The following is a 144,179-nucleotide window of genomic DNA, read 5'->3' as shown; positions in this document are numbered from 1 at the left end:
TCAAAAAGACCTAGCAAGATGACAGTGGAAACCAGAAGGAGATGAAAATTGAAACTGCTAAGACAGAAATGATGCAGGAATATTCTGTCTATTCAAGAATACAAAATAGCTGCTTTCAGCCTTTTATTAATTTCCACATGAAGCAACCTTATAGAAGGGTTTACAGTCAGACAATAATTTATTCAGTGAAGACTTACCCACTGTTTCTGACATTCCTGTCACTATATTGTATCAATGTTATTTGAAACAACAACATATTAGTCTTTTCTCCCTACTATTAAAGTACACATCACTTTGAAAGTAAGCAAGAATTTTTATCACTCTTGAGTAGTTCATCATCTGAGTTAAATCAGTCCAGTATATTAGCCAGCTATTTTAAATCACTAACGAATATAATGAAGGTCTTAGAGGAATCTGAGAATGATTGTGACAAAATGGAAGAGTAAAAGCACAAAATTTGAATACCCCAGAAGGAAAAGCATAAGATATAAGTGAAAATAAAGAAATATGTAGTTTAAAGTCCATCAAACAGGTAATACCGTCCCTTTGAACCAGATACTTTGGGAAAAAAAGGCATAAGATGTAGGGTCTTCGGTGAAGAAACAAAACACTAACAAGAGTCTGAAGAAAAAAGTCATAGACTAGGAATTTGCACTTCAATGTTCCTTTTGAATTAGGGATATTTTTTTCTGCATTCCTGAGAGAGAATAATTAAGAGATAAATATAGCTAAAATTTCTAGTCCAAGGCCCTTCCTCCTAAAAAAAGATTATGTACAAAACCACTGAAGAACTTGAATTGACAAACAGGAGACAAGAGGAATGGGAGAAGGAGACTATGAATCCAAAAGGTTGACATTTCAAAAGAAGTCCCTTTGAAATGTGGAACCTTCCTCTCTTTCTTTATTCCCTGACATATATATCTGTGTGTGGGGGTGTGTGTGTGTGCAAGGGAATCGGGGAATGGAGAGAAGAAAGAGGGAGAAGACACAGAAAAGCATCTTATAAATCCTTTAAAGGGATTATGAGGAAGAAAAGGGAGGTAGCCATAATTAGAGGAAAAGAACACACACCTATTTAGTGCTGTCTAAAATACAATCAATAAGCTGCTTCATTGGCTTTCTGAAGTGAAACACTTCCTTTTAAATTTTTATTGAATAAATCCATATACGAATGCTTTCATAAGCCCTTTCTCAGTTAACATATGATGATTTCAAAGTGAAAGTACTGAATGTTTTAACTACTGCATTCCTTATTTTGAGGTCAGATAGTATATGCATCTATTCCTGTGTATTTTATGGAATTCCTTATCTAACATTTCTGTGTCAGTCTTTTCTTCTCTGTGAGGCCTTTTCCTTTCAATTACTTGCATTATGGTCTATTATTCTTTAATGTGAATTCATAATTTACTTTTGTGTTCCTTAAAGATGTTAGGCCAGCTGTCCAGCTGCACCTTTCATCCTCTACTTGACTCCTTTTTTTGCTTGTACAATGGTTACATTAATACAATGTCCCAGGAGAGGGTTCTGAAACTCAAAAACGTGATTGGAAGGACAGCTGAATTCCTCAAAAGAGTACTATAGTTATATATGGTAGTATTTTATTTTGAAGGTCCCAGTCACTTTGAACCAAAATTATTCTTAGCCTTTTGTGCATTTAAAGATTCATTTCCTTTTCTTGCTTTTCTTCTTTATGTCCACTGGGCTGAGTAGAATCAGCTGAGACCACTGAGATCAGCTTTTATAGGGTGATAAAAACAATGCAGGAGTTGGAGCCATTGTTCAAATATCCTCCGACAAACTGTGAGTAAGAACAATTCATCAAATTGTTCTGTTTTAAATCTATCTGCTAAACAAAAAGATGCAGCTTGGAACACCTGTAAAATTAAGAATTGATCTCAAATCAGGATGTGATACTTTGTTTCCTGAAGATACACCATCTCACCCTCCACCCTCACATCCTATGCCTGGGCCCCCAACCTTCAGGCAACAGTTACTTTTCTGTAGACACTGCATAGCTCACGTGAGAGCTTCTGCTTTCTTTTGCTTTCTCACAAAGGTAGTCTTGTTAACACAATAAACATTGTATGTGGTTACGCATTCTCAGGACTATTTTACAGGATGTGTGATGAGTCACTAAGAAAATGGCTGGAAGGTTTTTTTGAATAACCCAGTGAAATTAGTAGGATTTTGTTCAGTTATAGAGCTCTCCATTATGAGATGCTACTACAGAATAAGGATAACACCATACAACACATATAACCCAGCCAGGCTAACTGCTCACTTCATTCTAGCAATTTCTTCAAGTTTTGTGGGGGAGAAAGGAACCATAAAACAGTTTCAGTTTTCATAACAAGGATGCAAGGTACCTAATTGATCTTTGCCTAGAAAGTCTTACAAGCTTAGGGAAATTTAACACACTATTTTATTGATGGCACACCTGTTCATTTTCAAAGTATTCTTTGAATTGCAGCAACATGAACTGCAGTAGCTGACATAATACCATGTTGATCGTTTAATTTTTTGAAGCAACACTGCTCTGGCTAGTTATACGCAATCTGTTCGTTTCACTTTCCTTGTTATACCAGGAGGTAGAAGAGACTTCTGAATGAAGATTTATGTTGCTCTTGCTCCTCATGTATTGTCTCTATCCTTTTCCACACCATCATAAAGTGAGTCAATAGCAGTGACAACACCTTTGAAATTTTACAGCTTGTCAATTTAAAAATGTATGTCAATCATTACTTTTGCATCACACTTATTTTGAAAGCATTTAAATAGTGCTTTTTTTTCTTTCTTTCTTTCCTTTTTTTTTTTTTCTGAACAAGAAGAAATTAATAACAACATAAAGCACTTCTGAAAATACATGAGATATAACCCTCATACTGTGGACCTTTATATCCGCCTCTGTTTCTTACACAGTTTCTGCCTCTGCATTTTTACAAGAGTGGCAAAAAATAAGCCTAGCCAATAAAGATAAAATACTTATGGAAAAAAAAATGCAATTGCTAGCAATGTTTATTTCCAGGTACTGGGGAAATTACATGCTTTTAGTGAGATACTTAAAGTAATGATTGCCCACAGTTAAGAATGTTTTTTACTAAATGAAACATCTACTTCAGCAAACACCAGTTTTACCAGAACAGTTTATAAAAAGATGGATCAAAAGAGCTGTAACTTAGGGTAGGGCTACAGCAGAAGTCCAAGAATGGGTGAAGAGAGCAGCACGTGGGGTGGGTGTCATGGATGTACAGAGACAGTAGCAGAGTCTAGGGCTTGGTGGCAGAAAGGAGTACTCCAGAAAAGATCAACAGGTGTGAAAGGATTATTGCCTCTGTGGATTTTAAGGGGAAAGTATTTTTCTTTGCTAAACTTCTTGCTTTTTGCTTTTCCCTCACATTTTCTTTAGAGGTGTTAAATTAGATATTAAACCTCATCTAGAGTTAAGCTTGACTGTTAAAAAATAACAGATAGGCAAGCCAGGAGTCTGAGGTTGCTTATGAAGTCTAGCCTTCATGAAAGACAGCTGAGTGTGAACACCCAAATCCCAAGAAAGGGCACTGACCTAATAGATCTAAGATTGGATTCAGTACCTAATTTTTTTTTAACAATGTTGTCCTAAAACAAAATTAACAGTAAATTGATGACTAAACAGAAATCTCTAAGTCTCATAAGTCTTAACATTAAAACTAAGAAAATTTGACCTTTTTTTGTTTGTAACAATTTCCTTATATTATGACAAAATATTTCCCTGTGGGTAAAATTTTCCTGGCATCTTTACTTCAAGTTTTGAAGATCTTTTTGGTTGGTTGGTTGTTTTGTCATGTTGTTTGATTTTTTTTTCTGTTGTTTTTAGGTTTGTTTTATCTTATTTCCTGTTTTTTGTTGGTTTGGTTTTTGTGTTTTGTTTTTGTTTGATAAACATAGACAGCTTTCTATTGTACTTGTAGATTTTTATCTATTTGACAGATAAGTCTCACTATATAATTTTGGTAGACCCCAGAAAGCCATTTACAATCATTGTTATGAATTAGCTATGAGAAAATTTTGGTCAACTTGCCCTCTTGATCTCAGAGTTCAAAGTCTCAGTTCCACCTACAACTCAAATTGTTCCACCTACAATTCAAATAAAGTTCTCATTCTGTAGTGCTAGTATTTGCATATTTTTTTCTGCAATATTTCATTTTCTTGACCTCTTAACCTTGTAAAACAAACTCCCAAATCCCTTTTTGTAATGAAAATGAGCAGGCTAGAGTCTTGCTCACATTTATGTCAGTTTCACATCATTTTACAAGACCTGAAGTCTTCACCTGAGGTGAAGAAGAACATCTGATGAGTAAATAGACTTTCTCTGTAATGTAGTGATCTTGATGTCTCTGTAATGCAGTGATCTTGATACTTAGGGAAGGAGGAGGCGAAATCAGACATAAATACATTCTCCAGACATCCCAGCTGAGGGTGGCCTGTCTGCGTTTCCTGAAGGAGTGGAGTTCTTTCCAAGTTGCATGGCCAGTTTTGCCTGAGGTAGAGCAGACTACCTGTGACTCAGCAGGGCAAGTCCCAGGTACTATATGGGAGCACTCATAGCCATTCCACAGCACTTCCTGCAAGTGAAGGTGCCTCCTCTCTAGATTCCAGTGCCATACTCAATAATCTGACTTCAGATCAAAGGATCAACATAGTTTTATTACATAGGACCTGTTACTCTCTCCTCTCAAGGGCAAGATGCTTTGTCTCTCTCATATGAAAGTGGTATGCACTTGTACTAACTCAAAGAAACAACCTGATAATGTGAAAAATCTTAAATGATTTCATCTTGACTATTTTAGATATATACTAAGATACTTTTGTATGTTGTTCCATGTATGTTGTTCCATGTTGCAACAATGATTTCTCCTAGTGCCTAGCTCAGAGCTCATTTTTCCTTCCCTTCCTATCTGAATAAAGTAAAATTAGGTAAACATTTTTTTGATAATTTGAAAAATTGATAAAGTTGATAAAGTTGAAAATTGATAAAAAAATTGATAAAGTTGAACTCTAGACAGACAATTAGTACTTTTGCAATAATACCTCAGTGTTATGTATATCTTCTCCTTGCTACATAGAACATTTCTGAAGTGTGTAGATGCATAAACACAAATATCCTTTTGTCACTGAATGGGCTGCACATGGAGGGAAGGGTTATCCTCTAAACTTTTATATCCTGATAAGAGTCTGGGCCTTACAGTATCAGATAATGCACAAACATATGGTTTGGGATGAATTCCAGGAAAGGAGAAAGGTTATCTTCATGATACTAATCTGTCTGACCATAAGAGGTTACGTGAAGTTGGAATAGAAGAAGGAAAAAGTAACTGAATCGGTAAAGAAGAAATGCTCAAGGGAACAAGGTTAGAGAGAACTGCACGCCTCCCACAAGCCTGGCATGACGTCAAAACCCAAATTTTAAAGATGCTGGAAGAGATCAGACCACCCACAAAGTATCAGTGAAAGCTGTCAAGCACACAGAAAGGCATGGAGAGAAAGAAGGAACATGCTGAGAGCATGCTGAGACAGTCTGTTTCCTTCAGAAGCAATAAGGGAGGAGAAGTAGAGCAGTCAAGGCAAATTCACAAAGCCATACAAAGAAATACTGAAATTTAAGTGTAGATAAGAAGAAGTATACATGCAGGTATTATTGATATTTGTTCCCTCTGCTATTTACCTTGGATGAAACAAAATATATACACTTATTTGTTCTCTAGCTTCTGTTTCTATATCAGTACAAATCTTCACCATAAAAGGTTCCTGCAGAGAAATGGTCACAAATGGTTGATGCAGCATAGCAAGTCACGTTAGGTTTACAGCAAATAGAGATTCAGCCTTGAAGTACCTACCATAAAACTAGATGAATTGCATACTCCCAGTCTGAATTAGATGGGGGAACTCTGGAATTTCAAATATATATATATGTGTGTGTGTGTGTGTGTGTGTATTTGTATATATATGTTATATATATATATATTATAATAATAATGTCCAAACTGAGAGAAATATAAATGGGTGTCAACTAAGTCCTATCAGGTCAGCAGCCATTTCTCATTGACATTTATTTATGGGACAGTATTTAGATGAGTTTTCGATGGGAAATCATAGCTATTACGCCTCGGTGCTCCTCCCAGTCCCAGCAAAAGACCTTATAGTTCTCCATCACTCAGCTTAACCTTTTTTTGTTTGTTTGTTTTTGTTTTAAGCCAAAACTTAGTTTAAAAACTAAGTATTTAAAGGTGTAATGAAGCAGCACTTTAGACATATTTTGGCTGCAATGCATTGAGTGGAAATTTCCTTGGTGTTTATAGGTGTTTTTTTTTTCTAACACCGTGAAACAAATAGGCATTTTGAAAGATTGCACATACCTACCCATATTTTCAGCAATGCTGGGGAGTTTTACATGTGCAGCAATCTGCACAAGTCCAGAACCCCAGAAATGCTCAGGCCAGAAGGACCTTTTCAAGATCTCTAGTCCAACATCCTGCCCAAAGCAGGGAGAGCTCAGGCATCGGACCAGGATGCTCAGGGATTGTAAAGATGGGTTTATACAACCTCTCTGAGCAGCCTGATCAAATGTTTGGCTGTTCTCAGGGTGGAAAATGTTTTCCTTATATATAGTCAGAATGTCCCTTTTTTCAGTTTATGCCCATTAGCTTTTGTCCTTCTACAAAGCATTGCCACACAGAGTATGTCTGGGACTTCTTGGTACCCTCTATGAAGGTACAGGAAGGCAGGCAGCTGTCAGGCTTCCCAACACGAACTCTTCTGCAGGCTTTTCAAGTCCTAGTCCCTCAGTTTCTCCTCACAGGGCAAGTGTTCCAGCCCCAACCATCACGGTGGCCCTCCATTGAACTCATCCCAGTTTATGAACACCTTTCCTATATTGGAGAGCCGAGAAGTGGAGCATGCAGAGTGGTAGTAGATGGTGATAATCCCTTCCCTTGATCTACCAGCAGTTCACACAGCCCAAGATGCTGATGACCATCTTTACTGCCAGAGCAGGCTGCTGACTCATGCTCAACTCGATATTCACTCAGACCCTAGGGCCTGTTCAGCAGAGCTGCTTCCCAACTGGTTAGTCCCCAGCCTGTATTGCTGCTACTACTACTACTACTACTACTACTAATAATAATAATAATAATAATAATAATGTTATTTCTTCCCAGGTAGAGAATTTTTCATTTGCCCTTGTTGAATTTCATGAATTTTGCTCTGCCAAACTTTCTAAGGCCAAGGGATATTGAATTCTGGAAACATTTACCCTTATGAACCACATCTTCATAATGAAACTGCAAAGCATGTTAGAAGTCATTTTGCAAAATTAGTATTGTCAAGCACCTGAAATCTTTTAGAGCTTGTTTCTGTTCCTTGAAATTCAAACTTGAATTGCTTATGAGCCTTATGAACATGCAAAAAACTTCTTTTTATTTCAACCAGTTATAAATCACCCTGTTTCAGATTTAAAAGTATATTTTAGAGACCAAGGAGCCAGAAAACAACTATTTTTCTAAAGTCCTACTGATAGTTTTATTATAATTATTAATCTGGAGAAAAAAAAAGAAAAAAAAATGAGCTGGTCTATGAGATCCAAGTGTTTAAAACTGATAATAATGTAAGCTTTGGTTTAAGCCTTTGGTTAAATTTTGTATGCTGAACAGCACTGAGACCTAAGAGCAATTGCAACTTCAATAGCATTTCTTTTAGACTTTACTAGCAATGTTTTAATATGTTTTAATAGATTTGCTTATGCATTTGCTGTTAAGCACTTTTGCACAGCTGAAGTAAGAACATATGGCCAAGAGAGGTTTACTCAGAAAAGAGAGAACAATGACACTTCGTGCTTTTAGAATTTGATTGAATACTTGTTTTCCAGTTGTTCTGTTTTCACTTTAAAAGGAAAATATCAAAAAAAAAAAAAAAAGGTTAGCTTCCAACTGGATGCAATTACTTTCTTTTCTGTCCATTGTTCAGATTTGATCTCTGAAAAGTGGGAAATTGTGTGATACTTACAGATTGTGTTTGTACCTTCTGTCTCCTAAACTGAACTAAAGTTTGTCTCATTAAGAGATCCAAAACCCTGCAAACACAGAAAACCTTTAAGCTTATATTCCTAGTTACTCTTAAAGTTATATTACATCTGTGAGGGGGGAACATAAAATATGAAGGATCTAAGTTGTTAAATCCAATGCTCTGATGTTGCAAAAAGCATATTTGTTTAACATTTCCAGCACAATCGTCTCCACTGATATTACCAAGAAAACTTATGGCAAAAAAGGTATACGTAGGGATATTTTCAAAACTGTCAATTACTGAAGTGCTGTTGCATTAAAGGGTAAAGAAATTTGGCAGGACCTAAACCCCCTTGCATTCCAGCTTGTCCTCAGATATCAGAGGGGCTGGGAATGGCTGGGCTTAGATTCTGAGTGGTGCCCAATTCAGCACTATAAGTCTGGTCACATTCAATATAGTGAATTACCATGATCACAGATGCACAAGTAGCATGACACACCTTCACTCGAGTAGATTAATGACCGGTGCAGTTTTTTGAAGCAACAGGAGTTCAGGTTCTTTTGGATTACCAGTGAGAACTACACTAACTGTAAAGCACATGCCAATACCAAGAATATGACTAACACAACCAACTATGTATAAGTTAACTTATAAAACAACTCTATAGAGACTGCTAGGTTTCCCAGAGAAGCCCTCAGTATAACCAAAGGTTTGAATCTCACCCAGTAGGTGTCCCTATGTGGATGAAGAGACGTTGGCTGAACCCCTTGACTGATCCCAGAAATCAGCCATGTTCTCCTGACTCGTCTGCCATGGTATCTTCCCTAACATTCTTTCTCTGTTGAGCCATTTTTATACTATTTTCTTACTTTCAGGTGGAGCTTGAGTGACTCTAATCACACATACCTTTGTTATGATTGATATAGAATTTTCTCTCTTTTGCTTTAAATGTATAAGGCCTAGAGAAATTCAGAGTGCTTGCTTCCTGAGGGGCGGTCACACTTTGGAGGTGGGTAGCCTTTGGGATGGAGGTGTGTTTTGACATTATTAAGAAATTATAATGAGCACAGGTCACCGAAAGAATGTGATTTTGCTATGAGTTCAGCTCAGGGCTGGCCATGCAGTCTATCAAATCCGTAGTAGCATCAAGTTCCCCATTCCTGAGATGATACCACAGAGCCTGGCTGTGGGGTGTCCATTACACTCCACCCTCCATGCTGTTTCTCTTACAGTCAGCACACCAACTCCCCTGGTGTTGCCAGTATCTAAGGTTGCAGGTTACATTGCCAAGTGGACTACCATGGAACAGATTCCTTGCATATCTGCCTCATCTCACCCCAGAATTTTCCTCAGCACTGAACCATCTCTTAAGATGTGGACATGCCTTTAGCGTCAATAAGTCACCTCCAGCAATCATTCCACAAGCACTTTGATCCTTCTGCAAAGAAAAGGGAATAGAAGCTGCTGAGAATGTGGTCTGGTGTTATTTACTGCCATTTTGGGGCCTGCCATGTTTACAGTGCTCTTCTTTAAAAAAATAATTTCTAGAGAAATAAGAAGTGTTTGTATGTGTCAGGAGGGAGCAAAGGAAAGTACCTATGACTAGATTATAGGAAAATAGGCCATAAATAAAGTATTGTTCCCATTCATCTGCAATTATTGATCAGTGCTAACTTAATACAATTACTTCCACACTATAGCAATATAAAATAAGACTCAGTTTCAGGTCTCTACTTCTATCTTTGTTGCAATTTAATTGTGCTATACCAGAAACTCCACAGTAGTAAATCACTGTAACTACAGATCTGTCCTGTCTATAACTTAACTAGACCTTGGCAAGTTTTTCTGATGTGAAACTATGTTCATTCACAACCTTTAGAAGAGCAACAGCTTAGATATTGTTAAAGAAATCTATATCCTAACACTTTCCCATTCTTTTGTTTTCAATTGGTTTATCAATGTTAAGGAAAAGTTGGCACTTTGACATGACAATGTTCTTTGCCATTTTCAGTTCTCCTAACATCCAGTTACTGAGTGGACATTTTATGTAGTTCTTTAAATTTACCTGGATAGAATAAGAAGGTAACTCTGAAGAGCTATTTCCCCTATTTAAATGTAATGCTATCTTGAAAACAATTAAATAAAACTACTGGATAACAGTAAAGTGAATATGACTTAAAATAATAAATGAATATACTTTGCTGCTTCTCAGTAATCTCATTTATCTGAAAGTTTTCAATTTTAGTAGGGTAGTGTAAAGCCTACTTATCCATAGCTCCCGAAACAATTTGGCTAGTTGAGATACTAATTTGATAACTTTTTAATTACACTGCAGCAACACATATTCCCCTTGTCTCGTTCCAAATGTTTTTATTTCGAATAAGGAGAAAAGGAAATGCCTGGATAATTTCAAAACAAACCACATTAGGCTCTGGTGGGGTTCTGGTGGGATATCACTATACATAGAGATTTATTACCAGAACTACAGGAAGATTTTTAAAAGCCATGAAAATTCGTCTGGATATGATTTGTTTGCTTATATATTCTTATGTTCACATTTGGCATGTATACTGCACACAAAGTTTTCAGAAAAGAATGTTTATGTTGGAACATACTAAAAATGAATACTACAGAATGTGCATGGGAAGCGAATGTTACATTAATGTAGTATGATTTTATACTGGTGTGGTAGTTTCATACTGACAGCTAGATAAACACCACCACACTGTCCTCTGACTGTCTCTTCCCAAAGGAAAAAGAGGAGGAAGTATGATGGAAAGGACTCAAGGGTTGAGGTAAGGACAAGGAGGCCACTCAACAATTATCATAACAGTCAAAACAGACCCATCATAGGAAGATCAATATAATTTATTGCCTATCACTATTAGACTAGAACAGGGAGAAACTAAAAGCAAACTAAAAACACTTTCGCTCCATCCACCCTCTTCTACCTCCTCCCCAGAAGTGTTGCAGGGGAACGGGGAGTAGGGGCTGCAGTCAGTCCCTAACGCTTCATCTCCACCGCTCCTTCACGGACACTCTCTGCCCCTGCTCCACGTGGGGTCCCTCCCACGGGATGCCATCTTTCCAGAACTGATCCTGTGGAGGCTTCCCACAGTCAGCGGCTCTTCAAGAACTGCTCCCGTATGGATCCATACCACGGGATCCATCCGTCAGGAGGAAACTGCTCCAGCACAGGTTCCCCACGGGTGGCAGCGCCCCCCAAGCCCCCTGCTTCTGCGTGGGCTCCTCTCCACGGGCTGCAGCTCCGGCCCAGGGCCTGCTCCTGCGGGGGCTCTCCATGGGCTGCAGCCTCATCCAGACCACATCCACCTGCTCCACTGGGGGCTCCTCCGTGGGTTGCAGCATGGAGATCTGCTCCATATGGGACCCATGGGCTACAGGGGGACAGCCTGCTCCACCAGGGACCTCTCCACAGGCCGCAGGGGAACTTCTGCTGCATGCCTGGAGCACCTTCTCCCCATCTTTCTGCACTGACCTTGGGGTCTGCAGGGCTAGTTCTCGCTACATTTTCTCGCTCCTCTCTCCCAGCTACTGAATAGCACTTTTTAGTTTCTTAACTATGATCTCAGAGAGGCACAACCAGCATTGTTCTTTGGCAGGGCCAGCATCAGGTCACTTTTGGATCTGGCTGGAACTGGCTCTTACTTAACATAGGTTTCTGGATTCTTCTCACAAAGGCCACCCCTGTAGCCCTTGCAACCAAAACCTTGCCACATAAACTTAATACAGCTGGCCAAATGATTCTTTAAGTCAAATTATTCCAATCCAGGAACTGATTTTTTTTCCCATCAAAAGTAGACAATATACCTTGATTGCCAAAAAGAGGTATCAACCAGAGTGTGAACTACCAAAGGTTTGATAGCTTTCTCTAAATTAGACCAAAAATAATTTAGATCAAAAAATACACTTGATAAGACTAAAATTCTTACAGATGAAGAGAAGTTGGATGTTTTACACACCAGAATACCATGAAATTCTCCATTGCACTAAATCTCCCTGTCGCAACAATCATGAATTTAACTAAACTGTGTTCCGATTTTTTTTTTTCCACTGACTCCTCCCATATATTTTAAACCCACTGGTGTCCTGACTCTGGTCATACATCAGTGTCTTTCCAACTACAGAATGTAACAAGCATCTGACTCAAAAAAAAAAAAAAATCTTCTGTTTTTATTAGAACACTAAGCTGAGGTATCTAGGATAATTAACGTTCTTCAGCAAAGATCTTGGACACCTCCATACTACTCTCATACATATTTGTAGAATGGAAACAACAGAAGCACCTCCCTCCAAGAACCTATCAACCACATTTTATCCTTAATCTCACATGAGGAAAACACTTTGGATTTGAATGTTCTGTTAAAATCACGTTGGATTTGTAAAGATACCACAAGCCCTGCTTCTCTGTATGAATAGGCATCTCTGCACTTCAAAATATATTAAATTAATAGCAGTTATATAGTAATTACTACATTTACTCTAGGCCTACTAGCTTCAGAAACACCTTACTGCTATTATCAATTTTGAAAAGAATGAATTTAGAAGCTGTTATAAAGCTACACTTAGAGTAAGGAACACAAATAATATTTTAAATGCTAATCTTTTCACTATATTTTTTCCCCACAAGAAAACATTTCATATTTCATCATTAAACTGAGTGGGTCAATTTTTGCTGTAAGTATATTGTAAATGTAAAATCAAAATGGTAGCAAATCTGGGTTTTGGCCCAATTGTATTGCAAATAAAAGCGAGATATTAGCTTTTGTTTCTCTCCCTCTCTATATAATGCATATATACGCAAATATATATATAATTTTTTGTATGTGAGAAATACTATACTCCCTCTCCTACTTGGTTTATGATATACAGAAAATTAATAAGCATATGCATGTGTAGAATGTGCTATTATTAAGCTATGCAAATTATAATAGAGATGTTTCTGCTGCATCTGTCACAGCAATTTATAAAATTCTGTGATAGAAAATATCTACACACCATGGGAAAACTTGAGATTCCATTTATCTTATTTTTCTAATTGAAATAGTACCGAAACAATGATTTTCTGTACAGTAGCTGGCAGTTAAGATAGCCTTCTCTCCCAGGAAATAGCAGTACTTCTAATTAACATGTTTTCAAAAAACAGCCTGTTGACAGTGAGCTTCAAGAGCAGAAAAAGGTTGCTAGGTATCTGCACTCATAAGATTTAAATTTCTTATGATTTGTGAGAGAATATATTGCAAAGGTTTCATCACTGGCAACTTACTCTGCTAAGAAATTTATTCTTCAGTGACTGGAAAACATTAATTCAAATTTTTTTAATGAACTAATGGGTCATGTAAAACACCTTATACTTTAGCAAGATCATTTTTAATCAAACATTGTAGGTTTAATGGGATAATATTTGAGCTACAATTCGTGCATGGAAAACTGATCACTATTACTACACAAATGGTAGTAATCCCAGATAAATGAATAGGGTTGAAATGTTACTGTATTCCAGTTTTCTTGTTGTTTTCTCAGTCATGACATCTTCTGCTGACATGCTTCCAACCTACTTTCTGCCAATGATAATGTCCATAGAAGGTTTATACATTTATGTACTACTAGAAATGCTTATTTCCCTATTAGCCCATTTTACTTTTTTATGGACCAAATGGTGGAATTCTTATTACACCTTATCATTAGAGACATCTAAAGAGCATATTGAGCTTGTAAGACAGGCCAAGATATTTTCAAGAATTGAAAAATCACAGGTATAAATATGAATGAGATGTAGGTTCGTTTTCTTTGTTAAAGCTACATCTTGAAATATCAAACTGTTCATGCATACTGTATGCCCTTCATGTATATTCACTTGCTGTCTTCAGGAACCTTCATGTAGGATGATATGCCAGAAATTCCCTCCATTTTCTGAAGGACTCTAGTTCTACAGCATTTATATAGCTGTTACAAAATTATACACTGAGAGAAACAGAATCTACAGAATCTCAAGAGGTGAGACAAAACAGCACTCTGCTGATTAAAAACAAAACAAAACAAAACAAAACAACAACAACAAAACTTATGTCTTGTTTAGCCAGTGAAAATAAGAATGTTTCTCAAAATCTGCCTAACATCAATCCAGTTAAACCAAAAGTGTTTTCTGTGTTGGTGGGAGGTGGGGAAGGGTTGTTGCTTACTTGCTTTGTTGTTGCTGTTGTTTTCTCTTGAAATTAACAATCTGCAAAGATTTAACAGATAATATATGAGAACAGGGTATGATTACATTGATATTCTCCTCCCCCTTTGTGCTCTTTCCAACTCTTGGGTAATCAACTGTAGTTCATCACAGATTATGCTAGTGAATAATCTGCCTGAATTAATAATACCCCCCAAAAAAAACTTTAATTTGTTTATTTTTACTAATCTTGAAACATAATTTAATTGGCCATCGTTGCATGTTTATAGTTTATCACACTGTAGGGTTGAGTAGTCTGAGAACAGAAAGTTTAACTGACATCAAATTTGGACATAGGGAACAGAAGTAAGGTCTCCTGCTAAGCAGGTTTGTCCCCAGAGCAAGGCAATATGTCCCTTGAACAATTCTTCTTATTCCTAAAAGGATATATATATGAAGGAAACTACAAGTCCAAATTTAGCCATTTCTCACATTATGAGAGACATACTACAACATTTATTGAAGTGACAGGGAGTCATTATGTTATGGCAGATGAGACATTGAACCAGGAATCATGTAGACCTGATCCTAATTTCTAAAACACAATAATTATATTTATTTTCTTCATGATGAATATTCTACTCCTTTGAGATACTGAGCACCCTCCATTTCCACTGAAGTAAATAAAATGCAGATGTGGCCCTCAATGTTAATTCAAACCCTTGTGTTTACTGTAGGCAGGATGCCTGGTTTTTTTCATCTCTAACTAGACTAGAATAATAATTATCATCATCCTATTATCTCTGTGCTAAAAATTAAGAAAACCTTGCTTCACAATGAAGAATCTCTGCAGATTTCAGCATATAAAGAGGGAAATGAATGGGAAGAGACCAAAGATGCAGAACTCTTGTCAAATGTGTCTGAACTGATAGAAGTTGTGAACTACAGCTGCTAATCCAATGAACCAGATGGTATCAATTGTCAAACCAGGTGCAGGAAATAGGGTTGTTAGCCCTCCTGCAAATCAATTAGACCAGCATGAAAAATCTGTAAATGAACTTCCCACCAAACAAACAAATTGTACCAAAAACTGTCTCGGGTGCTCAGCTGAGTCATGAATGATCAGTCCTTTTGCAAGTGGCAGCTGCCATTAAATCTCTTTATTTCTTCTATGAATAAACTTAACAAAATTTAATTTTCAAGTGTTAATGTACCATTGGAAACTGCCTAATCCAACAACTTTCTCTTTACCGATCCATGTTAATTGGAAGTGTCAGAAAGTATGAAGTATGTCATTGAGCTAATACCAGTTACTACTGTACATATTTCAGTAGACCTTATTTATTCCAATACCCAAGTAAGTTTTTATTTCACTTAGGAAAAAATTATTCCAAAAAAGGTGTTTCTATAGTGCATACGGTAATATTAGTTAATCAGTTTTTGGTTGATGTTTTGATACTTTCTAATGGAGTCTGATCTGTAGTTTTCCCAAAATGACATACACTACACTGCAGGTTTCTTAAGACATTGTGGAGAGTGGTGGGCTGCTAAAGTATAAGGTTCTTAGATGGAGATTTCTAGGGTGATTCTAAGACTGTAAGAAGAAGGGAACTGATTATTTAAATTAGAGTAATTCACCATATTTTGTTTTATCCTAATTCTGACAGGAGGAAATACAAGACGTTTAAAGGAAATGTCCAAGAATAACTATAAATAGGTTTCTCCTCAAGTTACTGTCTTATTAAATATGCTTTGTAAATGGCTTTCTAGTCAAATGTGGAACAGAAATCTTGAAATATTTCATAAATATATTAGCTATATACACACTTTATACATATGTGTATATACACATGTATTTATATTAACTATATAAAAATGATTTTCACTTACTATTTTTAGCTAATGGGAGATATAGAAACCAAGTCTCTGAAAGTTTCTTGTGGCTTACAAAAAAATAAATGTTACATTTATTTTGTGGATGAGTTATTATTTAAAATATTTATATGTTGGAGGAAATTAAGTAAGAACTATTAACTGAAATGTGTGCAAGAGGGAAGAAAGGTCAACTTTAATATTTTAGTATGATAAACTGTCACCAAATGAATCATTATATTCTTCAGTGTTAAAGGTAGTGTTATTCAAAATATGTATAGGTAAGAGGGTATTTCTTTACTACATTGTTGGCTCAATGCAAAAGTATATGAGCAATAATGAGATCGGGAACTCAGAGCCCATTCCCTCATTATTGATGTTACACAAAAACACTTTTTCTGGCTAAAAGAGAATATACCAGATATATGTGGATTTATCATGAAGTATAAGTAGTGCTTTGCTTGTCCATGTTATAATAGTCCATGTTAACTAATACAGAAAAATCTCACTGATAATATCCTTAAAATTACTGCACAAAGCCTTCCAACTACCTCCTCCTCTCTAGGGTAGTTATGTTGGTTATGCACACCCTGGGTCTTAAGGCCAACAGCATCAGTCTTAAAACTTCTTTCAGAAGACGTAGGATGAGTAGCATTACAGAGAGCCAATGTACTCCATTGGAAGGATGGGGTCACCTCCTCTTCTGACATAGGGTTTGTTTCCCCATCCTGTCCTGCTGCCCTCCCCTTGCTCCCCAGGCAGGCCTGAAAGCTGCCCCACAGCCCCCCTGTACACCCAGTTCTGTGTGCCCTGCAGCGACAGCCTGGGGCTGTCAGCCCCTTGCCCCTGGGCCCTCACAAAGCTGAAGCTCAGCCAGGCCCCGCAATGGGCACTGGGCCACAGGGTGCCAGGGAAACCCAGCTCAGCCCCACACAGGCCCAGGGCAGCCTGGCCACCTCTGGGGCCTGGCACAAACAGATACAGGCTGCCTTCCCTGAGCAATGGCAAAAATGTGTTTACTAGAATACACAGATCAACTGCTTTATGTCTTCTCTTTTTCTTCCAGGAAGTTTTCATTTTCCTTTTTCACAGAATGGTATAGCTTAAACAGGAAGAAAAGGCATCAGCCTTGTTGAGAGCCCGATCCTAAAAGCATTTTCATGGCAGATGCAAGAGGCTCATGTAACCCTTCCACAGCAGTATGAAAGCATAGGCTTTTTAGGATTTTAGTATTTTTAATCCTATTGAATACTTAGTCATGGGAAGAAAGGTCATGTGTTTAGTCTTCTGTGTAAAGCATTCATTCTGTGCATACATCGTAGCAGCTTTCAAGATTTTCAATGTCTACAAGGCTCTCAAAGCAAAAACAGCTACCTACAGACTTTTGGACACCCAGGAGGTAAAAAATTTTTCCATGTTTCCTTTTTTTCCTCCCATGAATGCAAGAAGTTCCTGCAAAGTCCCAATTCAAGGTTGGAAAGATACAATGGATATGCATTGAATTGAGAAAAATTTGGATGGGTTCTAGAACAGAAAGGAAACTATAACCCTCTTAAATTCTCCTAAGACAAAGCAACCACAGAGCAGTTTCTTCACATGTCAAACTCATAACTTGAGCTGATTATTCAATGCAATAACTTAGTGACTGAATAATTGGAACGGACTGATTTATTGATTCAATTTTAAATGTGCCCATTATTTGATCATTGTACTGTTCGTCTTTAATTATCTAATAAAACTGTAGCATATTATCTTAGAAATATGTATCATTAAGTGAATATTTGCTTGCTTATGCTTTTCTAAAATCTATAAATGGATCATAGAACTGATTTATTTTCCTAAGTTAAAAAATGTGGCATGAACTCTCATACCACAAATAACTGTAGATAAGCAGCTTTTGAGCAGTTGGCCCTCCTTCCGTCAAAAGTTAGAGACTGAGATAATTCCCTTTTAGGCATCCTTATCCTAATACTGAATTCAAAGCAGAATTGGACCCTTAGGCCTGATATCTAGGAATAAAATATGAAAAAGGTAAGTTGAAGAAAAAACAAACAAAACAAAACAAACAAACAAACAAAGAGAGAGAGAGAGGAAAGAAAGAAAGAAATGTCTCACATTAGCCACACACTCTTTGGAGTTCAACTTCCAGAGTCAAAACTAGAGATGAAAATGCACGTCCAGGCACTTAAGAATCAGATCTCCATGTAGGATACTGTGGTGCCTAATAATGAATGGAACAGATCTCAACCATTAAAACATGAACCCGAGAGGAAGAGAAAAATGACTTTGAATTGTACATAGTAGCCTGATTGTGCAGAATATGATAAACATGAGAACTTCTTTCTCTTGCTTTTCCTGAAGTAACACCTTATCTTCTTGTACTGGATCTGGCTGGGAATTTTCAGCATAGCAGGCCGTATGGTGCTGTGCTTTGGATTTGTGGCTGCAACAATCTTGATAACACACCAATGTTTAGGCTATTTCTGAACAGTGCTTGCAAAGCATCAAGGCTTTCTCTCTTTCACATTCTGTCCTGCACCTCCCTCCCCTCGAGAATAAGCTGGGAGTGGGCAAGAGAATGTAAGGGGACAGCAGACCTGAATTGACCAAAGGGATATCCTATACCATATGATGTTGTTGTCAGCAATATGAGCAAAGTGAAAGGAGAATGAAGGGTAAACATTTGTGGTTATGGTATTTGTCTTCCCAAGCAACTGATACTCAAGTTGAGGCTCTGCTTTCCAGTAAGTCATTAAACATCTCCCTGCTATGGGAAGTAGTGAACATATTTCTCTTTTTGCTTTGCTTGTGCACACAGCTTTTGTTTTGTCTGTTAAGCTGTCATTATATTGATCCACAAGTCTTCTTGCCTTCCTTCTATTTTCTCCCCATCCCATAGGACAGGGGAGTGAGAAAGCAGCTGAGTGGGCATGTGGCTGTTAGTCAAGGTCAACCCACCACACTCCCATCCACAGATGCCGATCAGTTCTTTCTGTTGAAAAGGTAATCACAGTTTCTGTTCTTTTCTGCTAGCAAGGGACAAAAGATTCAGAAGCCAGAAAGACGTCCAGCAAGAAAGATTATGATGGTGCATAGGAATTGTTTACATATTGCAGAAAGTACTGCTGGCTAAGTGGCTTAACCAGGCTCAAATGAGAGATTGCAACTCTGTGGCCCTCCTCTCCCACTAAGTTCTGTAACCCACTAATTAGGGCAGTTTTGTGGCATGTCTTAGTAAAGGTGGTGGCAGCTTTGGTTCTGCTTCTCTGCATGACTTCACCAACAAAAAAGACAGAGCTTTTACATATGGTTCTCTCTCTTATTTTATATGATTATCTGGAGGTTGGCAGATGTGTTGGATAGGCAAAGAAAAGATGGCACAGGTATTAAGAGGAAGGATGGCCTTCTTGAAGAGAGGCAGAGACCTGAGATGGGACTACAGAATGGAAGATGCAGCTAGACACGGGAAAATGTTGTAAGGAAGTTTTACCAAATGAATCTATGTGTTCCTGTACAACTCACACAATTTGGAAGACTTGGGAAGTATCCTGTATGATTCCTGTCACTGCTTCATGCCAGTCACAGATGTGGAAGAAGGCATGACAACAGGATCTGGGACAGTGTCCATTCCACAGCAACTAATGTTTGGGCTTATATTTTCTTGATTTCCATAACAAGAAATCCTAAAGAAGCCCTAATTAAAAAAAAAAAAAAAAAGCCCTAATTCTAGATAACTGTCTTCATCGCTGTAAAATCTTATTTCAGCCATCTAAATTGAATCTTATATGTTTAAAAGTTCTGCATCTCATTAGCTATTACTATGTGCAAGCATACTCTTCTCCCCTGGAGAAAAAGCAGTGTCTCTCTACCACAACAGCACCACATAAAACTGAGGTAGAATAAAGAAATAGAAACACAGTTAGTTAGATGGGAAAATGCATGCTTTTGTGGACAAGTAACATTTTGGTGAATGTTTTGAATGAATAACGTATCTTGCAGGGAAGAGAGCATGACACCCATTACTAATACCTGTCTGCTTCAGAATGGCAATTTCACTGGCCAAGTCAAGATGATGCCTGCCTTGAGAGTCTTCACTGGACAATTCCATTCAAATATTATTGGGTTTTCCCAATATGTGAAAAATATATGTGAAATGGATGATGCAGTTAGCTTGATTGCTTCTTTGTAGTACTAGAGAAAGGTGGTTTCTGAATGGAACAGTAGAAAAAAACAACAAATGTAGAAACACACAACAGATGGTAACAGTAAATTTTTGAGTCTGTTAGCTTGTGGATAATTATTTCTGTTCTTTGACAGAAAGAAAACAGGCTGCATTTCCTTACCAGCATTTTTTGCTTTCCTACACCCCCCCAGATACAACAAATCTTTAATAGCATAATTTCCCAATAGATGTTTCTCTCAGTTAAAGACAATGTACCTAATCTACCCCCAATCTAAATCATTGCCTCTCTAACCAAGTCAAGAGTTCTACACTGATGCACGTCAGCTGGCATCTCAGCCCAGGAGTCACATATTATTATTATTTTTTTTTTTTTAACTCCTTATCATTTCCGAGAAAACAACAATAGCAACAATATCAGAAATGAAATTACCACTAAATTCTCATCTCATAGCAGAAAAGTACACTTCTATTTTGAGATTATTAATCAGAGATAGAAGACTACATGTACTATAGGAACTCCAGGGAGAGAAAACAAACAAACAGACAAAAAAAAAAGGCTCCATTCATATATCTAATAATTATAGCACATATTAATTATTAATATATAATCTAGAAGTGGGAGTCAAGGTCAGAGATGGGAGTCAAGGTCTGAAATAACTACCTAAAAAAGACATTTGTTAGAAAGACTGTCAACAGGAAAATAACATAAATATATTTAAAAAAAAAAAAAAAAGTGCAGTTCAAGTTCACAGAAATGTTAACAAGATAAAATAGTTATGCATGCAGATAGAGTAAGAAAATTCTTTTGCTGACACATAGTCCCATGAAAGACTTCATTTAATTAAAAAGTAAATAAAGCCTACAAGTTTTGTTTGACTACTAATGAAAACAATTCACTTGTCACTCCTTATGAGTGTACAAATTCTAAAGCCAAACAATGTGTGACAAAAGATAAATATCAAGTGAATGCAACTGAGCAGCAACGTGACTCTCTCTGTAGCTGAAGGAGTGTCACTTTGCTGTTCTACTGCAGTACTGATTTTTAATTTTATAGTATCTTTCTGCTGAATTCTTGTATGAGCTGCTGGAGTATGAATGGAAACAGCACTTCTCCACTGATTCCTGGTGAGTTTACCCTTTATGTACACAAGGGACTCACATTTGATAATAATCACTTTCCTCCTTCAAATTGGTTGAAATCAGTGACCTTGGCAGGGAATGAAAATCACAGTTGGTTGACCTGGTCTTTTCTGCTGTCTGGACACAGGCTGCAGTTTCATATCACAGAATGTTCATCTGTTTGCAATGTTGCAGATTTGCAGAGTAAAACACAGGCTAAAGGAGACGCTAGCAATATGAATGCAGATGTAACAGTTTCAAGTTCCTGTACGAGTCAGTCCCCACCACCACTCAAAAAAAAATAAAACAATAATAATAAAAAAATCCCATAGCACATGCCTTGAGATACTTCTGCCTAAGTGAATACTTAGTTATTGAAACCATCACCATAAATCTTGTACAGATCAGATGAACATCACACACTTCTTTACAGATTCAATATACATTTTAAATTTGAATATATCATTTTTTCTTGTGGGATGACAGTTTATTCATTTGCTAAACAGAGTTTTTTTTAAAGAATAAAAATAAATACAGAAAGGTAAATAAGCAGATTCATTAATTCTACTATTTTTTAAGAGAACAATTCACAATGAATCATGTACTTTTTTCTGACTTTTGGATGGTCTGTACACTGATTTCAAGTTTTCTGAGTAAACTTATCTTCTGGTTTTAATAGAATACGACAGGGGAAACTTTCTTCCTTTTAATCTCTAAACTGATTATGAATAGCTTATTGGCTATGTTCGTGATCTGATATTTAGAATGCACATCTAATTATTGTTAGTCACAGGAGATATTATGACATCAACTCTGATTCATACCTGACAATGGAGAGCAGGGTGGAGAGGATGCTCCTCTCCACATACTGCTTAGAGGTCCTGTGTGTTAGAGAGGGAAGGGAAGAGAGTGTCTTGTGTCAACCTCCTGAATGCCAAAAGAGGATTATATTTCTAGGTACCTAAGTAAAGAGCTGCTGTTTAAGAATCCCAAATCCTTCTGAGTTTCGTGCTCTCAAAAACTAACTCACCTCTGACTGTTGGCCATTAACACATATTTTGAATTTCTTCTACCAAGAACCTCACAATACTTGCTGAACAAAATTCCTAGTCCATGACCACAGTTAATCTCATGGCTACATACTATTTCCAGTCCACTTTTCTCCTCCATATGCCCAATTTTATCTAACTTAAACCTCTTCAGATCTTTCTGAACCCCCTCTGCTGTATCGTCCTCTGTAAGTATCCTATAGGTCATTCTGCTTTTTTGAGACCTTTCCTTGAATCTTTCCGAAGACACATGCTCACACTTTTCTGTTCTAATAAAGTTCAAAAGCCCAAATATAGGTGAAAAACAAACAAACAAAAAAAAATCATACTGAAAACAAACAAAAATGTTCATACTGTTCTTGTGAATATGAATGGACTCAGTAATATCTGTAAACATTGCATCTTCTCTTCCTCCCAACCCTCCTGCCCCAAACAAAAACACTTTTTTTCATTTTTTCTCTATTATTAGACTATCATAAAATTCATTTAGAAGCACAGATTAAAGTTGCAGTCAATTTTTTCATTCATAAAAAGTAATTGCGAATTTCCCATCTGTGGTCATATTTCTGAAATATCAATGAGATCTTTACCACAGTAGTTCCTTACAGTAGAACCTAAGACAGTCAGCTTCATGCACTATGCAGTGTTTGTTCCATGGAAAGTATGTTACAAATGTGGGCAAGTCACTAAGCTGCTGGCTAGGCCCTAGCCGGTGGCTGAGATTATGCTAACAGAATATGACATGGCAGTCTACTGGACAAGACATGAGAAATTGCTGTATATGGTAAATAACAGAGTGAGGAGCTGACAGAAGTGACAGACAGCGCTGAGAAGGATGTCTGGATTTCAGAGGCTACCCAAGGAGTTGTGTACCAGTCTGTGCCAGACTTCACAGACATTTTGAGGGGAATCTTGGGGACATTTAGGTGAATAAAAAGTTTCAAGGCCAACAGTGCCTAAATTAGTATATAATTTATACCACGTAAAGTTGAGATTTGGGTACAGGTACAGTGAAACTATTACCAATGGGGAAAACATAATTAGGACAGGTTGCTTGTATGGGAAGAGACTGGATGGAAGAAGAAAAACTACAAGAGTTGTGAGAGGAAGAGTCAGGAATCAGGAAAATGGATAATAAGTTACCACAGGAAATAAGCAGGGCTGGTTACTGCAGCTGGAATGGGAAAATAAAGAAAACCCATTGTTCTGAACATAACATGAAAAGGCAAACCTGCTTCCACAATCAGGAGGAAGCCAGTAAGGAAGCACCTGGATGGAAATATCAAGCACTCTGGTATCAGCACATCAGCACCTACACACCAATCCACAAGTTGTACTAGGTTTGTTAATCTCACTGGTTGTGGGAAAGGAATTCACAGGGAGCTTTGCACTGTTTCACACATCCCTGAATTAGAGATAATGAGGAAAACAGCGGTAGAACCAAAAACTTGAGCAAGGTCGAGATAAAGTAAATTGGCTACAGTGTTAAAGATGAGTTTTCGGCAGTGGCCAATTGCTGGCTGGCTCGAGGTGCGTGTCTGAGGGTCTCTAACCAATTGTATGACAGATTCGGATGCATGGACAGCGCGTGGGGCTACAGGGAAAGTATATGTAGTAGTGAAAAAGGGAGATAAAGGTCTGTTCAAGAGCCATCAGGAGTCCGTTTCTTGCATCCCTTCAACTGGTCTTGACCATTGCCTCCACTACAGCCACAAAATACAAATATGTATTTGTACAACGGCTTTTCTTTGAAGAGTATACATGATCTTTGTTTATATTTTATATCATTTTGTGGCAAGACTCTAATAGCCAGTTTTTGGTAGCCCACATTCTAACTGCATTCTACATCTCACATGAAATATGGTACTTTGGGTGTGAATAACTTGAGACTGCAGGCATAGCTCCTTTCCATATAAAGATTATGCAGTTTAGAAACCCTTGTTGCCTATGCCTATGTTAATACTAAAAGGGAATAGGGTGGATTCAACATAAATTGAAATTATCATGTATAAGCAAATACTTTAGAAATATGCTGCACCTCTAATGTTTATTAAGAAAGTCAAGAAAGCTTCCTGAGAGTAAGCTTTTAATTCTGGTGTGCTGGCTAAATTTCAGTTCATGTAATTACATGCTGCCTGCTTCATTTTTCCTTGCATTTTTAATTAGATTCAGCATTCTTCTGCTTTTGTCCTTAGCCATTTTACAGTGTGACTGCATTCTATTAGCCACTGCAGCATTCTACAGCACAAATGCACTGCAAAACTGACTAAAGCAATTTCTTTCTATATAACTTGTAATCTAAAACAGTTTTGAGGCATTCCAGGAAGAACAGTCCTCTATAAGCATATGGACACTTAGTATGAAATCAATGTAGCAGGCAAATGTTGGCCAGCCTCTCTGGTCCTCATCCAGCAAAGCATTTCAACACATGAGCTTCTCTTGGCTTCATTTCTTCCATGTGTGTTTTGCTAGATTTGTGTTGAAGAAAAGGTAATTCTGTCTGATCTGCAATTAGAAATGCTGGTGAGGGTTCTGTATTGTCTTTGACCCTAATCCGGACTTGATTTCCACTGTTTCTTCTCTCTCAGTTCAAGCCACAATGTTTAATGCAGCAACCACACAGCTTTCCAGGGAAAGAGTAAGGTAGGCAATAAAGCAGATTACTGTATGTTTTCAAGGGTAAAAGGACATTATTAACCTTCACCTCACAATTGCCTTTAAGACAAAATCAGAATATACCTCATAACTAACACAAAAAATATATCACGGTGATCTTTAGTTGTAGCAAAGTTGCTACATACAACTTGCTACAAAGTTTGCTATACAAAATGCTTAGACAGTACTATAGCTGATATGAGCAGCCTTTTTATTATTATTAAATGAAATGCTCAGACTAATTTCTACATTACTGTTGCATTCCTTCCATAGGCGTCAAGTATGAAAAGTAACATGGATAATGTTAACTTACCGTGAAAATTTGAGCACATATCACTTCTAGTTGAGTGTTTGGACTTCTGCATTGCTTTTGCATTCTATAGATGAGATGAGATTCTATAGATGAGAAACCAGGACTGAAATCCCAATTACAGTTTTTTTGTTTGTTTTCTCTTTGTGACAAAGTTGTTAATAGACAACTTATAAGAACTATGAAAATAATACTATTTAGGGAACTGATTTACCAAAATGGCATACACCCAACAAGAATGCATTCTTAAAGGGCAGAACCTCTCATTTTTAAAAGAATCTGAAGATACTCCATGCTAAACATATTTGAAAAGAAACATACGGACACAAAGGATACAAAATGTAAGTGCTCCTCTGCAAACATATCTTCACATCAGAGAAAAGTACTTCACTTTTAATTCTAGGTAGCCTCTCTGAAATAAATTCATTAATATCAAACTCTATTATCTTAATCAAAAAGAAGGATCTCATTTTGATTACAAGAAATGTAAGGCTAGCTATAGAGAATGGAAATATATAATCATTCTTTAAATACAATACTATATGCTTTCTTTGCATGATGGTGTGGTGGTTTTACTCAGGTGGGCAGCTGAGCTCCACCACAACTGCTTTCTCACTCCCCCTCCTCAAAGCGAAAGGGGGAGAAAATACGATGGAAAGGACTCACAGGTTGAGATAAGGACAGGGAGGTCACTTAACAATTACAGTGACGGGCAAAACAGACTCAGCATAGAGAGATTAGAGAAATGTATTGCCTATTACTAACAAGCTAGAGAAGTGAGAAAGGAAGAAACAAAGTAAGAAACAAAGTAAGGAAACCAAAAAACCCTTCCCATCATCCACCCTCTTCCACCTCCCCCTGAGTGGCACAGGGAGAAGGGAGGATGGGGGCTGCGGTCAGTCCCCAACACTTCGCCTCTGTTGCTCCTTCACAGTCACACTCTTCCCCTGCTCCTCATGGGGTCCCTCCCATGGGACGCAGTCGTTCCTGAACTGATCCTGCAGAGGCTGCCCACAGGCAGCAGCTCTTCAAGAACTGTTCCCACATGACTCCGTACCACGGGGTCTATCTATTGGGAGCAAACTGTTCCAATATGGGTCTTCCATGGGCGGCAGTTCCTGCATGGTTCCCTCTTCAGGGGCTGCAGCTCTGGCCCAGGGCCTGCTCCTGCAGGGGTTCTCCATGGGCCACAGCCTCCTCCAGGCCACATCCACCTGCTCCACTGGGGGCTCCTCCACGGGCTGCAGTGTGGAGATTTGCTCCATGTGGGACCCTTGGGCTGCAGGGGGACAGCCTGCTCCACCAGGGGCTTCTGCACAGGCCGCCGGGGAACTTCTGGTCCATGCCTGGAGCACCTCCTGCCCTCCTGCACTGACCTTGGGGTCTGCAGTGTTGGTTCTCACTCCTCACTCTCCCAGCTGCTGATGGGCAGCAGTTTTTTTTCCTTTCTTAAATCTGCTCTCAGAGAGGCGCAAAAAACATTGTTTATTGGCTTGGCTCTAGGCAGCAGGAGGTCCTTTTGGAGCCAGCTGAAAATGGCCCTTAACTAACATGCGGCAGCTTCTGGATTCTTCTCACAGAGGCCACCCCTGCAGCCCCCTGCTATGAAAACCTTGCCACATGAACCCACTACAGATGGTCATTGTAAGACATTTTGCACCAAAGGCAAGTATCTGATACAAAAACTAGAACTTACTGAAATATTTTTGCACGGGTGCCTTTTCAGAGAAATTCACAGATTTGCTAACATGAAAACACTTGACATGTTTGCATTGATTTTGTTTCATTTTTTGGTAGGCAACTACTATATTTTGTAGCTCTAATATTGGTTGAACAGATTATGGAAAACAAATAATAATCATGCTGTTTCTATATTGATGTGATCACAGAATCACATATAATCACGGAATTTTGGAAAGGGTTGGAAAGGACTTTAAATATCATCTAATTCCAAATTCCCTCCCATGGACAGGGACACCTTCTGCTAGATCTTGTTGCTGAAAATCCCTTCCAACCTGGCCTTGAACACCTCCAGGGATGGGGCATCCACAACTTCTCTAGGCAACTTGTTCCAGTGCCTCACCACCTCCTGAGTAAAGAACTTATTTCTAATGTCTAAACGAAATCTACCCTCTTTTAGTTTTAAATCATTACCCCTAGTCCTATCACTACTCTCTTTGATGAAGAGTCCCTCCCAGCTTTCCTGTAGCCCCCTTTTGGTACTGAAAGCCACTATAAGGTCTTCTTGGAGCTTTCCGTTCTCCAGGCTGAAAAAAACCAACTCCCTCAGCCTGTCTTCATAGGAGAGGTGCTCCAGCCTCTATGATCATGCTTGTGGGATGATCTCCTCAGGACTTGTTCTAATAGGTCCAATGGTTCCACTTCTTCTAATAGGTCCATGTCTTTCTTATACGTGTGGCCCCAGAGCTGAACACAGTGCTCGAAGTGTGGCCTCGCCAGGGCTGAGTATAGAGGGACAATCACTTCCCTAGTCCTGCTGACCGCACTATTCCTGATACAAGCCAGGATGCTGTTGGCCTTCTTGGCCATCTGAACACACTGTTGGCTCATATTCAGCTGCCTATTGACCAATACCCCCAGGTCCCTTTCTGACTGGCAGCCTTCCAGCAACTCTTCCCCTAGCCTGTAGCGTTACATGGGGTTGTTGCATGCCAAGTGCAGGACCCGGCACTTAGCCTTGTTGAACTTCATACATTTGCCCTCAGCCCACTGGTCCAGCCTATCCAGATCCCTCTGCAGAGCCTTCCTACCCTCCCATGATGGTTCACAGAAACCACACAATAGCAGACATGGTGCAAGCAAATGGTTTGATTAATCCCTGAGGCTGAGCCTAGATATAGAGAAACAATTAAAATAGGTGTTATAAAATGCAGTTTCCTGTAAAAGATGCTGGGACTACCCTTGAGAAAAGTATTAGATACCGAGAAAAAGGAGGGTTGGGGATGAGAGAAGGGGGCAGGGGCGGGGGAGTGGGGTGGGTAAGTACCTCTGAATCACTGCTCCATAATAAATATATGGATGCATTAAAAAGAAAATATTTAAATTATTTGGATATTTTGCTTTTTTTTCTTTCTGAAATGCTTCTTGTCTTAAAATTTAAAGGAGAGAAACTAAAAATGAGGGGATCACAACAGTTAAATAGTTAAAAGAGTTAAAAACACAGCAACATACTAGCTTCTAGGAAGAAAATTAACTCTAACCTAGATGAAACCAAGACATAGACGTTAATAGATGGAAGAGACTTCAACAAGGAAAAGATAGGTGTTAGATAAAAACTCCACTGCCAGTGCTGAAAGCACTAACCAGAATGTCTGCTTCTCCCTTTCAGAGTGTCCTGAGTACAGACCTACTGAATTACTAACAGGAGCAGCATAGACAGTGGGACCTCTTCAATACTTTTGGAAAGTGCACTAAACTGTACAGAAATCCCTACTGAGTTTAGAAAACTCTGAGCTGTAAAGCAACCACAGAGCTGCTGGACAGAAGCACCTGGTGGGCAAGATGTAAGCACTTAGTATCTAGTTGGAGGCAGGAATTCACATCTCACGTCTTTGGTAATGGTTATATTCTACCTGCTTCCTGCTTTTTATCCACTCATTTTAGGCCACCTTTTTATGCACCAACTTATTCTTATGTAACACTGAGGTACTGTTATAGTAACACTGAGGTAGCACTACTAAGTTGCTAAACAACTAATTCTGATTTGATTTTCCCTGGAGGAGGCAGTTAAATTTGAGGCACTGCAGAACATGTTTTACAGGTGTCTATAGCATTGGCTTTAGCATTTGGTCTTTGTTTATTCCAAATTCTTTAAAACCAGTCAAAAAAAAAAAAAGCCAAAATACATTAAATAAATAGTAATATGGCAGCAAGAGATAAAAGGATGAAGATTCTTTAAAGCAATATATTTCTTAATCATATTTTATTCCATTTAACCTTCAACAGAATCTGTTCTCTCCTTCACGTAGATTCTTAGTGTCTCTCCACATTAATTGGACCTAAAATTGTACAGCTGTAAAACTTACCCTGTAAAAATATTAGTTAATGCATACAACAGGCATGCAGCAAAAGAACCACCATTTATGAGAGTACATTTCCTAATCACATATTCCATTACAAATTAAATTCTATCTGAGGGAACATGAAATCTAGCACTTTAGTTGGCTAATGGAAAGAGTCCTCTACTTTCTGACACTGTTTGCAACCTAATGTCTCATCTAACAGCTATAGTCCCACAATTACAAATATAGTTTAAGTAGATAATGCACATTAGTTCCCTAGCAAGTGTAATGTAGCATTCAATTTTTCACTCAGTACTGACTCAGACTAGAACTAGAATCCATTCTTCAAACTGACAATGAGTTCTTTAAAACATTCAAACTTTTCCAGCACAAATAAACAGAAGTCTTTTCATAGTGTTTTTACTCTTTTTAAAATTATTTACTTTAAATTATTATTTAAATTATTTACTTTAAATTATCATTAAATTATTTAAATTATTATTATGTTTTTTTATTACTGGAATATTTTATGACCAGCCAGCTACAAATATTCTGATACTTTCCTTTATATCCTCCTTTCCTTCGACTATTTCCTTTAAAAATTAATTAATTAAAATAAAACAATGAAATTGTGTGTTTTGTACATCATTTCACTGTTGAGACTCTACCATGGATTTCCAGTTTATCCTATGAAAGTCAGCAAAAGATAAATGTAAACCCATTCCATTAAAGCAAGCAAAGTAAATATATCAAATTACTCTCATTCTGCTGCTAGCTTCAGTGGGTTTAGGGGGATGAATACCTGCAATTATACAGTTTGTCTTGTCATATAGCACAGGCTAGAAAATATTCATCAAAAATTTCTTATGAAAAGTTAAAGTTTCATAAGAAATCATTAGCACTTTGTTCTGATCAGGTTCTCTTAAAGTATGATGCATGCTTTTTTAAAAGATGGGCTTGCAAAATGATTTAAAGAGAATCTGGAAAGCTTCAAATATATACTATACAAAACAATTAAAATATTTGTTTAGGTTTCTACAAATGAATTAGCTGAATTAAATTTCCAGCAAGTTCAATTTCATTTTAGCACACAGGATTATAGAATGTATTAGGAATGTAAATTTGGTGACAGGGAAAAAAAAATCCAAATTATTTCAGTATTCCTTGACCTTGGAATTCCTAGTCCTGCTGATCAGAAATGTAAGTTAAACTTCATTTTGAAAAAAGACTGATAAATATAACTATACTAAAAACTAATACCTATGATCGATTCCATTGTCACTATAAAACATTGCCAGCCAGACCATTCCTCCAGTGGCATATTTCAAGTGTTTATTTTGCAATAGAAGACACTTTAAAGCACTGCATCAAATATTAGTAATAATGTCACTCTGACTCTACAAAGAAAAGAAGTCCATCCAACGTCTGATTCTAGAAAGTCAGAAAAAATATAGGAATACAGGTTAAATACAGGAATTCATAGGGAATCTTTTACAACACAAACATATTTAGCAAGGTATCTGTGTGCTTGATCACAGATACAGTTGAAATTGTAACACTTTTTCTGTAAAACCTTACATGAAGCTTATTGTAATAATTTGAAAGCTAAAAGCAAACCAAAAAGCCTACATAGTCAATAGAAGAATGCTATTGTCAAGAAAGAGGGGCTGTGAAGTTCTGATACAAATAGGATGAGGAGGAATAGTAGAGTGGAGAAAAAGTCAGAGCCACACCAGATGTTTTTGCAGATGATTTGAGTATTCCTTAGTCTATTCATTGGTAAGAAGTTTAAACACAGAAGTGGGATAGTACAAGGTGAAGATTTTGAACGTAGATCACAGAATTCCCACATAGCCTTTACATTTCCAATTTTTCCTCTATTCATATAAAGGCCCATTTGAAGTGGGGTGGGGTTCTATCTATTCTCAATCATATGAGCACTGCAAAAGTAGAACAACGACTTGCTGTACTGGCCATGATGCAACTGGAATATATCTTAGGTCTCAAAAGGGACAAAAATATTTAATTAATTTAACTAATACTAATTGTATACGACCTGTTAGAGCAATTTTCCCTTAGCTATGCCCATGCAATCCTGCTGTGATTGTGTTTATTGAAGTCAGCAGGGTCACACAAAAACACCCAATGAACAATATCAGACAGAACAAGTTCATAAAAATCATAATCTGTTCACAGTTCATGAACAAAGCGAGATACATTCAGTGAATATAAAAGAAGACTGACATGCATTCAATGAGCCCCTTAGAACATTAATGTCCCCATGACTGTATAGTACAACCTTGAGTGAAGAAAATGTATGCTTTAGTTCTTGGTACTTTAAAAGCTATCACCAGGAACAAGCTGGAAGGCTTTTATAAATCCCTATTTATTCATCGAGAATACACTGTTTGTTATCTTAATGGTATCTATGAAACACTGTGAATCACTATCTATCCCTATTAAATCTACCTTCATATTTCTCTCCTCTCCTGTTCTCTCAACTCCATTTGGAGAAGTTGATGAGGCTGAATGAAGTCTGTAATAATAAGATTTAATGGGTGTAGTATCTGTAGGTAGACAAGGTCATAAATGTTGAGTAAGGAGCAGCAAAGGTAAAAGAAAGGAGTACGGTCTTAAACAAATAAAAACCTTGCAAAAAGCTAGTTAGCTTCTATCCTAAGAAAGTGATTCACTTTTCCTCAGTGAATGAAATTCTTTGCTCATGAGCAAAGATTAGATTTTATTTTTATAACAAGCTTATTTTTATCAGCTTGTTCTTTCCTGTGAATTTTTCATCAAATATCTTGCTTATACAGTTAAATGTTTATAAAGGCACAGATTACCAAAATAATTTGTGCATCCAATTCCCCTTGGTTACAGAAGACTTTATGACCCTGAATTCTTTTGTGAATCTGGGATTTTACAGATATTATGAGTAATCTTTTCTATAATTTTTAATTTGAGTGTTTTGTAATTTTTATTTTTATTTTTTTTTCCTGCTATTGCTCAGCCAAATAGTTTAAACTAGGTCTAATTCAACTTTCCCCAAGAGAATACTGTGCAGTGTCAAAGTTAGCTTTTCACAGATAGTGTGAACTGTAAGCACTATTGTCATCTTGTTATGTGACATTAAGTTCATTTTAATAAATGGATTTGAGTATTTTATGTTTTGAAGGACCGAGTAAATATCATTTTTTTCTGAAAGAGAAATTTCAATAACTGAATGTGCGTACTTTTATTTGTTACCCTGCTGTAGTTGTAATATCAATAGTGCTTTGCTTCCCGTCCAAGAAAGAAGCTTATATATTTTGCCAGGTTATTTTATCAATAGTGTTACTAAAATAATAGTAATAAATTGTACAATTAAAAATATCCCAATTTTCATATATAACCTTTCTTCTTCCCGTGCTCTTCCTGTTCTTCCTGTTCTCATTGAGCTAACAAACTTCTTCCTTCTTTTTTTCTCAAAAACCTTGAACTATTTTTCTTCACGAGCCAGACTGTTTTTCCCCTCCCAGATACAATCATTCCATTCTCTTTTATCTCCCTTGCATCCCTCAGTGATTTTTACTTCCATCTCCTGGCCCTTCCCCACTTCTTCCATCCCCTCATCATTTCTTCTTCTTTCAGCCCAGATTGTTCCTTCCCTAACTTCTGAAACATTCAAGGTATTGTATAACATTTGTTTCCATATATCTCAAAAAAAAAACCAAAAACATATAATGCATACATTTTCTCAATATTCACTTAACTCAAAAGTTTCTACTATGCAGCATTAGCTGTATCAGTAAAATTCACTGAGACACCATCAAATATATTGGACTACAACCTACACCAGTGAAAGGCGAATATGAAGTCACCAACACAAGGACTAAAATGAACCAATATTCATTGGAATATGATCAGAAGCAAGAATTATAACCTAATTATAGGTGGATTTCAGGGAGAAAAGATTAAGTGTAGGAGAAAAAATAATACATATTTATTACAAGCAGCAATAATAAGGGATCAAAATAAACATTTGAATCATAACCTCCTAATAAAACATTCAGTTCATTTTGATTATGTACTTTACAAAAATGCAATATCCTACTTGGCATTGCTTTTGGTCTCCAAGTGTAACTCAGGCACTTCCACTTACACCCTTCAATACACATACTCATCAGTCAAGTCATTACATAGAATCACAGAATTATTTAGGTTGGAAGAGACCTCCAAGATCACCCAGTCCAACCTCTGACCTAACACTAAAAAGTCCTCCATTAAACCGTATCACTAAGCTCTACATCTAAACGTCTTTTAAATACCTCCAGGGATGGTGACTCAACCACATCCCTGGGCAGCCCATTCCAATGCCTAACAACCCTTTCGGTAAAGAAGTTTTTCCTAATATCCAACCTAAATCTCCCCTGGCACAACTTTAGCCCATTCCCCTGTGGTGGTTTTACCATGCTAGGCAGCTGAACACCACAACCGCTCTCTCCCTCCCCCTCCTTAGATGAGGAGGGGAAGAAGTAAAGGAAAGAACAACTCACATGTTGAGATAAGGATGATTTAATTAAAGGAAAAAAAATAATTATTAATTAATAATAATCTTTCCTTAAACAATTTAACTAAACAATTAACAATTTAACTAAAGGGGAAAAAAGGAAAGGGGAAAAGGGAGGGGGAGAGGGAAGACTAAACAAAACAAGTAAAGGCTATGTGGAAGTGCAGAGGAAAGAAATTACTCTCTACTTTCCACAAATGAGCGATGCTTGACCACGTCCTTGAAGCAGGGCCACAACGCACGTAGCCGGTGTTCGGGAGGAGGACAGACATTTTCACAATGAGAGCCCACCCCTCCCTCTTGCTCCTTTTTCCACCTTTTATTGCTGAGTGAGACATCATATGGTATGGAATATCCCTTTAGTTGGTTTAGGTCAGCTGCCCTGGTGATGTTTCTTTTCTCACATCTTTGCCCACCCCTAGGGGAATTAGGGAGAGTCCTAATGCTGTGCCAGCACTACTCAGCAGCAGACACAACACTGGAGTTATACCATTGCTGTTTTAGCTACGAGTGCAGAGCACAGCACTGTATGGGCTGCTGCAGGGAAAGTTAACATCCCAGCCCGACCCAGTACATCCCCCTCATCCAGTCACTGGGCGTGTGGGAGAATAGACCAACCCCCAGCTTGCTACAACCTCCTTTAAGGTACCTGTAGAGAGGGATAAGGTCCTCCTCTTCTCCAGGCTAAACAACCCCAGCTTCCTCAGCCACTCCTCGTAAGACACACTTTTTTTCCCTGATCTTTTCAACTACCACGAGCTGGACTGAATATATGGGTAATACAGCAAAGAGGTACAACATGTGCCCAATCTGTTTATTGCAGTAACTACAGATAATATAGTAGCTGTACATAATAATAATGTACTAGATCCTTCACTGGTTTAGTGATTTCAGTTCAGTTGCTGGCTAATGATCTGGTCTTTTGTTTTTAATTAGTGACTCACTCACCCATAGCAAAGACAGCAACTTGCTATATAAAACAAATGAAAAGAGGAACAGTATTTCCAATGCATTACGGAGCAGGTAAAACTACTACAGATCTTCACCCTTTCCCTGTGTGTTTGAATTCTCTGGCAGGACAGTCAGGCAAAAAATGATGCAACTTCATGACAGCTGGATGAAATCAATAGGAAATTAGTTAATTCCTAATTGATAGGTAAATAGTTGATTAGGAATCAGTTAATGAGAGCTCTTAGTTTTAGTTTTTGTTTGATTTGGGAAATTTTTCACAAGATAATTGATTTTCTTTTCCTTGTCTACCAAGATATTCTACATCCTCAAGATCAATTTAGAACAAAGAAAATATTTCATGGTCTTGCATACACAGTGCAGAAGTGTTTTTTTCCCCGTGTTTTTGTTTCCCAAAGGCTCTGGACACAGCGCTAGAAGTCTGCAAGCCTCCAGGCAACTGCAAGTATTTCGTGTACAGTCTGATAGACTTTGTAGTGTTATAACTAATGTTTCTAGGCTTTCAACCACTATATGCTGAGGTTAAATTAACTCCTGTTTCCAGTATTTATGACAATTTCTTTATAAATGAGAAAACTTCAAACTTCATATTAAGCTTCATCAAGCCACAATGATCCAAATACTTCTGTGGTTTAGACTGAAAAATAATTTTGGCTACACACTTTGCATTGTGATTTCATGTATAATAGTATCTCTAATTTCTACATAGCTGCTCTATACCTTGTCCATGGATCATATAGAGCCAGACAAAGTTCACTAAATCTCACAAGAAAATCAATTAGAAAACGTATTTTTACAAGTACCTATAAATTGTATAGTAGTTAAAGAAATTTTAAGTCAAAAGTATAAGTTCCAAAAGAGTTCAGATGTACCTCAAGACAAGCATTCACTGTGCAGGGAACTTATATTTACATTTTTTTCAATTAAGATACTAGAGATTTGACTACTATCAGCTTTAAGTTCATTAAATTATTTTTTTAGATCAAGTCATAATTTCCCTTGAAATATATTCTCCTTAAAATTTAGGTGCTTAATTCCCTAATGGACATTTGAAAATTACAGCCCAAGTTCTTTATCATCAAAAGATCATTAGTGTATAAGTTTGTACTGCTTACTTGCTCACTTTTTTTCTGATGTTGTTTCACATTCTGCAGAATCATATAAATATAACCACTTAATTAAATCTCTTTCTAAAAGATTGAGCATATTCATTCTAACAAGAATATTTCTGCAACAATAAGTTAGCTGGTTGATTTGAAAAAACTACTGATTTTGCTAATCAGTGTAAGAAAGGTTGCTTGAAAGCAACCAATCTGTGAAATAAGGTAGAGGTTAGATAACTGCCTAAACGTAAATTACCAGGGTAGATAACTTGCACAAATGGTCATATTATTATTATTATTACTGTTATCTCACATATTTTAATTATCTTAAAATATTCCTTGTTGTTTTACTTGTGAAACTAGTTGGATCAGTGCTTGTTTTGATATAATTGAATGATTTCAAATTCTGAAGAGCTGGAAAACTAACAGCAAATGCTTCTATGCTAGATATCCAAGAGCAGGTGAGGATGTAGAGAGACAAACAAGAAAGGCAATACCCTACACTTTATTTTATATAATTAAAGACTTTTGGAGCTTTCCAGATGAGATTTTTCCCCTTCATTCTCCTATGAAATAAATTTAGATATTGGAGAACTCCAGAAACCTATGGTCCTTTCAATACTGCCTGTATCTTCAGCACTCAGGCATCCTAACTCTGTTACAAAACACCTAAAACTGCTGCTTTTGACTGTGGAAGGAATCCACTGAAGAGCATATCTTGATGAGCTCTTCTTCTTTGTAACTAACAAAACAGTGCAAAAATTAAAGCAAACATAAATTTTATGATGAGAGAAAAATCTAAGATGCTCAATTGGCTTAGCTAGTTCCTAAAGTTAAGGAAGCAACTGCTGAAAGGATGGGGAACGCCATGAAAGTGATGTTATTATTTCTGTATATATTCCAAACTGAGTTAGCTAACTGACACCACTCTTATTTCATGGAAACCAAGGAGTATCCTTGATTCAAAACACAGATAGCACAGTTTGATTTGAAAATTTGGCTTCAGATCTAAGAAGCGGTGATACACGTCTGAGTTTAACATAAAGAGTGAAGTTAAGTCTTTCACAATTATAACATCAAAGAGAACTCTATCCACTATATATTTCTCTTTTATATTATTCAAAATAAAATTATAGGATTGCTGGTGGAAAATAAAATTCTCAGGAAAACATTTGTCTTTGTTAAACCTAAGAACACAAACATTGGTTCAGGTTTCTAGGCAAAAACTCTCAGAATTTTTTTTGCATGTTAATCTTTGTCAAAGTATTTCAATATTTTTTTTATTATTTCTGGGATCTAAGCCTGTGCACATTGATAAAGCTAATGAATCTCTAGGTGCTAAAGGTACCAAGCCAACATGTTTGCCTCTAAAAGAAGGCTCCATACTTTAAACCACAGTGCAGTTTTTGTTCTACTCCCCACTCCCCTCCCCCCCCACAAAAAAAAAAAAAAAAAAGAGAGAACTGAAGTGATTCTAGATCAATTTGAGAACACAAAACACCTCTGAAATGTCTGGACCATTTCATAATTAAATTGGTCAGGAAGACTAGAATCAAACAAAAGTAAAATTCTCTTTTCATGTAATCATCATGGCTGTTTCCAGAGGCCAGAGAGCAGCTACAAAGAAAAGGTCACTTTACCTGTGAACGTATTCTTTTTTTTTTTTTTTCAAATAAGTTTTCAGGGAAAGGAGAAAACTAAGATAATATCTGTCCTGTCCCATTTCCTATTTTCTCTGTCTTCCTAGAAGCTCCTGCTGCAAAGACTCAGTAGTCCTTCTTCTATACTAAAAAGTAATATGTAACATAAATCAAATACAGTGAGCCTTCCTGAAAGGGAGAAAAGTTATAGCAATAGCAATTTGCATGTCACGCATTTTTTTTATATTCTATCAAAGGCAGTTAAGAATTTGACACTAGTTGTCTTCAGTTATTTGAGAGATATACCCCCAAGAACAGTAATCTCACAACGTATCCAAAATTGGAATTTATATTCTATAGATGTGAAGGAATATCATCTTTGACTTATTTGTAAGCACTCTGAAACTATAAATAATACAATAGTGTGGAAATCTAATATTTTCCTTTTACTTAGCTAGAGAAGGATACCATTCATGTAAGAACTTCTGCATTGTTTAGCATGTATTATAGTTTCATTAAACTCCAGAGAATCTCTCAGCAGACCAAGCACAAGTGATGACAAAAGATCATCTTGCCATCACTGATCAAGAAAACCTCTCTCGTTAAGATCTATTTAAATTAAGGAATACATACAGAGAATTGCAAAAAAAGTTTGATACGAGTTATACACTGATACTTTGTCAACAGTACAGAAGAGCAGTTCAGTGATTCAGAAGTACTAAGTGAAGGATATTTTTATTAAAAGCATTAAATCAATCATTAGTGAATTAAACTATTAACAACTTTCACTTTCTAAGATGAACAGTCCTCTTCTCAAGAATACTAATGGATTTTCTTATCTCCATACCCTATTAGTGTCAAAATATCTTGCAGTTAATCAGATGAGTTCTTTCAAAAACATGAGTATTTCATTTCCAAATAGGGCAACTTTTCAGTGAAGGAGTGGATTTAAAGTATTTGAGGCAGTGAAAAAACATCTTAAAACTATGAAAGATACACTAAGCTCATTTTACATTATTTTGTATTTGGGTTTCTTTTTTCTTCCCAATTACAAGGTATTCCCCCTAGCCAATCTCCTGAGTAAGATCTCTCTATCTCTTTCTTGTCAGCCTGTAAAATAGATTGCCTGTCTTTAAAGTTATGCAGTCAGAAAATTACAAGTCAGGTTAAAGGATACCATTTATAGCCCTCCTTGACAACTGATGGGCTCTGTCTACATGTAATTTAATCCCTTCTGCCTCTAATATACTAGGTCATGGATCTTAGTAGAATGACAGTTTTTCAAAGCGGAACTCTTCATATCTTCAGGGAACTAGCATAGAATTAGTATCTCTTATTTAAAGCATTTTCAAAACCACATGCCAGTATGTTTTCACTGATTTGGATATTCCTAGTATTTACTCTTTGATACCAACTGACTGTCATCTATCAGTGCTTTCAGGGTACTTATGTAAGGATGAATTTGGATTTTGAAATTGCTATTGAAAATGGACTTGCTGGAGTACAACAGAGCTCTACTTATGCTATTCCTTTTTATTTATTTATTTATTTTCTGCAGAAATAAGAGAGCTGGCAGGAGGTCAAAGTCTGTTTGGATGTCACCAAACTTAGAGACAGGATATTAGCCAAGTTTCTGTTTCTGGACACCCAAAATTAAACAGCATTCCTAGGATCTGTTGTCTAGGTGTGGCCAGTGGAGTTCATGTCAGGAATTTCAAGCAGATGCTAGCTTCATTTGTTATCTTTTACCACAACCATATTTAAGGAGATTAATTTCAAATAATATGTCTACTATTTAACTTCTAAAAGTTAAAAATTCTAACAAGTTTAATAAGGAAGGTCTTCTTAAGTCTTGAAAACCTTATCAACACCCACAACGTTTCCTATTTTTATATATCAGATTTGATAAAGCAATATAAAGTATATATGATACAAAGCACATCTTTTCTTCACACAATACGGCATATCTGTTACCGTATTGTTTCTACACTCTCATCAAGTCACATGTTAATTTTGCCCTTTCAAAATAATAAAATCAATTGAAAGACTAACTGTTAACAAGGACCATTCATTCATTGGTCCTTCACTAGATCTATCTTATTTCCCTCAGTGGTCCAGTTAAGCTTCTTCACTCTATCCCTTGACAAAAGCAAAAGAATAATTTAACTGCTTCCATAATATCTCTATAATAGTTGCTACATTCTTTTGCCTTATACTTTAAACCTCTTTGCCAGAGATTTTTCTCATGGGATCACCTTCCTTTTCTCTGGGACTTACTTGCATGCAGAGATTAAACATAACTCTAAAGATCTAGAAGAGTTATTCCAGCCTCGTGTAGGGTTTAGGTAATGTGTCAGTACATATTATGTAAGTACATGGAATATTCCTTTCAATGAGGGACCATTAAAGTTTGTAGCGAGGACTGCTTCCACATGTGAATTACAAAATCTGTCTTCTGTTAGAAACAAAGATTAGCTCTGCCATATGAAAGCATATAAAATGAAATTATTTAAAGTAACATCACCCATTTACAGACATTACACTAACAAATCATTTGTTAGTGATGATAATAATATGGACAGAGGAGATACGGTAAACCTCATCACTTGAAAATGGTCCCTTACACAGGACTCAACACATAATTACAGTTATGTTTTTTGGACAGAATCTACAGGATTCTGCTACTGCAGAGCTTTATTTTAAATGTGTTTTGAAACTTTTTTTCAACCAATCTTTTTTTCAGCTATTCAAAGTCATACCTAAATTCCAACCAATGAGAAATCCCAGTGAAATTAGGGCCATTCTAAAGATATTTCCAATTAAATACCTGTATAAACATCTCACTCACTTATGGCCCAAGAGCGAAATAAAGAATTACTTCAGAGATTTTCAGATACTTATGTGTGATTCAGAGAAATCATAAAGGTCTGCCAAATTCCTGCATGACCAAGCATCTCCCCTAAACTGTGATATAACTCAGATACAGTGAGTTCCTTTACAATTAAATTTGTTGCACATATGGCCAACAGCATTTATACGGTTCATTTGTAAAAAGTTACTGTTTAGAACAGTGTTAAATGTGAGACGATGACAACACTACTAACAGTAGTATATTTCTGTATTTTTACAGAACTATGGCTGTTATGTCTTCCTGCTACAGCCAGAGCCCGCAGATATTGTTCAGAATTCATTCACACCATCCTATAAGCAATTGCTGTGGAATCAACTGCTCAAAGGACTTGTCTGCCCACAGGTAATGCCAGGCATACCTCTCAAGGGGGAAACTAATGAGAGTGAAAATGAAATAGTCCAGCAATGATACAGAACAGGAAGACAGAGTCAATGGTGAGAATAGAGGCAGGCAGACAGGAGTGCTCATCCTAAATTCAAAATGAAGTCAACCAAATTTTAGTTTTAGTACCGGTAGGATTTTTTAGCATTGTCTTTAACAGATCAAATTTAGGTCTCCATCTTGATTTATATAAATATGGGGTCTGAATTCACACAAAAGTTAGGTATTTGTGATTATTTTATTTTATTTTTTATTCAGGACATTCTAACAGCCCTAACACCTGAGAATGGACACAACAGATCTGTTTTAATTTCAAGTCAAAAAATGTTCAATATCTATTTAGCATGGTACATTTACCCTATATATATATATGCCATATATTTATAATAGTCACATATCTCCAATATCTATTTAGCATGGTGTGTATATCCTATATATTTATGCCCTATATGCCATATGTTTGCTATATATCTACATATAAAGCCTACAGAAACAAAACAGATTATTAATGATTGTACTTTAACTGATTATTTTAGAGTTCTATTATTAGAATGACAAAATAGAAAAATATAAAAGAGTGAAAGAACAGAAAATGACAAGAAATTCCCTTCTTTGGGAAGTCATATTGAACAAACAGATGTATAATTCTTTTTACGACATATTTGGATGAAGTTCAGTACCTTAATGAGAGAGAAAGAGATTACGATAATTCTTCCATTGTCATTGAATTCCTTTTGTTTAAGCTTAGTGCTGCCTTAAAAAAATAAATAAATAAATGGCACAGTATGAAAATCACCATTGTTCCAGAGGGACAGTGCAGGATAGATATAATACTAAAAGCCTTCTTAAACTGGAATATACAGCATCATCCTTGTTCTAGCCACTTTTTAGAGTGTTGAATAAAAACTACAAGTGAGTGGTCAGCATTCATAACACCATGTTAAGAATAACTACTCTTTTCCAACAGTACAGTATTAGAAATGCCTATAACAAAGTAATGTTGTCAGAAGAAATAGACTTCAGCATATTCAAAGCAAGTTATTAACTATATTTTAAAAAAATCTAAAAAAAACAAAAATTGTAACATTTATCATCTTATTACCAAAATGACTTGTGATGTTACATAAATATTAACATCTCTCACCTCTTTTAATAGAGGACATGAATATATTTGCAAGATATGAATATATTTGCCAGAAATATCTTTTGACATAGATATTTCAAAAAGAAAGAAAAGACCATGTCACTCATAACTGAAAAAATATTTGTTTTCCAATAATTTCTATTAATAAGTAAAGAACTCCATATAAGCAGAGGTTCTGGGGAAAAAAAAAAAAGAGAAAAAAAAAAAAAGAAAAAACAAGTCCTAAGGGCATAGATCTAATATAATCCAGAGACTGACTGTAAAACAAATAGACAAATACTTCATTATTTTCATACAATCCTTTAATATACCTCTATATGAATGGAAAATTCAGGACAAATAAAACCAGAACAGAACAAAATAAACAATAACACGACAACAAAAAAAATAGCTTCTGTTGTCAAAATAAAATTCAAATGCAAATTCAAACTGCAGTCTATAGGAAAAGTAACATTTGGGACTGAAACACAAACTCTCCTCAGTGACAATCAAACGTGTGCTTTGTGCAGATGTCTTGACTGACAGTGTTTTAAGTACAAGTGAATATTAACAGAAGATTCTGCCTGCCATGAAGTGGCTTAGTGTCATTTTTCTTCATTCTCAGTGCTGTTTTATTGTTAACTCACTTTTTCAAAACAGCAGATTTCTTTAACCTATCAAAGTTCTTTGCCCCCTCCTTCCTCCAGGAATGTCTTGCACACTGATTTGATTTATGCCAAGACAGTGACTTGTATTTTTATTCTAAATGTCAGATTTACAAGTTCTGTGTACTTATTCATAGATACTTTCATCTCTCCATGCTAAATGTGATTTTTTTATACTTCAAAGCCTGGATACTTTTCTTGGGAAAAAAATAAAAATGAAATAAGGAAAACCACCAGTTCTCATATTCTTATGCATATGATTACTGATATAGGAGAGGTTGATATTAAATGTCAGGAAGATGTGTGGCCAAGCTTGACCTTATTTAAAAATATAAATCTCATTAGTACATATTTAGGAAGCTAGTAAAGTCTAGTGAACCCCTTTTCAGGTTGGGGAGGGAGGGGGGAATCTGTTCTCTGCGCTAAGCTTGACTGTGATATTAACTGACATTTTAATAATTTTCCAGATTTGTGTGAATCTTAAGTATATGCTGGAGTCTTGAAAATAGTAAACTGTTAACATACAAGTGTGAGCTACCAGCTAGCAAACTGCCTTTTAGATGCAACAATCTGTTCCTATATGGCTTCCAATTCTGCTTCAATGCCTGTGAAAAAAACAGTTTTGCCGATGAATAGGTACAGCACACTAAAGGAGGAAAAACTACAGGATAAGCAACTTTAAAAAGCAAGACATTTCTACATAAACTTCATGGTAATTAATTGGATTTTCATATTATTTCACTAAAATGTGCATTTATATGGAGAAAGAGCTACATTTTCAAAATGATTCCTTATTTAGAAAATAACAATAAAAATGTAAAATTTTTCAAAAAGCATTTAAAATGTAAGAGAACCAGTCCAGATTCTTTACTGCAATTGTGTTTAACAGGTAGGATATGTGAGATTGACTCCAGTTCTGATATTCTCAAATACTGAAACTCATACTGATGACAGACCTAAAAAAGGCATTGTGTCCCTCTGGATTTGCATCAGCAGGATGAATCTGAGAGACTTTGTTAATATTAATATACTGTGTGGTCATACAGCTGGAAAAAATAATCCTCCACACTTCCTCATGCCATAAGCCTCATTGGATGCCCCCAAGTAATAGGAAATTTATGAAGAATAGAAGTGTTTGGCTGCCTACCAGAGATACTGGAATATTTAATTATGTGAAGTGCTCAGCACGGTGACCAGTACAGCAAAAAAAGCATAGAAAAATAGAGATCGTGTAACTGTTCCTGCTTTTAACATACTTTCTCAGTCCAACCTCTCTCCTGTTAAAATTGTCTCTAGTTTCTCCAGACGCTGACAAATAGTCAATTCATTTGAACTAAAGAGAATTACTTCTAATCAAACAGCTTTTAACAGAATATGGTTTTTGTTCATACCATGTAAAAATGTGTCCAATCAGAAGCTTCACTGAGGTCCTCAGGACTCTATTCATTTCTCATTTTAAGCTAGGTGTTGTCTTGGTTACCCCAGTCCAAATTATGTGGCTTTCAGCTACCAAAATAGGACTAACTGTGCCTGAGCTGGCCTCAGGTTTTGCGATATCCACAAGATACATGCATATAGCAAACCTGTGCTTTCCAGTGCCTGAGACTGGACACCAAGCACCATATGTTACAGAATCTCAAATGATGCTGCCCGACCACATTATAACAATTAAATACTTACTGTGTGATCTTTTCCAGAGAGGCATTTGGCATTTTCTCAATGCTTTCATCATAAAATCTAGAGTATTCTCTCTTTTTGCCATACTAATTTCTTTTCTTAATTCAAACACTTGCTTAAATGAAATTTGCCAAACTTTTCAATGGGATTTCTCAATGCACCTGTGCCACAGTAACTATTTACCACATGCTAACAGAATCTTACCTAATATAATCAGAAGGTAAATTCTGTAACTTCCTGAAAGCAAAAATTAGTGAAGTAAACATAACATTTTTTATGCATAGTATCTTGTTCAGAGCTGAAAAGAACGTACCATATATATGTGGAGCCAAGAATTTATTGTTGGTCAAACTCATGTTTTCACAATCTGACAGTTCATGTTACAAAATACAGGAAATTTTTAATAACAATACAGTTAAAATGATTTTTTTTAAAATTGTACAGTTAAAATTATTTATATATATTAAAAGAAAGCAAGAAAGGAAGCAAGCAAGCAAGAAAGATCCTTCTTATTGTCTACCTGTTTTACCTGGTATTATGCTCACCCTTCCAATGTCCTTCTACATCCTGTCATTGAAAAAATTTTTGTGCTTTCTTACCCCAACATGTTGCCCTCCCCCTGCTCCCAGTGCAGGGCTGAAAGCTAGCCTGCAGCACCCCCCTCCTCTCCCCCCCATGCCCCTAGGGTTTTGTGCCCCACAGGGACAGCCTGGGGCTGTCAGCCCCTTCCCCCTGGGGCGCTCACAGAGCTGAAGCTCAGCCAGGCCAGGCAATGGGCACTGGGCGCCAGGAAAACCCAGCTCAGCCCCGCACAGGCCAAGGGCAGTCTGGCCACCTCTGAAGCCTGAAAGACAAGGCAGCAAACAGCCTGTGGCCTAACTAGGGTAGTTATTTTCCCAGTGTCTCCTAAGAATTAGTTAAAACATATTAAAACTATGTTTGTAATACTAGTCATTTGAGTTATATTTTCTAAATAATTTGTCGCTTTTAGGCCTTTAATAGAGACTTGTAGAACACTGGATTAGAATCCAGTCAGAAAGTGTGAGCTACCAACTGAGAATCCAATACAATGAAGCTATCCATCCCTTTGAAATTCTTCTCCATGCTACATTATTACTTGAATTAAAACCATAGTGAAATATGCATCATGCTCTGTGTTCTCCAAATTTGTTAGAATAGAGTAAGCCTGGCTCTGATAATTACAGACAAAGCTGATGCCTTTATTAGACTAACAAGGGAGTTGTTGAATATTTGCTGAAGTGCCAATTAATTACCATGGAAGTTAGATTTTATACTCTGATGACCTAGTTAAAGAAACGTTAATTATAATCAACTAACCTTTTTTGGTATTGTCACATGAGGCTAAAAGCTACAGATCTTCTACAGAAATAAAATTAACATTCTTCTACTGTCACACAGATGTCCGGCAGGTCAACTGTTAAAATTTCTTTTGGGGATTCTCAAGATAGAATAAAAATTTCCAAATAAGAAAGCATACAGTTCACATAATTGAACAGAAGGATAAAGGTCTCAACTGCAATAACAAATGAATACAGATGAACCTTTTTAGTAACACCCTGCAAAATGTAAGATCCCTTAGAACATAAACAAGAAGGGGTACAAAAAGGTGCCAAGGGAAGTGCTAATCATTTAGTTTCCAGTCTTAGAGAACTGAAGGACATTTGAGACAATGAAAAATCTGAAAACTTCAGAAAGGATACAGGGATGGTGACAAGCTCAGGCCTTTATGTGTCTGACAATCAGATAAGTGAAGGTACACTTAGAATCACAAAATGGTTTGGGTTCAAAAGGACTTTAAAGATCATCTAGTTTCAACTGCCCTGTCATGGGCAGGAAAACTTTCATTAAATCATGTTGCTCAAAGCCCCATCCAACCTGGCCTTGAACAGTTCCAGGAATGGGGCATCCACAACTTCTCTGGGCAACCTGTTCCAGTGCCTTACCATCCTTATAAAGGAAGCATTCAGTGCATTATCAAGCAGACACGTCATCACTGGTTATTTTTCCTCAGAGCTATTTCTAGGAGCTGTTGTGAACAAATACTTCCTCAATGTGTGGTCTACCATTGATAAAGATTATTAAGCCTTTTCCAGTTTCAAATAAGAATGAAACTGCATCTGCAGGTTAGGATGATTTTTATGTATAAATGAATATTCACACTCTCTCATGAATTAATTTATTATATATATATATTTTTATTTTCTGGAAAACAAAGTAGACTCACCCTTTCCCTTCACACCACCATTAAGGAAGAAAAGATACTGAATACTGCAAGCTCAGCTCTATAAAGAGATTCACATCTGCAGTGTACAAATATATATATATGTACATATATATAAAATAGGTACTATTGTAGAGGCATAGCAGTAGCTCCAACATTTAAACCTTCATGCCATGTTCACTACCTATCACCAAAACTATCTGGACAAATTAGAGGGCTGGGCAATCACTAACTGCATGAAATTTAACAAGAGCAAGTGCCAGATTCTGCACCTAGGATGGGGAAACCCTGGACATACATACAAGCTGGGAGATGAGAGGCTGGAGAGGAGCCCCATGGAAAGGGATTTGGGAGTTTCTGGCTGACAGCAAGTTGAATCCGAGTCAACAGTGCATCCTGGCAGCCAACCATATCCTGGGCTGCATCAGGCACAGTATAGCTAGCTAATCAAGGGAAGTTATTGTCCCTTTCCTCTGCACTGGTGCAGCCTCACCTCAAGTACCGTGTGCAGTTTTGGGCACCACAATATAAGAAGGATATAAAACTACTAGAGAGTGTCCAAAGGAGATGAAAAGTTCTTCCTTTGGTAAGAGATATGAGCTAAAGGGACAGAGGCAAATATATCAACCAAATAAAACATGCACGCTTCATTTTTACTATTATCACTCTAGTGACTAGGAGTGATAATTTTCATAAAAAAATTCTGGATGCTTGGGGCTTTGTAAGTATCAATTCCACCAAACAACCTTTCTTGTTTTCTAAAGAAAATTTAGAAGTAATTTATTATTTGGGGGTGATGTTTTCAGTACTCTCTAGGTTATTTGACACAGTCACCCCAACCTGTTTTTTCTCTTCTCTAAGTCAAAGTCATAAAACTGGCTCCTATCACTGGATAATAGGGAATAGAACATAAGCCAGTTAATTTCCCAGTAATTGTACTTAAAGATTAATTCTGAAGTGTTGTTTGATTTCATTTTTTTGGTGTCCAGCTCTACCAAGAATGTGATTCAGTGCCAAATACGATTTCTAAAGGCTTTTATGAAAGGGACTTTCATAATGTCCCTTCCAACCCAAGCTGTTCTATGATTCAAGTTGTTTTATATTCAAATAAAGTTATTTTCAGAGGAAATGAATATTTCTCAAGGCTACAGTTCACTATATTTCAACAGGTTTTTAACATATAAGATAACTTACGGGAGTAGTTCTAAGAAAATTCTTCTTTCTCCATATCTCTTATTTCTCATGTTCTGTAAAAAATGATTAAAATCTCATACTGTTTGAAGAAATGTATTTCCTACATTTTTTTGTTTGTAGAATTAAAACCTCACTCCCTCAAAATAAACATTAATGCTGCAGTCTTCTTTAAAAATGAGGGAGTTTCAACACTTGGTTTCCAAGTTTTGTTTTGTTGTTGTTGTTTGTTTTAATGAGGAATTTAGAGAACTTAGCAAACTCAAAAGTGAGATTATTTTAGCAAGGATATAACATAAAATTCACTGAAAATTACTGACTTTTATTTCATAAGTAATGAAATATGAATAAGATGAAACAGTAATTACGAGAAACAAAAACAGACCTTCAGTTCTGCATAGCAGAAAGAATATGAAGCGCATGTAGCTACAATTGCACAAGTTCTCAATAAGTAAATCAATGATCCTGATAAAAGGAAAGTACTTTTTAATCTCAGTGTGGCCAAGTGTCCAGAAATATCACACTTCAAAAGATTTGAGGGAAAAATAAATAAATAAATAGTTAGATGTCTTTACCTCTCTTTTTTATCTATATTGTAATTTCATTTTTTAAGCAATTCTCAGTCACAACAGCATATTATAATAGTTTTTATTTTTACAAGTCACTTCCAAGTTGACTTTACATTTTCATCCTTACTGGAATTATATTATTATTATTATTATTATTGCAACTTAAACTTGCACCCTGGTATTAATAAAAGACAGTTCTATGACATAATTCAAATATTTTGTCTGAACAAAAACATCTTATATTTTTCCTGCCTGACTTTTCTGAGTAAAATACAAAATAGCACTCTCATAAAATAACAGGAACAATATTCAACTGCTAAAGCAGGCTAAAAGCTATGTTTCCTATATGTATTTCCACTGTAAGACTGTTTTATATGAAAAGTCCAGGTTACAGGCACGTGAGTCTCCAGCAAATCAATAACACACAGCAAAGTTTGAAGCAAAAAAAACATTAAATCTATGCTTACAAATGGCACTCCTTGATTCTAGTGATCTTTTTATAACCTGTAATAATTCATCTCTCTATATATATGTGATGAAATATCACGCTTCTGAATTTGAAAATCACTCTGAACTTCTTCAGGAAAAGACAAATACAGGGGAAAACATATCATGCAAATGTCATTTTATAAAGCACTTTTCTAAATTCCAGGGGTGATAAAAAGTCATTAGTTGCTGTGCAAGTCTACAAAAAAAAAGGGGGGGGGGGGGGGGGGGGAGAGGGCAATTTCTGTAGTTATATTTCTTTTCTCTGCACCATAAGACAGAAAGAGAGTGAGTCACTATAGATAGATAGATAGATAGATATAGCCATTAAACTAAACTAAACTAAAATGTCATTTTATTTGTTTTGTTTGGTTTTTTTTTCTGAACCAATATAAAATAATTATTTTTCAATCTGACTTTCTATTCTCTGCCTACTGTTTCTTGTAGAAAATAAAAGAAGGGAAGAAAATGAAAAATTAAAGCAGGTTTTCTTTTAAGATTTTTTTTTCTGTCAGCTATCTGGATTACACTGATTGTAAAACCCAATAGCAATTATGAATACTTATTAAACATTTCACACATCCTATATAGTCCTTTATTTATCCAACAACTTGGAATAAATATTTAAAGTTTTAGAGATATGTAAACTATATATTTTTTTTCCTTTTGGGGATATTATTACAGGTTCTCACAAGAATTTATACTGCAAATGTCACCCATTCTGCAAATCAAAATGCCAAACTCTTCAAATGTTAAGGTACATTATGGACTGCATTTTCAGACAGTTAAAGGATGCTGACATATGGTAAACACAAAGTAACAAATACACTTAAGCAATAATATGTAATATTATAGACAATATTTGTTCATTAGAAAATAGGCACGTGTGTTTTTTTTTTTAAGTTTCTTGTATAGAAATCTGGTATCACAGTGTTTTCTTATCATTTATGTTTGGTTTGGGTAGAACAAGAGAAAAAACATATTTTTAATGTTCTATTTCAGAGTCTTAATGACAGTAACTGATAAGTTGACCTATGCATTCTGCTTCTCTATGATCACACAGAATTAATTTTTCCTTTAGGTACACGTCAGGTATAATTTTATAACTCAGTTTGACATTATGTACTTTTACATGGTCCTGGAGTAGTATTTTTTAAGTAAAAAATATCTGAGGGATAAATGCTTGCTGATTACACTGATATTTTGATATTTTTTATATTTTGATATCTGAATTTATACTATATTTGGAATATCAAATGCTTGCAGAACATAAGAACATATCTTAGAAGTCCTGCAGAGGCTTGGCAAGAGACACCAGACAGTACCATGGAGAGCACCAGAACACTTAACAGAGAGACCTGGAAAAACAGAGGGTAGAATGAAAGCATCTGATGAAATTCTAACATTTAAAATGAACGATGTCATAATAAGGTAGGTCTTGGGAATTTACAACAATGAATTACTCATAATACATGCTTTTGAAAGTAGACGTTTACTAATAGCAATTATTACCCAGGGAGTGTGGAAGTGGGGGGGAAGTGGGAGGGAATGTGTCAGTTAAAACTCTTAAAAATGAACACACACACACGCAAACAAGACAGAAAAAAAAAAAAAGGAAAAAAAAAGAAAAAAAGAAAGAAAAAAAAGAAACGAAACAAGAAACAAGAAAAAAAAGAAAAAAGAACAAAGAACAAAGAAAAAAAAGAAAAAAGAAGAAGAAAAAAGAACAAAGAAAAAAGAAAAAGAAAAAGAAAAAAGAAAAAAAGATAAAAGAAAGTAGGTCTGTTCTGTAGTTCAGAACCAACTTAATTTAACTAGATGTGTCCTATTTATGAAAGTGTACTGTCTCTACCCTACATCAACAGAATTAGGTTATAAAGTAATAATAATAATAATGAAAATAATCCCTGATTCTTCCCATTAAGTTCAATGAGAGCAGAAGTGGGCCAGAGATTTGTTTACCCACAAAGCCTGAGAGCTCAAGTCCTTTGAATTGCTGAGTGATCTCCATTTTTTTAAGCTCAAAATGAGACTGCAGACAGAGCCTGCCATATGCCCAGTCCAGGCAGGTTCATGTCTTTAACAAAATACACATACAGGTGTCTCAAAGTATCTGATGTAATTTGAATTACACTGTTTGCATCAGATCACACATTTTATGAACTTAGGGAGTTTTTTTTTCTTAAATAAATAATAAGTGTGAAAGAGCTGTAATCAGTACTTTATAAAGCTGCTTTTTCTCTAGCATAAAGATATGACTAGCTATTAAAATTGCGGTTAGAAAAATGGATAAAGTAGATCTAGGGTGAAGGGTTTTCTCTCTTCTCCCCCTTTAAAGAAATTCTTTTGAACAATGTCAAAGTTGCTGTTTGTTATGCACAATGGAAACAAAGGTTAGTAAAGAGTAATCTTTTATAGAACTATTTTGGTGAATTAAATATTGCTTATAAAGTTCGATCTAAAAGATAACAGCACTTTCTACAAACTCTCAATATATTTTTCTCCATCACATTGTGCACTGTACTGCTTTAAAATCATCACTTTTGAAAATGTTATGATCAGAAGAAAAAATGGGTTGGAGAGAAAGGATTTTTACGGTTTAACTGCTGTAGAAGTTTCAACTCTTAAGTATTGATTTGCTTTGTTAAGAAGAAAATCCAGACCATCAGTCTAAGACTCTCCAAAATGTGCAGTGTTAAACTTCAAAAAATAAAATATGATTTATTTTTTAAAGGTTAAATATGTCAAAATGGATCCTACTGTAACTAAGGAATACATAAAAAACAGTCAAAGCATAAGTTATCTGTGGTAACAACAACAAAATGAAGAGTCTGTAATGACTACCACAAGACTGTAAGGAGGTAGAATCACAGAATCATTTAGTTTGGAAAAGACCTCTAAGATCATCAAATCTAACTGTTAACCCATCACTGGCAAGTCTACCACTAAACCATGTCCCTAAGCACCACATCTACACATCTTATGAATGCCTCCAGGGATAGTGACTCAAATACTTCCCTGGGCAGCCTGTTCCAATGCTTCACAACCCTTTCAGTGTATAATTTTTTCCCAGTATCCAACCTAAACCTCCCCTGGTGCAATTTGAGGCCATTTTCTCTTGCCCTGTCGCTTGTTGCTTGGGAGAAGAGACTGAACCCCATCCCACTACAACCTCCTTTGTGGTAACTGTAGAGAGTGATAGGATCTCCCCTGAGCCTCCTTATGTCTAGGCTAGATAATACCAGCTCTCTCAGCTGCTCATCATAAGATTTGTTCTCTAGACCCTTGACCAGCTTCATTGCCCTTCTCTGGACATGCTCCAGCACCTTGATGCCCTTCTTGCAGTGAAGGGTCCCAAACTGAACACAATATTCAAGGTGCGGCATCACCAAAGCCGAGTACAGGGGACAATTACTTTCCTAGTCCTGCTGGCCACATTATTTCTGATACAAGCCAGGATGCTGTTGGCCTTCGTGGCCACCTGAGCACACTGCTGGCTCATATGCAGCCAGCTATCAACCAATACCCACAGATCCCTTTCTAGCCACTCTTCCCTCAGCTTGTAGCATTGAATGGGGTTGTTGTGCCCCAAGTACAGGATCCAGCACTTAGCCTTGTTGAACTTCATACAGTAGGCCTCAGCCCATCAGTCCAGCCTATCCAGATCCCTCTACAGAGCCTTCCTACCCTCAAGCAGATCAGCAGTCACACCTAACTTGGTGTCGTCTGCAAACTTACTGAGGGTGCACTCGATCCCTTTGTCCAGATCATTGATAAAGATATTGAAGAGAACTGGCCCCAGTACAGAGCCCTGTGGGACATCACTTGTGACCAGCCTCCAGCTGGATTTAACTCTATCACCACGACCCATTGGGCTCAGACCCAGCCAGTTTTTTACCCAGTGAAGTGTACACCCATCCAAGCCATGAGCAGCCAGTTTCTCTAGCAGAATGCTGTGGGAAACAGTGTCAAAAACTTCATTAAATCTGGGTAGACGACATCCACAGCCTTTCCCTCATTCACTAAGCACATCACTTCATCAGAGAAGGAGATCAGGTTAGTCAGGCAGGATGTGCCTTTCATAAACCGGGCTAACTAGACCAATACTGACTGTGCCTGATCACCTGGTTGTCCTGTATGTGCTGTGTGATGGCACTCGAGCTGTTCCACAACCTTCCCTGGGTCTTCTTTCTAGCCTTTCATGAAGACAGGCATCACATTTGCTAGCTGCCAATCAACTGGAATCTCCCCTGATAGCCAGGAGTGCTGATAAATGATGGAAAGTGGCTTAGTGAGCACTTCTGCAAGCCCCTTAATTACCCGTAGGTGGATAGGAGAGGTAACATGCTAGATACACATAGATTGTTAAAAGAGTCAGCCCAGAGGGCTGAAGTATTGATACAGAGATTTTCATCTCTGTTTCTGGGTTCAGAACCACACCCACCATTGCATCATTTTTTGTTTCATGGTGTTCTGACAGTATGTTGCAGAAACCGAAAATATGAAGTAACTTACTGTACAGAACAGAGTCATGCCCCCCAGACAGCCCTACCAAGACCCAAGCAAACAGCGCTTCACCTTATCCATCTGCATACAGCCCCATGCAGCATTTTGGGATAAGAGTTGGCAGGGGAATGAATTTGTGGCAGTTGAGACTCAGAATAGGAAAGGTTTTTCAGATGCTCATCACCCACGGTACCTGCCAGGTTTTCATGCAGCTGCATTCTCCCTGAGACATTGTCCAACAGCACAAGTGATCAAGAATGCAGAGAAAACATGGGATTAGAATTGCAGATGTGTCTAACAAATGCCCATGCTTGTTCTCTGGAACACCTGCTCAGCCCCTCACTGCCAGGGGAAATCATGCACAAGGGGAGGGACACAAGGAAGACCTTCAGCTGCTGAGCAACAATTTGTCACTCAATTTCTGTCACTTCTTATATTTTAGTATGCAGCTGTGTCATTTTTAGGTTTATGGTAAGTCTTTTCACTGTATTAATCATTTTCTTGGGTTCTGAGATAATCTTCACATAAAAGCTACCTACCCAATGCCACTTGCTGAATTATTAAAAAAAATAAAAATAAAATAAAATAAAAAAGAGACAAACAAAGAACTGAAGGACTTTAACAAAGAGCTACAAAGTACTGAATTCCTTAACAACAATAATTATATAATGGTTAGTAAAAAATCAATATCAACTATTCCAGTATTATTAAAACAACTACATACAAACATAATCTACTGTGATATAATTAATATTGTATTTTAATGTTATTTTCAGATAGACTGCTTTACAAGGAATATAAATCTATTCTAAACTTTTAAATTATCTACCTTTAGTGGAGCACTTACTGTCTGAGAAAGGCAGGGTTAAAAATGTTTCTCCACCTTCTTCCTATAAAACTACTGTTCTAGACACAAGACATGAATGGATTAATTCTAGTTTTGGTTTCTTTCTTGTTTTTGTTTGTTTTGCTGTATCTATGAATTTTGCCTTCTATCTGATAGATAAATTGTTACCATTTCATATCCAGTTCTCCCTCAGTTTCATCACCTATCTCAACTCACAGGCACTTTTATCAGCTTCTAGGATATTTAGATTTTCATAGAACTAAAAACCATATGTACAACTCCTGTAACAGAAGAAATCAAACAAAATAATGTAGCACTGGTGAAATACATGGGTATAAAAGTCACTTTGATATGTATAATATGAATATTGCTTGGTGTCTGTATGCTAACCTCTCAACTTATATTTTTACAGTTAAAAAACCGCTGTCTAACAAGGACTTTGCTTCATCTCTTATTGCTCTGCTGCTCCAATATACATACATTAATGAAAGGAAACAGCGGTTTTCTTACCAAGATGAATGATTATTGTGAGTAAAATCCTCAAAATTTAACATTTTTTTTAAATTATTTTTAAACAAACAGTTAAGTTTTCCTGAAAAAAGAAAAGGAAAAAAAAAAAAAGGAAAAAAAAAAATGTTCTCTGTTTCTGTCTCTATATACAGTGATATATGCAAATATCTATATGTATTTGTCTGTGCATTCATCTATGTATGTATATGGTCATGATATTACTTGAGCTTTAAAGTTCCTCAGAGGCATGTGAAAGACATTTTATTAAGGAACAGAGCTAAAAATCCCAGTGTCTATCCAATAACTATTGTGCCAGTAATTTGCCTAAGGAGAAACAAACAGCACAGTTATTAATTGATTAAACAAATAAAACACCAGTAAACCACATAGAGAATATCCAAGAACTCCACTTACGAACTTAAGAACTTTTACTTTGCAAAATCAAGGAGGTCACCTGTTGTGAAATAATTATCATGGAAACAGCTAACAAGCCAGAGGTTCTGGTTTTAGTACATAAAGTACACCAACATGACAGCTTAAGTACAGTTTTAGAATGTCATATATTTAAATTTCTAGTAAGTACATTTAATTGCAAGTTTCATCTAAATGCTTTCAATAATGTCTTTTCTGAGAAATATTTGCATATGCTTTTGAAAGCAACCATACTGAAGAAAATATAGACTTTGCACTTTCAAGACATTTTTTCTGGAGTAATCAGCTTTTATACATGTTTTTGGTGAAAGTATTCTCCCAGTCCAGTTAGAAAATACCTAATGACAATCTGTACTTTAGGGTGATCATAGCAGAAGGCATGGGGTGCCCATTTTAGCTCCCATTATGAACTTAATATATCCTGATACACTTCACTGGTTAAATTTATAGAAATGATAAACAGGAAAAAAATCATTAGAAATACTCTACTACCATAAACATTGGTCTTTCTAGCTCACTACTCAGTCTCCTGCAGCCACAACACTACCACCATATATGACAGAGCTACAGAGGGTAGCCAGGCATATCAGCCTACCTACTATAGGTGTTACATGTCGCTGTGCTCTCCAGTGCCCATGACTGCTAGAAGTGCAGGGAGAGAAGGACTGATTCCTCACTTTCTCTGTGTCTCTGTGAAAGGCCCTGTGACCACAGCTACACCAGGAGCTGCAATTCCTGCAATGGCTTTCCTCCTCCACCACCTTTCCTACAACAAGAAAGGGTATTAAAAGCTTTCCCCATAAAGACTACAGCAACCATCTTTTTTTTTTTTTTTTTCTTATGGCCACCTCCACAGCCATGGGCACCTGGAGTAAAAAAACTTCAGTAATATCCAAAGGCATGGGTTGCAGCTGCAATTAATATTATTTCAGTGCATGTGACTCACATTCCACACACACACACACACGAAGACTTTGGGAGAAAAGGCAATATCACACACACACACACTGAGGATTATAAACAGTCCAATTAATGCTTAGCATTGCATTACTACAGTTGTACACCCCCAAGGGCTGTGTGCCCTACAGGGATGGCCTGGGGCTGTCAGCCCCTTCCACCTGTGGAACTGCCAGAGCTGAAGCTCAGCCAGGCTGGGCAATGGGCACCGGGCCACGGGGCTTCGGCGAAACCCAGCTCAGACACATGCAGGCTGAGAGAAGACCAGCCATTTTCTCAGACCTGACTGAGAAGTATCAGCATAAGTCAAGAAAGAGAGTTATAAATTAATCCCTTCACAGTTTTTCTGAAAGCTCTGAAGTGTTGTGGGATTTGCTGAATAATTTTTCAGAATTCACCTTACTTTCTACTGTCATGACTGTCATGACTCTGAGACATATCGACATATCTTCTCTCAGCTTTCTCCTTTCCAAGCTGAGACTTTTTTAATTTTGCTTTGTAAGATAGCTACTCCATCCCCACAATCACGCTAATTGCTCTTTCTCATACCTTCTTGTAGCTTCTCACTAATTCTGCTATGTCCTCCACGAAATGCTGAGACTAGAACTGTAAATGTTTCTCATGATGTTAACCACTGTATAACCCATTGCATCTGGGGTTCCTTCTACCACATTCTTTGAACCAGGAAAATATTCTTTTTCCTTTCTCTTTTTCCCTCAGTTAATTTCCTTACTGTGCGGTAGTGAACAAAAGGTTCTGATAACAAATCTCAGGTACATTTGTTACCTAGATCCTCTCTATATCCTTTTTTTTTTTTTTTTTTTTTTTTGGCATTGACCTGATCACTGTGCAAGAATTTTAAGACCTTCATTCTCTTCACACAATGTATCTGCACAATGTATGTTATATGATGCATCCTTAACTCATCTGAAATAGCCAAATAGCCATAACTGTTCTCTTTGAAAAAGGAATTGTTGTATGTTGTATACAGTTATAACTTTGTAATCACCACAGTATAAAAACCTATAAGCCTATTATAAATCACCATGGTATTTTTCAGACTTTGATTCTTCTGCAAAAGCTAGCAAGCCAACAAAATTGTAACCCAAGAATAAATGGCAAGGAAAAGAAGATGATACTCTCCTTAATAGCCTGCTATTCCATTTCATTTCTGTGGTAACTGAAGAAGGGTTTTGGTGACTATCTTTTGGTCTTCCCTACGCCTGCGAGACTCTTGTGAGGTTTCTACTCCTATTATTCATGCAATAGTTATTTGATGAAAAAAAAAAAACTTCAAGACAGATGTCTTCATCACTGCTTCTTTGAAAGTTCAGTGCGTAAAACCACAGAGCTGGATTCGGGAAAAACTTGAGTCATTATTTTTGTTTGTTTGTTTTTCGTTTTACAGGATATGAGCAAACAAACATTCCTGCAACTAATCTAGTTTGGAACTCAACCAAATACAGCACAAATCAGTCAGTAAAAAGGGGCTCTAAATTATTGTGTCCTACATCCCATTTCAAAAGTAGCTCCAAAGCAAGCCTGCAGCTGATATGGCCATAAACATTTCTCAATGTCAATTCCCAGCATAGTGAAATGACCCCATAAACATTGAGAGGACTTATGGAGAACTGGACAATATTGGCAACCATCACCATATCCACGTTTCCTCTACAGACAGATGGAGCATCTGTGTTCCTGGGGAGGTGTGTTAACTTCTTCCCAATTCAACTGGCATTTTTACAAATACTTGAACAATTGTCCAGTTGTGTGCAAAAATGGAAAGCCTTAAGAAAACACCTACATTAATCACATCCTGAATACACTTCTAAATTACAGATGTGGTGCTCCTGCTTACTTGCACCCATGATGAACAGAATATTGGTCTTGCAAGATCTGTGCCATACCAGAAACACAAACAAGCAACAAAGGTCTCTGCCAAAGAAATGTATTTGTCAGTCAGTGCTGCAAACTCTACACATGCAGTTACACTGTAGCCTCTGCAAAATCCACTTCTGCTGAGGTTTTACAGATAACCAGGGTACGAAGATGTTACTTCTTTCTGTTACTTGGGATAACTCCTTAAACTGCAGGGTTCTTTAGTTCTAATATGTATTTCTTCATCATGTGACTCCCCACTCTCATTTGCTCTAGTCTTTTCTGAATTTTCACAGGAGTGTTGTCTTTGCGGAGTTTGTTTAATAATCCAAAGGGAATCCATACAGGCTTTTAAAAATGGATGCCATGAACCAGTATATCTCACCTGTGTTCCACATATATTAAGCTCGCTATTTAACCAGAAGAATTTTCCAGATCAATCCCTTTATCCCTCAAACACCGTAAGATTTCTTTCTCCTCATCAACATCTCCAATCTTACTTCTGTCTGCACAGGTAGCATTAACAAGACCAGGAGTGATGGCAGTCAAGCTGATTTTCACAGATGGTTCATTATCTTGTTTCTTTAAGTTCTCTGTCAATATTGCTTTGTAAATAGTTCATTATTTTTTATATGAATCTAAATTTAGATATTCACTTCAATAATGAATACCCACTGAAAAGTATTTAATAAGAGCTTTGAATACATAATACAATAACAGCAAAAGAAACATTTCTAATTTAAACACTAAGGATTAGATATTCTTGTTTTCTTGGGTGTAGAAAGTCAGCAAAAAATACTGTTTGCAAGATTCCATAATAAGAATTCTGTTGCAAGATTGCATAACAAATAACCACAATATTCCTAGAACTGATATTTTATTACTAGGTTCTTTCTCAGGATAATACTTCAGCAGCTTTCAGTCAAAACAGACCTGATTAATTTCAACTCTGTCTGTCATGGAACTGTTGATGGTTGACAGCATAACTGTGTATTTGTATCCTTCTAATGTTTCAATAATCCATTTTGCCATTAGACTACATCTTGCCTCTGGCAACATTCGGTGAGAAATGTCTTAGGAGTACGTGCTGAATACACTTATTGAAAAAAAATAATTTTTACGCTTACTGTGTTATGTAGCTAAGAATACTATGCTATTTCCAAATAGCCATTAAAATGTGACTGGACATTCTGCAAACCATGGAAAACAAATCTACCTAAACGAATGCAAATCTATGAGGAAGAAATAATCCTAAAGAGTTCTGCTCTTACGTGGTATTTTTCCTAGCTATTGGCTACACCTGCAAAAACAAGCAGGGGCGGTAAAATAGAACAGGTTTAAGTGGTGAAAGAGTTCACAGAGACTGGACAATAGGAGGACCCTTGGTTCTTTAGCTGTTATCATACAAGCTATTTCAGGGTGGAATTACAGCAGTTCTTCAGAAAATGATGAAATGTTTTGTTCTGCATTGAAACACATGCAGTGAAACAGCATTTCTGAAAATAAACTAAAATAAATGAAATTAAATTAAATTAAAAAGTAAAATAAAATAAAATCTGTCTTTATTAGTGCATCTTTTTTTTCTGCAACTTGAGATAAAAGCAGTTGATGATGGAATGGAGGTAAATTTCAAACGTATATCCAATTCTTTGTGAGGATTGATATCCCATTACTGAAGACTTTTCTTAAGAGCCAAACACTATGCAGAAAGCTAAAACTTCTGAAACCCCCATGATAGCACTGAGGAGTTGAGAGCCAAAAAGCCAGGGTGGGAGTAAATGATTGGAAACTGTTACTGAAACTTTTAACAAATTCTTTCTCTACAATGATTTGATATTAAAATTGTCTCCACCCAGTCCTTGGTAAAGGAAATTCTTTTTTAAACATACTTTTAACCTATAGATTCACAAGATGTTACTTGACGTAAGTGGCTATTTTCTTTGATAGAGCACTTATTAGTGTTACACAAATCTATTCTCTTGTTTTTATTATTCATATGATCAGGTCCACATTTTGTTAGGTGCTGTACCAGATGGATCCACCATCACGGTGAAGGACACAAGGAGACAGTAAAAAAAATAACACTGTCACGGCTATCACCTTTTATTTCCCCTCCTGGTCTGGTAGCATACTGGCTACTGTTGCAGATCATGACATGACATGTTTGACACAGCACCCCTCTGAGCATTCATCAAGAAGCTTCTGCAATGTGACCTATTTGCCAGCCTTTCTCTCTTTCCTCCTCATCAAGTATCCATTTTTCCCAGTAGTGAAGACAAATATAAAGAGGAAGAATGAATGGGGAATGACAAGTTGCTGTCACTAACACTGGTCAACATGTCATGCCTAAGAAGTATGTTATGCTCTTTTATGAGTAAAATATGCACACTGTTCTTCAACTAGTTGTTAGTTTGTTTTTTCATAAAAATCATCAATCCCATTAAAAAAAAAAAAAAGTGGAATAGGTTGGTGTACAGAAATTCCTGCATTATATTAGTGTTTCAGGTATGGGTCAAATGGGAAGTATTAATTGAAGTGGCATATAAAATGATCATACACCCATTCCCATAATACATGAATAGGGATAGGAAATTAAATTATTGAATAGGAACTACAGAAAAAGTATGGGGAAATATTTTTCATGCAACGTACACGTAAATTGTCAAATTTGTTGTTCCAGACTTTTGCAAATGCCAGAGGCTTATCTGCAGTGAAAAAGCACTAGAATAAATTTGTTGAAGAAAAATCCATCAAAAGCTCATCTCTTTATGGGTTTAGGATACCTGGAAGACAGCTAAAGAAAAAAATAAAAATAAAAAATGAGGAGGACAGGGTCTGATGGGTCAGTTTTCATCATTAGTTTAGAATAGTGTCCCCAGACCAAGAGCTAAGAAGATAATGCAGCATTCAATAGTTTAAAGAAGTGATTCCATTCATTTCACATACATGTTTATTGTAAATACTATCACTAGTATATCAGATTATATATTGCAACCACACAAATACATTTTCACTGTTACATGGTTTGGGTATTTTTTGTTCATTAATGGGATGGGGTAATTATCATCTTTATTTCCAATAAAGGAAAAAAAATAAATTTAATGTGTTTGTGCATCATATTGCTTGTCTGCAATAATGTAATAGTATGTAACTAAGAATAAGTCTAAAATATTTTGTCAAATTATTCTACATATAACATTAGTTTCAAGAAAAGTACTAAATACTAAAATTATAGCTGTTCTTTTGTTTTCTCCACTGTCTCACTGCCTCAGCGAAGCACACTGTGCCAGACATGAATGGGAGCTAGCTACTACTGATTGCCTGGGCATCCATGGGCTATAGACACTGTAGAATACTTCTTTTCAATAGCAGTTGTGTAGTGAAAATTTCAGCATCTCTCCAGCATTTACAACTTGGAGAGCTGTATGACATTTGGGAGTAGTCATTTGGCTGTCTGAGGCATAGATACTAGTTAAAACCTGAAGCTTTGTAAATTATGTAGATGTGGCTTTTCAACTTGTGGCTAATCTCAGGTTTAACAAGATCTTGTTCTTTTCTTTATTATTAGAAGAAAGGGGGAAAATATTCAGAATCTTTTTCAGTTGTAGCATGAGGTTACATCATAGGGAAAGCTACCAAGAATAGCATAACTACCCCCATAGGAGTATCAACTAAATTTTCAGCTCCTTTCATGGAGGTTGTCAGAAAATCATGCAACTTTCATTTCTATTTAATGAAGATGAAATCTGATGTGCTAACTTGAAAATCCTAGGTGGTCCATCTTTGCCTAGCCTTTGTTCAATTTCTGAACAGTAAAATGCTGCAAATATGCTATTCTATTTACCCTGTTTTCTTTTTTTGTTTTGTCAGGATAGCTTCCACTAAATTAAAATACAATGTAATGATTATCAGTGGGATACTGAATAACAATTACAATATATTTATCTTGTTTATCTCACCCTCTAACATCTCTCGTATCTGCATGGTAGCTGCAGGATAAAACCTTCATAATGTCTCTGTAGCAAATATGGACATGGGGCCAATCTTGGAGAATTAATCCTAGCATTTACAAACAGTTTCCACCAGAGGTACCCAGCAAAGGGAAGAATTTTTCACTTCCGTCCAGATTTCAAAGTACTAATGAGGACACCATCAACCAGTATAAATGACTCATTAATTGTATAATAAAAAAATCCTATTTTAATTTGCAAAGACTGTATCATACCTGATACAATCCTGATAGTACCTTAGGCTTTGAATTTAATTTTAGACAAAAAAAAAAAAAGAGAGAGAGAGAGAGAGAGAAAACAAAATAAGGAAACCATAATAATTGTCAGTACTCTATAAGAAGATCATAAGAAGCTATCTACACATACAATCTAATTTCACCCCAGTCCTTTGACATCTACTCATGTTATTCTTTGTAAGAAAGCCAGTGAATATTTGTGTGGAAAAAGTCTATATTTGTTTGTAAGATCAAGGTATGTGAGTAAATTTTTACTATAACAAAAGTTCATAATACAGCTACTCAGGAGGTAGTCAGTAGCACTGTCATAAAAGCAAAAATCATTCCCATTTATTTTATTCCCTTTTCTCCATCATTTAAATGCTGCTGCATTGCATTACTGTAATGTAAAGGAATTGTTAATAATACATTTTACCTTTTTGTATTCTCCCACCTATACCTGACTGACTTTGAACAATAAGATATATTTTTCTCTGGGTGTGAACACATGAAAAAAATTACACCAAAAAACAGAAGCAAGAGCCGGTATTCTGCTAGTATTCTGTATACTGCTTGAAGGGTAAAGCTCAATGGAATTGGCTTTGCTACATAGTTACACTTGTTATGGATATATATTCAATTTTACATATCTGATTTTTTTTTCTTTACAATTTTTCAAACAAATTTGTCACAGAAATGAACCATTTTCAAAGTAGACTAAGTAGACTACCTTCTTTCCAAACAATCATTTACATAGTTCATTTCCTAAGGCAGATTCCTGAGGCAATAAAGGCAAGCATGATTTACTTTCAACACAACATACACAGATACTGTATATCTAACGTATACAATATTCTGGGCACTACCAAACCATTTATCAACAACCTAATACTTCAGTATTACTTATTCTAGATTTCTTTGGTTCAATAATTTTCTATTAAGTCATTTTGAAGAGCTAATTTGAAAGAAAATGTATAACAGTGGCATGTACACTGACACATCATGCATTCGTTATACAACGTCCACAGTAACTTCACAGCAACTGCCTGATTTTGCCATTTCATTGTTTTTATGCTTACAAAATACCATTGCATTAGTGGAGTGTAAAAGTCCTCATGTTCAAAATATATACTCCTAAGAATAAGATCTATGGCTAAAGCCGCTTACTCATTTATAATTTTTCATCTAGTAGCTAGCTAGAAAAATATATTTCACATTTATTTCTTCATGCTTTCAGATAATAACTTCTGAAACTAGAATCACTAAAGTTTAAAACAGATATGTCTCCCCGTAACTTAAGGAACACGAAGAAGTTTAATGTGCAAATAAATGTATTTTTTAACATTCATGTTTTCTGTACTTTCTGTGCAAAGTATAGACTATACAGATTTACATATATAAGTGGCTGTATCTACTTATCTTTTTCATTAGATAATTTTCATTAGTGCGCTCTACTGACAGGCAAGCTTGAAAACGAAACTTTTGCTATTCATCAGTGTGAGCAAAAGTCTGAAAACTGGTAGGTTGTGGTACACTGATTTTGGTTCCCTTATTCTACGTCTCTCTCTTCCTTCACATTAGTACGTTTGTTACTAAGACTGCTGGTTGTGTTGCTTTAAGGACGACTCTCTGTGATGCCAAAACAAAACAAAACAAAAATCGAACAAACTACCAAAACACCAGAAGAAAGGCTTTCGAACAAGTCTTTGTGAGGACCTTCCCATTTTATCCATTCACTCAGAATTCCTTCAACCCTTTAAAACCAACTACCACAGAAATGTCTCTGGCAGCAGCAGCTTGCCTGCTGTTTGCTCTCTTAAGTGTGAACTGACTTGGTGCCCATGCCTCCTCATGGGCAGGTCAAAGTTTCTATACTTTCTTTGAGAAAACATTCTCCATCTTACCTTCAAAGGATGTATTTTTAATGGTCTAATTGCAATCTGCCATAAAATATCTTTTGTTCCAAATACTAGCTCTCTCTTAGCATAACTTTTATAGGCATCTTAATTGAGACAAAATGTATATGGTTGTAGCCATAGCCTTTGAAATGTGCAATTACAGAAATGATCTGTGATATACAGATTTTCATTGAGACTTACAAGGCAAATAAATGTGTGCTATTGACTATTTACATAGCTGCTTTTTTATTATTATTAATTTTTAATTTACTTTCCATACTGTAATAGAATTCACCACTGACTATAGAGCTGCATATTTTTTTTAAGTGTCATTTCTTTCTTACAGCATGAAGTCCTGGAATATTTAGGGAAAAAATTAAAGGAGCATGCATTAAAGGATGGGATGGGAGAGGTCTGATCCTTTGGGATGCAACTTTTGAGTCTGAATACTATGAAGATAACAATGAAAAAGATAAATGTAGTTGTGCCAGCAGCCTGAGAGAAAGATTAATGAGAACCTGACCCCTTTCTGTCCCAGACAATTTAAGGGAATAAAGCCTATTTAATTCTATAGCTATCTGGAAGCTCACTTTAGCTAGTGGTAGGAAAGGGGTTTAAGAACAACCAAGAAATTTAAACGTGTAGATTGAGTTTACTGCTACCTCTTTAGTTACAAGAGGAAATGACCTATACCTAAAAAAAATGGATCAGATGCCACTACAAGGGATGGGAAAAACTGATGAACTGTAGTTTTGAATTCTTCATAAAGCAGTTTGTAAGATATTCCATGCTGTTCTGTTTTTTGTTGACCTGTGATGTAGAAAAGGTCATGCTATCAATAAATTAGAATTTCAATAATGAGTTATTTAACTATAATTCATGTTCCCTAATTATTAAAAAGAAGCAGAAGTTCTTGTTATAGGAAAATGTTTCATTAATACCTATGATTCCACTTCAAAAAGAGATGGACAAAACTGTGCAGCTGGAGTAGAAGTGAAATTGGAGAGCTATTCTGGAGTGTAATCATGGATCAACTCTCTGGATTTGCTTTTACTTCTCATTTGCTCAGAGTAGTATGTACCAATTTGGCACATGCTTCTTCCTTTTCTCTTCTAGTTCCCACGGAACCAAGATATATCCCGTGGACTGATAGAGCCAAGATATATCCCGTGGATTGACAGAGCCAAGCACTATCCACCTCTGCTAATAACACTGCTTCCAAATAGAAGATTTATGTCTACTACTATGTTCTTTTGAATAATATGCACTACTACACGTCCATACCTGCAAATACTGAAAGAATGTCAGATAGCACATTGGTGGGTTTTTTTGAAACAGAAGGAAATAAAATATTTCAGCACAAGTGACTACACTAGCTTTCCTATCTTCTGTTGAAACTAAAGCAAAATAAAATTATAATAAAAATAAATAAATATTAATAATTTTTAAATGTTAAAATATAACAAAATAATAAAAAATAATAAAAATATATATTTTTAAGGAAACACAACTGTAAGGGTTGTGAAGCACTGGAACAGGCTGCCCAGGGAAGTAGCTGAATCACCATCCCTGGAAGTATACAAAAAATGTGTAGATGTAAAGCATAGTGACATGATTTAATGGTGGGCTTGGCAGTGCTAGGCTAAACGTTGGACTAGATGATCTTAGAGGTCTTTTCCAAACTAAATGATTCTATGATTCTAAAAGGAAAGAAAGTTTATTATATACCATGTCACGGGTCAATTTTATTTGATCATAAGATAGCAATACGTATCATTATGACAGACATGGGTTGTTAGTGATGCATTTTCTTGCACCTCTAGGTTTCAAATCTAATTTTAACTTTTTAGTTGTTGTTGGTGGTGGTATTTAATAATCTTTTCAGATAAATATAATTTAGCACAATCAGGAAAGAAATTAAAAACACTGATGTCCTGTTAAGTTACACTATAATGTAAATGAAGTGTTGTCCAAGATGTTGTAATTCCTATTGATAAATTTCATCATAATCTAACAGAGTTGTACTAACAGAATTGTAGAAGCCATGTATCAGTATCTTAGCCACATATTTGACACAATGTACTTAGCAGGTTAATTTGTGTGGCGTTGAACTTCCATTGTTCTTTACAATTAACTATCTGAATCTTTTTTTATGCAAAACATTTGTTAGTTTTAGACTTCATTACGTATTTATTCATTTAAACTTTATATTAAGATATGTTCACCACTGACTAGAATCTAAATTTAAAAGTGCTTGCATTAGACACGCCTCACTTTCAATTTATGACTATGGACAGCAGTTAAGGTATTGAATCTACAATTAGATTATTGCTGTAGGAGCTGGACAAAAACAAATGAGAATTAACATGGTTTTCTGTGAATGACTTCCTGGGATATCTTTTACATTATTTACCATTATTTTCTTGCATGACTTAAATAGAAATTTTTACATGGTTTACAGTCTGATACAAATATGTTATCATAGAATCATAGAATCATTAGGGTTGGAAAAAACGTCCAAGATCATCTGCTCCAACCATCACCCTACTACCAATCTCAACCACTAAACCATGTCCCTAAACACCAAGTCCAACCTTTCCTTAAACACCCTCAGGAACGGTGCTACATGGGAACACACTTTTATTCTTTCCCTCCTCACACCATATATTCATATTAAAAAAGAGTTGAAACACATATATTGAATAGCAGAAATTCAGGCAAGCTGAATAAAAAAGAGATTTAAAAAAAAAAGAAAAAAATGAAAAGAAAAATTAATTTTTCCTACTGGTCTGTCTAGAAATTGGTAACATAATGAAGTATTTTTCTGTATTAATAACAGATATGTGCTATTTGACTGAAAAAATAATGCTGCATTTGGTAGATAGGAAGTATCTAGAACTGTAGGCAGCAATTCATCTTCCTTACAGACACACACATACATACACACACAACCCTAATGGATAAACTTATGACTTGAAGATGGAATAACAGCTTTCCAAATATTTTTCTTCTAATACCAGTCAAATGTGATACTTTTGCTACTTTCCTATGATATACACTTCCATACGAAAACATTTACTGTTATAATTACTACTTGTTAACTCTTCTACCCCTGGAAAAACATAATGGAGTGACAAGAAAGTAAAAAGTAAACTGCATGTGAGCAGAAAGGAATAATATTTTTAGTATGAAGATCCAGTCAAACAGCATGCTTGTGCAGTGATGCCTTTGAAGGATCTAGCCCATTAAGTTAAAAAAAAAAAAAAAAAAAGATGCTCAGTGTAGATTTGACAACTGTATTACACAGGTTTCGAAACTGCCTGTCACTTCAAAACACTTTTTTGTCTGAGGGGAAAATAAATAATCTACAAAAGAACTTTCTGTTGGTAATATTCAGGGAGATAGCTCTGCCTCACTTATATTGAGAACATCTTTGAAAGAATAACTTTACGTACATAAAGAAGAGAATCAGTTTTATAATAAAAAATAAATAAAAGCTAAAAGAAATTCATGGTAAAATGGCAATGGTTTAGCAAGAGGCAATAGTCACACATTGTGACTTGGTACATTCAGACTGTGCATCAGTAAACCTTTTTTTACCAGCACAGTAGTGCAGCAGTGGAACAGGTTATGCGGAGGGGGTGAGTAATCTCCATCTCTGAAGATTTTCGAGTCTCATTATAAAAAGACATAGCTGGTCTGATTTAGTGCTGGCAATAGATATGTTTGAAAAGCAGGTTTGAATAGGTGGCCTCCATCTGTAGCATTTAATCAATATTCCTATGACTCAACCATTACTAAAAAAAATAAATAATAATAATTAATAAAAATAAAAAATAAATTTCTGTTGCATCCTTCATAGCTCTATGCAGCTTAGTTAGTCAGGTTAGGCGCCTTTTATAGTCAATGGGAAGAAATGGCTCATCAAAATATGATCCATCCGACAATTTTTAACTCTTTATTTCAAGAAGGGATTAATTACACCCTAAACTACAATGACTGTAATTACAGTTTAGATTGAAAACTTAAGATGTAAATGTCAATTTTACTCAGATAAGCCCCATCTTTTATGACTGCTCAGAAAACATACTATTGATTGAGTTAGAAGCTGACGGAGATTTTATGAAACTTATTCAGTGGTTGTTTCAGGTAGACTTCATAACTTTTATTATGAGCTTTAACAACATAGAAGCTGTTCACAATGAGTTTCATTCTAATACTGTTAACAGAAATAGCAACACTACATAGCAATAATATATGTTGCAAGAAAATGAGAATCAGAACCCTTTTGGTCTTGTTCAGCAGTTATATTCTCTAAAGATTTTCTGAGAAATTCCACCCTAAGAAATAAAAATAAGAAATACTGCTTTAGCCTGTTCATCATATTGTCTTTAGTAACATAATCTTGTATGGATACCATGGTCGGTTTAGGTCTGACCTCTGGTTTTGCTTCTTCAGACCTCCAAAACTAAATGGTTGGATATTGAAAAATAAGAAATCAAAGCCAAGACCAAACCTGGTATTCTGGATTCTATTCTATGTTCAAAGCTATAGAAAACTTACTTAGTCCTCAGAAAAGACTGAAAAACAGAATTAATGACTGTTATTTTTAGCAAGAGGAAATATTAAAGGGAAATATGAAAGAAGCTTAAAATTTAAAAAAAATAAATAAATAAATCAACTTTAACTAAAAATGGCTTACATGTTCATTTCCTTGCAGACTGAAAATTGATTCTGAAAAAAACAAGTGGATATTTGTCTCCCAAAAGGATGTTGTCAAATCTAATTGACCAACTTAATTCTGAAGCCCAAATGGAATAAGAAAGAATAGGTTAGGTATTTCAATATTTTTCATGAGATTGAACTTGTCTTTAGAGTTATTTTTCACTGTTTAAATTTGTAAGATTTTTTTTACCATCTAAATGATAATGATTTAATTTTGCTTTGCTCTAATGTACGTATTTTATTATTTAAACTTAGGCAAGTTTAAATTGGCTTGCTTTATGGTCTGATTTTCAGAAGTCTGCTGATTATTTAGAAGTTTTTACAGCAAGTTTGTGACAATGTGTTGGAAGCTAGGTATATGAATGAGTTACCAACTCACACTCCAAAGGTAGATTTTCCAGGATATGTATACACAGTTATAGATCCAAAAGAAACAGTTATGGATACAGCTGACATCTCCATAGGTCATTTACATCTGCAGATGAATACAGCGCTCAAATGGAAACAAACAAACAAACAAAAACTACTAAAAAAATAAGAAATATTAGAGGCATTTGGATACTGAGTCTGATATGAAAAGAAATGGCATCTTACCCTAGGAACTTGGATAAAGCAGATGAATGTGAAGTCAGTGGAACAATGCTCATGAAATGGACATATTCTGAACCAATACAGCTTCATTGTCTCTTTCAAAAATTAGTATTATATTAGTATTGTATTAGTATAGTATTAGTATTATAATTTATTAGTATTATAAAAGGACTACTGGATTCATCATGTCCATGTCTCCAGTCCATGACAGTCATCTGAAAATACTATCACACTAGTTTGAGATATATTAAAGTATTTTTCTTCTGCTATGAAGAATGGCTGAGAGAGATGGGGATGTTGAGCATAAAGAAGAGAAGGCTCCGAGGTGAACTTATTGCAGCTTTTCAATATTTAAAGGGGGCTTATAGAAAAGACAGAGAATGACTTTTTACTTGGGCAGATAACGATAAGACAAGGGATAATGGTTTTAAACTGAAAGAGGAGAGATTTAGATTAGATGTTAGGAGTTCCCTTCCAATTCCTAACATTCTGTGATTCTGTGATGCTTTGAAATTCTTCACTCGGAAGGTGGTGAGGCACTGGTACAGGTTGCACAGAGAAGTTGTGGATGCCCCATTCCTGGAAGTGTTCAAGGCCAGGTTGGATGGGGCTTTGGGCAACCTGATCTAGTGGGAGGTGACTCTGCCCGTGGCAGATGGGTTGAAACTGGATGAACTTTAACTGGATGATCAGAAACTTCATATGAAACTGCAACCAAAATTGGAATTATAAGAAGACAATTTCCCTCAGTAGGGTCTTTCTTGCAGCATGCCAGGCAGTGAAGTTAATAGAAAAGTAAAAAGCAAAATGTTGGACTCATGGCCAAGTGAAGATGATTAGCTTCTTTCCAAATCATGTGAATAAATAAGAACATTTAAATACAGATTTATATTTTTAATCTAGACTTGTAAAGGATTAAAACAAAAGGAATCAAAGGTGCCAAAGAACTTCAGAAAAATAAGTAAATTTTTGATTTTTTTTTTGATAAAAAATTGTGTATAACACTCATATATACAATGGAAAAGAGGATTAAACAAGTCCACTCAGCTTACTTCAAAACAGCGTTTGGTTGAGACAGGTATAAAATGTATGGGTCTGGTGTCTGTGTGTTAGAGAAGTGGCTGAAATCATGGTGGGTACTAGAAGAACTACACAAGATATTTGAAAGCTGGAAAGAAAAAAAAATCTCTAGAGAGTTTTCAATTAGCTTAGAATAACCACAAGGAAATTGAGAAGTGATATGGTCTCAGTGCAATAGTATCTTCCAGATAAAAACACTGAGTAATCATATTGAAGTTCAAGAGAGAGATGTTTAAATAATAAAAAGATAGCTATTTTAAAATCAAGAGAAATGGACAAATCAGAAGTCCATACTTCTTTGATATCCCCAGATCAAGACATAAAACTCCTCCAGGATTGCTTCAGCTGAACACAATCATTTTAGACAAATATACTGGGCTCAGTGCAGGAATAATCAGATGAAAAACACTATCTTGTAGAATGCAGAAAGTAAGGCTAGACACACATAATTGACTTTTCCATCTATAGTTCCATATTAGAACAATTATTTCCTGATTAACTCTCTCTCATCTTTGAAGTGTTTTATCTGTGTGGAGAAGCACATCTTCACATTTCAGCCCCAATGACCTCCTGATAGCTCTTTTAGTTACATCACAAGTCAGGATTCTTAAATCATCTGTCAGTTCTCTATACCTCAAAAGATAAGCAGACGAGTAAGATTTCCAAATGACAAAATAGAAATGTAAAAATACATCAATGTATGAAAGCCACATATCTGTGCATGCACAAAGTGTTTACTTTCCATATTTATGAAACCCTTATTCATTTGACTATACTTGTGAAGCGTGCCAGAAGTCCTGACCAGAGGACACTGAGAGTAGAGTTAAAAACATGCAATAGCAGGCCAGAGAAGTAATCCCAGTCGGTCAAGGTAACTCTTGAAAGGCAATTTATAGGACAAAATTAGTTTTCAAAAAATAAATTGGAAATCAATTCTGCCGATGGAAGAAGATATGATTGTCGTCCCCATCTCCCCCCCACCACCACCCCCACAGCTTTGGGTAACTGGATAGTCTGAGTAACAGACATACAAGTTCTGTATAAAGTAGAAGGGGAAAAAATGACTTTCGTTATTTTTCTTTTGTGTTTGTATTGCAATATGTCTCTGCAGTTACTGACTGTCAGTATGTTCTTCTTGTTGCACACATTGCCCACCTAAACTTTGTGAGATGTGAGAACTAAGAATTTTCTTCAATACAGAGACTACTAAATTTTAAGGTCTCAGAGAAAATGATGAAAACTATTTAAGGAGGTACCTAAAACCAAACTTTCCTGATAAGCCTTTTAAATCATGGTCTACGATCTTTGCAGTAATCACTACACAATTAAAAGTTGCTCACATAACGGATATATACAGGTAGATATAGGAGTTCATATTTGTAGTAGAACAGAGGATTGTATTTCCTTGAGAGAACTACCACATTAATTTTATATGACTGGATTTGTAAAGGCAATCCATGTGCTTCAGTTCTGCTTTCAGTCCTTTAGTGTCTGGTCCTACCAGGAATCAGGAATTGCAAAAGGACATGAAGCTGAAACATAAAAACAAACAAAAGGATCCCAGAAATATATATATTTATTATTATTATTATTATTTTACATAAATGACAATCATTTTTAGCCAGTAGCTCTATTTTCCGAGTAAATCAGCACTTATTTATTTATTTATTGTCTACCTCAAAATACTATCATTATCCTAATTAGTTTTACCAAAATTTTGTATAATCAGGAACTGTATAGCTATTTAGGAAGCTTAGGAACAGCTTTCAAAGAGTGATTGAACTGAACATTGCCAAATGACAAAGAAATCTAAAAATTTTTCATTCCAGTAGCTGTGAATGACATCTTGTGAACACCTCCTACAGCTTAAAATTCTTATATTTTAAGAGATTTTTGCAGGACTCAATTCAATGTCTCTTCATGTATATTGAACCTGTAGATGGAGGCTGGGGGTCAAAGTCCCCCCCACTGTAAGCGAAGAGCAGGTTCGATACCACCTGATGAATCTAAACAGGTACAAGTCTATGGGACCTGATGACATGAATCCCAGGGCCCTGAGGGAACTGGCTGATGTAGTTGCCAAGCCTCTCTCCGTCATAGTTGAAAAGTCCCAGCATTTGGGCAATGTCCCTGGTGAGTGGAAAAATGGAAATGCCATGCCCCTACTCTTCAACAGTTAAAACAAAGAATTGAACAAAGAGCACTACTCTTCAACAATTAAAACAATTAGGAGACATTTCTTCTCAGAAAGAGTGGTCAGGCATTGGAACGGGTTGCCCAGGGAAGTGGTCGAGTCACCATCCCTGGAGGTGTTCAAGGAAAGGTTGGACCTGGTGCTTAGAGACATGGCTTTGTGGGTGACATTGGTAGTAGGGTGATGGTTGGACCAGATGATCTTGAAGGTCTTTTCCAACCTTAATTTTTCTATGATTCTGTGATTATATTTTTATTTTCTCATTCTTTGGTTAACACAATTTTGGTGTGAAATGGAGATAGATAGATAGAGAAAGTAAATGTGTTCCACCACTGTTTAATTTTCCAAGGAATTTATCTGTGTGAGAGGTACTGGTTTTGAGTCTCTGATCAGTTTAAACAAGAACTTGAACCAAAGTGTCTTACGTTAAATTGAGGATTACAACAACCACAACACTTGTCTAGACTGAAGGAGGAATGGCTTTAAGTAGCTAAAGGAAGCATAAGGCAAGTAGAAAATACAGCTTGACAGTATCACCTGTCAGACACAGAAGCACTTCAGTGAGTGCAAAAATGAGTGTTGGTTGGATCAATTTCTCATGCAGCTTATTCTTTTAAAACAAGAAAATTGTCAAAATAGGGCTTTAAAAATAAATGATGTTTCCAAATGAACAACATGGAGGATTCTAAAGACAAGTGGTATAGCTTGAAAGACATGTCAAAGGTGAGCCACTGCTAAGAAAGAAAGTAAACAGAACTATAATGGTTACCATTTAGATACACAGGAGAGAAACAAGTATATGTCTCATTAACTCAGTCTACCTCAAATCTGGATGAGAAGGCCAGAGAGATATTATCTTTCACAAATAAATGAATGTAGTTTCTATAACCATTTAGATATTATTTACACAAACGAGGACAAAGAAGGTGAACACAGAAATAGAAGCAGTGCATTCCAGAAGTATGGCATTCCAATCAAAATAACCTAAAGATTAGCAATAAGTAGAAAGTACTACTTTACCTAAATTTGCTACTGATCCAGCACAACCTGCTCAGGAAACTGTAGTGAGGGGACGAGTTAAATGGAAGACAAAATAAAAATGAAAAATCATATAATAATAGAGTATCTTGGGTTGGAAGGGATCTTAAAGATCATCTAGTTCCAACCTCCCTGCCATGAGCAGGGATGCAACCCACTCAGGGTAGCCCAGGGCCTTGTCCAACCTGGTCTTGAACACTTCCAGGGATGGGGCATCCACAACCTCTCTGGGCAACCTGTTCCAGTTCCACATTACCCTCTGAGTGAAGAATTTCCTCCTAACTTCTAGTCCAAATCTCCCCTCTTTTAGTTCAAACTATCACCCCTTGTCCTATCATTATCTGCCTGAGTAAAAAGTCATTCTCCATCTTTTCTATAAGCATCCTTTAAGTAATGAAAGGCTGCAATGAGGTCTCCCCAGATCCTTCTCTTCTTCATGCTGAACTTCCCCAGCTCTCTCAGCCTGTCATCATAGGAGAGGTACTCCAGCCCTCTGATCAACTTTGTGGTCCTCTCCTGGGCCCCGTCTTGTGCTGGGGGCTCCAGTCCTGGATAGAGTACTACAAGTAAGTCTGCACGAGGGCAGAGTAATAGTCCTACTGAATTAACCCACTGTGAAGCCATCAGCAGAATAAGAATGCTTTCCAGAATCTGAACTTCAATCAGCATCATAAATAATTACGGTCCCTAAATACAAAGGGACTATCCTGGGAGTAAGATGAAAAATAATTTTAAGTTGTGACACAAATATTTTTTCCTGAAGTATAGTAACAGTTTAAACCATTTAGGTCTTCCATTTGCCATGGTAAACAAATCATTTAGCCGCGTTTGAGTGTATTGTTTCTTTAGTATTTATATTTACAGGAGTGCACAAGACTACTTGAATTTCCAGTAGCACCAATACACAGCAACTAGAAATGCTCAACACCAAAATAATAAAAAACATTTACCTAAGGAGTATACATCAGCACATGGCACAGAGGTCATTCCTAAACATGGGTGTCCAGAGTAGCAGAACCTGTGAACTAAAACTATCCTCAACTGTTACTCTACTTTTCCTAGTTTCTCATTTCTCCATATTTCTCTGGAAATATATTTGCTCACAGGTTCATTTGTAAGTGTAAGAGAAGTTGTATTAATTCTTATATGAAAGTCCATTATGAAATATGAATGTTTTTTGAACGTAGATCTAAATAAAGGGATTAATATAAGCCGAATATAAGTTCCTGGTGTGATGATGTTATAAACACTTGTGGATGATACCTGGATATACAATGGAAAAGAGGAATGAACAAGTCCACTCAGCTTACTTCAAAACAGCATTTGACTGAATGAATCAGAGGGATTAGCTGGAATTGTGAAAGAGTTTTACGTGTAAATTAAAAGAATAACTTCTGGGTCTGTATATGACAAGAACCAAGGGTTGTGAGCAGCTCTGCCTTGCTTTCACTGCCCCCTAGCTCCCCCTGACCAGGGCCCAGGAGCTCCATGCCAGCTCCAGCCCCATTGGCAGCCCATGCTGAGCCCTGGCCCCAATAGGACATTCACCCACACCAGTGCCTCATTTCCAGACCCAGCCTTAGTCCATCCCCTCACTGCATCCAGGCTGAGGATGGGCTCCACTGCCACCCCCAGCTCTGCCTGCCAACCTCAGGGGCTGGAGGGTGAGGGTAGGCCTTGCCTGCACCCAGGTCACTCCCTGATCCTGGCTCCCATCTCCCCATGCTGCCATGGTGCTTATCTTTGTAATCATCTAGTGACATACTGTCGCTGTCTGAGGTATTTAATAAGCTGCATGCAATAAGCAAGTACAAAATCTTTTGTAGTATAATCAAATGCAGTTTAGTGAACTGAATAATATTCTCAGCCTTTATTAAATATAAATATATTCTAATGATTTGCAATAAACATTTTGAAATAAAGAAACACAAACACAATGCTTTATATATTAAGTTAGTTTAAATTCTCTTTTTGTAATTCTCAGTGTCCTCCTGTTAAATTAATTGAAAAAATATGAGATTCCTTCTGTAGGAAAAGTTATACTTCTAAATGCCTGTGGATTGCAGCTAAACTCAACTAAACACAATGTAGGTTAATGCAAACAACAAATATATTACTTAATAGACTTTATCTCTTGTCATTTGAATGGGACCCATTACTATAGGTAGCAGTGATATGGTGAGGTAATATTCACAAGCAAAAGCACTCTAAAAACACAAATGAAAACTAATGATGTACATTTTATAGTTGCAGTAACCAAGGACTATGCAGATACTTTGCAGTTTCAATACCATGTGGTTACAGTGGAAAAAACAGTGAAGAATTTTACCTACTGTCATTTGCAGGAGAACAACTATAATCCAAGCTTTTGGTCAAGCATCTGAAAAATCTTTTAGTCTTTTAAAAACACCTCAAGTTAAATGTGTTTTGTTTAAATGGACTCACTACGTAGATTTTTTTTAATCTTTATGGTACTGATCCAATGTCCCTTAAATTTTATTCACTAGTTTAAGAAGATGCTTTTCTTACACTGCTTCTACACATAAGTTTATTTTTAGTCTCTTTTAATCTGTGACTTCCATATTATTTTCCAAATGCACAGATGGCTTTACCTATTATTTTTTTTTCTGTTAGAAACCTCCATAAATGTCATTTCCAGTTTGGGGTTCAAAAATCATTTTAATATTTTATCCAGAACTAGACTGATCTTACTAGTTATCTTTCACTATAGTTGGCAAATAATAGTTTACTTGATTTATCTCTGGAAAAAAAAAAAATCATTTATACTCCAAATCCTGGAATTTACATTCAAGGAAAGTAAGGATCTTTTTGGAAAACTAGGAAAAAAATGGAGATCACTCCACTGGAGTGATCCAGTTCACATTAGGCACTCAATTATTTCTTCCATATCCCAGATTTAGGAAAGCACTAACATACTGACATGATTTTTCATCTCCATTGTTCATGCTGTCTCTTTGACAAAAACAACTAAAAATTTCACTCAAGAACATAGGTCTTTCCTGAACAGAATAGAAAGTGCTATGAATAAAAAATGCTTGTGATAGAAATGGACTGAGTGCCTAAAGCATGAAAGGAATGTTTGATCTATACTTTTCACAGCACAAAAAAAAAGGTTGAAATCCTACCCCACTGAAATCAATGGCAAAACTCCCATTTTACTTTAATAGAATTTTTTTGTTGTTGTTGTTGTTTTTTTTAACCTGAAAGACCTGCAAGGATAAAAGAATGATGTGTTTAGGTTCTTTTTTGGGCATTTTTAAAATACAGCCAGTAATTTCCCAGCAACATTTTTCATGTAATTCCTTGCTGTAGGGCTAGAATTTGGCTGAATCTGAGAAGACAGGAGTTTGTTCGGTTTGTGGGAATGGGAGGTGTTTAGCTTCATGGGTTTTAAAGACAAAGTATTCAGGCCCATCTCCATTCTGGGGAAATTTACCACTCATTCATGTGTTAGTTGCAAGCTATTTGAGGTAAAAATACTCTGTTTCTGACTCATTTCTGATGGCTGTATTCCAACAGATTTCTCTATTCCCACTTCAAGCCCTTTTAGTGTTCCATGCCTTCAGCTCCAAGAACTTCATTTCTATCTACATGAAGGAAGTTAATGAGTATATCAGTTGGTCTTCTCCTGTTCCAGGACCAGGAAGAGTTTCCAGGATATAGAAAGAGTTCTTGAAATCTTTTGCTTTCATTAACTAGTGTAGTTCCACAGTGTATGTTATACATGGTGCACTGTTACAGCTACACAAAGAATATGGTGGCTTCCAGGACACTGGACCCATTGAACCATGAGCTAGGGAAGTCACAAAGCTGGTTAGATGTTTCAGATCAATCATAATTAAAACATGAATGATGTCCTGTTCCCAGCAGCTCATCTGTAAAGAAACTGCACTTGGTTTTAAAGGTTCTCAGTTATGCAGCCACACTAGAACATAAAGCCATTTTCCCTTGTCTCTTTTTCTTTTTTATTGCTACTACACAATTTGCAAAATAAACCCAGGACAACTATCAGCATGCTGCTATATGAGACCTTATTTTCTTAGGATTAACTACCTAAATCATACTTTTATAAGAAGGTGAGTAATTTAGATACTATGGAATTCTATCCTTGTAAGGCAGAAACTATTGAAAAGCAACACCTTTCACCCAATGAGGTTTATAAGCACAGACTGAAGGGGATGTAAGGGAACTGGCATCCTCTATAAACAACATTTCTCCTTTCCTGTTTCAGAAAAATTTCCTCAGTCTGTAACATAGAGAGACTATTTTCAGTTTATCATTTGTCCTTATAGCTTATCTTCATATTTTGTATTCCATATTTGATGTTTTGTCTTCCTAATACCTTTCTTTGAATGACACAGTAGTCAGATATCTGTCTTTATAAAGACTTGCCTTCCTAAAGCTGCTTGATTGAACTTTTTCATCTACTTGCTAGCCATTAGATTTGTCTTTTTGTTAATTTAATGAACAGAAATGACAAACAGAATTTTAAGTTGCTGTGTTATTCGTTGCATCTTGAGAAGCCAAAATAAAGACTTTAACTTAAAAGAACAACTTGACAATGGAATAAACAATTTATAATTTTGCTATTTCTGCTGTAATTATTCAAATTAATTTACTTGGTCTTTTAATTGGATTCATTTGAGGTCATTCCTTTTCTTTTATGGAGAACAAAGGATATTTGTTGAGTGGTTACTTATTAATGCAATGCACCATAAATGCACACATACTAAAAAAAGGAAAAAAGTGGCACTGAACTAGCACTGTGTACTGCTTTATTATTATCCATCTGGATAAGATACATTTGAAAGTTCTATTGTTAATACTTGTATATGATCATTTCTGCAAGTAATTTAGAAATTAAAATAAAAATGTTCCAATTTACTGGAGTGCACAAGAATTTAAAAAAAAATCTAAGTGAAAAATACACCTGAGATCTATTGACTTCTGTAAAGTCAATAAGATGCTTTGACTACAGTGTTTCCTAATGCATTGATATATGATGTTACTGTACATTGTAGAATTTTGTGTTATTTTGAACTGCAGAATCATAACAGGAGTAGGACTGCTTCAACTGTTATCACATCCCAAAACCTCAAGCTAAATCTTAAAAAAACAATGCTTGCATTTTAATTTTCAAAACTAATTTGACCTCATCTTTTCTTCTGTAAAGCTGATTTTTTGGGGACAGTCTGGAGTGTGTATCTGCACAGGAAAGTAAGGGTCAGGCTTCTTCTTTATAGAAGTATGCTAAAAGCTGCCAGTGTTGGTATTTTACTTTTAGTTCCTGAGACTTGAATTGTACAGGCTCATAAAATGTATGTGGTAAATGCATCTGGTCCATGTCGACTAAGGAAGTAAATTGTTTAAAGGAGACACTGAGTCAAATCCATTTTGCTATAAATAAATTAGCACAGTATGCTACTAATTAACAATTTTTTTTTTAGGTGCAGGTGAAAAATAAAAGAGAAATACATCTCTACATGAAGTATTGCTTTATCCCGTAATCTATTAGTGGTATTGCTCTCCTGCTCATCCAAGTATCTTCTATCCTTTTCTGTGAAATGCAGAGGAATGGAAGCGGTGAGGAAAGCCTTCATATCTAGCTTGCTTTTGTCCCAGGGTCAGTGGAACATGCCTGGGGACTTGGATGCTTTCAAATACTCCCAGAGGCCTGTCTTCTTCCTGGCTAGGGTCAACCTGAGATGAGTTTTGCATCAATCCCAACATGAGAAACAGGCTCCCAAACAGAGAGTAATTTATCTAGGAAGCGCACATCAGGACACTGGGGTTATGTACCTAGTTATTTGTTATCATGTATACCTTAGCTAAGACCTCTATGCCTCACCCAACTTAAATACATAAGGAAAAATCCTATTGTCTTTCCTATTTATATGTGAATATATTGTTCTCATGTGATACAAGTACTAGAGTGCAAGCATTCTCCTATGGGAGTCATTGCCATTCAGGGCAATTTCTTTAACTCTGAACAGGTGAAAATTGATAACCGTGTTCAAGACAATTAACCTTCCCTTCCTCAAATACTGTTGTTGGTCTTGTGAGGAGGAATGTTCATAAAAGCTGTAATCCAAAGACATCCATTCTGTTTTTCATTGTTTTTTTAATTAACCGTTATTTGTTTCTAGATATTTTATTAGGGAAAAAGAAAAAAAAAAGAAAGAAAAAAGAAAAACGCACTAAAATTAGTTTTTAAAACTACTTTCAGATCAAAAATACAATCAGAATATTTAGCTATAAGCTCATCTCCAGGCTATCAGTATAAAAGAACATTTTTCAGTGATCTGAACCCAGATTCATCTCCCCTGAATTAGTCCAGCCAAAAGGCAATTAGATAGTTCTCAAAATTAGCCAGCTGCATTTCAGTTGCAAAGAAATACCCTAAAGCCAGATAAACCATTTCCCCTTTATGTCCCATAGACAGTACTTTGGATGGTAGGCACTCATCCTGAATAATCTGTCTCCCTTTTATCTTGACCTGGACAGCTGAATAGCCTGAAGCTTGCAAAATGGTCTTATGCCAGGCCCATAAGATGTCCTTTCCCTCCTCCATTTATGAGTTTGCACAACACTTCAAATATCTGTCACAACTATCACAGTTCTGTTTTGCAAGGAGAGTTGCTTGATTATTGTCTAATATGAGGAATAGAAAACAATTGGTCACTTAAGTAGAAACAGTAAGGTATAGCACCTAGTAAGCTATTTTCCAGATTTAGGTGACAATGCTCCTAAACACACTCCCTTTTGAATTACTCTTTTTCACTCTAGATTGTGCATCCAGAGGTAACAGTCCCACATTGGCAAATAGGAGATTTATACAATTAAATGGTAATCTTACATGTTCACTAGATGAGAAATTTAATGAAGAGAGAGTTCTCGAGAAAGAGCTAAGCTATGGAGAGGATAGAAGATCAGCATAACCCCGGAACTGTGTGTGGGGGGTACAGCACAGTTTTTGAGGGAACAACCACATGCTGTACCCCAAACTGCCAAGGCTGACATTTATCCCTGAGACAGCAGTAAGTGCAAGTCTAGGGAGCTCTCTGCAACTTCACAGTCAATGTCACGAATGTTCCACTTCTCAATGCTATGAGCAAGACATAATTCATTTCTTGACATCTTTCAGCTTTTGAGTACCTAGCCAAATCCAGCTATGGCAATGGCAAGCATCTTATCCCTAAGGCGGGGGGCATATCCCATGACCAGAGTCACCATGCTGAAGAGAAAATTAGAAAAAGTACATCACAGCAACACACAGTAAAAACACTCAAATCAATATTGATTCAGAATGTCATTAGGTAGGATAATGCCTACTTTCCTAAGGTGTGGAAAAGCCAGTCCCTTTTCCCTTCTGGAAACACAGTCCAGCTGACAGAATAAGGTGCACGAGACCTCTAGGCATCCCAATTGGTGAAGGCCAAATGCAGCTACCAGTTCATTCCATTCCACAAAAATTTATTTTCCTATTTTGCACATGAAGGTGAAAGGTCATCAGTTTTTTTGGTTGTTACATAAAGTACTTTCAAATCAATGGGAGCAGAAAACTACTTTAACTATTAATAATCTTAATTTCATTTTTAAAAGTTTATTAATTTTAATTTTCTTTGTATTTATTATTTAAAACTGTATAATCATTGTGCCTGTATTCCTGCCACGGGGGAAAATAAAAAAAAAATAAAAAAACACATTATTGTATCTTCTTTAAGTAACATGCTTTGAAAGAAGCACACATTAATAAGCATATGTTAATTAGCATATGCATACTGAATGTGAGTCCAGCTACCTCAATCTTGCAGCCATTTTCTATGCAAAGAACTCCTCCTTAGGAGACAGCTGGAAGCTGAATTTGTAAAAATAGTCCATAGGGAAGATTTTTAAAACCTGTTATTAATCCATTATATTTTTAAAAGTACTTTTTCTGCCTTTTTTTTTTTTTTGGTTGTTTTTCTGTATGCATATGCATCGGTATTTATAGAGAGCTGAATGCTACAAGACAAGCTCCTTTACAGTTTTATGGTACATTGCTTCTCTTATGATTTTCTGCCCACAGTGTTTCCCATTTAGCTCCATCCCTTTTTAGCTCCATCTCTAGTGGAAAATTTAGAAGGTGAACACTCATTCCAGTTTCACTACCTGATGTATAAAGTATAGAAATTTAATTTCATTAAGTAACTATTTAACAGGTGCAAGAAATTATGAAGATACGTTAGACCCTCTATACATAAAGGCACTTTAAACAAACATCCATATTATATTGTTTATCTTACATCCATAAGTAAATGCTCTGTATATGTATTCAAAAGATTTCCACACTAGAACACACATTTTGCCATTATCCTAAGTGACAGTACTACAAAATCTAGACATCATTCAATTTGTTAGAATGCTAATAATTGTAACTTTTTTCAGTTCAAATTATTTTACCACTATTGAGCCCACTATAAATAGTAAAAGACAGTAAATTAAATTTAACAGGAATTGCATTCAAAGAAATATTCACTTTTAGCTTATGGATCTGAAATGAACAGAAGAGATAAGTTTGCTGTGTGACAGTAAATACTTTCAGATTTCTTATGTGTACATACTCAGTATCAATTGTATCTAAACAATCTAATACTTCCTTCCACTATACGCTGCATATCTTATCTTGACTGTCTTTTAATTTGACACTGATACATATCTCTATAGCATGAGGGACTATACTTCGTCTGTTTGCTGTAGCAGACCAATCTCCAGTAATTAAGGTAGAGCTAAGTAATGCTTCTGAAAAATAGGTGCCTGAACCCCACCTTACTTGTGGTGTAAGAGCAGAGTTAGGTACCCACAAGAAATAAGAATATATGGGACAAAGTCTTTTCCATTAAGGAGATGACAATTGTAAAGTTCTAGTCAGTGAATATTAGTATCGCTATCATGGATAAAACGCTACTTCTTTACAAGATAGTGCATATTTTGAGAACTTTCTGATAGCAGTTATGATCTAACCTAAGCAGTCCTAGGTTAATATAAGGAGACCTGACAATTTAAAAATATTCAAATGAGGAAAATATCCAGAGCAAAACCTCCCTGGTGTAAATATTCAGCTGAAGTCAATGCATGTACATCAATTATTCCCACTGGAAATTTGACCCTCTGTTATCATCAAGGTGCTGCGGCTTAACTAAAATTTAGTAGGACCCTTCCTTTCACATCTCTAAGCAGACATCTCTTTCAGATTGTATCACCATATGAATGGAGCAGTGAAAAGATTGACACATAATTAAAGTGATTATTTCAGCTTTCTGACAGCCTCCTAACAAGCCAAGCAAAATAATGTAGGCCATTGCAATTTTTTTCATTTTCAAAACAAAACCATAGTTTGTGCAACAAAGCACAGTCTGCATGCATCACAGCAGGAGAGAGAAGCAATTGTCAAAGGGTGAACTCTTATCTGCTTGCAAACATTTTCCATGACAAGTATTTCTTAGGTGATCTACAGTGCTTTTGGTGCAAAACAGAACAATATAAAAATCCCAAAGGACTGATTAGATTTCCAAAGTAAGCTTCTTGGAGAATATTAGGGGGGAGGGCTGGGAAGATAAAATGAGAGCCTTTAACAAAATTACAGTGAGTTGATAAAAATTGGAAGAAAGGGCTTCAGTAGCAATACCAAATTGCACTCTCCTCTTCAGTATAAGATCTGAGAGCAGGAGGAATAAGGGCTGTTGTCACTACCTCCAGGTACTGAGGATGCAGTCATGGTATGAAATATTCAGATCTTATAGAAGTACTTAACTCTTAGTCACTCCACATCATGATTCATCTGTTATTAATCATTTAGTCTCCAGAAACCAGTTAGTAGATGATTTATCTAGAACAACTTGAATCTGGATGACTAAATCCTAAAATCACTCCTTTTGAAGTTATACATCTTTATTCTGACAACATCCCTGTTGTTACTCACTAACATACACAGACATCTGTTTTTCAGAAAGTCTGAGTGATATATAAGAATCACTTTGCTGGCCATTGAAAACTCAGTTTCTTTAATGTTTTGAATTAAAAGATATCTTGTTCCCTACAAAACAAACTTTGAATAGTTCAAGATACTTACACTTAAGGACTGTGACTGCCATGGATACAACAGCTGGTGCCAATTGCTCTCACCTGCCTGTAACCATCTTCCCCTGTGATCCTCCTTCACAACTTCCCCCAACCTCTTCCTCATCCTAGGGCTGCCCTGGTCACAGGAAGACAGCCTGAACATTGACTTTATGTTTCCCTGCAGGGAGGGGGTACCCAAAGCCTGGGGGGCAAGAACTTACTGTGGTTTTATCCGGGGGGCACTGCCACTACCACCTAGCTGCTTTGGTGCAAATATCCTTACACTGCTGGATGAGATAACAAAGGAGCTGTTGTCCAGCTGTAGGTTCACCATTATCTTCACTGCTGTTTAAAGTCCTGCAACAATTCCCCACACCCCAAGGCCTGTGACTGAGGTTCATAATCCCAATACAGCTATGCCAAGTATGACACTCCCAAATCATGGCCCTTCACCTACCACCTCACTGCCTCCATGTTGAACTTCCTGAAGCCTGGGACCATGGCTCTGCCCTTGCCATGTAGCCCCTTCAGCAACACTCACAGCTGCATGCTGTTACATAGCCAGATCCTTCAAGAAAAAAAGGGGAGGGAAACACCTTCACCCACAGGGCCATATCAACTGGCTTTCAGGACGAGAGGTGCCCTTTGGGTGTTTTGGCACCTTGTTGCACACAAAATTAGCAGCCCTTAAGGAGTATCTCAGAGAGCACCTGGCACATGGGTTCATATCTCTCCACTGGCCCCATAGGGCCCTTATATCTCTTTAAAAAAAGAAGAATCAGGGAGGGGGAGAGAGGTTGCAAAAGGTAGCACATAAAAGGTAACTACAGGGCAGTCAGAACAACTAGAGTCTGCTGGTACATAGAGGACTTTGACAATAATATTTATATAAAATATACTTTAATAATTTAGAACTAAAATCTTTCAGTGGGATGGTTGGCCATGCATATGTTTTTCTCCACTGAAACTTGTGCTGCATGCCATCTATAAAGATTGCATGATTTATCATCCGGCTTTAGTTTTTTACTCTGTAGTCTTTTGCTACAAGAGAGATGAAAAGCAAGATTATTTCCTTATATGCAAAAAATGCTGTAGCTGTTATTTATCTTTACTCTGCATGTACTTCTTCACCTATTTGTTGATTTCTGCTGTAAGCATAGTTTTCAAGTCCAATGGGAAAAATATCACCTTTTCATCTTCCTTGTTTGAACTTTGTCTACAAAACTGTGCTTTGATAGCAGAAGCCTTCATATGTTTTCTGTCATTTACTATTTTTAAAAAGAAACATCACAGAAAGGATGAAAGATGAGAGCTCAAAACTATTGTGTGATGTGATAATGAAAGATACCATCTCCACTGCACCCCAAACTGTGAGTTGGTGTCTTTCTAGCTACACGCTGAAGTACTGGAATACTTTTAAGTTTTAAGTCAAGTTTATTCTGAAAAACAAACTGTCCTGAATTTATAGTACAGATAAGCTGTCATCAAGTTAACTTTAGGTACTGGAAACTCAAAGATATATTTTCTAATATATGCACTAAACAAAATTTGTCTAGATTGCTTGAATAAAAGCAGCAAGAAAACAAAAGAAACCTATGCTGTCTCATCATTCACAAAACTTGCATATTATTTGCTCAGTCCAACATACTCAAGGTGAGCTGTCAGATCAATCCAACAGCCACAGTAACTGCCATTGACAGAGTGACTGCCCCTTCTGCTGCCTCATCTTCTCTAATGGCAGCTTTTATGTGGCCGTGCATCTATTCTCACCTGGTAGATGTGTGGGCAACACACTCTCACAGTGAGTAAAGGGTTCAAACAGAGAATGAGTTACTGAGGTGAAGAAAGATTTTAATTATATATAAATGGGAAGGAGCATCTCCAGATTTGCACCAAGGTGCTCAAGTGATAGCAAGGAGGACTAGGTGCTCATGTAATATAAGTTAACATAGCTCTTTTCAAAGAAGTGAAGTGCTTCATGCTATTCATACTAACTAGAGGTTCAGGTTAAATTTTCACTGCTCTGATCCACCAGCCTAATCTAGACGAGGCATATATTTTAGAAGTGGTTGATAGTAAATCAAAATAAATCAATTTGTGGGTATCTAGCAGATGGCTACATAACTTTTCTTAATCTTTTTTTTTTTTTTTTTTTCCCCTATAATGGTGGCTTTGTTAATGCTCTAAAATATTTGGAACGAGAATGTTTTAATGTTCTGGATATGCAGAATGCTACATATAATTTGTCATTTGAAACATTTTTGAATCAGCAATTCTAACGTAAAAAATAAAAACGCATTAGAATATACTAACCTCTTCTGATTACAGAATGTCTCTCAACTACACATAGAACTGCTAATTTTGGACTCTGTAAATATGAAAATGTTAAATAGGTCATCAAATGCTGTTATTTTCTTAGTCCTGCTACACAACAGTACTTTGTCCTCAAAAAAATTGATCAAAGTAGAAAATTACCCAATCAGATATAATAGCCTCCTGAGACTATGATAGGAATTAATGATACTTGTTGTATCAAATGTTTGTGAGATGGTCTGATTTTATACCAACAATTCCTAGTACTTCTCTAAATAAATAGACACCAGAGAAGATTGATATAAGACAAAATAAAAATATTACTTTTAAAAAATGCAAAACATTATGAACTCTCCTAAACTTTAGTCAGCAGTAATTATGAGTATCTGACATAAATTATGTATGCAACATCATACAGGAAAGTTAATTTCAAACTGCAATATGTAAAAGTGCATCTAGAAATAGCACAAGAGAGCCTCTCAGAGGGAATAAACTTTATACATCGGCTTGCCTTCTGGTTGGAAGCCAAAGTCATATGTTGGAAGAATAATTCAATTTCATTGTCTAAGAACTAGTGCTACTTATTCATCTTTCTCTGATTAGGTAAAAGAAAAAAAAAAAAAGAATATAACAGTTATATTCAGAAATAATGAATATAAATTGAAACTCAGCTAAGTGTTCAGCTTAGTGGCAAAACTGAAGGAGAACAGTGGAGCAGAAGAACCTTCTGGAGTAGAAATGGTAGATAAAAGACTGTGGGTTTTTGTTGGTGGTTTTGTTTGATTGTTGGTTTGTTTTGTCATGAAGGAAAGAAAAGACTATGTGGAATTAAAGTTCAGAAGTTTTTTTCAAAGTGAATAGTCCTCCCAGAAGCACAATAAAGTGCACAACTGAACACCAAAAGATCACAGAATATTATGGATTGGAAGGGACCTTGAAGGATCATCTAGTCCAATCCCCCAAGATACTGGAGAAGACAAGTTCAGTAGTATTATGAAAAGGCTGCAACAACGAGAACGGGATATTCTCTTTGTGCTTTCTATGGTGCAGTGAGGAACAGATATCCTCAAAGGATGATTTTATAAGGCTAACTTCCACAATCTCCCAATGCTGTAGAAAAATCGCTAGAGAGTTAGGGGCTGATAGTCTTTGTACTGAATTTCCATGATGACAACGGAATTTCATTTTGTTCTTGAAAAGGATGATTCATATAAGTACTTTGCAGTAATGGATTTATGAATTTACCATGGACAATGACCATGCAACACATACACAAGAAAAATCTTGTTACTATCCTGAGTCATACAGAGCAATTTTTTATTTTTATCCATAATACTGTTTTCAGAATGGCTTTTTCACCTTTCATCGTAAAGGATAATTGACTTTCTGGACAGGAAAGAAATACAAAAATCATTCAACATTTAACATCAAATATCATATAAGTCTTAGGAAAAGAAGACATACATGCTAATTCAAGGCAGAGTAGCATTTCAATACAGGAGACAGTAGAGCAACTTTGGAGACACACAGATTTTACAAGACAGTCAAGGTAGGCCTGAGACATAGGATGCAAAGTCTCTAACAAGCAGTTGCTCACAGAGGCTGAGTTCTGCCTGCTAGTCAGTTTTATTGGCTCTCCTAGCAATAACAGCTAGCAAAGACAAAATATTTACACATCATCTCCTTTGAATGCATACAAGCATAACTCTGACAAAGACACAGCAGCTATATAAAGATTAATAGACATTAAAGGGAGAAAGACAGGTCTGTACAGTGAATAAAATTTAAACAAAAGTATGGAAAATGAAATATGCTATTAAACAGAGCATCAAAGTCTGATAAACTGATAAGAAACTGAAAAAAAAAGAATAATAAGGAAAACACAAGTTAAAGAGAAATACTCTGAATGTAGAAAAGTGCTAAAAGGTTAAGGATTTGAAAAATGTAACATTCCTATAAACTGTAGTAAGCCTGTATGTTGTCATGTCACTTTTCTTTTTGTTAACGTGGGTCAAAAGACTAGAATGAGCTTAATATGCAAGGGACAGATATTGAAACTGAAGAAATACTGCAGATTGAAACTTCTGTGTTCATAAGAACTTTGATGATTCTGTTAATATTATTCAAGGAAATCAAAGTTGTGCCCTCTGAAACGACACCCCAGCATGTGTTTCACACTCTGCATCACCTATCTAAATTGCAGGCAGATGTACTGAAAGAAAACTGACTGCACATGACTTCATGGAAGGCTGAACAAGGTAAGACATTTGTGAATGCAGTTTCTTTATCTTTTCACTAAGTGGCATTTCTCTAGTGAGGGTAGTATATAATTTCTGAGGTTGTAGAGGGGAAAACATCCCCTTTCCCACCTTATTTTTATGTTTATCTTTAATTAAGACCATTTCGTTTATCAAAGAAGTTAAGTAACATGTTTTATTCCTTCTGTTCACCTGATAGCTTTTTAAACAACAAGACACAGGAGGACAAGCAATATTGAGTCAAGTAATGCCATACAGTTTTACAGTCTTGAACATGTTAGACCAGAAAGTAGTATTTCTAATATCTAATATCTATCAGCAGGGCTGATAGATAGGGCTTTAAACAAGTTGAAGGGGGAAGGAGATAAAACCAGGCACGCCAGTGATGAGCTAAGGGATGGTGCGCTAGAATTAGAGGGACTGTGTGCCAGTGAGGTCCTTTGGTCGGCTCCAGAAGGTGCTGTGTATAGGGAAGCGCATTTGAAGTGCTTCTACACAAACACACACAGTATGAGGAATAAAATGGATGAGCTAGAAGTCTTGGCCCAGTCCCACAGCTGCGACATCATCAGCATAAGCGAAACCTGGTGGGATGAGTCCTGTGGCTGGTGTGCTGCAATAGATGGTTACAGGCTCTTCAGGAGGGACAGGCAGGGTAGGCAAGGTGGCGGGGTGGCGATGTATGTGAAGCATGGGCTGGACTGTGTGGAACTTCAAGTTGGCGATGGCAAAGTTGAGAGCCTCTGGGTAAGGATTAAGGGACGAACAAATAAAGGGGATGTCATTGTGGGAGTCTATTACAGACCACCTGGCCAGGACGACAACGCCGATGAATTATTCTTTGCAGAACTAAGAGATTCCTCAAGATCAACTCCCCTTGTCCTAATGGGGGATTTTAAATTGCCAGAAGTAAACTGGGATCACCACATGGCTGACACGAGCAAGTCCAGGAGGTTCATAAAGCACCTAGATGATAACTTCTTGGTGCATGTGCTAAGCGAGCCAACTAGGAAAGGTGCCCTCCTAGATCTGTTGCTGGAGAACAGAGAGGGTCTTGTGGGAGACGTGGCAATTGGCGGCCGTCTCGGTCATAGTGACCATGAAGTGGTTGAGTTTAGAATTTATGGTGACAGAAGGAAAACAGCCACCGAAACTTCAGCCCTGGATGTGGGGAAAGCAGACTTCAGGCTGCTGAGGGAATTAGTCAGCAAGGTCCCCTGGGAAACTGCTTTTGAAGGCATTGGTGTCCACCAGTGCTGGTCCATCTTTAAGCACTGCCTCCTAAAAGCACAAGATCAGGCGATTCCAAAATATCGGAAGTCAGGCAAGTGGGGCAGAAGGCCGGCCTGGCTGACCAGGGATCTTCTACTGGAGATTAGGCGGAAAAAGAAAGTGTACGGCTACTGGAAGGAGGGTCAGGTGACAAGGAAGGAATACAGGGATGCTGTTCGTGTTTGTAGGGAGAAAATTTGTGTGGCCAAAGCCCAACTAGAGTTGAAGCTGGCCATGTCTGTGAGAGACAATAAAAAAGTTTTTTTTAGATATGTGAACAGAAAAAGGAGAACCAAAGAAAACATAGGTCCGATACTTGACGGGGAGGGTCTCCTCACAGACGATGACATAGGCAAAGCAGAGACGTTTAATGCCTTCTTTGCCTCTGTCTTCAATGCTGATGATGGGCTTCGGGACCCTGGGTGCCCTGAGTGGGAGGACCATGACGGTGGGAATGACAAACTCCCTACCAACCCTGAACGTGTGCGGGATTTGCTGCTCCACCCGGATCCATACAAGTCCATGGGTCCGGATGGGTACATCCCAGGGTGCTTAAAGAGCTGGCTGACGTCATCGCAGGACCTCTCTCAATTATTTTTCAACGATCTTGGGAATCTGGAGAGGTCCCAGTAGACTGGAAGCTGGCAAATGTTGTCCCAGTTTTCAAGAAGGGTAAGAAAGAAGACCCTAGCAATTACAGGCCTGTCAGTCTCACGTCAGTGCCTGGTAAAATTATGGAGAAGATGATCCTTGAAGTTACTGAGGCACACCTGGGGGACAATGCAGTCATTGGTCGCAGCCAACATGGGTTCATGAGGGGTAGGTCCTGCCTAACAAATTTGATTTCCTTTTATGATAAGATCACCCATCTAGTTGACCAAGGGAAACCAGCTGATGTGATCTTTTTGGACTTCAGCAAAGCTTTTGACACGGTTTCCCATAGGATCCTACTGGACGAAATGTCCAGCATACAACTTAACAAAACCATCATACGATGGGTGAGCAATTGGCTGACGGGCAGGGCTCAAAGGGTTGTGGTGAATGGGGCCACATCTGGCTGGTGGATGGTCACTAGTGGGGTCCCTCAAGGCTCCATTTTAGGGCCAGTCCTCTTCAATGTCTTTATAAATGATTTGGATGTAGGACTAGAAGGTGTTCTGAGCAAATTTGCCTACGACACCAAACTTGGAGGAGTTGTGGACTCGGATGAGGGTGGAAAGGCCTTGCAGAGAGATCTGGACAGATTGGAGAGCTGGGCAATCACCAACCACATGAAGTTTAACAAAGGCAAGTGCCAGGTCCTGCACCTAGGACAGGGCAACCCTGGCTATACGTACAGACTGGGTGATGAGATGCTGGGGAGCAGCCCCACAGAGAGGGATCTGGGGGTTGTGCTTGACAGCAAGTTGAATATGAGCCAGCAGTGTGCCCTGGCAGCCAGTAAGGCCAACCATATCCTGGGATGCATCAAGCACGGCATTGCTAGTCGGTCGAGGGAGGTGATTGTCCCGCTCTACTCTGTGCTGGTGCGGCCTCATCTCGGGTACTGTGTGCAGTTCTGGGCACCACAGTACAAGAAGGACATTAAACTGTTGGAGAGTGTCCAGAGGAGGGCGACGAAGATGGTGAAGGCCCTAGAGGGGAAGACATATGAGGAGCGGCTGAGGTCACTGGGCTTGTTCAGCCTGGAGAAGAGGAGGCTGAGGGGGGACCTCATCGCAGTCTACAACTTCCTCGCGAAGGGGAGTGGAGAGGCAGGTGACCTATTCACTGTAAACACCAGTGATAGGACCCATGGGAATGGTGTTAAGCTGAGGCAGGGGAAGTTTAGCCTGGACATCAGGAAGAAGTTCTTCACCAAGAGCGTGGTCGCACACTGGAACAGGCTCCCCAGGGACGTAATCACTGCACCAACCCTGTCTGAATTTAAAAAGCGATTGGACTGTGCACTTTGTCACATGGTCTAAACTTCGGGCAGACTTGTGCAGTGCCAGGAGTTGGACTAGATGATCCTTATGGGTCCCTTCCAACTCGGGATATTCTACGATTCTATGATTTCATGCCAGCAAGCAGACAGAAGTTGTCTTATACAGAAGTCATTGCAATGAGACTCCTTAGGACGTCAGTTTGTCTAAAAGCTTTTTCACTCAATGGGAAACTAAAAATCATGGGAAAAAAATATGTGATTTTTAACAAGTTTCTCAAACATAACTTCAATATATGCTTCATGAACTTTTTTTTTTTTTTTTTTGAGGTATCCAAAATACTAAAACTGGTTATTTTAATGATTGCAAAAATGATTCTATAATTCTTTGTGGATCGCATCACTGTTCAAGTCTTTCCTATTCTGCTTCACAAGGATTGCAATTATTCTGAGATTCCCTCGTCTGCATGGAAAAAAAAGGCAAATACTTTCTTCCTGGAGAAATGGGTTGTGTGATCTATCTTCTCCAGACTTGTTATCATCCATTTAGATCAGAGACATGCTATTATGAAAATACATTTATTATTTCTTGCAGCAGTAAATAAATCTGTAGATCAGTAGAGTATTTAAGCCAAAAAAAAATCAGTGATACATTTTATTTGCTCAGTAGAGATATTCAGGCAATTCTAAGGGCAAAGTAAATAAAAACTACCCTTATTACTGTTGAAAAGTAATAGCTTCCTCCAAATAAATCATATGGAAAGAAGGGACTTCTATAGGAAAAAGAAAAAAAAAACTGAAATGGTAAGCTGAAAATGACGGTTACCAGTTATTCAACTTGACATGGGCTGTATTAAGCTTAAGGTATTTACATTTGCTGAATAATATTAAAAAAAAAAAATCTTTCTTTGTGAAACAATAAGAATGTATTAAATTAATACCTAATGAGATACTTCTGACAGTAGTAGAAAATAGTGCTAGCATTTCTATTTCAACACATGAAAAGATCATTTATTTTCTTCTTTGTTTGTTTAATCTGGAATGCTTAGAACATTGTTAATAGCTGAGAAATGACAACAAATGAGTCAAATCATTCACACCTGAGAGTTACAAACTTTGTTAGTTGTCAATAGAGCTCATTGAATTGCTTATTAACATAAAGCACTGGTTAAAGAGGGCTCAGAAGTTACTTGTTTCCAGAGTGTTGGCTAAGTCCTAGACTGACCAAAAATCTTGGTCCTAAGTGCATAAAACAGGAAGGAGATAGAACTGAAGAACCTTTCTTTAAGTCCCTTGTTCATCTGCTATCTAAGCACAAAGTCAATCCAATAGACCACTGGAGAGTGTTCCCCAGGTACCTGAATTTCTGTCTACGTTTGCCCTGCTCTGAGTTGCAACTTGTCTGTCTCTGGTCCCTATCCTTGGCCTTTAGAAAACAGATATGAGTAGTACTATCTACAAGACACATTGTTTGTCACCTCTGTTAGGATCAAAATCAAATGCACAAATGGGAGCCACCCTTAGTTATTAATAAAATCTTTATACGCTAATCAAAATACAAGTTACTGTTAGTCTAATCACAATAACACTAAGACTCACATGTCAAATTAACACAGGAAGGCCTCATTAATGATACCTTTAAAATTGTTATGCAAAATTTGGGAACACTTACTCTTTCCTCTGAAGTTATGCCCACCTTCCTGAAGACTCTCTGGGTTTAGGCAGTACTCACAGATTCACAGATTTCTCTAGGTTGGAAGAGACCTCAAGATCATCGAGTCCAACCTCCGACCTAACACTAAGTACTCCACTAAACCATATCCCTAAGCTCTACATCTAAACGTCTTTTAAAGACCTCCAGGGATGGTGACTCCACCACCTCCCTGGGCAGCCCGTTCCAATGCTTAATAACCCTTTCGGTAAAGAAGTACTTCCTAACATCCAACCTGAAACTCCCCTGTCGCAACTTTAGCCCATTCCCCCTCGTCCTGTCACTAGGCACGTGGGAGAATAGACCAACCCCCACCTCTCTACAGCCTCCTTTCAGGTAACTGTAGAGAGCGATGAGGTCGCCCCTGAGCCTCCTCTTCTCCAGGCTGAACAAGCCCAGCTCCCTCAGCCGCTCCTCGTAAGACTTGTTCTCCAGACCCCTCACAAGCTTGGTCGCCCTTCTCTGGACTCGCTCGAGCACGTCCATGTCCTTCCTGTAGCGAGGGGCCCAAAACTCGAGGTGCGGCCCAGTACTCGAGGTGCGGCCTCACCAGAGCCGAGTACAGGGGCACAATCACTTCCCTCGACCTGCTGGCCACACTGCTTCTTATACAGGCCAGGATGCCGTTGGCCTTCTTGGCCACCTGAGCACACTGCTGGCTCATATTCAGCCGACTATCCACCAATACTCCCAGGTCCTTCTCGGCCAGGCAGCTTTCCAGCCACTCATCTCCCAGCCTGTAGCTCTGCTTGGGGTTGTTGCAGCCCAGGTGCAGGACCCGGCACTTGGCCTTGTTGAACTTCATGCAGTTGACCTCAGCCCATCTGTCCAGCCTATCCAGATCCTCCTGCAGAGCCTTCCTGCCCTCGAGCAGATCGACACACGCACTTAGCTTGGTGTCATCTGCAAACTTACTGAGGGTGCACTGGACGCCCTCATCCAGATCATCAATAAAGATATTAAAGAGGACCGGCCCCAGTACCGAGCCCTGGGGGACTCCACTAGTGACCGGCCTCCAACCAGATTTGACTCCATTCACCACAACTCTCTGGGCCCGGCCATCCAGCCAGTTTCTAACCCAGCGAAGCGTACGCCAGTCCAAGCCCCGAGCAGCCAGTTTCTTGAGGAGAATGTTGTGGGGAACGGTGTCAAAAGCCTTACTGAGGTCAAGGTAGACCACGTCCACAGCCTTTCCCTCATCCACCAAGCGCGTCACTTGGTCATAGAAGGAGATCAGGTTCGTCAAGCAGGACCTGCCTTTCATAAACCCATGCTGACTGGGCCTGATCGCCTGCTTGCCCTGCAAGTGCCGCGTGATGACCCTCAAGATAATCTGCTCCATCTACTCAAGAAATGTCAAAGCATAGCTACACACAGTAACGCAGCCAGCAAAATTACATCCACCCAGGCCTACAGTCACAGCTCTGACTGCAGCACAACTCTGGCTTTAGATATCACTACAGGTTGGCACAACTTAAACTCTTATATACCTGTAACACTTCGTATGGGAGATTGGAGCTGCTAAATCACTGAGTCATTTTGTAAATCCATTCTTGCCCTTTTCTGAAGGGGAGGTAGAGTACAAGCAATACTATTTATAAGAACAAATTGGTCTATCAGCATATTGTTGTGTTTTACTATAATCCTCAGCTTTGAACTCACTTTCTCTAAGACTGAGTGGTCATACAGCTTTTCTGTTATCTCAGAAGTGAGCCTTCTCTTACTAACAAGATAGATTTCATAGCTCATTTTCTGCCCCAATGGTAGTGTTCACTGGGAGCTGAGATAAGAAATATGTTCAAATTCAATTATTTGATTATGATCTAATTATACAGACACCAAAATATAAACAAGATCTAAATATAATCTTGCAAAACAATCATAATAGATTTTTTTCCATTTGCACCAACTAAAACAAAATAAAACCAGCTAAATCTACAGTATTTTTAGTGTTTTGAACTATACAAAGAAAATTAACGTACCTCCTATAGAATATGCACTGATTGGACAGAGTTAAATACCATGGCTCACTCCTAAATATTTGAGTTAATTCAGCAGAATACAGAACTTATGAACCTTTGTGAACTCCAGGAATTGTACCTAAGTTGAAGGTCAGACACCATGTGAAATTGATTTTTCATCTCAGTAAAGGCAGGAATGATTCTGTCTTGCTAATGCAACATTATAAAGGTCTCACTAAAGCTCATCATACTAACAGAGAACATCTGATTCCATCCCTCACTAGCCTCCAAAAGTTATATTATAGAAGTTCAGTGCTTGCAAAAATTCCCAGGTTAATTTGGTTATGCTCCCCCCACTTCTAAATCATGTCTGCATAAAGCACAAGGTAGGGGAGAAGAAATTCAAATTCTTCTTTTTTCCATTATAGAATCATAGAATGGTTTGGGTTGGAAGGGACCTTAAAGATCATCTAATTCCAACCCTCCTCCCATGGACAGGGGCACCTTCTACTTGACCAGGTTGCCTAAAGCCCCATCCAAACTGGCCTTAAACACTTCCAGGAATGGGGCATCCACAACTTCTCTGGGCAACCTCTTCTAGTGCCACACCACACTTTGAGTAAAGAATTTCTTCCAAATATCTAATTTAAACCTACCCTCTTTTAATTTAAAACCATTACTCCTAGTCCTATTACAACATCTAAATGATGTGCTTCCTATATATTAAATTCCTATATATGTCACTTCCTATAACAGTGACATTTTAGTGACAAAATCATCTGAACACTCTCTACTTCCTTACAACATATTTGTGTGAGCTCTTCATACTCTCCCTTTGGCAGACCAAACTCAAACTAGATGAGTCATATCCTGCACTAGGAACACTGTTTAGTATAAAACAGGCTATCTTCCATAATGAAGTGTAAAGGTATTTTTTTTTCCCTTTAAACTTTCTATGTAAGTTTAACTCCAACAATACTTCCCAGCTTTAAAGACATAAAACCCACCTGAAATGCACATCCTATACAGCATGAGATTCTGACGATTCCTTCATAGACACGTGGATCAATAATATGGTAATTCACCTTCAGTCTTTGCCTTGATTTGGCCATCTTATTCCTTTATTTTACATATTCTTGTGATGATCCAGTAGTTTTAGGCTCAGTAGCATGTTCCTTTTATCTTTATTTATTTATTTATTTATTTATTCACAGAATCACAGAATTGTCTAGGTTGGAAGAGACCTCCAAGATCACCCAGTCCAACCTCTTACCTAATACTAACAAGTCCTCCACTAAACCATATCACTAAGCTCTACATCTAAACGTCACTTAAAGACCTCCAGGGATGGTGACTCAACCACTTCCCTGGGCAGCCCATTCCAATGCCTAACAACCGTTTCAGTAAAGGAGTTCTTCCTAACATCCAACCTAAACCTCCCCTGGCACAACTTTAGCCCATTCCCCCTCGTCCTGTCACCAGGCACGTGGGAGAATAGACCAACCCCCACCTCTCTACAGCCTCCTTTCAGGTACCTGTAGAGAGCAATAAGGTTGCCCCTGAGCCTCCTCTTCTCCAGGCTGAACAATCCCAGTTCCCTCAGCCGCTCCTCATAAGACTTGTTCTCCAGACCCCTCACCAGCATTGTCACCCTTCTCTGGACTCTCTCGAGCACCTCGACGTCCTTCTTGTAGCAAGGGGCCCAAAACTGAACACAGTACTCGAGGTGCGGCCTCACCAGAGCCGAGTACAGGGGGACAATCACTTCCCTAGACCTGCTGGCCACACTGCTTCTTATACAAGCCAGGATGCTGTTGGCCTTCTTGGCCACCTGAGCACACTGCTGGCTCATATTCAGCCGACTATCAACCAGTACTCCCAGGTCCTTCTCTGCCAGGCAGCTTTCCAACCACTCACCTCCCAGCCTGTAGTGCTGCTTGGGGCTGTTACGCCCCAGGTGCAGGACCCGGCACTTAGCCTTGTGGAACTTCATACAGTTGACCTCAGCCCATTGGTCCAGCCTATCCAGATCCTCCTGCAGAGCCTTCCTACCTTGAGCAGATCGACACACGCACCTAACTTGGTGTCGTCTACAAATTTACCGAGGGTGCACTCAATCCCCTCATCCAGATCATCGATAAAGATATTAAAGAGGACTGGCCCCAGTACTGAGCCCTGGGGGACTCCACTAGTAACTGGCCTCCAACTGGATTTAACTCCATTCACCATGACTCTTTGGGCCCAGCTACCCAGCCAGTTTTTAACCCAACGAAGCATATGCCAGCCCAAGCCATGAGCAGCCAGTTTCTGAAGGAGAATGTTGTGGCAAACGGTGTCAAAAGCCTTACTGAAGTCAAGGTAGATCACATCCACAGCCTTTCCCTCATCCACCAAGCGCGTCACTTGGTCATAGAAGGAGATCAGGTTTGTCAAGCAGGACCTACCTTTCATAAACCCATGCTGACTGGGCCTGATCGCCTGGTTGCCCTGCAAGTGCCGCGTGATGACACTCAAGATCATCTGCTCCATGAGGTTCCCTGGCACTGAGGTCAAACTAACAGGCCTATAGTTCCCCGGGTCTACCCTCTGGCCCTTCTTGTAGATGGGAGTCATGTTTGTTAGCTGCCAATTGACTGGGACCTCCCCTGATAGCCAGGACTGCCGATAAATGATGGAAAGCGACTTGGCCAGCTCCTCCACCAGTTCTCTCAGTACCCTTGGGTGGATCCCTTCTGGCCCAATCGACTTGCGTACATCCAAGTGCTGTAGCAGGTCGCCAACCATTTCCTCGTGGATAGCGAGGGCCACATCCTGCTCCCCATCCCCTTCCACCAGCTCAGGGTACTGGGTATCCAGAGAACAACTGGTTTTGCCGCTAAAGTCTGAGGCAAAGAAGGCATTAAGCACCTCAGCCTTTTCCTCATCTCTCGTCACTGATTTTTCCCCCCGCATCCAGTAAAGGATGGAGATTCTCCTTAGTCCTCGTTTCTGTGTTGATGTATTTGTAAAAACATTTTTTGTTATCTTTAACCACAGTAGCCAGATTGAGCTCCAGATGAGCTGTGGCCTTTCTAATTTTCTCCCTGCGCAGCCTCGCAACAGCCTTATAGTCCTCATGAGTGACCCGCCCTCTTTTCCAAAGATTATAAACCCTCTTTTTTCTCCTAAGCTCGAACCACAACTCTCTTTTCAGCCAGGCCGGTCTTCTTCCATGCTGGCTCGTCTTTGGGCACGTGGGAACAGACCGCTCCTGAGCCATTAAAATTTCCTTCTTGAAGAGTGCCCAGCCTTTCTGGACTACTCTGCCCTTCAGAACCTCCTCCCAAGGGACTCTGCCAATCAGTGTCCTGAACAGCTCAAAGTCAGCCCTCCGGAAGTCCAAGACAGCGGTTTTACTGGTCCCCTTCCTGACTTCACCAAGAATAGAGACTTCGACCATTTCGTGGTCACTCTGCCCAAGACAGCTCCCGACCACCATATCTCCCACCAGTCCGTCACTGTTTGTGAACAGAAGGTCTAGCGGGATACCTCCCCTGGTAGGCTCTCTAACCAGCTGCGTCAGGAAGCTATCTTCCACGCTCTCCAGAAACCTCCTAGACTGCTTTCTCTGGGCTGTGTTGTGCTTCCAGGATATGTCTGGGAAGTTGAAGTCCCTCACGAGAACAAGCGCTGACGATTTTGCAACTTCTGCCAGCTGCCTGTAGAACTCCTCATCCGTCTCCTCATCCTGGTTCGGCGGTCTATAACAGACCCCCACCAGGATGCTTGCCTTGTTGGCCTTCCCACTGATCCTAACCCACAGAGACTCAACCTTATCAGTCCCAGCCTCAAGTTCCACAACATCAAAACACTCTCTGATATAGAGAGCCACACCACCACCCCTTCTGTGCTGCCTGTCCCTTCTGAAGAGCCTATAGCCAGACATTGCAGCACTCCAGTCATGAGAGTGGTCCCACCACGTTTCCGTGATGGCAACCAAGTCATAGCCTGCCTGCCGCACGATGGCTTCCAGTTCCTCTTGTTTGTTACCCATGCTGTGTGCATTAGTGTAGATGCCCTTCAGTTGGGCCATTGCCTTCTCCCCCGGCCTTGCCATTGTTCCCCCTGGCACAGCTCCAGCAAGGCTTATTTCAGCCCCGTCGCCCTTCTTACCTAGTTTAAAGCTATCTCAATGAGCCCTGCCAGCTCCTGGGCTAGGATCCGTTTTCCCCTTAGAGATAGGTGGGACCCGTCTGCGGCCATCAGGCCGGGTGCCGAGTAAAGCGCCCCATGGTCAAAAAAAACAGAATTTCTGTGTTGGCACCAGCCTCTGAGCCACGTGTTAATCAGGTGGGCTTTCCGTGTCCACTCTGTACCCCTCCCTGCTACTGTAGGGATGGATGAAAACACCACCTGTACTCCCGCTCCATCCACTAACCGTTCCAGTCCCCTAAAGTCCTTATTGTTATTTTTTATTTTTTACTTCTTTTAATAAAGCACATAAAACAATCCAAATTTCCACTTCCCATTGTGGGATGACATTTACAAGAACTAAGGTCAATTAAGTGAGCTATCTTATTGCCACTTGTCCTGTTTCCTGAATTAAAGCTGCTATTCCTCACAGCTGGGTTTTCGACGTTTACATATTCAGACTGCTGCTAAGCTCTAAACATTGCAAGGTGATGAATGCCCTCTGTTCCCACCTCCTACCTCTTCTGCTGTAAAATGCAGAAATATCAATTTTGTTTAACAAACAAACAAAAAGCTTGAAGAAAACTTGTTTGCATCTGGGAAGGAATGAAAGGAGAAGGAGGAGCAAGTCGCATCTCAGGCTAATTGGTATCACAGAGGAGGGCTCTCACAGTGTTCTGAAGTCCTAGGTTGGAGACCGTTATTTGCTTCAAGCAGAGGCTTTCTCCCTCAGACTGGCACTTATAATTAATGTATTAAATACATTAAATAGCCCCAATAGACCAGAAGGGGTCAGACAGATGGATTCAGAGGCCTGGTGTTAGGGCAGTTATTATTTTTTGATCAATTCCATTGCAAAGGCTATTTATTTCAAGCACACTTTCATACAGCAGTACAGGTACTGATGTCCAGCATCCAGGTGGCTGAAGAGGCATGGTGAGTTGGGCATTATTGGGCCTGAGGAGCTGGCTTTTCTACATGGACTATTATGGAAGTGTTAGACTATTAACCTTATGGTGGTGTTACTGGTTTTAAGTCTTGTGTGCCTCCTGTGACAGTCAAGGCGGGGCCCAGAAGGTAGAGAGAGAGGACTTCAAGAACCTGTACCCCAAAACTGCAGGCCGTGTCCAACAGAGCCGGGCTCCTGTTCCCACATGTGCAGCCCAAGGAAGGCGGCACAGGAAGTGCAGGCAGGCTCTGTGGCAGAGAGGTGGGGTCGTGCAACTCCTTTTTATATTAACTCATATTAACTTTAAGAGGGGACGTGTTAGGGAATGAATTCAGAAGGCCAAGCTCAACCTGTAGCTATACTAGCAAGGTAGCAACTTGAAAAATGACAACGTGTTATGGAGAACAGCTGGCCAGCTTTAACCAGTGACTGTGCTAACAAAACAGCAACATGTGAAACAGCAGAAATGAGAAAAATTAGACATAGCAAAGGGGCTGATAGCTTCAGAGTTGCTGACCAAGGATAGTAATTACTAGGGCAACCTTGTCACACTGAATAAGGGTGTGAAAAATAGAATAAGTAGGGGATGAGGTGTTTATCTGGGAAGGAAAGAGGATGTTGACAGGGAAGAATTTAGAAAAGAAAAAATGGTGAATTTAATGGGCAGCAAATCATGTGATTTGGACTGTTCAGGGGCTATCAGGCAGCCTGATGCCTACTTACTACAGTGGAACAGGACAATGAAGCCATTGTAATTGCAGGTGCATATGACATACACCTCCAGGTGGGGAGACAAGTACAAATGCTTTCCCTGCCATCAAGAATGGCACAGCTGGTGAGGCAGACTGGACTCCCTAACCACCTTCTCTATAATATAATAGCTTCTCTATAATATATAGCTAATCATGCAGGCAAGGCCATTTTCACATACACAGAACTTTTACCAGTGAGATACAGAAATAAAATACAAACGTAAAGAAAAGAGAAGGTGGAGTAGTGGAAGACATAGATTTTTAAGACAAATAAATGTCTCCAAAGGGTATTGATCTAGCCATGATCTTCAGTAATAACCATAGAAACTTAAAGGAAGTAAGCTAAGCAAGTTTAAGTTAATAAATAAATAACAAAGATTAATTCTTGACAGTATTCCAATATTTCCAGCTCTTCGCAGTCATCTCTGAAATCCCAGGATGATTCAAAAATCACTACAGAAGATTAATACAGAATTGTATAATCAATAATATTATGCCCATAATTGTTACCCAACAGCCTTCAACTTCTAAAATGAAGTGTTAGCTCCCAGAATGACAATTTGTCCTTAAAAAACAGTGGTATAACACAGCCCCATTCTAAGCTAAAAAATAAAACTCATTTTCATTGTCTATGTATCATTTTTTTGACTGGATAGATTCTAAGGCTATCCCACATTAATGGCTAAGTGACAAAGAAAGAAATATATTTATGACTTATTTACAGCCTGATCATACGGGGTGGGCTGGGGGGAGGAAGGTGTGGGGGAGGAATACGTAGATTAGAACAAAACGAAGAAACTAAAAGAGCAGTATGAGCAAAAGGCAACGAAGAAATCTGATGTTTTAAAAAGAGACACATGCATCAATATGATTAAGGGAGTGGAGCATCTCCCTTATGAGGAAAGGCTGAGGGAGCTGTCTCTCTTTAGCTTGGAGGAGACTGAGGGGTGACCTTATTAATGCTTATAAATATGTAAAGGGTGAGTGTCAGGACGACAGAGCCAGGCTCTTCTCAGTGACATCAAATGACAGGACAAGGGGCAATGGGTGCAAGCTGGAACATAGGGGATTCCACTTAAATATGAGATGAAGCTTTTTCACAGTGAGGGTGACAGAACACTGGAACAGGTTGCCCGGGGGGTTGTGGAGTGTCCTTCTCTGGAGACATTCAAAACACACCTGGATGTGTTCCTGTGTGACGTGATCTAGGTGTTCCTGCTCTGGCAGGGGGATTGGACTAGATGATCTTTCAAGGTTCCTTCCAATCCCTAACATTCTGTGGTACTGTGATCAAGAGCATACAGTTTTACCAAGGTGTTACATAAAATAAGAAAATATCATTTAACTTTATTTATTAAGAGCCTCATGGCATGTTAAATTGAAGTTTATATCCTATCAATATATACTAGCATCTCCAAAAGTCTGTTATAACTTTAGTTTATGTTATTTCCTTACAAACAGGATATTAAAAGTGGCTAAAGCAAAAAAGATCGAATCACTTACAACGTAAGATTGTTATACCTGATGTGTTACATATGACTCAGTTTAAAAAATATGATGAACTTAATCTTTAATGCCTCAAGAGAAATACTCTACCCAGAAAGAAAGGCCAAAAAAAAAGGAGAAAATGTGCTAAAACATCTGGTGGAGCATCCATGAGGGAACCAAGGAAATGTCTGGCTGAAGAAAAAAGTAAGGATCAGCAGAGGAGATGGAAGACAACATCAGGCTGTCTGGTAAGACAAGGTTAAATCTAATGGCAACAGTGAGTAAATCAAAAGACAAAAGTTAAATTAAATTGCAGAGTGAGTTAATGAAACGGTAGCAATGAATAAATACAGGCCAAAACCCTAAAGGCAGCAGTGGAAAAGTTAATCAAATGGCAACAGTGAGGTGAAAAGTGACAGAGTTAATTAATGGCAGCACAAGTCTGATGGTCAAATGGCAGGAAAAAAAAAATAAAAAAAAAATGTGAATGCTTATCATCAGCAGATGACATGTGGAGTATGTGGAGAATCCAGAAGATGACATTTGTACAAATGCTGCAATATGCTTTTGTAGGAGGTTGGAGAGGGTCTTTCCTGGAGACTACCTAGTGCAGCTTGGCAGAACCAGAGCCAGCTACAGCCTGCCAGGGGTGTTAACCACAGCCTGCTCAGGATATATGTCAGAAACACAACTCCACTGTGGGGACTTGCTACATATTCCCCACGAAGACAGGAGAGGTGAGAGGGTGAACTCACATTCCTGGGCACTGTTTTAGAAGGGACTGTAATGCTGCAAGCGAGACTCATTTCAGTTTACATTATGAGGCTAAGCTGGGCTGATTTATACAGCACTTTATTCCTAACAAGAAAAAGACTGTGAATCTTCATGTGTTATACAGCAACCAGGTTATTTTGCTTCCCGATTAGACTGGTGTATACCAGAGACTAAATGAACAAACTCTTATAATATGCAAATAGCAATAAAATGGAGGTTTAGTTAACATTTATCTATTCATTCATACATTCATTCATTGTGTGGCCTACATAAAACTTAACAGTGCCTCAGAGCAGCTCTTTCCATGTTTTGGCTATAGTTAGCTGTGCTCACAAAATATCCAGATGACTCATGATGGAGTGGAAATAGTACCACATAGCATTTCTGATTTGGAAGTGAGTTCTATGAAAAACAATCACATATCCCCAATTTCCCCCTATTTTTAATGAGTTAGTAATGTATAGCTTTCCCTTCTAGCCTGTGAGAACTTAATTTCTAGATGAGCCGTTGGTGAAAAATTTTTCAAAAGCTTTTTGAAAGGCCAAGTACACTAAATCTACTGTATCATTCCTATCAGCATGCTTTTGACTAGAGTAAAAACCACTAAGAGACTTGCGAGGAATGACTTACTCTACAAAAAAAAACAAAACACATTTGTTGTTTCCAGTCTGTTGAATTATTTATATTTCCCACTCATTGTTTTTTATAGTTTCCACCAACTTGCTTGAAACCATGACAGTTGCAAAAGCAGAGCCAACAGAGCTGTAGTGCACTAACAGTGGGTTACAGTCAAGAATTTTATTACTCACATCATGTTCTCGAATCTCTGTACCAAAAAATGAGACAAACTATAGGATGATTTGTTTAAAGAAGAAAACTCAAAGTAATGTCTCATCCAAATGCACTGTCATGCTCTCTGACTAAATATGGGCTTATTACACACCAAGAACTGCAGAAAGACAAAGAAACAAAAGTGAACATGTGAAACATCCGGATTTTTCTGCCTAGTGAGGTCCTATGATATATGCCTTGTTCCTCTGTTAATGTAAATGAGCAGCTCCTTCTACAGAGGAACAAACCTCTGGAGAAACAACGCCCAAAATCAGAATAAATAAATAAATATATAAAGATAGATGCAGTCCAAAGCTAAACATAAATACCAACATCTCTAGGAAAATGAAACAGAGACCAACATTTCCATCATAGATTTTAACTTTCAAGAGCCTTATCTATAAAACCATCAGTCAACCAGCACTGCGATACACTCACTGCAGTGACCTTGCATAAAAGCACATACTCATCCACCACAGAAAAGCTTAATAAAATCTGGTCTAATTATAATGAATATTGATGCAAAGCACCCTCATTCAAGGTAACTCATTTGAGAAATGAGACTGGGATGGACAAAAGTCAAGGTCTGATCAGCTCCAGAACAACCAGTAAAGACATATCTGTTAACTGTACTATCAGAAATGCTTTAAGAAAAAAAAAAAAAAAAAAAACAAAAACGTTAAGCAGAGCTTACTAGACCAAAAGGACAGTAAAGATAAACCAGTTAAAAAGACATGCTTGGAGCAAGTCTAATTTTCCAAGATTCAGGATATTATTGAACCACTGCTACATCAACAGGAATCTTTACATTAAATCCTGTTCTGAGATTCAAGGATGACAGACAGCGGTTGGTAGTTACAAATGCCTATAGACAATTATGTATCTACAGCAGCACAACTTGAACTCCCCATCCTCTAACTAAAATAAATAAATAAATAAATAAATCTCTTACAGCGTTACCATGTATGCCTGCTGTAAAATTACAGAAAGCAAAAGTCATTAGCTGCACATAATTGTGAATAGCATATCCTAGAACTACCACAAAGACAACAGTGGCTTAGTTTTTCTAAAATGCCTATTTTAAAAAGAAAGACATAAATTATAAGTGACTAGGATGTAGAAAACAGTAGGTTTTTTAGCATGAGTAATTTCAGATGTATTTCTGGTTCAAAAAAAAATAATAAGTTAGAGCTTCTTCTTAAGCATTTGTTTACGTACAAGCAAAAAAGAAATGGGCATTTTGATCAAGTAAAATATCTGTAAAATTAAAGCATCTATTTTATTTTTTTTAAAAAACAACATGAGTCTGCTGCATTACTAATTATGGTTCATTGAACAAGAAGGAAAACACCTTAGACATTCCTGACAACTATGCTCAAACTATAATGCTAGTAAAAATAAGACCTACACCTACAAGATGTGATTACTTTGCTTCCAGTTTTATGCAAATGAAATTCTACTTGAAGCTAATTTTTGAACGTTCCGAAGCTTCAATTAAGACAGGAACACTTGCTCACCTGAGTGCAGATTCTCTAGTGGAGTAAATTGCCATAGCTACTCAACCACGTGAAAACAATTTGAACAGCTGGACAGGACACGTCTCTTAGAGGTAAATACTGAGAAGTGCTAAGACAGTTTTGAAGACATAGATTTCCCAGGACATTTCCCCATATTTACATTAAGACAACACTTTAATGCTTAGCAATGCTTCTTTTCAAAATAACTGCCATATGCAATAGCCTCATGTAAATGAAAAAAACATTTGTTTGGAGGAGACTTGAGATCCATCACCGCTAGTGGGAATCAGGAATAAAAATAAGCTGTTTTTACAAACTTAACCCTTACATACAATCCAGAACCCTTCTGTTTTCTGCAGTGTTCAATATTGTTCCGTGTAAATTCATATTTAATAGTAGATTGCAGCTGAACTATTCTTTATCCATAGTGTCCACCAGAAAGACTGTGGTGGGTGCAAGGGTGCAAGGGCAAAACTGGAAGTACACTCCTGGTGAATTTTGAGATTTCAGAGTAAACAGTAAGTAGCAAGGGAGGTGGAAAGCTGTAAAGCTTAACCAAGACCTACTATTTAATCCATTCAAATATGATGAAAAGTTTTGGAAATGATCATAGGAGCCACTCCATGTACAGACTTGCAAGCAACAGATAGTAAAGCAGTGATAGTTAAGCTTAATTTAATAATGTTAACCTCTTCCAGTACAGAAGTCATAAGGAAAAAGTCCACACCATGTGGCTGAAGAAGACAACGAGGATGAGAGTTTTATGTTCACTGTTTTTCCTCTGTCCCAAATTCACTATTTTTAGTGTACCTATAAAACCTCACTTCATCTAAACACTTTTATTATAAAATTGTCTATGTTAATGTTTATGAGCATAATGTAAAATGTTCAAAAACTCCACAAAAAGTCTATTTTAGTTCTGCTTACTTTATACTACTCCAAGTAATAAAACTACTATTGTATCTATAATACTACATGTGATAGCAGTAGAGTGATCTTTTTTAAAATATATATTCATATTCAGGATTCTTTAATGCCCCATATTCCTCTAAACAATAAAGTAGTAAATGTATTGCTGAAGTAGAAAGCTTGATTAGCTTCAAGAGAAAATGATTAGATATGCCAGCTCACATTCAAAAAAAATTCAAAATGAGATTTTATGCAGGCATCTTCTTTATCTTGAAGTCCAACAATGAGGAGAAAATGTAGTCATCCATGGACATATGTCAAACAATGAAGGTTTTCTGACCTGTTAACTAGTGCTTGTAACTTCTAATATTAATTCTAATTACAAGAAAGTCTTTTTAGATATAGGTTTCATGAGTCTTGATTGTTTCAGTTACGGGGTGTAGGGGACAGTTAGTCCTATGTTGTTTCAATGCATCACTGAAAATGCATTATTTCTTAGTTGTTTCCCACACAAACTCAAGAACTGAAGAACACTGTGAAATCAGTTTGCAGTATGATGATGGCACTTAAACTCCAGACTTAAACATTCAAACTTGCTGTATAATATAATCATAAGCCTGAGATTTTAATACACCGGCTTTTATCTTGTCAGTTATTGGGGTGAGGAGGGGGAGGAATACAAGAAGCAAAAGAAAAGTCTATGTAACACTCCATAGACTGAAATAAAATGTTATTTAGTGTCATTTTAAAATAGATGGGATCTTTTCACAGTTACGTTATCTACATAAGCTGGAATCCTTTCACACTTTAGGAAAATGGTATACAGTACTTGATTCAACACTATTTTTCCATTAATATATGTTACTACTTCTCCTTTTCCTCCTCCAGAACAAATCTAAAACCTCTCAAGTATAAATCATCAAAAAAACAAACAAGAAAGGAGACTATATCTGGGAAAGATTGATGGCTGAAAATCTAGCAAGATTTTCTGGGATTTACCACAAAGAAATATGAGATTTGAAGGATGTATGAATTCTAGTCAGCTACAAAAAAAAAAAAAAAAAAAAAACTGGGGCAGGGGTTGGTGGGGGCAATAGAAATAGATACATGGCAGTTTGGTCACAGAAACCTCCATGTTTAATTCTGTTAGTTGGCAGCCTGTGGTTGATGTAGCCATATCTCTTTCCACTCTTGTTCTACCGAAGATAAATAAATCATATTTGCAGCAGAGTCATGTACCCTAAACACTAGTTATAGAGTATGTCTTTTTTGGTTCAATGAATATTTAGTTATACATAATGCATGAGTAGAATAACAGTAGAACAGAACACACAGGCATTCACTATAGGAAAACACATATGCATGCTAAAGTTGGCCAAAATATTACTATATACAACTACACCCATTTGCATCATACTATAAAGGAGCACACCTAATACAATTTGTTAATAGACTCTTTGAGCAGCAGTTTCTGAGCCCTGTTTCTAGATCTCCTGGGAACTTCTTCTGGGATATTTGAAGGACTCTGGGAACTCTTGAGGATTTTCAGGATACTTGTGGTTCTGGAAGAATAGCTACAGAAGGCTACAGAAGGCGACTGCTAGTGAGCTCGAGAAGTGGATGGGACCACTGATGACTATCTGTGTGCAATGGTGACACACTGCAGGGCATGGTGCCCAGGACTCCCTGGATGAGCAGCTGCCACACAGTACTCCCCAGCTCCCAGCACGGCAAAGACTTGTCTCAGCTGAGCTCCCAAGGGTGGATGCAGCTGTCTATGTTTAAGACTGCTGGAAGTGCACGGGCAGGGCGAGATGGTACCCTTGTCTGTAGGAGGTGTGCACTGACATCATATTCCCAAGTTAAGAGTGCTGCCATGGATAGATGCAGGCTTTTTAGGAAGAACAATCTGGAACAGCATGCAGTGAAGTTGCCCATGATGTGAGAGAGCAGTGGGAATGCATGGAGCTCTGTCTAAGGGTGGACAGTAAGTCAGGTGAGAGCTTGAGTGGCCAGGATTAGAAAGAACAATTCAGGTGATGCTGTTGTGGGTGTCTGCAACAGATCAGGAAGACCTTCTTCAGACAGCTTGAAGAAACTTGGTCCTTATGGGATACTTGAACCACTCTACAGGGCACAAGCAAGGCAGGGTGGTTTCAGGAGTGGCACAAGCACAGCAGGGGCATACTCCTTTCGACTGGCAGATTAGAAACAAAGCACAGCAACCTAAACCCATGTTAGGAGGGAAGTGCCCTTGCTGCTCAAGATATTCTGTCATAGTTAACAGCAAGGTACTGTTCAGACAGTGAGCTCTAGTGTATGGATTTCTTGGCAAGATATGAACAAAGAATGTGATCAGTTAGAGACACAGAAGCAGAAAAGATCATAATTTGGTTTGTGTCTTTAGGGGAAATTGGTTACCTCAGATGTCAAATAGGCAAATAGTTCAATCCACTGAAGGCAAGAAAGAATGTGTCAAAATAAAAAAGGGGGTTATTGCTACTATTTTAACAGTTCAAACCTTACACTGTTTAAATATACCCTGATATATCACTTTCTATATTACACAGATAAATCCATTAGTACATTTTGAAAAATATAACCTTAGTTATTTTTACATTACTCTGGTATCAGATATGACAATATAATTTTTCAGGAGTTAACATACTCTTGAGGTAGTACATTCAATAACTTTCATTCATCAAAGTCCATGCTTCAGTATTCTTTGAAACTGTAAGTTCCAATGTTGCTGTAATTCACATCACTTCAAAAAAGTGCCCTCACCCACTCTGTAACACACAAAGTGCATGGATCCCCTATCCCTCTTTTCAGCTGCCTTCCTCAATAGATCATAGATTTTCTACAGAAAAGAATCCTTTTTTCCCCTCATTTCTCCATATTCTTCATTTGAACTTTTTTCCCTCTCTTGAAATTCCTGATTTTATGGCTTTTAATCTAATTTTCCAAGATTTTCATCTTTCAAGTCTATCATTAATCTAGGTTTGCCAGTTGCCTTAGGTCCTTCTTTGTCCATCTCTCTTGTTAGTATTCATTCTTTTGCTTTTTGCCACCTTGATGCCTTCTCTTGTTTCTCCAGTACTTTCTAGTTTACATCCAGACTATATTCTTTTCTACACAATATGTAAATAAATAAAAACTGAAGCAGGTTTAACTTCGGGTTGGCTGTTTTCAATGAAACTTTGCTTTTAGCCTCTGGTAACTCATCCTGAGTCTGATTTTCCTCTAAGTTACTATTGTGTTTATCCATAGCAATGGGCATTTAAATATTACAATATCTACTGTGGGTATTGCAGATAAATAAACCACTGAGTATGTTGATCACTTAAGTGCCCAAATTCCAAGTCTTTCATATAATATCACTCAGTGAAAATGGCCCAATCTGGACTTTAATATCTATTCTAATAATACACAAGAGATTTACATTAGTAGCTCAAAGTCCTGCTAAGCAAAATCCTAAGTGATTTCTTTCAAGAAAGAAGATGCCCATAGGCACAACACTTTAGTACTTAAGTGTCTATGGTAATTTCTATTATAAATCTAGATTCTAGGCAACATATTCTACTTGCTTAAAATTAGATCAATAAATTTCCACAATTTATATTACTTCTAATAAACAAAATTAAGCTCTGTTTGAGCTTAAGTGGAAATCTACATGTACTTTCATCCTTTCCTAAAAATATAGAATTTAGAACATAAAAATATGTATTATCAAAATTGACACAGAATTAGGGAATTTTTTATATATTCAGATAAAATTAATAGTTTTAAATTAGCTACATAATTTTTTACACTTTACCTACAGTAAATAATTTTGCCAATCAGAAAGAAAATTGATTTTCACAAGTAGGATTAATACACAATTCAATGGCTTTACTATATGTGTATTGATATTTATATACTAAATTGGTGGAAATCAATGAGACCATTTGATAGATAGTGGGATGATTTGAACTGGAGTTCAAACAAGTCTGGCAAACCTTGTGCCTGAAGGGGAAAAACTGAAATGAGCTATTCTTACTGCCATGAACACGGACAGGTTCATATGTATGGAGGAGAACTTACTCTCGATTCTTGAATTTTACAAAAATACTCACTAGAATATTGCTAATGCGGTTAGTACGAGACTATTTGCAATAGTGAAGCCTTCAATGATCATTTACTGCTTCTCTGTTAGGTACAGTGACTATAATGGACAGTTTCTGTTCTATTAAGCCATCTCTTTTCACATTTAATTTATAATATAGTTGTATTGTGATCTGGCTTCCTCTGGGAAGTAGTAAGAGCTATTTGTGAAATTTCAGGTGGCAAAATATAATGTATGCTCATTGACAATATACTGAAAACTTTAGGAACAACTTCAATTTCACAAAAGGATGTGTTTTGTCTTAGATACCAATAATATCACCATAAAAATCAATCTTAATTAACGTCATACTATTTTGCTCACTCTATTCCTGAATATTTTTCTTCATTTCTACACATGCTAATTTACCCAAGTCCTTCACAGATTGTGAGTGATTAGGAGGGCAGCACCGAGACAACCGTACAAGTCTCAGTATTTTTTTGTTCGTATTTGGTCAAAAACATCATCATCCTTATCTTCACCATTTTCCCTTATCTTTTCCACACTATGTACATGTGGAGTTTGTTGCTTTTATTATCTGTATCACACTCTGGTTGTTATTGAGTCTTTGACATTTTTGCTATGTAGAACTAGATAACCATCACACTGTTTCAGAATTGTCCTTTTTGCTTTCTGCAATTCTTGTATCATGGTTGCATTAACAATGTAATTAAGTCACATGTCAACTTGTTGGCTCTTATGCATTATTCATTATTTGTCAGGCTATGATCCATCATAATGGCCTAGTGGGAGATTTCAAACCACCTCATTTGATCTGATTAATCAATTTACTGCTGTAGATTAATATTTCTGTGCTAGTGAAAAGCATACAATTGTAAAATATATCAAGTTTTAATCCAAATTCTAAATTTGAATATGAAGTAATATAGAATCATAAAATCATTAAGGTTGGAAAAGGCCTCCAAGATCATCTGGTCCAACTGTCCCCCAAAGTATATATGTAAGTCATATAATATTATATACATTATATATTTATATAATATAAGTATGCAGGTAAGTGCGCCTAAGTATCTACATATCCACAGCAAGAATCAAATAGGACTTTCGAAAATTTATCAGTACTGGTTTGGGAAGAAAAGAAGGAACATCTGAGTATGTCCTAATTTAACACCAAATTTCCTTTGTTTAACATGCCAAGATCCCTTTCTGAAATGTTACTATGCCATACTATTCTAGCATATTTTGACTATTACTTCTTTGTGCCCAATGCTTGTGTACAACCATACAGTACACAAAAATCATTGGCACAGCTGTTGTAGCCAAGACAAATACTGAGTGCTGCTAGTGTACAAAGAACAGCATATTGATCTTACTATACCACTAGTCATAATAGAAAAGGTTAAAGAGGCAACAGCTTAAAGTATTTCTACAATAATCGTATATCAGCAATATACAATTACCAGCTTTATGAGTTCCTTCCATGTAATCTGAAGCCATAAAGTCCTCTTTAAGAGAATCTAAGATATCCTTCTTGAATTATTTTCCTACTGATCTGTGGCATGTTAGCTCCTGTCCTCCTTGTAAGCTCCTGTCCTCCTCCTGTTAATAGAGTTCCATCTTTTGTTTCTTGTACTTGACATGCTGTATTTAAAACTTACAGTATGATGTAGCCTACAATAAAGACATGCATTTGATAGGTGGGAGCTTATTAGGGTCTCTACAGTCCAGATCTGCACATCACTGAGGCTTTAAAATTGCAAAGCATTCGTTCTAAATAGTGTTCATCCTGATCTGATCAAAGTCTGGGTAAAAGGAATTAACGAAAAAAACTACATTTTAAAGGGGGAGGAAAATAACTTTGGTAAGACTGCATAGCAACATATGCAGCAGTAGAAATACACTATTTTCCTACTGATAATGCTGTATTTAGAGTGCTACTTGGGTAAAGGGGGTACTTTTCTGTATTCAGTATTGCAAATAGAAAAGGACTCTTCATTAATATGAAATATTAAAAGTAGCTATCTACATGTACTAACACCTACAGCAGTTTTATGACATGTTTAGCACTGTTCCCAGGAAGAAAAAAAATCCTTCTTCCATGATATCTCCTAAAGCATCATTGCGTGTGTGATAGAACATGACAGCTGTCTTATGTAGAAATTGGTCTAAAACACACCCACTGCTGTTGGCAATAAGCAGGAAAGAAAGATGACAAACATATGTCTCCAGAGAACTGGAAGAATATCATTCTAAACTCTGGAAACAATGCAAGGTCCCCATCACTAAAACAACACAAATTAAAAGAATGATTAGTTACTTAGGTTGAGCCAGATGCATACAAACAAAACTAATAAAATATTTTTTTACTGAAGATGGGAGCCAGAGAAAATTCATTCATTGTAACCAAGTAGAGAACTCAAAATGATGGGATAATCCTCTAAATGTTTATTTGCATAATTTGAGAAGAGAAGGGCTTACAGACAGGTTTTGTTCTATTTTTGAAATATATACAATACATCTGATGGCAGACTTTACATGAGTTGAAGATCTAGGCAATTCTTGACTAGAAAACTTTATGATCATTTATTGTCCATTTTGATCTAAAGGTCCTATCAAGAACTCTCTTAAGACCTGAGCTATGCAAAGAGACAAGAGAAAAAGGGAGGAAAATTAATAAGGTCAAGTCCTCTTGAGCTGTATTTGAAACTGAATTTAGGATACATTCTACAGATGTATAGTAGATAAGTACTCAGATCAGCAGATACTAATTAGTGAAGAAAAGCAACAGTTGTGTCTGATCTTTGCCCAAGAGTTCTGATTGCCCTTGCACTACCTTTTATGCCCATGCACTAATTTTCACTAATTGTTCCATCAATTGCTACTCCTTCTCATTAACTCCTCTGGCTATTTGTATAACAAGGAAGGTATTACACCAATATGTAAGCTCATTTTTTATGACATAAATGTACATGGAGAGAAAATGGCAAACAGCTAACAAAATCTTGGAATAGAAGTAAACTAAAGCCGTATTATTTCCTCTTTCTTTAAAATGTGCAATGCAAGAGTTTGAATTGCAGTTATCAGAATGACCTTAATTCTAGTTTTCTAGCTTCTAAGCACTTGATCTCCCTCCTTAGAAAGTCTATAAAACATATCTATATATGCACTTATATATGCACATACACTTGTAGATGTAAGACTTCACTTCAGAATGTTTCATAAGATATTCAAACATCTTAGTTGGCATCTGATTTTTCCCCTCTCTTAGTATTTGAAATAAGTAGAGTTTTCATGTCTTGGTCACTGTGAGATGCTAATGACTTTTTAAAGGAACAATTGTAACCAACAGAGTTAATCATACCATACAGTCTAGTGTTATAAAATTATGGTAAAATGTTGAATAAACCTATATATTTAATACCATCCCGTTCAAAAATTGAGGAATCAGATAAAATAGAGTAAGTCAGAAGAGAAAAAAGCCAGGAGAGCAGAACTATAACTAGATACTTACAAAGAGCATTGTGGGTTTATTGCATGGCCCATTATAACAATGCCTCAAACAAAATTTGTGATACATATGCTGGATTATGAAATCCATGTTTGTTTGTTTGTTTTTCATTACTGTAAACTGGTATAGCTTTACTTAATTATATCTACTAGCAATTAATATTCTTCACCATGTTGCTTCTAAAATGAAATTTTAAACTCTTTGGCGAGATATCATAACCTTGATTTTCCTATGTAAAGCACCTAGCAGTGTTCTGTCCACTATAAATTAGTGGATATAGCATGGTTGTTTAAGCATCTATATTCCACAGAAAAAACACTGATTATCACACAGTGAACCAAACTTCAAAATACAAAATCAACCCCTCAAAAATCTGCTTCACACAGATTTCTAGTAGCAGGATGTAATTTACTTTATATGTTCTTAAGAAAGTGTTTTGGAAAGCTTCAAGATATTTGAGTGCCATTGACTTTAATGAATATGAACATAGGCTACTAACATCACTATTTTTTCTTTTCTTCAGACTAACTGGAATAATTGCTTGAAAGGAAAGAAATAGCTTATTCAAGAGTCAAAGTACCCATGCAAGTCTGAGTTGAGCTTAAAGCATTATCTGCTCATCTTTTCTTACTATCCTTCCACAATTTTCTTTTAATTCTAACCTTCTCAGTCTCTCACTAATTCATGACGTTTAATAGTTTCAAAAACATCCAAAAATATATTCCCTTTCTGAATTTCATATTTTGCATCAAAGCTTTGTTCTGCATAGATTTTCCTCTCTTGTACTGACTAACAAATTCTTCCTACTTTCCCTAATCAGAATTATTATCCTGGAGATAATGTTTGCTTTATCTTGTGAACTCTTCAAACTGGAAAGAAACTCAGTCTTTTAAGCATTAGGTGACTTGCAGTAGCGGTAGTACAATAGTCACTGACAGTCTAAGATATTAGAGAAGGAAGAGAAGGAAGGCAAGTTGAGAGACATAGTATGGTGCCTTGCAGACATTGAGAGTTCATTTCTGCCAGCTTACCTACCACTGCACAGAACCAACCCTCCAGGTATTTGTAATGGAAAAATAAGAAACTACTCTCTCTACAACCATCCACACACAACTGTTTTCTTAATGGCATGCTACGAGCCTCAGTACCTGACAGATGTTTTTAGAAAAGTGAAACCATTGAAAGTAATTTTTATGTATTTAGTTTCTTGATATAATATTTTCAAACACTTTTGAATGAGAGATTTACAAAATGGTACCTAAATCAACACTTCAAATTTTGCGTTTATTCTACATTAAATTAAAAATAATAATAATAAATCTCAGTATGTTCTATTTCCTGACTACCTGAACGTGCAGTAAAGCACATAAATATTAGTTAACCTTTTTCTACTTTTACAGCATTATTTACCTGAGATATTCACAGTATTATCATTAATCATTCAATAGCAAAAGAGAAGTGTGGAACAATTGAAAATGAGTACACAAATGAAACCTTGCATATGTCATATGGCATATTTATGCCTTTTTAATTTTTAAGTGGCATTCAATGTGACGATTAAAGGATATCAGGGTTTTTTTTTAACAGAAAAATAATATTTAATATTAGCCTACGCCAAAATATATAAATAAATAAATAAATGTATTTTTAAATGGGGAAATACATACTGCAATATTTTTGGAAGAATAAGTATTTAAATAGTGTTCAATGTTAAAACTTTTATTTCTCAAAAGGCAGAAAAGGATGCATGCTGGTTTCCACCTTTTCCTGACAAAGATTTGCACTACATTAAGAGCTGGCCATGTTTTCACCTATCTTCTATTTTTTACTATATACTGTCATTTCTGTTGATCAATGCTTTTCAAATTTTAAAGTCAGCCTGTCTAAGGAGACTCAGGGATGTGGCAAACTCAAAAAAGAGGAAAGACAGAAAGTACTTTACTCCTAGATAATTTATAAACAGGATTTAATATAAGAACTTTTTTTTTCTTTTTTTCTTTTTTTGGCAGGGGTATAGAGGGCACACATTCAAAAGCAAGGTCAAAGGTATTTTCAACATATGTGAGAGAGTTTCCAGGGAAATCTAGAAAACCTTGGGATGAAAAAGGGTATGATTTTGGCCAGATGCCACAAAACATGCCGCTACGTTACTTCTTTGGAATTGGAAAGTAGTACATGATTTAATGTGCTCTTGCATCAGATAAAGGAATTAAGTAGTCACTGAGAGACTATGAAGTTTCATATTATCACCATTTTGTTCATCTTCAGACATTAGAAAGGTAAGCACTACATTGCCTAATGTGTAAAGCATACTAAATACCATTACATACAAAGATAAAATTTTTGCAGGGTGGACTGCATCCATCATGTCATTTTTTCATCAATATGTCAATAAGCTCATTGTGGATCATACCACCAATGACAGTGGAAAAGAAATGATATCTATTAACGCTCTTTTGATACTAAAACCATTTCTACTTTGAAAGTATCAGGATTTGGACTTCCTTAGACTTCAGAGTTCCTTTGAACAGCCAGACTCCTCTGTTTCAAATGGATTTTCTTCAATGTTCATTAAAGATAAATGTTCAATTATGAAATTATGACCCAATGAAAGGTCATAATCTGTGAATACAGAATTGGAAAGGGAAGGGACACAACCTGACATCTACACGCCAGACTTTTCCTGGTCCTGTCACTGGCCAGCTGGAAGAACAGGAGGTGGATGATCATTTCCATTGCTCACTTAATTTCATAGCCCATTCTAAAATACACTTCTCTTCCTGTCCCAGGAGGCTCTTCTGCCATCAGGAAGCCAGAAAGGAGGTGAGGAGAAGGCACTTTTGCCTTGGCAGTGCCTGATGCACAGCACAGTTACACCCCATTAAGAATCATTATTTCGTGGTTTTTCTGCCATGGAGATGTTTTTTTCTGGTCTTCTACTCCTCTATGGAGACGTTATCTAGTCCCGCCCTATATGAGGAATGTTCAAAAAGATTAGGCATCCTGGCTGCTTGTATCAACTGTCTTCTACTAAAGAAGAGTAATTTTTTTTAACAAACAACTAACGTCTTTAAAGTTGTCAGTCACATGCCCTTTTTAATTAACACCAAATTAAAAATGCCATCACTAATGTAGACATCTATACATACAGCACATCTATACATACATCTTAATATGTACATCAACTATACATAAATTATACAGAACTCTTATTACTGAATACTTATTTCTACTAAGTGTATGGAACTTTTTTCATCCACTATCAAACAGATATATATCTGAACTACAAAATAAGATTTACCCTTACTTAATACACATCTTTTTTTCATCCATTAGGGACAAAATTATCCCTAATCATAGATTTCTACACTGTTCATCCAGGCCAAGTAGTGTCCAATTCTAATGGAAACACCTGAATTACTACTCACCATAAGCAACCAAATATGTCACTATTTTGTAAATAAACCTGTGAATTAAGTTGTAACATATGATCATTTCAATTAGGCTACTTGTTTTTTTTCCAGATATAATCTCTGTTTCTATATTTTAGTCCTTCTGTCTTTACTGAGTTAAAAAATGGGAAGGGAAGGGAAGGGAAGGGAAGGGAAGGGAAGGGAAGGGAAGGGAAGGGAAGGGAAGGGAAGGGAAGGGAAGGGAAGGGAAGGGAAGGGAAGGGAAGGGAAGGGAAGGGAAGGGAAGGGAAGGGAAGGGAAGGGAAGGGAAGGGAAGGGAAGGGAAGGGAAGGGAAGGGAAGGGAAGGGAAGGGAAGGGAAGGGAAGGGAAGGGAAGGGAAGGGAAGGGAAGGGAAGGGAAGGGAAGGGAAGGGAAGGGAAGGGAAGGGAAGGGAAGGGAAGGGAAGGGAAGGGAAGGGAAGGGAAGGGAAGGGAAGGGAAGGGAAGGGAAGGGAAGGGAAGGGAAGGGAAGGGAAGGGAAGGGAAGGGAAGGGAAGGGAAGGGAAGGGAAGGGAAGGGAAGGGAAGGGAAGGGAAGGGAAGGGAAGGGAAGGGAAGGGAAGGGAAGGGAAGGGAAGGGAAGGGAAGGGAAGGGAAGGGAAGGGAAGGGAAGGAACTTACCTAAACAAAACAAAACAAAACAAACAAATGGAACAAACAAACAAAAAAAAAAAACAGTTTGGACTGTCCATGAAGAGAAATGAAGGAAGTATGATTAAATTTTATGATAATATTTGACTTTTATGCCATTGCATAGAACATGGAAAGGATTATAAGGGAAATCATGGTGACCTATTTGTACTGTGATAGACCCTACATGTCCCTTTTCATGGACACGGCCTCGTAGCCTTGTATTGGCTCTAAAAATGTAAAGCAGAAAGACAACTTCAAACAAAGGTACTTACAATCTAAATTGAACAAGTGCTATGGATAGAGACAGTGTGACATAATTCTGCTTTAGCTGATAAGCACTGATCTTTTTACACACTGTCTAATTATGTGATATCAATGTATGTTTCAAGAGGGATCTAAAAACGAGACCAAATGTTGCTTTTTAAACTGATAATGGAAGTACAAGTATTTTATTGATATTTTAACACCTTAGAGAATTCTTCTTTTCCCCATTATAGAATCATAGAATGGTTTGGGTTGGAAGAGACCTTAAATATCACCCAAATCCAACCCCCCTTCCATGGGGAGGGACACCTACCACTAGACCAGGTTGCTCAAAGCCCCATTCAACCTTGATGTTAGCTACTGACACTTCTGGTCTTAATTAGTTCTTGTTTCTTAGCTTCCTTCTTTGTCTTTCATAAAAATACAGAATGGTTAAGGTTGGAAGGGAACTCTGAAGGTCATCTGGTTCAACCCCTTTGTTCAGGCTGGGTAACATACAGCAGGTTGCCCAGGACCATGTCCAGATGGCTTTTGAATATTTCCAAGGATAGAACCTCTCTGGAAAACCTGTGCCAATGATCACTTACCTACATAGTTGTTTTTTGTTTTTTGTTTGTTTGTTTGTTTTTTAAAAGTGTTTCCTGATGTTCATACAGAGCCTCCTGTGTTTCAGTGCGTTTTCATTGCCCCTGGTCCTGCCACTGGGCACCACTGAGGTACTAATCTGAAACTTAAATCATCATATGGGTTTACCTCCACAGAAATACCAATTTGCAATAAAAATATTAGCATATCACAATAGTCTGTGTATATTACAAAGCAACTCCTTGTTCCTTGAACTGATCTACAAAAGACTACCCTTCCATTTTCTACTTATCTCATCAGTGACTGTGCTAGTCTTTTTAAATTAGTTTCCAAAAACATACAAACATAGCTTCAGTACTAAGACCACTCTAAGGATGGACTAGAAATGTAGACATACATGAAAGTCATAGAAGATACTGAACTTGTGAGGGGAGAGGGATTTATCTTTGTCACACATTCTCAGTGCAATCCTTCCAATTACTGTGCTGTGGCTTTCAAATTATTACTGCACATGTTTTTTCCTGGAGACCATAGAAATTAAGAGTATGTTCTGTGTTGGAAAGGGAACAACTGGTGAGAACTCTGAGCTAGAGCCAAACAAAGTACTAATGACAATAAGTACAGCAGAGTTATATCAATGTGGAGCTAATTATCTCTGCTGGGACACCCAGCTAATCAGCACAACTGTTAACCCATGCTACTGCACTTGTACAACTTTTCCAATTAAGCTACTGTGCCTATTCAGGTCCACACTGATCCATGTAGCTCGCTTGGATCTCGGCAGGAGGACCACAGAGCATTGTGCTGGGCTGCAAAGGCATGCCTTGGAGTTCCTTGTGGAAATCAAGGGAAATGCTTTAATGCCACAAATGCCAAAATTTATTTTTGAATGTAACAAGTTTTTCACAACACATTGTGGTAGTGCTGATGCTCTGAGTTTCCTGTTTCAGTCAGCTTGGATTATATCTTTATTAGCAAAAGGTCTAGGTTTCTGTTCGTGATGCAGCATACTCTGACTGAGTACTTAAGCTACAGGAATCAGCTTTTCCAATTCCAAAGAAAATTTCTTTCATTTCCACCTGTCCATATGCCTGAGTTTAAAAATACTAGGCTGAAGTTTCATTAGTACAATTTGCTTGAAATTTGGAAAAATTGCACCACAGATTGTGGCTTTATTAGTCTATGTAGACGGTTTGATTTTATGAAAACAAACAAATGGTTGGGCAGTGGTAGTTGGAATCAAAGCAAATAATCTATGCCCTTTAGATCTCTGATATTCGTGTTTTGACACTGCCACAAAATATATGCAAAAATAGGCCAAGCATATATCCCCATGTACAAAATAAAACACTAAATACTATTAAGGTCTAGATTAGAAGTCCTGTCCTTGAAATAGAAGCAACCATGACAAATCTAAGGACTATAATTATTACACCAGCTGCTTGCTGCTTCTTTCACTCTGGCTTCGTTTTTCATTGCAAATATATACCTGGGCACATTGTCTTCCCTGTTTGTTTGTACTAATTATTGTCATTCTGCCACTTTTCAATGTTTAAGTAATCCATATGTTTGAATTCAATCTCTTTTCCATATGTTATTTCCATTCAGCTGAATCATGCAGAAGAGGAAAGACAATCATTCAAGGAGTATAATTTATTTGTAAGTAAAATACTGAATCTGAGTTACCATTTTTATTTTTACCTAAGATATATGTCTTGGAGCATCTATTAAAGCAACAATAGAAAGCCATAAGATTGAGCTGTTTTCAGAGAGGGTATATGAAAATGTAATATGCACTAGGTTTGCTATTTGTAGTGACTACAGTGATTTATGTAAGTATTATTTAAGGAAGGTAATGCCAGAAGATGAGGCAGATATGTTTTGTGATAATCAATTATATAAACATATTCACATTAAAGGAAATGCTGTCTGGCTTCATGTTACGTTAAATGAGTTGTTTAGGAGATTCTGGTTTTTCACTCCTACCAGTTTACAACACCAATACTTTTAATCTCTCATACATTTCAGGTATTCACAACATTTACAGGTGATATTAAAAAAAAAAAAAAAAAGGAAATAAATGTCTGACATAGCATTTTCTGAAGTTCTTTCTTTTCCCAAATAATTTTAAAACAATAACTCTATGAACAAGATGGCACCCATATTTTTAGGCCAATTGACCTAATAATTTTCAAATAAAATATTTTAAAATATCTCAGATACATACCAAGCCACTAAACATGAACTCAGAAATAAAAGAAACGTATTTACATCAGAAAGTCCTTTGAAAACATTTTCAAAGTCCTTTTATGTTAAGTACAAACTACTTCTCTTATACTTATCATTACATTTACTGCTGTTACTCATTATCCTTTCAACAGCAATCATATCAATCTGAGAAACTTTAGTCTTTCAGTCAGATGGCTTTTTCTGTTTCTATTATGCTTTCTGGCAGTGTTGTAACCCAGTGCATTATTTCTCATAGGCTACTACATGCTTCACCATCCTGATCCCAGCAATATGTTGCTTTCAAACTGAAAGAACTTATGGAAACTCATGGAAACTAAACCAGCTGTTAGGAGCTTATTCTGTTTGTTTCATTTACTTCAAATTAGTTTTACTTTTAAAAGATCTTAGGTTCACTTCCCTTCTCCATTAATTATTTCCTAATAAGCAATGAGCTGGCTCTTTCTACCTAAATTTAATGGAACAGGTAGGAGCCATAAGATATTGCATATTATTGCTTAATTGTCTGACTGATTAACTGCTCATTATTTGCCTAAATGTTAATTTTCTGTATTTCACATTAACTGCATGATTGCTAAACTGCTATATTGCTTATACTTTTCTCATCTACTGTTCTTTCTTTGGAATCTATGCATTTCTACCTCAACAGCGAAATTTCTGTTGCCTTCTTTGTTCCTCCCACATCAACAGCTATCCTTAGTTTTGCTACTTTGCTCTTCCTTTTGTTCCTCTCTAACCATTGCTTCCTCTTTTCTTATCCTTTTTCTATTCAATAGAATTTGCAATTACAGTTCCTTCTATACTGTTTTTCTTTCCCCTACATTTTGCTCTCTACTGTGTTGACTGATAGGCCTGAAATACACTGCCCTAGGCAACAAAGCTTGTATTACACTGATATGTTTTAAAGCCTATTTTAAGAGACCTCAGGTGGTATCAAATAATCTAATGCAAGCTGCATAGTATATTACAAAAATAGGGCAAGGGATCTTTAGGGCTAAAGCTAAAGTCACAGTTAGCATGACAAGAAACTGGGAAAATTGGGCCATGAGGTTAGTAGCAGCCCATCCAAGCTGTTCTGTGATAATGTTTTCTGTTCTTTGATCTAGATATCAAAGTAAAGACAGTTAGAGCTGAGTACTGACTTCAACGGGTGCAGGCAACCTGTTGTATTTTACACCTTTCAGACAAATTCTGCCAACTTCAAACAGCCAACGAAGTAAAATAAAATAATTATATAGTTCTAGAAGGTGAGCAGGCAATCTCTGAAATAGTTTATGCATACAAAATTGTCTATAGTGTCAGAAACCGCCCACAAAACAGTTAAACTGGTATCCTAGGAACAGAAAAAGTTCAGGTCGAGCAAGCATTGAATTCCATGCATATTACATCTCTCAGATTAATATGCCTGCTACCTTTCTTGTTGTAGATGTTAAGCATATGACAAATCTCATCACATCTCTCCTTTATATAGGCAAATAGGCAAACATAAGACTGCTACAATCCTGTTCTAAGATTTTTTTATACTAAATTCTTTTTAGGAAAATCATTATATTTCAAAAGTCCAAAGTACATTTTCAACTGTGTTGAAAAATGGTATCAAGTTACATTGGTGGAATATAGCCACTCCATTTGTTGCTGTTGTTGTTTGTTTATAAATTCCATTAACCATCATTTCATGTCCCAAATCTCTTATTACATAAATGGATATCTGACAGCCAACCTAGGTAGCTTATGAAATCTCTTTATTCCTTTAACTCTACTGAGCACACACAAAATCTCATCAGTACAAAATACTTGTTTACTGTCTTGAACTAATCAAACATTCTAAATCATCCTTCTGTGGAATAGGTGTGCTAGTTGCAGACATGGCTTTATGAGAAAAAAAAAAAAAAAAGAGAGATGCAAAACTTCTACTGTTCACACATATCTGGCCCATTATCAACAAGGAAAATTTAATTCTTCTCCAGGAAATACTCATTTTGTTCTAGTCTGTGTACCTGAACTTGTATGAATTGACAGAGACAGACCTTGCTGAGTACTGCAGTATACCACTAAGAATTTTATTTGCGGAGAGAGAGATTTTATCAGTCTGATAATACTATTGAATTCAAAACCACAAACAATTTTATTCTGTAACAAATTGAACATTGTGCAGATCTAAAATAGTTCTGTTTGAAAAGCCTAATCACTTTTTACTGCTTACAATAATAAAATGAAGTAGTACTCATACGACTTGGATGTTCATGCAACAGAAAGAAGAGTTTATCAGCATCTTGACCACCAGATTCAAGAGGAAGGTTTTTGTCTGTATGCTTAACATATTCTTTTAAAATTTCTTTCACAAAGAATTATGTGGATGATACTGCCTGTGGCTGCAGATACTCCCTCCTATTGCATCCTCTACATTGCCATGGAATCTTAATTCCCACCATGATCTACTATGCTAGATATACCCTCCCAGACACCATCATGCCCAGGCTGCCATGTCAATCAGGCATATGCCAGCAGATGCTCCCTCCATCCCAGAGGAAAGCTCTGAAGTACACACCTGTAGCCATGGCTGGAGCCAAAGCCTCACAGCAAGGGCAGAGGGCACCTGTGTCAGGCAGTGGTGGCACCATTCCTTCCCCAGCTTCCCAACACTGTATGGCTGGGACCAGACCTTCAGCCAGCTGGGAGTAACAGGGTCTGAGAGGTCCCACATTTGTCCAGACTGATGGAACATGACATTACTGGGGCAGCCTCTGGGCTTTTCACAGTGCTGCAGGACACAAGCAACACTGACTGTGAATGTGGAAAAGCAGAACAAAATGCCAAGTCAAGATAACACACATGTGATAACAGCAAGGAAATCCTCAAAGGGAATTCCCAAAATGACCACACAAACCAGAAGACTTGTCTGATGGACCCATGAATTGTAAAAAATTTTGAGGAAAGATCCACACAGAGGGTGGGTGGGTTGGGACCACACAGCTACCTGTAAGGCTCTTGCAGTCTGCAGGCAGGTGCCATACACCTTTCTTTTTCCTTGATTCAATGCTGTTTCATGTAAGGTTTTCAAAATCTCCAGCAAGACACTGAGGAGGGAAAAGACCAACGTATGTTTTGGGTTGCCTCCCAAACCAGGTCCTGCTCTAGACCACAGCCCTTTTTATACTGTCCCATCCATGTCACAGACCCCACTGTGATGTGGCCACTACTGATTTGCTGTCTGTTGTGACATGGCCACCATAGTTCTCAGTACAAGGAGCTGATGTAGTGAGCAGACCACAGCTCCATCGGGAAACAGGACTGTGGCTCCTGGCACTTGCTCGAATGCACTGTGCTGGACAATCTCCTCAACCCAGGCCTGTTGGGAGATGCCTACACATAGCACCAGTAATTGCTCCAGTCTGCGTGGGGGTACCTCTCACTTGGGGTCTGCCATCACCTCACATCCTCTTACCACCTTCCACTGCTCCTGCTCCTGCCTCCCTTTGGTCCCCTCCTTGCTGGCTTTCTCCTAGGCTGCAAGGATGTGCAGAATCATATGGAAGACATTTCAACTGTATTCAATTTACATTCATTTAAACCACAGTATCTAGAACTGGATGCCATGCCAGGGCTGCTGTGGAAGACAACAACCTTAGCCAATATAAAGGCCTGAAGAGGTTGGTTTTTTAGTGACTTAATCTGTCTTTCAGGGCTTGTATTCTTAAACTTTTGTCAGTATATTTTCCCAATTTTGTTCTAACAGTTCTGAAATTGCTTTCTAAATAAACTTAATGGCCTGAACATAAAGTATTTGAACAGTTTCTTTTTTTTTTTTTCCTAATGTGAAGTAATTTTTATTTAGCTGTTACTAACAGAATATAAGATTGATGACACAAACCTTTTGTGTCATCTTTTTTTGTTTGTTGTTTGCTGGTTGATTGGTTTACATTGTGTTTCAGTGTTTAGCTCTGGAAGAAATACGTTCTGCAGTGGAATTGTGATGAAAATAAGTTTCTTCTTACCATGGTGAACTTACTCAAAATGTCTGCCTGATTCTTGTACGGTTCAATTTTTCTTCAGCCACCCTGACTTCCTCATAACAGAGACTTCTAGAACTGGACTTCATATTAACTATGGGACATTGATCATTTTGCTGCTAATCTCAGGAGAGAGTCACCACTGTTCTCAACCATGACAATGCAAAAAAAAAAAAAAAAAAAGCGCTTTAAAAGTTAAATAATGACTTTTTATCATTATTCTATGGATTTTTTTTTCTGTCTTGTCCTAGCAAAGCCGAGTGTTTCTTCTTCCTTTCAAACTTTTTCAAATTCACCTTGGATAAAAATGGATAATGTAATGAATAATGGAGAATGAGAAAGTGGGAATAATAAAAGGTAGCTGTCATTTTTTCACAAATCAAACTGTCTACAACATATAAGAAAATAGAAGGCCAGTGTTGTGGTTTAACCTGGCAGGCAGCTAAACACTACACAGCTGTTCACTCACTCCCACCTAGTGTGATGGGGGAGAGAATCAGAGAAAGGTAAAATGTGTGGGTTGAGTTAAAAACAATTTAATAGGATAAAAAAGGAAGGGAAAATGATAATAAAAAAATAACAACAAAAACAATAATAATAATATACAAGAGACACACAATGCAACTGCTCACCACCCACTGACCAATACCCAGGTCATCCCCAAGCAGCAGCCATCCCCCTAGCCAGCTTCCCAAGTTTTATTGTTCCACATGACATTACATGGTATGCAATATCCTTTTGGTCAGTTTGGGTCAGCTGTTCTGGTTCTGTCCAACCCCAATTACTTGTGCACCCCAGCCTCCTCACTGGCAAGGAAGCATGAGAAGTTGAAAAGCCCTTGACTTTGTTTAAGCACTGCTCAAAAACAACTAAGCATCAGTGTGTTATCAACATTGTTTTTCTCTTAAATACAAAACACAGCATCTTACCAGCCACTATGAAGAAAATTGACCCTATTTCAGGCAAAAATAGGACACCCAGGAATCTTCTACAGCTGTGGAAAATTGTAACATTCATATTGATATGAATGGAGAAGGGCTATAAAACTGAAGTGTTGGTGACATTTGTAGCAGTGGGTCACCAAAATCCTAGTGCATATCTACCTGCAGACTTTCAGGACTTTGAAATAGAGACACTGACTAAATGTTGGTGACTCACAGGGGTGAGATAGGCTAGAGAGATATGTTATTCCCTGAATGGTACAATGAGATACAGCCAGAAACAGCACACTCCTATGCAGAACTCAGAAATATTGGGAGGAGCTTGAAAATTGATGCCTCCCCTGTCCTCCATGCTATTGCAAGCAGCCCTGGCTGGACTGCCTGAATATAAGGTCATCTTTGTGCCTGACTGCTCAGCAGACTGCCTACTTGCATCTGGGCACTGGTAGGTATTGAGACTGAGAGTTTGAGAGACTGAAATCAGTTGTGCTACAGGCTGGGAGATGAGTGGCTGTAAAGCTTCCTGGCAGAGAATGACCTGGGAGTATTGGTTGATAGTCGGCTGAATATGAGCCAGCAGTGTGCCCAGGTGGCCAAGAAGGCCAACAGCATCCTGGCTTGTATAAGAAGCAGTGTGGCCAGCAGGTCTAGGGAAGTGATTGTCCCCCTGTACTCGGCTCTGGTGAGGCCGCACCTCGAGTACTGTGTTCAGTTTTGGGCCCCTTGCTACAAGAAGGACGTCGAGGTGCTCGAGAGAGTCCAGAGAAGGGTGACAATGCTGGTGAGGGGTCTGGAGAACAAGTCTTATGAGGAGCGGCTGAGGGAACTGGGATTGTTCAGCCTGGAGAAGAGGAGGCTCAGGGGCGACCTTATTGCTCTCTACAGGTACCTTAAAGGAGGCTGTAGAGAGGTGGGGGTTGGTCTATTCTCCCACGTGCCTGGTGACAGGACGAGGGGGAATGGGCTAAAGTTGTGCCAGGGGAGGTTTAGGTTGGATATTAGGAAAAAATTCTTTACCGAAAGGGGTGTTAGGAATTGGAATGGGCTGCCCAGGGAAGTGGTTGAGTCACCATCCCTGGAGATCTTTAAGAGACGTTTAGATGTAGAGCTTAGTGATATGGTTTAGTGGAGGACTTGTTAGTGTTAGGTCAGAGGCTGGACTGGGTGATCTTGGAGGTCTCTTCCAACCTAAATGATTCTGTGAGTCTGTGTTTTAAATTTATCTTTCCATCCCATGAGGTATTGCACTGAGCTACTGAAACATTATTACGCACAGGGCAACTGAGCAATTATTATGTTTTCATGAAAGATACATAAAGTGTATCTTTTGGATGTATCTGGGCATATGAATACTGTGATAAGCAGTTCAACATTCATTCATGCAATTATAGGTCATGAGATGAAATTATTCATTTGTTAAATAAAGGGTCTCGTTTCTATTGCTAAAGTACAAAAGAAAATCAGCATTTCTAGGACTGGGTTGATGCTTTCATTCTTCAAAGAAACCAAATTAAAAATATATATTCATATTATCAGTACTGTGACTAAATCAGAAACAAAATCAGTAGTCTCTGGGCTACTGTTTCATTTGCACACCCTACTAGATGCATAGGTTGCAGGAGCAGTATGTCTCTTGATCTTTGGAATAATCATGGCTCACAGCATTTCCTTTTCTTTCCCCATTGTTCCCACCACCCAGCTCCAAAGGGAAAAGCTGCCTTCTGTCTGTTTATGTGTACATGTGTGTGACAGGGGATGTGCACTGTCCAGAGCTTTTGTGATTCTGAGTCTACAGGGTCCTTGACGTTACACAGTGTTTGATGCTGTTCACCAAGAGCCACTGGAGAAACCTGGTGGTAAGACATTCAGGCAGCTTCAGCTTCACAATGGTCGTGAATGCATTTAGGGACTGTTCTGTCACAAACAAATTGCCAAGATGGAAGACCTCTGAAGAACAAAAGAGCTAATGCTCAGGTCCTACTGAGATCTCACCTCATTTGTTATGAGGCTGGTGCATATCTCTGAGTATTTTGAGGTAATTTATGAAAAGTGTGTCTCCAGCTGAGTCAGGAGCAGGCACATGATAGATGTCAGAAATCAACCAGCTCAAGAACACAGTAAAAGAGCAGTAAGGCAATACATAGTCTTGTCAAGGCCAGAATAGAGTACCTAGGCTTTCTGCACATGGAAAATTCTCAGGAATTGTGTTAAAGCATGCAACTAAGTTAATAAAATTTGAACTTATGTTGTATTTGAAAGTTGTTAGAGTCAATGGAGAATATATATAGGTATATATGTAGGTTTACAGTAAAAATCACTGTTCCATAGGTCTTGAGAATGTCTGTAACACAAGGACTTTTTAGATACCCATGAGGATATATTTCTTTAAAATATCTTGGAATGCCAAGCTGTCCATAATTTAGGAAATGGATTGTGGAGAGAGACATGATTTCAGACACCTCCAGTGCTTACAGTTGACTTCAGGATAACATGAAGAGATGAGACTGCTCCCAGAAGCATGGTCTCCTATGGACTGGAACAGGAGGATTAAAAAAATAATAATAATGAAAAAAAAAATAATTAAAAGAATCATAGTAATTAAGGTTTTTACATTCCACCTTGCTAAACTCCTATTTAAATATAGAAAAGAGAGATTTTGAAAAGCAACCTCTGCCAGGTTTAGGACACCAGATGCCACACTGGAAAACTGCCTGGTTGTTCTCTGGAATTTGTAGCCAATGAAAGGGAAGGCCATGGCACCAAGTGAATGAGGACAGAATTACAGAGAATTTGTGGGTACATTATTGAATTACAGTATAAATACAGTTTGTGGAAATTGGATTTCCCTAAACCTGCTGTACTTGAATTTGTAACTTTAATATTTTTCCAGTATTTTTAATAAAAAGTGTTCCCGCAAAATATGAATCAAAACAGTTTTATGATAGAAAATACTGGTTTAGAAAATATTTTCTGGTGGATTTGCTGAACAAATATATTCCACATAAGATTTCTCAAAAATTAAGAACAATTTCAGAAAACAAATCAAAAAGAAAAACCACCACCACCACCAAAATATATAGATTCTAAACAAGTGTTTACATTTTTTTTTCAGTTGCTATTTTATATTGTCTTGTGATATTAGTAATGGTACATAATCTGAGAGGTGAGAGATTTGCATTATAAACACATGAAATAAGTATGTTTATATATATACATACATATATGTATATATACATATGTATATGTATGTGTGTATGTATATATACATATATGTATGTATATGTATATATGTATATATACATACACATATATATATACAGTATATATATATACACTGACCAAAATGTTGTAGAAATTAGCTGTTCTGGTCACATGTGGGATAGCCAAAGGGAAATTCTGACATTGGCTCCATGTTCAACAGGATGGAGAGGAGTCTTTAAGGAAAACATCTAGGAAATTTTTAAAGGGCAGAGGAGGGAGACTGTCAGCAGCCCAGATCTCTTCTGCAGTGAAGAAACTAGAAATGCAGGAATGCTTAGTATTTGGAGATTTTCACTTTCAGTTAGTAAAGATAAGTTATTCTAAAAAAAAACAATGAAGTAAGTTCATATTTGTTCTGATATTCCACAAAGTTGTTTTTCAAATGGATTTTCTTACAGGACCACTAACATCAGATGAGTCAATTTATTCAGTAACCGTCTGTTTTTGTTGTTGTTGTTGTTTTGGTTTGGTTTGGTTTGGTTTTTGTTTGTTTGTTGTTGTTGTTGTTGTTATTTGTTTTTGTTTGTTTTTTCTAAATGTCGAAGTTCTATATTTTTCATAGCACAAAAAAACTCACCATATGACTTTGTACTTTCTATTGTGTGTATTGGCATAAATGCAAGTAGGAGAAACACATGCCTATTTACTTACCATGCATCCTAGCTACAGGATCTCAGAAACTGGAAAGTAAATTTGTTAAATTACCTTGACTTCTGTAGTTTCTGGTAATAAAATACTCAGTTTATCAATGTTAAGTAGGTTCATATGACAATTGAGAAAAAAGGTGCTATGATGCAGGAATTCAAAATTTGGATAAACTTCTCGTAAACTGATTTATGGTGCAGCTTTTGTGTTACTGTAAGGGGCCAGTTAAGACATTGATATTCCTACATTTCTAAATAGAATTGCATATATACTTAAAAAAAAAAAAAAAAAGCACTTTAGTGTGCTGAAGATACGTAGCATTTTGTTGGAGGTAGAAGTAGAATCTTTGGCTTAGTGGGAAAGTGGGGGTTAATAAGGAACTAAAAATTCGTTAATAACATTTTCACACAAAGAAAAGCTTATAGCAGTGATGTTTTTTAGATAACATTAGCATGCAACTGACTTATTAAATAGTTATAGCCAGTAAAATATGTAACTTACAAGCTTTTACTTGTTAAAAGGTGTCATTCACCTTTAAAAATCCAGTATTACAGTATAAACGTAATGATCAAAAAAGTCCACAACTGTGATAACAACTATGGAGTGACTGAATTATTTCATGCCACATACAAAACACTCAATCTTGTAAACTGTGGCTGAAGATGTAAACAGCATTAAAGAATCACCTCACAGCTACTAAAAGTTCACCTCCTTAGAAAGAGAACAAAGGTAAGTAACAACATCACTGTTTGTTAGGGTCACCAATACAAATCCAGAAGTCAGAACTAACTATCAGTCCTATTGGTCTTATTCTCACATAAATACCACATGAGTAATTGTAGAAATGAAAGAACGTTTCTCTTGTAAAATAGGATAAAAAACAGAATATATCTTCTGAGGAATAAGCAAAGTAGTTGGGTTGGTGGGGGAATCAAGGCCCCTCAAAGGTATTCAAAAAGGAAAAAAGAAGAATTGTTGAAACAGATTCGTTTGGCACGGCTGCAGCATTAAAAAACAAAAAACAAACAAAAAAAACCCTCTCATCTACGCTAAATCAAATAGAGTTATTAAGCAAAAAAGTGTAGAAGCTAACAGCACACTGTTCAGATAGCTGAACATAGCTATCAGCATAGTTTGCCTCTTTCTCATTAATCTTTAAATGCATTCACTGCATCACATAGTTGTTCCATTTTTGGAAGGCATGTTCATCTCAGGCCATGGAAAAATGATAGAAAAGACATTATAATTTTTATCTTCATCTCCACTGAAATTAATCAATATAGGGTCTACTAAATATTTAAATTATTACTGGTGAATGATTTTTGTGTTAATATGCATTTGATTAATTTGTTTTACCTACTCATCTTTACAAGTGAGTTGTGATTAGTACGTATGAATCAATCATTTTTGAATAAGCACTTTGAATACACTGAGTGGATGCAGTAAGTTGTGAACAACACTGCTTGTGGGGGCATCTTTTTGTAATGGATTTTAAAGGTAAGTTTCGTAATTAGTTTTCATACCATTATTTTTTTTTGTCATCCAGCCTTCTGTCTCTCCCCGATTTTCTTACAAATTGTCTGATAAAATGCATATTTATTTTGTAACAGTATTCAGAATGATGATATATACTGTTTTGTGCAGGATGACATATTTCACAATAATACTTTTAATTAACAACTCTAGTTCTTCAGAGAGGAAAAAAAGGGGGTAGAAAAAAAAAAAAAAAAGAAAAAAAGATTAGCATGCCATGGATATCATGTACATTTTGTTTAGCCAGGATCTTTTGGTAGGAAAGAGAAATGCAATTGGATTGTTAAGTGCACTGTACACACTTCAGGCTACACAGAATATTGATAAAACTTTCACAGAAAGTATAGAGTCACTGTAAAATGCTTTGTGTTACTTCACTTCTTAATAGACTCTCTGGCCTTCATGGCACCTCTGCTGTGAGGAAAGACCGAGAGAGATGGGACTGTTCAGCCTGGAGAAGTGAAGGCTTGAGGGGATCTCAGCAATGTGGATAAATATCTGAAGGGAGGCTATAAAGACAGAGCATGGCTCTCTTCAGTGGTGCCCAGTGGCAGGAGCACAAACTGAAACAGAAACACATCTGAACATAAGAAGAAACTTTTTTACTGGGAGGGTGAGTGCGCTCAAGCACAGGCTGCCCAGACAGGCTGTGGAGTCTTCACCCTTGGAAATATCCAAAGGCCACCTGGAAACTTCTAGACAACCTGCTGTGTAGCTCCTTGGTAGAGCAGGGAGTTGAACCAGATGACCTTCAGAGATCAACCTCAACCATTCTGTGATTCTGTGAGCAAGAAATTCAGAGAAATGTGCTTAGGGTTTTTGTAGCAGCTGGCATAAAAGTCCAGGCATATGTGATATATAGAGTTTGAAGAGTTTAGTTCAGGCTAGATTTAGTGTTTTTTGTTTGTTTGTTTGTTTGTTTTTCACACAGCAAACATCTCACCAGGCATGTGGCTTGCAGCTGCATGAAGGACCAGGCATTGTTTCAGACCTTTAAGTTTCTTACAGGCTGCAGAACATTTGATGTGCATTGAAGGAGTTTCTTGTTTAATTTCCTCCAGAAGGAAATCATCTGGCACACACCAGCGTGACTATAGTGTGAAGCAAAATAATGTGCATTAAGTAATCAGAGAATTTACTTAAAAACTGACGTACTGCTGTTAAAAATAATAATTGAAAAAAATAATTGAAAAAAAAAAAAAAAGGTAATATAGACAGCCAATGAGCATCCCTCAGAAAGCATAGAACATCAAACATATAGTGGAAAGGAATGTTTATTTTATATTTTCCTCTATGTACAAGATTGCCTTTATTGAAAAGGAGTTTGCAGACCAAAAATAAATGAACAATGAATTTCTTGCCTAATCAATTATTTCTCATTCCTCTGCACCATTGCTCCACAATCAAAACAAAAACACAATCAAAACAAAATATATTTTTTTTTATGTGTTTCCCTTGTGTTTCTTTACAAAATTCACCTCACTTTTCTAAGTATGTTGCTGTGGTGAAAAAGCAGAACTTCCTAATATTGATACAATTCTAATAGTTTTTTTATTATTATTATTATTATTATTATTATTATTATTATTATTATTATTTATTTCGTGTAGTAACTCATAGAATATCCTGAGTTGGAAGGAAACTGCAATGATCATTGAATCCAGCTCCTGGTCCACACACAAAAAAAATCAGACCCTATGTCTGAGAACATTGTCCAAACACTTCTGGAAATCCAGCAGGCTTGTTGCCTGGGGAGCCTGTTCCAGTGACAAACCACTCCCTTGGTGGAGAACCTTTCCCTGATTTCCAGCCTGACCCTCCCCTGTCTCAGGCCCATGCCATTCTCTCGGGTCCTGTTGCTGTCCCCAGAGAGCAGAGCTCAGCTCCTGCCCTTTCGCTCCCCTTCGCTGCAGAGGAAGCTGCAGGCTGCCAGGAGGTCTCCCCTCAGTCTCCTTTTCTCTGGCTGAACAAACCAAATGACTTCAGCCACTTCTCATATGTCTGTCTTCCCCTCTAGATCCTTCACTATCTCCTGTGCAGCAGAAAAGAAAAATATCCTTGAGTCAGCTGTACCAAAACACATTTTCTCCCTTTCTTCCTAAAGGCTGTTCTTAGTATAAAGATTTATTATTATTTTTTTTTAATACGAGATTAAATCACACAGCTCTACCAAATCTATGGTATCTACCAAATCTTTATATTGTAGACCAAGTATAGATTTACCAAAGGCAGTTCTAGTGGCTAAACACCATATTTACAAACCTTTTATCTTAAGTCACAAAATGCATTAAAGGAGTATGCAATACAAGGATGTGTGATTCTACATTCTTACGCATTGCATTTGTACTCAGCTTCACATAGAAAGGACCTCAGTCTTGTCTTCAGTGTCTCTGCTAAGAAATTGCTGGAGAACTAGAAAGTGGCTATGAAACTAATTCTGTCTTTAATATTTGCTTTCTCCTGTGCTTTTTGAACAATTTTACTGAGTTCCATCATATTTATTTGCTTGTAATCTCACTGAAATTAGTCAAATGATTGGTTCCAAATCTACACTATGTGCTTAAAGAAAAAACAACTTCAAAATTAATCTATTGCACTGTAAGGGTTCAAGCTATGATGAAAGTGAAAACAAACAAACAAACAAAAACCCCTATAATTAATTTTTAAAAGACTGTAAAATACCTATTTTTTTTTCTTGCTAGTACATAGTGGAATGTGTTTCTACTATTTCAGGTGCAACATAGGTGTATGGACATCTGATTAAAAAAAACAACCTGCTACACCTTGCAAAAAATGTTGTCATAAGATGTAAATTGGATTATTTATTCGTGAAATTAGGCCCATATATAAAAGTAATAAAGATTCCTTCTCAGGGAGCTGAGCATAAGATAATTATATCAGTAGCACATGAGAAAAAGCTGTATATATTCTTCATCCAACAGAGTTCCTATTCCACCACCACAAAGGAATTATTCTTTTAAGAGATTCAAAGTCACAGCTTTTCCTACTTCTCTCTCAGAAGCAATTTTTTAATACTTTCCAGAGGAATAGTTGCCTCTGAAATCTCACACTGGAATAGCCAAAAGAACATATCCATGCTCCAAAGTCTGACACGAAAGACAGTGAAAGCCTTGAATGACTTCTTTATTTCTAATTAAAACAGACAGATCTCTGAGTCCTACAAAATTCCAAATAATGTCAGAACACACTGTATTGACAGCCAGCCAGCCAAAAGGACCAAAGATTTAGCAGTCTTTCAGGAAATATAGATACAGCTTTATTTTGGAATAAATCCTCATAAAGAGTGAAGAAGTGGCTTCAGTTTTGCTACACACTCTGCAACAGTTGTTGTAACTTTGCTACCCAAATAATTCTGTTGCCATATGAATGACTGTGTAATGCATGTTGGTATGCTGATGACATTTACCAACAGCTCAGCTATTATCTTTATTTCAATAGAACTGTATTTTATTGACATGCAAATGAGCAGCCTAGGAACATCTATTATTCGGATCAAACACAAGAACTGCATTCTACTGTAAAATATGCAGATTAAAAAATAATACATAATTCCGGTACATATAATTTCAATGGCAATATTTCATTACAATATATATATATATATATATATTTCAAATCTGGAGAGTTATTCACACTGGGACAGCAACTGTTGTGATGGAATATAAAAATTCAGATTTAGAATATGAACTAAACAGCTTTGGCATGAGTTCTGATAAAAGAGTATTCGAGTACAAGAAGTAAATCATTCCAGTATTTGAATTACATGTGAAAAATGTTTAATCTACCATTCTTTCCTCTTCAGCATCTTGTTCTTCTCAGTTATAACATTAATGAAGATGCCTTATTATATTGACAGATAACAAAAAGCATAAATAACATCTTCTCCCAGTGCTTAATGATATATTTGCTTTAAAAAATCAGTGGTACAGCAAAACCCTATGATGATGATAGTCCATCATTCTTCAGTTCAGAGTTCCTCACTGTTTTCACAACTGATATTATCTTTAACAGATCACTCTATTTTAACTAAGTTTCTTTCCTCCCCAAAGTGAAAATATTATTTCAATCATACCTCTGTATGATTTTAACACAAAATGGGTCTTTAAAATGATATGCATATTTAATACAGATATTTAGGAGGGAATTTTTCAGAACATTTAAATAAATGTGAGTGCCACAAGATTGCTATCTCTGTAAATGTTTCACCAAAACACAAAAAAATCTTGATTTACAGCACACCCCCACAGCAAGCACTTTATGCTTATATAATATATATATAAATATAATATATAAATATATAATATATATATATAATAATATATATTATAAATATATAAAAATATTTTAAGCTAAAATAACTTCTGAGATCTGAGGCCTCCAAACTTGAATTCTGATGTAACTCCGTGGTTGTTTACTCTGTGCATTAGGCAAATGAATCTCTCTGGCTGCTGTGTAGAGTTTTATTTAACTTAAATTAAAAGGAAGAGATTAAAGCTTGTTTTCACAATCAGACTGATTTGTAATTAAGTTTAAAAAAAAAAAGTTATGTATACAGTATTGATGACACTCTGTAGAAAAAATAGAATTATTAAAAATGATTCCCTATAACAAGAAAATATCTATAAAATCTGCTTTGGTTAAGTCTGACAGGAGAGGATAGGGATACATCAGAATTATCCAATGATTTATATTGCCTGCCACTGAAACAGAAATAAAACAATATCATAAAGTATTATATGATAAGATACCAAAAAATAAGTCAAGTGTATTTTAACTATTCCCTCTGAAGTGTCTTGCAAATGGTATTTTAATAGGTTCCATTCATGCAGCACTTGGCTTTTTTCATAGCTATCGTGAAGTATCAGGTACAAACACATTTCTTCTTAAGACCATGCTGTGATCCAGAAATGTTTGAAATATATTGTAAACCTGTAAACACTACTTAACTTCCTCCATTGTAAATGTATACCAAGACATCACCTACAATATGTTTCAAACTATAAAACATTAATCCAATGAAGCAAAAAATGTAACATGAACAAACTATAAACAAACATCCAAGTGTACTTGAAACTCAGAAATACATATAAAATATTTACAAACAAGAGTGTATTGATTACTGTAGACATAAAACTGTAGTATTAACCATTAAGACAGATCATGCCTTCATATCTATAACAAACTCTGAATTACACAAAATGCAAAATGTTATATAAAACTTATAGTTTCACTGCTGCAAACAGAAGTTTTTGGAGTTTTCTGAAGCTGTCTCTCCACATCATTTTGCTTTCCATAGGTCTCCTTCAACTTTTTTTGACAGAAAAAAATATATGAAATGAGTGAAAATCTTTGTTTTATTTTGTTTGTTTGTTTTGTTTAAAACATTTTTCTTTTTCATTCTCTTAAAGATTGTTGTTTCCAGGCTGCACGCACTGAAAACTGGGAAGATTACAACTGTCAAATGTTTCCCTGATTCATATGCATGCAGAATAGGACCTAAGATCAGAAAATGATACGAAAAGCATAGAAAACAAGAAAAAAGAAAACAAAATTAGTGCAGGACAAAGGGCAGGTATGAACTGCCTTTGTTTCACCAAAGTTAACAGTACCACAAAGCATTCTTGTTAATCAAGGATCTGCTCCCAGCCACCACTCAACAGTTTCCAAATTAGTTTCTTAGAAAAGAGTGTAAAAATAATGTATTCTTAAGGAAGAGATAAATCTAAGTATTCTTGTGTTTTCTCTAAAGATACTGGTATAATCCTATCATAAGCAATTTCTATGCCTGTTCACATGACAACATATTCTCTAACAGCAATAATTCCTTAGCTCTCTTCCATATCAGGTAAGATGTGTGCTATACATCTCATGGTTCTGTGTTTTGGAGTCTAGGCTGACGTACACACATGCAATTCCTAAAGGCAATAAATTTGTAAAAAATCACATTGAATTCCTTAATTCCAATATTGCAACTTTATAATATAGGAAAATTTTAACATCTCAGTATATTAGTTATAATAGACTTTGCATATATTTTCTATTAGAGAACAATATAATAAATAATATCACAGAATGACACAATTGAAGGGGTTGGAAGAGACCTTGAAAGATCATCGGGTCCAACCCCCATGCCAAAGCAGGTTCCTTAGAGCAGCCTGCCCAGGTAGGCATCCAGACGGGCCTTGAATATCTCCAGAGAAAGAGACTCCACAACCTCCCTGGGCAGCCTGTTCCAGTGCTCCGTCACCCTCACCGTGAAGAAGTTCTTTCGCATGTTGGTGCAGAACTTCCTGTGCTCTATCTTGTGGCCATTACCCCTTGTCCTATCCCCACAAACCACTGAAAAGAGGTTGACCAAATCCATCTGTCTCTCACACCTCAGGTGTTTATACACATTGGTGAGATCCCCTCTCAGTCTTCTTTTCTCCAGGCTGAACAAACCCAGGTCTCTCAGCCTTTCTTCACAGGGAAGATGCTCCAGGCCCTGTATCATCTTTGTGGCCCTCCACTGGACTCTTTCCAGGAGATCCCTGTCTTTTTTGTACCGGGGAGCCCAGAACTGGGCACAGTACTCCAGATGAGGCCTGACCAGGGCAGAGCAGAGGGGGAGGATCACCTCCCTTGACCTGCTGGCCACGCTCCTTTTAATGCACACCAGGATCCCATTGGCCCTCTTGGCCACGAGGGCACACTGCTGGCTCATGGTCAACCTGTCGTCCACCAGGACCCCCAGGTCCTTCTCCTCAGAGCTCCTCTCCAGCAGGTCGTCCCCCAGCCTGTACCGATACATGCAGTTGTTCCTTCCCAGGTGCAGGACTCTACACTTGCTCTTATTAAACCTCATTTGGTTTCTTGCTGCCCATCTCTCCAGCCGGTCCTGGTCTCGCTGAATGGCAGCACAGCCTTCTGGCTGTTGGCCACTCCTCTCAGCTTTGTGTCATCAGCGTACTTGCTGAGGGCAGACACTATTCCCTCATCAAGGTCGTCGATGAAGATGTTGAACAAGAGCGGACCCAGCACCGACCCCTGGGGAACGCCGCTAGTCACAGGTCTCCAGCCGGACTCTGCGCCGCCAATCACCACCCTCTGAGCTCGGCCAGTCAGCCAGTTCTCAACCCACCTTACTGTCCACTCCTCTATCCCACACTTTCTCAGCTTTGCTATCAGGATGTTATGGGAGACAGTATCGAAAGCCTTGCTAAAGTCAAGGTAGATGACATCCACTGCTTTGCCTCCATCTACCCAGCTGGTGATGCCATCATAGAAGGCAACGAGGTTGGTTGAGCACGACTTCCCCTTGGTGAGTCCATGCTGACTACTCCTCATAACATTCTTCTCTTCCAATTGCTTGGAGATGACATCCAGAACGAGCTGTTCCAACACCTTTCCAGGGACAGAGGTGAGACTGACTGGCCTGCAGTTTCCCGGATCCTCCTTCTTGCCCTTCTCGAAGACCGGAGTGACATTGGCTATCCTCCAGTCTTCAGGCACCTCTCCTGTTCTCCAGGACCTTTCAAAGATGATAGAGAGTGGTTCGGCGATCACCTCTGCCAACTCCCTTAGCACACATGGATGCATCCCATCAGGACCCATGGATTTGTGTGCATTGAGCCCACTCAGACGCTCCCGAACCACTCTCTCATCAACCACAGAGGAACCCTCCATTTCCCAGCCCCTTTCTCCTCCTGCCAGGGTTGAGGAGTCCCGGGGGGGAGTCCTTGAAGCAAAGACTGAAGCAAGGAAAGCATTCAGTATCTCTGCCTTCTCGGCGTCTCCCGTTACCAGGACACCCCCCTCATTCAGCAAGGGACCCACATTATCCCTAGTCTTCCTTTTACTGTTTACCTACTTAAAAAAAAACCCTTCTTATTATCTTTTATCTCTTTTGCAAGCCTCATCTCTAGGTGGGCTTCAGCCTTCCTCTTCGCATCCCTGCAGGCCCTGACAACACTTCTATAATCCTCCCAAGAGGACAGGACCTTTTTCCACATTTCATAGACCTTCCTCTTCCTTTTGATCTTATCGATGAGCTCCTTGCTCATCCACACAGGTTTCCTGCCCCCCTTCCTGGATTTCCTACTCTTAGGGATGCACCGATCCTGAGCTTGGAAGAAGTGCTGTTTAAATGTAGCCCAGCTCTCACAAGCACTCTTGTCTTCTAGCAACCTAGCCCATGAGATACTCCCAAGCAGGTCCCGGAATAGGTCAAAGTTGGCTCTTCGAAAGTCCAGGGTAGCAATCTTGCTTCTAGCCTTAATTTTTCCACCAACTTCCATCCTGAACTCCACCATCTCATGGTCGCTGCATCCCAAGCTGCCCCCAACCTTCACATCCCTAACAAGCCCATCCCTGTTGGTAAGGACAAGGTCCAGAAGCACCCCCCGCCTCATCGGCTCCTCCACCACCTGCGTCAGAAAATTGTCTTCAACACATTGTAGGAACCGTTTGGACTGCGCGTGCCTGGCCAAGTTGCTTACCCAACAGATGTCTGGATAATTGAAGTCCCCCATGAGAACCAGCACCTATGATTGTGAGGCTACTACCAGCTGCTTGTAGAAGGCCTCATCGACCTCCTCCTCCTGATCTGGTGACCCGTAGTACACCCCCACAACAGTGTCCCCCATACCAGTCCACCCCTTAATTCTCACCCACAAGCTCTACATTTGTCCTTCACCCTCCCCCAGGTGGAGCTGGGTACACTCTAATTGCTCCCTCATATGAAGGGCAACCCCATCCCCTCGCTTCCCCAGCCTATCTTTCCTAAAAAGGACATAGCCCTCCATGACAGCGTTCCTGTCATGCGAGCTGTCCCACCATGTCTCTGTGATCGCAAAGAGATCGTGGCCCTGCAACGGAACATAGATCTCGAGCTCATCCTGTTTATTTACCATGCTCCACGCATTGGTATACAGGCACTTTAGGGAAGCAGCAGGAGCAGTTACCCCTGGAGGGATGCAAGAAGATGATTCCGGACGGGGTATCGGGATCATTACCTTCTCTGAGGAGCCCTCAGACAATCCTATGGAACAACTCAGAGGTTTTTCCCTACTATCTTCAACAGCGACAGCAGTGACAACTTCCCCCAGCCCTTCTCTGTCACTTTTAGCTCCCCTCCCTTCCCCCATCAAACCTAGTTTAAAGCCCTGGTAACCATCCCAGAGAGCTTGCTCCCCAACACACTTGTGCCCCACTTGCTGAGTTGGAGTCGGTCATCAGCCCACATACCCAGCTTCTCAAAGGACTGCCCAAGATCGAAATACCCAAATCCTTGGTCCAGACACCACCCCCTCAGCCAGTCATTTACCTGTCCCATTCTTCTCCTTCTTTCTGGGTCCCGGTCACCCAGTGGGAGGACAGAGGAGAACACTACCTGCATCCCTGATCCCTTCAACAACCTTCCCAGGGATGCAAGGTCCTTTTTAATATTCCTCATTTTTCTAGTTGCAGCTTCCCGGGATCCAACCTGAATGACAACAAGAGGATAGTAGTCCTCCGGTTTAATGAGCTGTGGCAGAGCCTTCCTAACATCTCTGACACATGCCCCAGGAAGACAGCACACCTCTCTGGATAGGTTATCTGGGCGACAAATGGGAGCCTCAGTGCCCCTCAGCAAGGAGTCTCTGATCACTAAGACTCTCCATTCTTTTTTTGTGGCACTAGTTGTGATGCAGTGCTCTGTCCAGCCCCGATCCCTATGCTCAGTACTTCCCCCAATCTTGACACGCTTCTCAGGGTTGCTTCCCAGGTTCGGACTACTGCCCAGACCCTCAACCTCTTCCTTTTCCTGCCTGAGAGCCTCAAATCTATTACCCGGGGACACCGTGGGGATTGGTGGCACCGTGGGTGTCGGGGGCAAACGTCTCTTTCTGCTTCAAGCTGAGACAAGGGTCCAGCTCCTTTTCTCTTGTGGGCGGTCAAGCCCTCTGTACTGCATGTGATCAGCTGGGTCAGCTACTACCCCTTGCAGGGACTTAGGAGAGGGCTGCTGGGCATCAGCAGGGGCAGGTTGACACCTCCTGTCTGTCACCCTCAGAGACTCCCAGGAGCCCCTCAGGCTGCAGCTTTCTTGCTGCAGCCCAGCCACCTGCTCGAGGAGTTCCTTAAGCAGGGCACACCTGCACCCATGACAGCCCTCTCTTCCCTCAGGACACAGGTGGGTCTCCAGATTCTGGAGCTCCCCACAGTCACCTGTCTGGACTGCCACTTCCCCCCTCAGGGGATCCACCTGAGTGCCCACATGAGTTCAGAGAGGCAGCATCTCCTCCATTTGGGTTGCTGCCTCAGACCGGCCGCTGCAACAGGTGCCCACCATGGTGAATTCTAGGTGCAGCGAGGCAGAGTTTCCCGAAGAAAGATGGGGAAGAGAAAGGGAGGTGGGAAAGGGGGGAGAGGACCCTCCTCGCACTCCTCCCTGCCCTGCCTGAACTGCCCGCGCTAACTGCCAAGCCGGCCCTGTTAGCACATCCTGTTGGCGGCGATCCTAGGTCACGACGCCCCCTGGGCACTGCTTTTATAGATTCAGGGGGTGGGTGGGCTGCTGTCACCCCTGGCTCCGCCCTCAGCACGTCAACGCCCGCGGCGGCACAAGCACAGCTCCTGCCTGCTCGGGGAGAGGGGGCTGGGGCTGCGGCTCTGACCAAGCCGCTCTCTGCCGCGTTACTGGGGGGGTTTAGGGGTTGGCTCCGTTCGTCTCCCTGCCAGGAGCCCTCGCTGCAGCCGATCCGCTCGAGGTCCTCGTTGAAAATATCCATTACAAAGGCAGCAAACTGCTTATGTTAAGACAATAGCTCAAACATGACTTTTAGAAAAAGTTATTTCTATCAATGATAACTATGATCTTTATGTTTTGTTTTTTTTTGTATGTTTGTTTTGCTTTTTTTCCTCATATTTATCTACCTTATTTTCTTTTTCAGTGCTACAATGCACAAAAGGGGGAAAAAAAGACAACAACAGCAGCAACAACAACATAAGTGTACAGATAAGAGAATTAAAGTTTTTTTACTCGTATTTTCTTCTTTATTATACTGGGGATATGCCACTCAACATGCAAATGAACAAAACCATGTGATATGATCCTGTATTTTGTGTTCAGTTACATAATTTAGATACATTTGGTAAATGTTTTGTGGCTTTCTGCCCCTTTACTATACAAAGAGACAGAAGAAAGAATATTTTTTGTAATCTCATTATTACACTATGCACCACATATATCTAACATACCTAGCATATGCAAAATACAAACACAAAATAAAGCTCTAAAATGCCAAAATATAAATGCCATCTAACTGTTGGTAGAATCATAGTGTTTATTTATTCAATTTTGCAATTGTAATATCTATCATGTAACTATAGTAACATAGTTTGTTACTCTCCTGTACAAAAACATAACTTTTGATGGATTATTTACAAAGGAAAGCAACTAAGCAGAAGATCAAGAACATCATTAAAGCCTCAGTCATATGACAATTCAAACAAAAACATATTGGTTGCAGCCCTGTACAGCGTGCCTTTCAAATCAGCAGAATTTGTGTGTTTGGGTTTTGAATACGGAAAATAAACTTCCAGAGTTTTTGATCTAGAAAGGAGAATACTAATTTAAAATGAGGGGAAAGAAGTACCTTTGCATTCATACTGTCAGGTAGCATGGCAGGGCAGGGGCTGATTCCAGCAGAAGAGCTGGGGTGACCTGAGTGCAGGCAGGGTGTGCCCTTACCCTCCAGCCCCTGAGCAGAGCTGGGGGTGTTAGTGTGGCCCACCAGCAGCCCCGGGCACTTTGAGGGGACAGGCTGGTACCAGGACCAGCATCACACAAGGAGACAAGGCTAGGGCCAGAGACAAGGCATGCTGCAAGATCAGTCCATATCTCGCTAGGGCCAGAGCTGGGCATGGGCTGCTGAAGAGGCTGGAGCTGACATGGGGCTCCTTGGCCTTAGGCTGGTGGAGCATGAGGTACAAAACAGGGCTGCCAATGTCCCTGAGTGTCCACATGTACTACTACTCAAAGAAATTAATTTCTGACACGTAAACGATGAACCTGGGTGGCAAGTCCTCAGCAAAGACTGTTTGGGGAGGTAGGCTGGAAAACAAAGAGGCTGTGAGATTGCACTCATTTTTTTTGTCAAAAAGGAAGCTGTGACCCTTGGACACCCATTCTGGAGTAGACTTACCTTGATTTTCTGCCCGTAGCAGAACCCCCTCTGGAGCAAGGG

At 37.7% G+C, this 144,179-nt stretch overlaps 1 long non-coding RNA gene across 1 annotated transcript in view; it reads right to left on the bottom strand.

The window, feature by feature from the left end:
- Window positions 1-142,571: 142,571 nt before the first annotated feature.
- Window positions 142,572-144,179, bottom strand: part of LOC106036996 (uncharacterized) — a 6,796-nt gene continuing 5,188 nt past the window's right edge. The window contains exons 2-3 of the long non-coding RNA XR_010825108.1: window positions 144,138-144,179; window positions 142,572-143,545 (exon numbers count right to left, since the gene is read on the bottom strand). The exon at window positions 144,138-144,179 is cut by the window's right edge and continues 131 nt beyond it. This is a non-coding gene — a long non-coding RNA (uncharacterized lncRNA). The remainder of the gene's footprint in view (window positions 143,546-144,137) is intronic.

This window comes from Anser cygnoides, chromosome 1 (genome assembly GCF_040182565.1).
Source record: "Anser cygnoides isolate HZ-2024a breed goose chromosome 1, Taihu_goose_T2T_genome, whole genome shotgun sequence".
Taxonomy (NCBI): Eukaryota; Metazoa; Chordata; class Aves; order Anseriformes; family Anatidae; genus Anser; species Anser cygnoides.
The sequence above is the reverse complement of the archived record's forward strand: the minus strand, read 5'-3'. Positions and strand labels throughout refer to the sequence as shown.